Raw genomic sequence first — 144179 nt, forward strand, 5'->3', positions numbered from 1 at the left:
AAGGGCCCGAGGAGAACCAGTTTGCCTGTGTCTTTTTGCCCTGTGTCTTTTTCAGTTGCTCCTGATTTCTCTTTCATACGCAGTTTACTGGTGTGGGTGGAGGGCTTTGAATGGAGAACTCAGATTGAATTTACTGTATGATTTCCCTTTGAATCCACTGCTAAGAGGAATCTGTCCAGAAACTAATGTGATGAGGACTTATATTGTGATGTGGGACATGATCTACTCAAAAACCAACAGAGACCTCAAGCTTATGAACACAGATTATTCCTCTTAATGCCAGATCCTTTTATTAGATCCCAAAGTTAACCTGGAAGGTCTTAGCAAATAATAAAGTAGAATACAGAATCAAATTCTCAACCTAGTTTTCAACCAAATTCGGTATTACTTTGTCAGGGCTGCCATAACAAAATACCACAGACTGATTGGCTTACACAATAGAATTTTAGTTTTTCACAGTTCCAGAGGCTAAAAGTCCAACACAAAGGTATCAGAAAGGTTGGTTCCTTCTGGACGTTCTGAGGGAGAATCTTTCTTTGTTTCTTCCTAGCTCCTGATGGCGGTTTCCAATGCTTGGCCTTCAGCTGACAGGCTCTGCTCTGTCATCACATGGCATTCTTCCTTTGTGTCTCTATGGCTCTGTGTCTTTGTCTGACCTTCTTATAAAGACAACAGTCATTGGATTTAGGGCCCACCCTGATCTAGGATGACCTTATCATAACTTTATTGTAGCTTTAAAAATAAAGCTTATTTCCAAATAAGTCCCCATCACAGGTACTGGGGTTAAAAATTCAACCCATCTTCTTACACCCACAACACAAAACAAAGCTTTTTTTTTTTTTTTTTTTGTCCCTTTTCTTTCATGCTTGAAGGTCACTGGAGCTGGTCATTGGACTCAAAATTTCATATTTCTATTAAGCTTTCCAATTCTCTATGCAAGAGATACTATGTTGGTTGAATTGATTAGTACTCTCCCTCGTACCCCTCCTTTCAAGCAAGGCATTATTCTAGGACTAAGAGATCCTCATTTTCCTTATTCCAGTTACTACATTCTACAAGTACCTAAGTGAGTTATCCCTACCTACCTCTCCATACTCATTTCCTGTATGTCTTCTTCTGTGACAAAATTTCTTGTCATATAAAATATATATTTCCTTTTATCTCTTAGTAAAAAACCAAACCAAACCAAACCAACCAAACCAAACCAAAGCAAACATTTTTAGCTTCCTGCTGGGATTTTCCCATTAAATTAGCCATTTGACTTTTTTTTTTTTTTTTTTTTTTTCTGGCTAAGGGGATATATATGAAAGTGTTGTGTTGGCTTCCAGGAAGCATTCTTAAAAGGAGAGGGCACATTTTTTTTCATTCCTCCTATTTGCGCATCACTGGGATTCAGTTATGAGGGCTGGAACTCTCCCTTGGCCATTTTAGATCACAAGGAGGATGTTGAAGCCACAGTGTAGAAAGAACCTGAGTTCCTGATGGCTTTGTGAAGCTGCCCTTCCAATTGTAGACCAATGATCTTTATTTAAGCTACTGTTACTTTAGAACTTTAGTTATTTGAAGCTGAATCAAGTCCTGATACATCCTCATACCATATTTCTGTTGTACTGTGCTCCTCTGTTTTTGAAAACATCAAGTATAATTTGAACTCAAGAATTTGTACTTGCTGTTGCCTCTGCCTGAAGTATTCCCCCTCTATTCCTGGGTAGTATTCTTTCTGGCTTTGGCCTCTGTATTGCCTCTTGAAAGAGGACTTGGCTAGTGCTACAGACCTACCCACCCACCTGCATTGTGACTGCGATCTCTGTCTATCCTATTACCTCTTGTTTGCTTTGGAATATCCATTTATCACTCTTGAAGATTCCTCATGTTTACTTGCTTATCCTCAGTTTCTCTCATTGAATATAATTACCAGCACCTTGCACATGGGTTCGTCATTGTATCTCTAGGGCCGAGAACTAATTGTGACAGTAAGCACTCAGTAAGAATGCATGGAATAAATTAATGAAATCTGGAGCCTCTCTTAGCCTGACAAGGGTACAAGATTTCAGCTTTTCTTCTGTCTTCGTTTCTTTTATTTCTCTGGCCAATGACTATAAAGAAGATGTTGGAATAGAAGTTGAGATTCTGACTTTGCACTCTTCTTTCCTGAACCTTCTTTGTATGAGTGAGAGACTCATAAAATTGTTTACCATTTGAACAGGAACAATATATACATAATTTAGCCCAATAAATAACATATTTACTCTAAAGAATGGTCTGACTTTAGAGCAGGATTAGCTACATATATTTTGAAATAATTATCTCTTGGATTTGACTTAAAATATTTAAAGATAAGTTTGTTCATCTATATTCAAATCCTGGGTATGTGTTTAGTTAGGTTGCTGATTAGAAAATCTGAAATTTTTATTGATAAAATTATGCAGAGTGTGGATATAATCAGCATGATGGAGTATAAAAAACATGGACTTTGGATCAAAGCTTTGAGTTCAGTTACTAAATCTGCTGTCACTGGCTCTGTGTCCCTGGGCAAATTCCAGAGTCTCCATGAGCTGCTTTCCCTGTCTGCTCAGTGAGGAAGATGATAACTCCCTTACTGAGTTATTACCATCCATTAAAATTAGGAAAAATTGTACATATGAAAGATCAATAAGGACCCAGTAAGTGTCAATACCTTTTCCTCTGTTTAGGGAAAATTGCTTAACAAAAACAACCATCTTTATTGTGAAGTGGAAAAGTGCATAAGACAAAACCGTACAGCTTAACTGTTTATGAATTGACTAACAAATTAATACATTGAGTACCATGTCCAGAATTAAACATCACTGGTGGTTCCTGGCAGACCCATTCTTGGTCAATCATTTCACTCTCAAATAGTCACTTCTACTTTGACTTCCATGGTAATTTCATTTTCTTGGAGTTTAAAGCCTAAGAATGCAAACCTCCAACACTAAAGTTTACTTGTGCATGTTTTTGAACATTGTTAAATGGAAACAGGTAGTATGCATTCTCTCTTTCTTTCCTTTTTTTTTTTTTTAAAGAAGGAAGAGGGAGTGGAGGGTAGAGGGTGGGAGAGGGAGAGAATTTTAAAGAGGCCCCACGTCTAGCATGGAGCCCAATGTGAGCTCAATCTCACAACCCTGAGATCATGACCTGTGCAGAAATCAAGCAAAGTGTAGAACCTTAACGGACTGAGCCACCCGGTATCTATTTTTGAGGGTCTAATTTCTCTTATGTAAAGTTACATATTTGAAAGTTTTCCACACTGTTGCATACATCATCTGCACTTACTCCTTTTAGTTGCAATTTAACACCCCAAATGATGAATGTAATTACAAATAATGGAATCTATTCCTGATGGGACACTTTCCCTCCAATGTGGGGACGTTATGAATAATACTCTCATCCTTATTCTCACATTTGTCTCTTGGAATACATGTATAGCACCCCCTTCCCCCTTTTTGGGGTATATCCTTAGGAGTAGATATGCATATCATGAAATTTACTATGTCAAAAAAAAAAAATCAACCGAGTAAATTTAAAGTTCTAATTGGCTTTATTCAATGATTCATGAATTAGGCACATCCCATCTAGCAAATAGAAGGGAGCTGTGAGGAGCTGTACAAAATGGGAGGGTTTTATAGGCAGAAACATGGCAAAGCAAGGAGATAATTAGCAAAAGAAAAAAAAGAATTCTTTCACACTGCGTGACCTTACCTTAGAGGGAAGTGCAGAGTATCTTGTCCTTATCTCACTAGTGCTGATCAGGAAATTCCAGACTGGTTTAAAATTCCATTCCTTCAAGAGGCTGAAGCTACAGTTAGGTTCAGGATGAAGTCTTGGTGGGGACTAGGAAAACTGACTCCACTTTGGACCTGACGTTTCTTTTTTAGCACTAGGTAATCCTAAAATGTTTCCCAGGTGTTTTGAACCCTTGGTACTCCCACTGGCAGTGTAGGAGACTTCCTCTTGTCCCATGTACTCACCAGGGTTTCCTCTTTCACAGTCAAATTTGTGAATAGCAAATTGGCTCTCTTCATGTTGAAAACAAAACAAAATGAAACAAAAAAGTAGAGACTAGGGAAAAATAATGGTCACTTAAGGAAAACAAAAACAGTGTCATTTTATTAAAATGAATTTAAGAAATGACACATAATAGGTGTTAGTATTATAGACAGATAATCATCCTTGTCCCTTTTCTTCTTGAGAATCAGGGACCCAGTGTATCTGATTACCTTCAGTACCCCAGGGTGATAATTATTTCATGTAACAGCAATGAGGCATCCAGGGTGTTGTTATCAAAATTCCTCTTAGCACTATAGCTAAACACATTAAATGAGGACTTTGTCAACTGTGAGGTCTGTGGGGATTAATCTGTACTTTCTCAGAACATAACTGACAGTCAAAATGTTTTTGGAATCTATTTTACATTTTTTTTTCTCAAGGGTCCAGAAAGAATTTGTTATTATAGGAACACCAAAAATATAGAATAGAGGATTTTATTAGCTGACAAATGAAACTGAAATCCATAAACATGTCTCCAAAAGGATGGATAGAGAAGGTTTAAAAAAAATAAGATAATAAGAATTCTATCACGTTTACATTCTAAGAATTAAGATATTTCTCCAAACAAATGCAAAGACTTTCATTAGTGTTTTTCTCTCAACAAAGCTGGTTGAGAGATGACTTGAAGGCAGAGTTTAATAAGTATTCAAATATTTCTGTTTATGTCTCTCTTACAATTACAATATGTAATCTTATATTGACTTTGTGCTTTCCAATTAACAAGCTATTTTTCCTGCTTTCTTCTAATTTTTCTCCTCAGAAAATTTTTGCTTACACAGATTATGGTTTTTCCTTAGTTTATTATGTATAACTTTATGATTATGAAAATATTAATAATAGCTACCATTTACTGAGTCTTAAAAGTACTCGCCAATGTTTTGCAAAATGGTTGGTATAGATTGTCTTATTACTTTCTCACATCATCCCTGGGAAACAGCCATAATTATTTCCACTGTGCAAATCAAGAAACAAAGCTTAGAGAGGTCAAAGTAATGTGGTCTAGATCACACAGCTAGATGTACTGTTATGCTTGTCTGAATTCTAAGACAGTGCTATTCTCCTACACTCTCCTGGCTCCCTGAAATGCTTGCTGTCTCAGTGATCCTCACAGGAGCAACAATAATGTTTAGGGTATGATCCTTGCTTATTTTGAAATGTCCCATGTCTTGCAAAGTATTAGCATCAGGACTCCTTGCCACACTTCTGACCGACGGGGGGTGGAAGTGGTGCTGGGCTTGTTATCCATCATGGTTCAGGTGGACCAACAGGACCAAAGACCTATTATTTCTGGACCTACCCATTTCCCCTACAGGCTTGTGAGCTCTTCAGAGGCAGTGACCATGTATTATGCATTTTGTACCTTTTAAATGTCTTATATACATAAAAGGGCATTTAGGGAACATTTCTTGAATAATTACTGAATAGTAATATTTAAAAATAACATCAAGCTAAGAGACTTTCTTTTTTTTTAAAGATTTTATTTATTTATTCATGAGAGACACAGAAAGAGAGGCAGAGACACAGACAGAGGGAGAAGCAGGCTCCCTGCAAGGAGCCAGATGTAAGACTCTATCCCAGGACCCCGGGATCATGCCCTGAGTGGAAGGCAGACACTCAACCATGCCACCCAGGTGTCCCACTAAGAGACTTTCTTACGGTTATATAAGTAGTGCTAAGCTTAGGCCCTACTTAGTTGCCTTTAAAGAAAAGAATGTCGTGGAGAAAATTTTGAAGATTTACCTATATAGGGTGTTACTTTAGTATAAAAAATGAAGGTAACAGTGCTGCCATCCCAGCCATAGCATTAAGATATTAATTCTCAATCTCTCTCCCTTTCTCTCTTGTTTTGTTTTTATTTTTAGTTCTCATTTTTTGAGCACTTATAATGTGCTGGGCATTGTTTGAACTGTGAATTGTGTCAGATGCATTATCTTATTTAGCAGTCCATTTAAGGTTGTGATCCACATTTTATAGATGAGAATATTAGGATTTGAGAAGTTAATAAATTTACCCGTAGTCAAGTAACTTGTAAGTGGCCAGGATTTGAATCTAGGTCTGTGTTACATCAGAATCCACATTCTTAGGAACTGAATTGTAGTGTCAGGATTCTTTTAGAGTCCCAGAAGAACTGAGACTTCACAAAGGGGTATTCATGTGTAGGTTGGACATGTTTTCCCACTGCCCTTGTTTCAGATACCACCCCCACCCCCAACTAGTTCGGTTAAAGTCTGTCTGACTTAGCTTTCCAGATCACCAGCTCCTCTCCAGGTAAAGAAACCCTGGCTCTAATCTGGAGACAGCCCTCAGAAATTCAGGGAATCATCCACATGGAGAGGGCTGGTTGCAGCCCAAGAAGAATCTCAGGGCACACACTGCTTGGTAGCCTGTCTGCCTGATGAGAAGGTATGATTTTAAAGGAAGAGTCTCCCTAGAGCCAACAAGAAGTAAAGCTCCCATACTCCTGGGTACAGGTGATATACTCTACCCATAGCAGGAGTTCAGGCAGGTGGTAAGCATTGGCACCTTCCATCTGCCTTTTGGGGGCGTGGGGCCCTGGTGGTCTCTAGGGTCTGAATTGACTCCTCTGAGGACTCTGCTTAGGTCTTATTCCCTCTTTGCTGACCTACAAGCTAATTTCTTACTTTCCCATATGCCATCCAACTGTCCCCATTATCTCAAACGTGGGGGTCTTTTTTCACTTTTATTGGCAGAGAACATTTCTCTTTCCGGTCACTTACCTTCAATCTTTTGCTTTTGCACTGCAAACTTTGTCTATCCCTTTGACTGCCTATTTTCCTTCATCATTTCTGCTGTCATCACTTCCTTGCTGCAAAGAATGCCCAAGATGCTGAGTGAAGGAAAGAACCCAGGGATAGAAGGCAATAGCCTAGAAATGAACACATGAGATACCCTACAACAATATTATCTTGACACACACTTTGATATGAGATGTGACTCATCTGGAGGATAGTAAGTTATCCATTGGCCTATAGCAGAGGGGAACTCTGCCTCTGCCAGTGTTCTGGAAGAAACAGAAAGTGTGGTGATGTGAGATCTAGTAAGCTTTACCTTGAACATCATCTAGGAGGACTTCAGGTTAGGGTTATCAGATTTAGCAAATAAAATACATCATGCTCAATTAAATTGGAATTTCAGATGAATTATAATGATTTTTAGTATATCTCATGTAGTATTTGAGACATACTCATGTTACTTATTGTTGTTTATCTAAAAGTCATGTTAATATGGCATCCTGTATTTTATCTGGAAAATCTATCCTGAGTTCAGCTGGTTAAAAATGAGTTTATTGATCTAGCTTATAGGTATAACCAGTTAATACCAGTAATAGCTCATGCTACTTGCAGGTAAAATATGTTTTCCCTGCTTTATTTATCTGGCTACCTTTGATGAGGACTTCTCATCATTTGGTTGGCATTAATTTGACCATATCCTAAGCGTGTCCTGAGTCTTGAGTCTGCTTGCTTTCTGATCTAATATAATTATCAATTAAACACCATTTCTGAATTAATTACACTAGCCATCTGAGCCTTCAAATTATTCACAACCTAAGCAGGTGTTCACCTGGCTGTCTATCATACCTGTATCTCACTGGCCCTGGACCTATCTGAATGCCTGTCAACATGACTCAACTAAAGGTAGCTGTAGATGGACTGGTTCAGAAATGATGAAGGGATTGCGTCAGTTATCTAATAAAGAATCACAAAATCCCAGTGGTATGCAACCATAAAAACATTTAGCTCCTGGGTCTGTGGGGTTCATCTGATCTGGTCTGCTCCCTGGGATCTGACCTGTGCTTGCTCATGCATCTATGGCCGGCTGTGCCCCTGCAAGGTAGAGCTGGTGAGGTTGGCTGGATTTGTTTACAGGTCATCAGGCTGGGGGCTGATCTAAGATGGTCTCACTTAGGAAAACTGAAATGTCTCTTGCCTTTCCTCTTGGAGGCTGACCTGCTCTCATAATACCAGCAGAGGGCAAGAGAGAGCACATATGCCCAGAGCTTTCTAGCCTGGGCCTGTGTCACATCTATTAACATCCAGTTATGGTATCAGTCCAAGGTCAAGGAGTGGGTTAACAGGCTGCTCTTTTAGTATGAGGATCTGCAAAGTCACATTACAGAGGGAGTGGAGGGTGAGGAAAAAAAAAATGTACTATCAATTTGACAAGAAAACCATAGATAGTTCAACTTCCCAAACTCAAGTAATTTAGAATTAAAAAAAAAAAAAAAGATATTACCTTAGTAAAAAAGTAGCATTAAGTGTGGCCCTGAGGCAGGTGACAGGGACAGAATATGGGGTTGGAATGAAGTCAGGGTGGCCAAAGCAGATCACTGCAAGCATGAGATTAACAGGTGGATAAAATAGGAGATAAACCTGGAGAGTTAGGGCGGGCCAGAAAGTACAGGTCTTGCTGGTCTTTAAAAAAAATAATCACTTAGTGAATCCTTGTTTTATAATTATTTTACAAAATTCATAATGGTTTTGTCACTTATCATTGGGTATTACTTTCTGCAATTGTACAATGAGAGATTGCATTAACTGAAAACTTAATAGCTTTGGGACTAATCTAGCTAGCAAATGTGGATTTATTTGGGCCAGAAGAGTGTTAATTAATTTTTTTAATGCTTTATGAGAGTGCTGTTCTTCAAGTTTCCACAGAGTTGTTATTCTAATCTTTTAACTTGCTGCTTCACACATTTATATTTTCTACCTAGCTCTCAAGGCATTTAAGCTTGAAATTCCTTAGTAAGGTAATTTTAGTTCTCTCTCAATTCTATATTTCTCATATCAGGGAAGGACAGGTATAAATCTAGGGTGGCACCGATTTGAGAGAGAAAACAATTAGGTGAAAAAAATTTACATAATCCCTCTGGAAATATCAGTGGATCAAAACAACCTCAGGTTGGCAATGAAACAACCCAAACAAGTTGCTTAATTAAAAGAGACAACATTTTGGGGGCCAAGATGACAAAGGATCCTTGTCTATTTGTCCCAAGAGAAAGATACTAATAAATGAGAATACAAATGAATAAGCTGTGTAGAAATTATAACTAACTGAAAGCACTATAGGACTAGGATCAGGGAATATTCTTTACCTGAGTATCTTTCTTTTATTTAAATTGAACTCTGAATTTCTTAAAAGTTCTCTACTGTAATTACTTTGAAGTAAATGCCATGATATCTTTGAAAAAAGAACTGTATGCGGAGATGAAGCAAAGGATCCTTGCCATCTCAAATTATACTTTCCATAAGTGAGAACATATGTTTTAGATGTAACAGATTTCAGAGAATTATCTTAGGCATGGTACGCTAGAGGCACACGGATTGAAATTCATAAAAGATGCAAACTTGCATGTCTATATGTTGTCTGCTAGACAAGGGAATTTCTTGCCAACCTTTGGCTTTACAGAGTCTCCTACAATGGTGCATCCACATCTGTTGTATGAACCAATGGAAAAATCAGGAAGATGTTTCAATCCAGAAGATTTTCACTTGTAGGGCAGTCAGAATAATATTATTTAAGGTGTAGGTTATAAAATATGTTTATTCTTGCTGTTTTAGAAAGATATTAGGTCCATTGACTTTTTACTGGCCAGTTGGGAAGCACCTGAGACAGTTTGAGGTGAAGAACACTGCAAGCATCACTTACTGAGAATCAGGAAGAAGTAGAGAAAGCTGATCCTTTCTTCACACACAAAAGATAATTGCAGTCATTGAGAAATAGATTTTTAAGTTTTGAGTTCAGCTGATAATTCCAAATTGGGAACTAGGGGAAGTCAGCAGATTCTATAAAGGATCTGTCAAAGGTTAGACCTTTCAAAGATAGGACCAGAACACCAGGCAGGGGCAAGTGGGACAAATTCACCTACCAACTTACTAAATGTTAGGGAAATACTTAATGGATGAAGTGTGCCCATCCAGGAAATCTACTCTTTATTTATTTATTTTTTAATTCGCTTTCATTCACTTATTCATTCATTTTAACATTGCCAAAGTAACTTTTAGCTTAATATCTATGTGATTGCCGCATAATAGAAAAACAGTAATTATTTTGAGTGAAAGAGTAAAAAGAATAATAAAAAATAAAAAAATAATAATGATTGTAGGAAATACAGAGAAGCAAAAGAGGAAGGCAAAAGACAACCCATCACCATTAATATTTTGTTTTGGAGTTATACTATACATAATATTTGCTAATCTTTTTTCCCCAGGTATCAGTTTCCATGATACTAAACGTGCTTGCAAAAAACTAATTTTTAGCCCCTGAATAGTGCATTCATATTGTTTCTAGAAAGCAATTTATAGATTGCCTACAAAAATCTCTAGGCTATTAATCTCTTTATTTTATAGTCCCCATATTTTAATTTATTTACATGATTTCAAAATTCTAACAATATTTGGATTATGCAAAGTATTAATGCTCATTGAAAAAATTTCGGATGTACATAAAAATATAGTCTTTTCTCAATTATAAGATAATAATTGAAATTTACAGCAATATCTAATAACATTTTTTAGGAAAAGATATTTTCTTACATGTGTTTGTCAATTGTAAAACACAATATGATTTTAGAGTGAGCGGAAACATATATCTCAGATTTGAGGACTTACAGTATTAATAACAACCACCTTGAGTATGTGTGAAGGATAACAAATGTACCCAATGGTGCCAACAACCACCAGAGGCTTATGAAGGAGGTATGATGCTGGTATTATTATTTTAAAGAGAAGGGAATTTCATACTTAGAGATGTTAAAAACTTTTCAAGATTACACAAAAAGAGGTAAAATCTAAACCCAGACCCATCTGAAATGAGAAAGCATTTTATTTAATTTAATTATGTATATATAACATATAGATAAATAAAATATCATATATAGAATACTTTAAAACAAATATGCTATATTATAAATAATATATGTAAGAAACATGTTATATATAGCAGATATTATATATACATTAGATAAGTATGTTATTTTATAATAGTAATAAAATATTTTTAAAGTATCTATTATATAAACATATAGAACAAACAATATGCATGCAATAAAAATATATAAAGTTTGCCATTTTAGTAATTTTTGTGTATAATTTAGTGATGTTAGTTACATTCGCAGCATTGTGCTAGCACCATTATGTATTTCTGAAAGTTTTTCATCACCTCAAACAGAAATTTCATCACCATTAAGCAACAACTGCTCATTTCTTTTTCCTCTCAGGCCTTGGTAATCACTATTTTCTGTTTCTATGAATTTGCTTATTGTAGATATGTAATATAAGTGGAATCATCTAATATTTGTTCTTTTGTGCCTGGCTTATTTCACTTGACATAATGTTTTAAATATTCATCTACATTGTAGCATTTAACAGAACTTCATTCCTTTCTATTGCTAAATGATATTCCATTTTATGTATACATTATGTTTTATTTATCCACTCATCTTTTGACAGATACATGGGTTGTTTCCATATTCTGGTTTTTGTGGATAATGTTGGTGTAAGTATCCCTATAATATATCAGGAGTGGAATTGCTGGGTTAAATGGTAACTCTGTGTTTAATTTCTTGAGGAAACACTAATGTTTCCTCAGTGGTTATATCATTTTATTTTCCTAACAGAAATGCAGAGGGCTTCAATTTACGTTTTTGCCAACACTTGTTATTTTTTATTTTTTGATCCTAGCCATCTTAGTAGGTGTGAAATGGTATCTCATTGTACTTTGATTTATGTTTTCTTAATGACTCTTTATATTGAACATCTTTTGATGTGCTTAGTGGCCATTTGCATATTCTTTGGAGAACTGTTTATTTGGAGAAATGTCCTTTGTCCATTATTTTTAAAGTTATTTTTATTTTTGTTGTTGAATTGCAGGAGTTCTTTATATATTTTGACTAATAAACTCTTATTAGTTATATGATTTGCAAATATCTTCTCCTGTTCTGTGGATCATCATTTTACTATCTTAATAATATCCTTTGATGCACAAAAGTTTTACATTTTGATGGGGTTCAAATTATGTATTTTTTTTCTTTTGTTACTAATGCTTTTAGTGTCATATCTAAGAATCCATTGCCAAATCTGAGGTTAGGAAGACTTACTTTTATGTTTTCTTCAGGTTTATGGTTTTTACTTTTTTTTTTTTTTTTTTTTTTAATAGGCCTTTGATCAATTCTGAGTTAATTTTTGTATATGGTATGAGGTAGGGGTCCAACTCCATGTTTTTTGCATGTGGAAATCCAGTTGCCCCAGCACCACTTGTAAATAGAGACTGTTCAAGTGAATTGACATGACACTTCTGTTGAAAAATTAGGTGGTTATAGGTGTATTGTTATTTATGGCCTCTCAATTTAAATCCATTGGTCTATATGTTCATTCTTATGCCAGAATGATACTCTTTTGATTACTGTAGATTTGTAGAAAGTTTTGAAATAAGGACCAGTGAGTCCTTCACTTTTATTTTCAAGATTGTTACAGTACTCAAGGGTCCTTGTAATTTCATGTGAATTTGAAGTTTGACTTTTCCATTTCTGCAAAAGGGCTATTGGGATTTTGGTAGAAATTGCATTGAATATATAGGTTACTTTGGGTAGTTTTGACATCCTAACAATATTGAGTTGTTCAATCCATGAACATGAAATCTCTTTCCATTTATTCAGTCCTTCTTTAATTTCTTTCAGTAATATTTTGTAGTTTTCAGTGGTACAAGTCTCACCTTCTTGATTAAATTGTTCCTAGGTATTTTACGATTTTTGATGGCCTTGTGTATGGGATTTCTTTCTTAATTTCCTTTTTGAGTTGCTTATTGCTGGTGTACAGAAACTTAACTGATATCAGTGTATTGATATTGTACCATATAGCTTTGTTGAATTCATTTTTTAGTTTTAGTATTCTTCTTATATTCTTCTTTCTTTACTTTTTTTAAAAGATTTTATTTATTTATTTATTTATTTATTTGAGAGAGAGACAGAGCATGAGTGGGGGAGGGGCAAAAGGAGAGAGAGGCAGACACCCCACTTGTAGGGAGCCAGACTTAGGAGATCCCAGGACCCATGAGATCATGACCTGAGGCAAAGGCAGATATTAACTGACTGAACCAACCAGGTGCCCTTTCTTCTGTATTTTCTAAAGTAGAATTTAGTCATTTGTGAATAAAAATAATTTACTATTTCTTTTTTAATTTGGATGCTTTTGTATTTTTAGTGAATTTATTATTATTTTTAATAAAATAAAATTCAACTCTAATCTTATCACTCAGTGGAGATAATTGCTGACAACTTGACAGATATATTTCTAGATGCTTTTTCTCACCATTCATCCATCTTATCATTCATATTCTTATCCATATTTCTTTTTAATTATATATAATATGCATATATTTTATATTATATGAATATCATATATATTATAGTAATGTATATTTAATATTACATATTTTTCCTTAGGAAAATATCCATTTTATTTCTGGTTGCAATTGCTTATTTAGACCTAACAGAACTTTATGAAAATCTTCAATAAGTCAGCTCTTCAGTTTGAATTTTTCCTAATGCATTATATTTATTATTTTATTCTTCCCACTTACCTCTAATTATTTTTCTAGATTTGTGATTTAAACTTTTACATTTATTCATTCCTTATTTAAAAATAATTTCAGATTTTTACTTGTCTGATTATAATTTTAATGATTTTCCATATGTAGTTTTCTCATTGTAGGTACATTTCCTTTACCTGTAATTGCGGTTGTACATTTTACTTTGGCTTATGAATTATTCAGGCTGTTTAATTACTGTTGGTGAACTTTTTACTTATAAGTGGAGATGGAAGATCTGGTCTATAGTTTATGATAATTGGTAGATTTGTCTCCACTCTCTGTAATTTAGTTAAATGCTATGTTTGAAGATGTTTCTTGTGCAATCAACCATTCTAAAGCCTTTCTAGTGTACTTCTGATCCACTGAGGTGGCATTACCTTCCTACCCCCAATTTATGCTGGAAATTTACTATTTTCATTAGATTCTAAGTTTGTTTTTTTTTTTTGTTTTTCTTTCCCACATTGACCCCCCCCCTTAAAATAGAGATTTTGACTCTTTTACTCACTGGACTGCTACCACCAATCTGGTTTCCTTTTCTGCTTCATAATATTTTTGAGAGGACTTTCCAGGAATATAGCTAATAATTGCTAGAAGTGGGAGAGAGGGCAAAAGACCACACGCTAACAGTTCCAAATAGTATCAATCAAGAGTTGTAGAGATGACTACAATTTTTCTCACTAGCATATCCCATGGTCTTAGAATTTGGGGAACATATGGTAATGGAAGAAGACAACAACCCTCCTTTTGTCAGGCATTCTTCATCTTGTGAGTGGAAACCAAGATATGCCGTGGCCTGAAGATTGTGATGGCTCCTTATATTTCTGTCATATAATCTACTGTTACTGTTATGAATCTTTTGTGGAATTGTCCAACAGTCCTATATTTAGATTTAGAAAATTTCCTTCATTGTGAATGTTTTTGAAGGTATTTAGTAGGCATTTTTGAGAGATTATAAAAAAAAGAACTATTGGCCAGATTATATTTTTGAACTTAAAGATGTTACATGGAGCTTCTTAAGTGTACATCTCAGAGTCTGAGAGTAAATGCAGTGTGCTCATAGATACTTAGAGGTAGATATACTTAGAAAAATCCAAATGATATAAAACAATTGAAGCAGGTTAGCAATGCTCTCAACACTCAGTGCCAATGACAGGTTTCATTAAAATAACTTGTGTCACTTAAGAAAAACTGGTTAGAAAAGAATATGACTAATGTGTAACTAAAGGTAGAATAATAAAATATATAAGAGCTTATTAGAGATAAGAGACATATGTATAAACTTTAACCAAGTTAAATATTAGAAGTCCCATTTCTAGAAAATAGGAAAAGTAGATATTGATTTGCTTTAGTAAGCATTAACTAAACATTTTTGTTAGAGCCTTTAAGAAAATTAACACACACATTATTAATCTTCAGATATGATGTATTTTCAGAAAGTTGCCCTATTCATAAATTTTCAAGAAAAGATCTGTGGCAGATTGTATTATTAAAGAATGGGAACACTATTTTATTCCATCCCCTGTACACCACTTAAAACAAAATCTTGATACTTTTCCTATAGGAAGATTGGGAAATATTGTTTTTTTTTATTCCCCTTAAAATAGGACAGACTTGTAACAATAGCAATAGTGATGTTATATGACATCTAGAGCTAGGTTATGAGAGACAGTATAGTTCCTACCTGGTTCTCTTGAGTTGCTTACTTTAGAAACTCAGCCACCATGCTGTAAGAAAGCCAGTCAGCCATATGGAGAGGACACATGGATGTGTTCTAGCCAACAGTTCCAGCTGTATCAGTCAGTATCAACCACCAGACATGCTGTGGAAGAGTCTTTGAGTTTCCCCAGATGATGCCATGGGAAGCAGGGACAAGCTGCATCCCCTGAGCTCTGCCCATATTATCTCAGGTTACAGATCAACATAAATGATTATCGTTGGATTTTGTTGCTAAGTTTTGGAGACAGGGGTTGTTATACAGCTATTGTTGCATAAAGGGGATAAGATCTATTATATAATCAATGGTATAACCTTGCCATGTCATTATGGATATTTCCAATTTGCATGTCAAGTCTAGAATATATATTTTAAAAATATCTAAAATATCTGACCCAGCCTTCTTAAATATTGAGAGACTGTTGTATTAGTCAGCTGCTATGGACCAAAATATACACTGAGGAACTTAGATAGAAACTTTAGAACTTAGGTAGAAATGGAACATAATAAAACCACTTCTGAGAGAGTATTAAAGAGCAAAATGGTGAGGTCTCTGGTTCTGCTAATGTTATACTACAGTAATTTGTTGAGTTGCATAAAACAACTACAAAAACACCTTTTTTAAGGATAAAACATTAAAATCCTTCCCCTGAGTTTGGAAATGAAGCAGCGATGCCATAATTACTTCTATCTAACTTATACTATAGTCCTGATGTAATAAAATGAAAAAATAGGTGTAATTGTGAGAATTAGAAAGTAGAAGTGAAGCTTTATTCACTGAAGATATGATGTATATGTATAGAAAATCCAAAATATTTTATAGAAGAATATAATTAAATTAAAATTTTAACAGCATATAAGGATCCAGTTTACAATATAGTATATCCATGACATCAAGCACTTTTGCTTTGCTTTGCTTTCCTTATAAATACTGTGAGGAAACTAAGTAGTTTAGAAGCATACATTGGACTTGTTTGGGACCTTCATGCCTTTACTAAGTTATGTCCATTTGTGGAAATTTTCCTTTTAAGAATTGATAGAAGGATGGATGTAAGTGAATCTGGGGTTATATCCCTCAGCAAAGCATTCAAGGGTGACTTTTATTTATTTACTTTTTTGGATAATTCATTCTAAAGTAACATTTGTTTTCCCAGAGATAGTGAAGATATGGGGGGGTAGGGAAGAAAAGCACAAATGAGTAGACTGACTCCCTTATATTCAGCATTGTGGTAAGTTCTGACTATAATGACATTCACTGGATGTTGTGGTTGAATTGTGTCCCACTAAAATTCCTACTTTGGAGTCCTAACCCCTCAGTGCTTCATAATGTGAGGGATCAATTTTGTCCTATTTCTGCCAGACTTCTCTCCAGCATTAGACTCCCCTCTTTAGTCCAATCCTCTTTTATTTTTATGACTTGGGATTGTTTGAGGTTTTCAGAATGGAAGACATCCATTTATTATCATTAAAAGAGTTGTTGTGGATGTAATTAATTAAGATGATGTCATATTGGAATAGTGTGAGTCTCTAATTTAATGTGATTGATGTCCTTATAAAAAATACACTATAAAAAGAAGGCATGCACATAGGGAGAAGACCTTGTGAAGATTAGTTATGCTACCATAAATCAAGGACCTATCCAAAGTCAGGAGAGAGACCGGGAACAGATCCTTTCCTAGAACTGTGAGATGGAGTATGGCCTTCCTGAAACCTTGGTTTCCAACTTCTAGCCTCTGGAACTGTGAGACAATATATTTATGTTGTTTAAGCCACTGAGTTTGTGATACTTTATTATGGCAGCCACAGCACAATAACATCGTGGACTTGCGAGTCTGTCAATATTACAATGACCTGAGATATATGACCTATCTATTATTTATATGGGAGAATTATCCTTCTGAGCATTTAGCAATAAGGCATGTACTTTGATTTGTTTTCTGGGAAATAGGAACTGGTGTGCACTATGGTACCTGTGAATTTATTCACTCAATGATTATTTGTTTGTGTACTAACTGCAGGTCTACAAGATTAAAAAGATAATCTAAACAAATGTGGCAACTGCCTTCAAGAAGTTTTCTGTTTAGTGGAGGCTATAGATATTAAAGACATTGTCAAGAACACATATATACAACATATGTATGTAAATTTACTGTCCCTATTATCACTAACTGGGATAAATATTGTGAAGTAAGGGCTCAGAATACTCTGATAGAGATAATAGAAATATCTAACCTAGCCTTGGATGATACACTTTCTCAAATGTCTGGGCCCGTGATATTTAACTTGAGATCTGAGTGATTTAATGAGTTTACCATGAGGTTGAAGATCATTCTAAGCAAAAGAAACTGCATGCGCAAAGGCACTAAGGAATTAAGAATTAAGAATAAGCATGGCATGCTTATTCAGGAGCCAATAAAGAGGTATAAGTAGCATTCAGGGCATTCTGGGCCATGCTAAGTACATTGGTCATTGTCCTTAGGCCATTGTAGTTTTTAAAACAGAGCAAATCATTACTACATTTATGTTATAACTTTAGAGTTTTAACTTTAATATTTATGTGCATTTTAATACATATATATTTTAAATGACTTACTCATTACCAATTATTTCACCTCTAACATCTTTAAATGAGAACAATTGCCTAGAAAGATTTATCGTATTTATCACTGGTCTTTTTCCATGCTTTGTTTAACATCAGATCTCACTTGTGCTTCATGCTTGAGGATTGGAGATCTACATTCCAGTCTAAACCACTTTCCCCCTTTTCCCTTGTCTGGATCACCACTTGGATGAATGGGTGGGGGGGAAGGGGGCCCTACATGAGAGTTTTCTAAGTACCACAAAGCCATATATACAAAGTAAAAACATAAAAAATAATATAAGAAACCTATTTTATCCTTTTATACTGTCTTCAGTCATCTTTTCTGTAAGGTTATATAATGTACCACCCTTTTGGCTAAGACTTGGTCTGTGGAAGTTCCTGTTACTATATTAAAATGTTGATATTCTACATGGAAAATGCCATTTATTATTGAAGATCATGCTATTGATTCTTTACAGAACAAAATATGGGATAGATAACTTATCATGGGCATCACCTATTGTAAAAACATCTGGACTAGAACAGACTTTCCCAGGAAAAATGTTAACATTTACCATATTCTATCAGAATTCTTCAAGGATAAGGAAGCTCAAAAAGAGAAGAATTAAACGAAGAATTAACGTGCACCCAAATTTACTAAAAAAAAATAAGTTTTATCCCTGGAGTTATCAAATGCTTGCCTTGACAGTTTTTAAATGTTAGGAATCATTGGACAGGCTGGGAACTCGGTCTCATTCACCCTGTGATGACTTTGAAAGTCCTGGAAGTAGCAGTGTGTCCGTTGGAGAACTTGGAGATTCAGTTTCATGAGCTGGAGGATGCAGCACCAGAAAGGGGTAGAGGTAACTGCTCAGATGTTCTTCCGACCCAATGCTACGCATGGCTCTGCTTCAAAGTGCTTGCTAACCGTCAGCCAACTGTGCTTTGGGAAGATGAATGACTTTGTTATACTTAAGTAAAAATAACTGGGAAGAAACATTGTTAAAAACAAATAAGAAATCATCCAACAAAAATCCAGCCTTAGAATACATGCCAGAGCCATAAAGAAATGCTTAGGGGATTATCCCCCACAGTGCTGTTTCTCTCCAATAAAGCAGGTAATTGAGAGCTAACCATATTGATTTTGGATTCAGCTCTAGTCAGCCACACTAATTAATGCACTTGATTTGATATTTCATACTTGGACTTAGGGGCTTATCAACACATTATGCAGATTTATGGAAAATTGGACACAAATGGATACTTGGAACAAATAGCCCTGATGATTTTTAAAATCGGTCTGTAATATTTTACCACTATTTTGGATTGATGATTTTTTTCCTTGCATATCAGAGCTTTTCTAGGTACCCTTTGGCTTCATCCTCTCTGGGTTATTTGAAGAGTTCTTCATTCTCTCTCATTTGTGGGGATTGGATCAATTTTGTCCTATTTCTGCCAGACTTCTCTCCAGCATTAGACTCCCCTCTTTAGCCCAATGCTCTTTTATTTTTATGACTTGGGATTGTTTGAGGTTTTGAGAATGGAAGACATCCATTTGGAAAAAAAAAAAAAAAAAAGTAGAGTTTGTTAATGATCAGGAAACAAAAATAAATAAATAAAGTCTTCTTTCCAGTGGCATATGGCAAGTCTGCACTTGACACCAGATTTTTAAAAAGAGGTAAATGTTAAGTATCTCAGATTTGGTTATTTTTGACAAAATCTCTTTTACAATTTTAATAGGTAGTGAGCTTTAAGAATGTCTACAAAATATGATAAGTTGAGGGCATGGGGACAAAAGGGAAAGCAACTAAACTGCGAGTGAAGGAGCTGAATTCTGTTTGTAGGTCAAACATGTGTTCTTGCTTAGAGGGACAGGAGTAATTGTCAGGCCAGTTGAGGGTGAAGGAGGCTGGAGACACTGGCTGGCTTTGACATAAAATTATACTGTCTATCTTTAACTTGTCTGTCACATGTATCAGTCTTTCTTTATTCTTTTCCTCCTGGGCATCCTGAACTTCAGTTGGCCTGATAAGTCTTCTGGCTCTCATCAGTCTGATAACCCCAATTTCAGGATGAGTGATAGGTCTTCTATTAAAGACAAATGGACATTCAGATTGACCCAATGGGGGCACCTTGCTCAGGGTTTTGAAATTCATTCTTTTGATTATTCGTTTCAGTAAGCCAAGAAGGCAGGGTTAGAAAGAAGGTACAAATGGGAAATCTTTCTTTTTCTTTTTTTTTCTACCTCAGTTGTCAGTCAATGGAACACTTTTAGCTTTCAATTCTACTTTCATTTCTTTCCATTATCCATCTTTTCTATGCCATTTTTCTTCCTCCATTTTTTCCCTCCCCCTCACTTTTTATTAAATCTAGATCTATTTATACTCAACGGTATACAAGATAGAGGCAATTGCACAAAGATAGGGGGAGATTGGTCTAACAAGTTCACAAGCTTTCTTGATGGATTTCATTTTCCTATAAGAACCCAGTAGCAGCTGAGCTGATTGTATTTAACTCCAGGCTTAGGTAGCAGAACTCAAGTCACTGCTAAACCACAGCCTTCAAGGAAGGAGCTGGGAGTAAACCCCTTGATCTCTCTCTCATCACACCTTCCAGTCTCTTCTGGGGCCTTCCTTTGGCTAAATTCAAACAGAAACCAGAAGGTATGAGAGCCTGGTTTATATTGTCTACTGAGGTCAGACTTTTCTGCCTCAGAGCAGGATGAAGAAAAGTAGAAAATAAACAGAGGAAACAAGATAAAATATGCACAATAGGGCATGAGAAGAGGAAAAGGCAATTACGGGAATTTCCATTTTAGTTAGACCTAGATAACCTCATGTGGGCACATCTATTATTGTTTCCTTTCTTTGGGACCCCTCTAAAATAATGGTTTATTAGCTTTATGGCTATGAATGACTTTTTTAGTTAAGCATGGGTTTGTGCCTAACATTATTCTCTTTCTCCCTAATTTCTGTATATATTCTTCTTTTTCTTCTCCATTTGTTTCTTTTACACCTTATTCGGACTCAGTGCATGTCCAGTCTCTTCTACTGCTGAGCTTCATTTTCGCCTGCTTCCTATAGTATTTATTTCCTTTATTATTCATTTGACACATTACTGTATTTTTCTGGGACTTTAAAAAATAGTGTATATGTCCTTTTTGTCTGGCTATTTCTTTGTGTCTCTTGTGCCCTTAAAAGTTAATGCTTTTAAAAAATGCAGACTAGTATGTTTGATGATATTCTGTTAACATGGGAAACATAAACTACGAAAAACTGACAGCAACCGCATACTCAAAAATAAGGCTTAAAAAATTCCTAGAAACTAAAACAATGCTCCCAGTCTTCTATATTCTTGCTACCAGGTTATTTATTGCTAGAACTTTTGAATCCTACTTGGTGCCGCCAGGCAGACTCTTGATCCTGCTCCCTTGTAGCTATGTGACCCAGTCAACCGATTCTCAGCTGCTTCAATTAAAATTGGAATAATGATACCAACCTTATAAAACTTTTTATTTCAAGAATTGAATGTGATATGCTAAGAAAAGCATACTCACCCACGTTTGCTGTCACACACACTCAAAAATTTTCTCAAAAGTTTAAATGAAAGCAAGGGTCCAACCTTGTTATTTGTAAAAATCATAGACAAAATGAAATTCAAATCGTATTCCAGAAACCATATAGAATAATGGAGGTCTTTAAATTTCCTTGAATGGACCAGTCTCAATTTATATTTTTCTATTTTCATTTTTATAGTGTATTGTGCTGAAAGCCACAGATTTTTACAATAAAGACAACACTGAACATCTCTCTCTCACGATCTCTCTCTCTCCCTTTTATCCACGTGTTCCTTGGTTTTCTCATCAACCTGTTAGGTCTCTTTGCTTACTTCCTCCCTCACATCTCTCTCCCCTCTCTTGGGCCTCATAACTCTTTCTCTTGCATGGAAGTTAGATTGTTCCACGTGAATTTCACTCCTATGAAAGGGGCCAAAGGTATAATTCAGTTAAGGAGAATGTTAGTGAAACCATTATTTCCAGTATCAAAGAGCACCTGAGTCCACAGAGCTCCCTTGCTGTCTATTCAGCCTAGAAATCTCAGTACTGCATTTATTAAAGTGCATTTAGTATAAGCGAAGTATCACAACATATCTTCTTTAAAAATAAAAACCAAGTTTTCAAAGTCAAATTTGTTGAAAATTTCCTCTTAGAGATACAGTACGTATATTACCAAAGAGAAGACTCTGAGAAGTGTACAGTAAAAAATAACAAGGTTATCTTTAAAAATAAATTTTGAATCCATTACTTCCCAAACTGAATTAACCATAGGCTAAGATTGTTCCCTATTTATATCTTACAAGATATTTTGGGAAACTCTGATCTAGGTCATATTGTATAAACTATGGAGAAAATATTTTCTTAGCAGCTGACATAACTACTTTTTTTCTCTCAGGAAATGGACTTTCAGTTGAAATTTCTGCGTAACATAGGATTGAGATGAAGGGCATTGGGGTAGAAAGACCTGATGATTGGACAGAGGAAGGGTCAATTAAAAAAAAAAACAAAACAATGAAGACTGGATTGCAATGCAATTAGGATTTGGGGAAGACCGAAATATCTAATAATTAATTTGCTGTGTGACATGGATTATAATATTCTCCTTTCCCTCCTCCAGTTTTTTTCTTTTGAACATTCATTAATGCTTTGTGAAATTTATTTGATTTTGGAAAATGAGATAACATACTAAGTTCTGTTCCATGGCTAATACATGATAAAAACAGAGGTTACACATAGAAGAACAGATACTCAAACTTCTGTGGAAGAAGATCTTATTAATGAAAGTCTTAGTACTGAATGAGATGGGAGCATTCTAATTTGCCAAAAGAGAAAAAGCATTCAGATATGGGTATGTGTAGGGAGAGATTTTGAGGACAATATTCAGTTTGGTGCTAAACTTCCTACATGTTATCCAAAATATTCCTCTTCTGCATTTTCCTGTCAGAGTGATTGTCCTGTTTCTTGTGATTAAAAGCCAGTAACACCAAAACATCTATTTCAAGGACTTCTGTTCCTGTAACACTTGTTTTCAGACCCCCAAATAAATATCTGTCTAGGTGAAGAAAACCTATTTTCAGTGATGTAACAGTAAAAGTTTAAAAACAGTCCCTCTGAGCAATCAAAAAAAAGGGCTCTGATTTTTAGTATTTTCCATTTTTGTGGTATAAGTACTTCCTTCTACTGTGGTCAATTTCAAACTACTAGTGTTGGGAAGAGATGAATGGTAGCATGTTGATCTATAGTATTTATATCATCCAGATACAACAGATATAAAAAAAAAACTTTAAGAGTATAAATAACAGTAAAATATTTAGAAAGCCTGAGTTTTGAGTATTAATTTTGTTAATTAAAAATTACAGAATTATGGATTTATGTAATTTATTTTTATTTACTTTTAATAATGGGTGTGTTTAAGAGCAGGGTTACAAAATTCCTGAAGATTGAAGGGTTGGCTCTTATGTACAGGTATGAGCTTCCAGCAGCATATTACTGCCTATATCCATAAAAGATGACTTGAGGATTACTAACAGATTTCTCTACTTCAAATTATCTTCCAAGTTATCTCCTTGCCCAGAATTCATAATGTTTCTTGTTTTTGGCCTTAACACCTTGGATATCCATGATAAAATGTAAATGGATTGCCCTGGTGAAGTAACTGATAGTTATTGAACCTGCTTCCAAGTGAATGGAATACACTCAGATGATTGATACGGTGGAGAAAGATGAGAGAATGTTTGTGGTACATGTGCTAGTGCTTATGGAGGGCACACACTGAGAAAGAACCAGAATCAGAGAGCTCTGGCATGCTGGATGGAGAAAGGTCATACTCAAAACCCTGACTTCTAAAATGTTTAACTACAAACATTGGAGGCCATTTTTATTTCTGAACTGTGATTCGAACTAGTCATGCTTTGAATACAACAAACAAAAAACCAAAACCTTCTTCACATACTTTCAATAAAGCAAATCAACATTAATTCTATATAGTCGTTTTGGTTCATGAAGCATGTGACAGAACAAGATTATGGCTATAAAAATTAACATAGAAATAAATGATCCCAAGAGGAATCCGTGCTTTTGGAGAGGGAAAACAGGACTGATCCATAAGGATTCCCAGGTTCTAAGTACCTATTTTTTCCCCCTAGGACCCTTTTCTTTCTTTGACATTTTTGAGGTTACAGCCAAAGTTTTCGCAGAACAAAAGTTGTATCATTACAGAGTCTCTATAAATATACCAAAGCATATTAAAAAAGGGAGTTTGCAAGGTCTGATTTTTGCCACAGGATCTTTAAATGTGAAAGACAGGCATAATATTAACTAACTCTCTCAAGTGCAAATACATGTAATGAGAGCATGGTTTGTATTCACACACCTAGTTATCAATCTTTTCCCATAGATTATAAACTTTATGAGAGCAGAAATTGTTTTGTTTAAAATATTTTTACCCAGTGTCCAGTGCAGTGACACCAAAGTTTCTGTGCAGAAGACACAAGTCAGAACACTCAGTTAATATTTGTTGGATGAATGAATATGTGTTACCTTTGACATAGTGTAATTCAGTTAACTTAGTCTCGATTAGGTTTCTCCATTTAGCACCTGTGTGACTACTGACAAGAATTGTAACATTTCTATGTCTAAATTAACTTGCCAATAAAATGAAAATCCTAATAGAATTGCCTCATATGGTTGTGTTGAGTTTTAAGTGAGGTAGTTAACATGAAGTCTTCAACTCGGTAGTGTGTGACTTTTGAAAAAAAGTCTTAATTGATGTTAGCTACTATTGTTCTATCCATGACAAAGAGACATGGACTATATTTCTTGCCTCCAATGGATAGTGTATAATAAGTACAATCATATCCAAGATATTTTATTGTGTTAATACACACCTCAATTAGGCAGTAAGCCCCAGGATTTTGACGTTAACAAAAATGATGGGAAAATCATGAAGGTTTCTAAAATTTTATCAGCATGAACTTGGAGAATTACTGAGACTGTTATGTTAAAAATTATTTTTCATACCCTCTGATAGCTTAGCATATAGTATAATAATATGGATGTTCTATAAATGTGAAATGAAAACATTTTATATTAACTGTCAATGGGAAATAAACTCTCAGGTTAGTACCTGTGAAATGCTAAGCTTGGCTTGTTAACTCAAATGTGCGGCTATTAAACTAAGGGGCAAAACTGGATTTCTTCATGATCGTTTCACCATTTCTTATTTAAATATGCTTTTAAAATTCAGACCATCACCACCTTAGTGTTTGACATAACACATTTGGTTGACTTTTATCTCTAGCAATAATGATGGTTGAAAATATCACTACCGTTATGCAACAAATTGTATGTTCTTGTGATGTGCCCTTAAGCAGCCTGTCTGCTAAGTAGAACAGCAAATTACTGGACTTAGGTAATCTTTCAGCAGCTTGGTATTTGTATGTTTTTAATTTTCAAAGCAATTATAGAGCCTTCTGCTTGAAAAGCCTGTTGCGTAGCAGGCAAATAGAAAAGATTGTCATTACTTCTCTTTAAGTCTTGAGATACATTTGTTTTGCTGGGAGACAAGATCTTTGCTGTGTAGTTGAGATCCAAATTTAGAACCTAAATTCTTTCAAAAATTTTCATGCAGACTTTAGATCTTTCCGTGATTTAGAAGAATTTTTGTCTTTCAGAATGCTGAAGTTAATATTATTTTGTTGAAATTATAAAAGGGATTGAATTGTAAAGTGAGGAAGGGGTTGTTGAGAGAGTTGGAAGCCACAATTAATTCAGTAGCGTGGAGAGAGCCACGTCTGTGGGTTGTCGTGAGGGAGGTCGGTGTGAATTTCTGTGTATGCCAGTGCAATCTGTCGGTCACATTCTCCAAGTTTGAATATATATACTTTCTGATCTCTTGCAGTTCATGTCTTTTAACTAGTTTTGAAAACAGTGGGGATATGAATTTGGTATATGTTAACACTGGTGACCATTATTGCAAATTGATATTTTTCTATTCATAGGTTCCCCACTAGTTTTACAGCTTTAAATGATAGGAATCGCATCTTGTAATTTTCACTGAACTTTAGGCACAGTGTGCTCTGCTTTTCTCAAGTCTGCTGCAATGTGATGTTTCTTTGCCAGTATTCCCTGCAGATCAGGCGTCAGGGTGTCATTTTAGCACTGACTTCATGCAGAGGCAATAAATATGAAACAGTCTCTGGAAATTATAAGCAGAATCTTGCATAATTGATTATGGCTGTAATTGGTGATACCATTGGTATAATGTTCAATATTCCCTGGAAAAATATTAGTCAGTCCTCCGAGTGAATGAGAGCCAGGAGAAATATAGACACCACTATTGAATGGGTCAAAACCTGTCTCAATGGAAAAATGTTTGGTACATTTAATCTAACATGTACAAGGGCATCAACCCACCGGTATTGTTAATTCGGGTCTACTTCTGGTCATAGGAAAGTGATCTTTCTCTCTAAAGGTGGGAGGCCTCATTCCCTACATGTAACTCTTTGATAAATAAGAGTTAGTTGGTACCTAGCTTTTCTTTGTCATAGCTAGGTTGAGTCAAAAGATTTGAGCTTTTAGAATGCATCACAGTTCAAACATACTTGAATACTTCATTTTTCCTGAGTTTTGTATATATATTAAGTTTATGTTTATTTCATAGTACGGCTATGCACATTTGTGAGATGTGACATGAAAACGAACTTGGCTGAGTGGCACATAGCACACATTCACCTAAGAGCTCATTGTTCATGGTTAGGTAAAGCCTAAGACACCCAGCTATGATGCTCCTGTTCTATGCATGCTGGGAATATCTACTGAAAGCTTGAACCACCCACTCACTATTTCTAGGTTTTCATCACCTGGCTCAGTCAGTTTCCTTTCTGATTATAAATTCCAGATAAATAACATTGCTTTCTTTTCTGTGAATATGAGTGATTTTTTTTTCTTTCTTGAGTCCTTGCTAACAGAAGTTCTCTTTCCTAAGAATGCCTTTTAATCCTGTTTGCTTAAATAAAAATTAAATCTGTTTTTAATGCTTCGGTTAAATTTTAACCTGATCTATGGGCATTCTTTAGTAACTGGAAAGCATGGAAAATAGGTAATCTTCAACAAATATGTGCTAGATAAATTAATGAATGAGTGAATGAATGAATGAATGAATGAAGAGTTAGAAGGGATCAACCATTCCAAATTCTATGATGTTTGCTCATTCCCACCTGGTCACGAATGTAAAATATCATTTTATCTTCTTTACAGGAGTAAGAGACTTGTGGGTAGAAAATGTGTCATCAGAATCTTTATAATTCTGTAGAAAAAATAAATTAGTTGTTTGTAAGAAATGACCAGTTTACTCAAGTCAAACAGTAGATTAATTACCATAAATGTGGCCATAGACTTCTCTTCACTATGTATTTTGCAGAACTTTGGAAAAAATATTTAACCTCCTGAGCTTCAGCTTCCTTGTATATTAAATGAGGTCACTGACTAAGGTAATCTTGAAGAAAATTTTCAGTTTTGGAAATATGATTCTAAAAGAGAATAAAAAATATATCTGAGTAAGACCATATGAAAGTGGCAATGTACCCCTAAATATCCATATAATGGAGTTTTCCTAATGTGTCAAATACAGGCCACTGAGCAAATTAATGTGGAAAGTGGGAATCAGAGTTTAGTGACTTGCCAAAGGCAGAAACATTTACTAGAGAAAATGATTCTACCAGAAAATACAGAGCTAGTAAAATGGGTGAAATAAGTTATATCAGTTAAGTTTCTTTATGTTGCAAATAAGAGGTAAAAATTGAATGCAGCTTCAATAAAAAAAGAAATTCATCAGCTTCCATAACTGAATAGTTCATAAATTGCCTGGTTTAAGGCAAGACTTGGTGTTATAGCTCTAAAGATTTCAGAAATGATCTGTTTTTTCTTTATCTCTTTTCTTGCCTATGAATGACCATGGCAACTAACAATACCCTGTTAGATGTTAACACAATGAAGTTTGAATTCCAAATTTCATATTTTACACCAAAAAAGCCAGAAAGAAATGGTAGCATTATGGAAGTGATTGTCCCAGAATTCCCTGATAAATGTCTCTTCACATTTTATTTGCTTTATTTCAGTTATGTGTTGCTCTATGAATCATTGCAGTCAGGGAAGTAAGATACTTGATAGGCTTAATCCAATCAGGGCCTATCTCTGGGGTCTGGGGTATGGGATCAAGCCACAATGACTAAAAATCAGGGAAAGAAGATTGTCTAAAAAAATTTTAGGAAAACTTTTCAATAAAGAGGGGGAAATAGATACAGGAGAACCAAACACAGATAATCACTAAGAAAGTCATTTTCTTTGTTAATTTTTCTCATCAAACATTTGCTGAGTATGTACTATGTAACAAACACTGTTAGCAAGTAGGAGCTCAGGCTACAGAGAAGGCAGTCAGCAAAACCTATGATGAGATACAATGTGTAAGTGAGCAAAGTGCTCCCTCAGGAGAAGCACAGGCATCTCTTTTATGGGGCACTGATCAGGAGCTGGGCTAATTACCTTATACTTAAATTTTAAAGAAGTTGAATAACCTGCTCAAGATCATGCTAATAACACTAGGCCAATCATATCATCATACTACCTAGCCTTTGCTATTCACCGATTCTAAGCAAAGATAAATTTGTTGCAAGGAGTTCAGGTCATCATATATTCAAGAAAGAGATGGATGACCAGGAGTCTAAAAAGAAGAACTAGACCAGTTCTAGTGAGGATCTCACTAGCAGGGATTCATGAAAACACTTTTTAAAACTGCTGTCAGGTGTTGTACTGGCACAAAAACAGACACATAGATCAATGGAACAGAATAGAGAATCCAGAAGTAGACCCTCAACTTTATGGTCAACTAATATTCGACAAAGCAGGAAAGACTATCCACTGGAAAAAGGACAGTCTCTTCAATAATTGGTGCTGGGAAAATTGGACAACCATGTGCAGAAGAATGAAACTAGACCATTCTCTTTCACCATACACAAAGATAAACTCAAAATGGATGAAAGATCTAAATGTGAGACAAGAATTCATCACAATCCTAGAGGAGAACACAGGCAACATCCTTTTTGAACTTGGCCACAGCAACCTCTTGCAAGATACATACATGAAGGCAAGGGAAAAAAAAAGCAAGAATGAACTATTGGTACTTCATCAAGAGAAAAAGCTTCTGCACAGCAAAAGAAACAGTCAACAAAACTCAAAGACAACCTACAGAATGGGAGAAGATATTTGCAAATGACGTATCAGATAAAGGGCTAGTATCCAAGATCTATAAAGAACTTATTAAACTCAACAGCAAAGAAACAAACAATCCAATCATGAAATGGGCAAAAGACATGAACAGAAATTTCACAGAAGAAGACATAGACATGGCCAACAAGCACATGAGAAAATGCTCCGCATCATTGACCATCAGGGAAATACAAATGAAAACCACAATGAGATACCACCTCACACCAGTGAGAATGGTGAAAATTGACAAGACAGGAAACAACAAATGTTCGAGAGGATGTGGCGTTGGTGGGAATGTGAACTGGTGCAGCCACTCTGGAAAACTGTGTGGAGGTTCCTCAAAGAGTTAAAAATAGACCTGCCCTACGACCCAGCAATTGCACTGTTGGGGATTTACCCCAAAGATTCAGATGCAATGAAACGTCGGGACACCTGCACCCCGATGTTTATAGCAGCAATGTCCACAAGAGCCAAACTGTGGAAGGAGCCTCGGTGCCCATCGAAAGATGAATGGATAAAGAAGATGTGGTTTTGTATACAATGGAATATTACTCAGCCATCAGAAAGGACGAATACCCACCGTTTGCTTCCACGTAAATGGAACTGGAGGGTATTATGCTGAGTGAAATAAGTCAATTGGAAAAGGACAAACATTATGTGGTCTCATTCATTTGGGAAATATAAAAATTCATGAAAGGGAATAAAGGGAAGGGAGAGAAAATAAGTGAAAATATCAGTGATGGTGACAAAACATGAGAGACTCCTAACTCTGGGAAATGAACAAGGGGTAGTGGAAAGGGAGGTGGGTGGGGGGTTGGGGTAACTGGGCGATGGGCACTGAGGGGGACACTTAGCGGGATGTGTACTGGGTGTTATACTATATGCTGGCAAATTGAACTCCAATAAAAAATAAATAAAATATAAAATAAAATAAAATAAAATAAAATAATAAAATAATAAAATAAATAAAATGATTTCACCTAAAAAACAAATAAACAAACAAACAAACAAAAACAAGTGCTGTCAGAATGATTATGGGCCACTCTTACACTAGATGGTGACAAGAGAGCACTGAGGAGGGTAAGTGAGTGTCAAAGTATATATCTATGAGACAGTGGGCTTTGGATTGAGTATTGAAGGAGATACACAGATGAAGAAGGGGTAAGAGCAGACAGAGGTAATGTATAAGAAAGGACACTCACGCCTAGGGGTATGGAGGATCAAGATATAGGCAGGGGCTTTCAAATAGCTTCATGTGGTTAGACTTTAGGCTGTATGTGGGGGAACTGATACGTGTTTACCTGGCAAACTAAGCAGGTGTCCAATTATGAAGAGCCTTTTATATAATGGCCAGGAGTATGGACTTCATCCTTCAAATAAAGTGACTCATTGAAAGATTTTAGTGCAGGAAGTGACATGTTTCAATTTACATGATTGGCATTATAAAGATAATTAGAGGAGGAACAGAAAACAGATATGCAGAAAATAAATTGGTATCAATGGATAAACAAGAAATGAGAGGAAAATAGAAAGTCTATCATAATACCCATATTTCATTCTTGTGTGATGATACGGTCCCATCTTAACCTATCTCCTAAAAAAATGGAGGAGGGAAGGGCAAAGAAGATCAAGTTTGAATGGGAAAGGAAATTTTGGATATATGCTTTAAATGCCTTCAAATGAAGATATCTAGTTAGAAGCTAAGATATGAATTAGATAAAAGTTCACAGAATCGACAGTGAAAATATAGGGGTGACCCAGGAAGATACGTAAAGTGACAAGAGCAGAAGGCTAAGGATGGCACATTAGGGAATATTAACATTTAAGGGTGGGTATGAGGAATAAAATTTAGCAAGACAAAGGGGAGGAAAATTAGAAGTGTTATCTTAATCAGGATTACCAAAAATACATAAAATATTAAAACAAACAAGCAAACAAAAAAACCCCAAACCCACCAAAACCCAACCAAATAAACAACAGTATTAAATGCCACCACAATTAGAAAAAAATATCAGAGAACTATTGATTTTGAGAAACACATGAGTAAGTAGCCACATCCAGGGAGAAGTTCTGTAGCTTGGTAATAGCAGAAATCAGACCTTAGGCTGAGGACAGGAGGTGAGGAAGTGAAGACATCAAGGGTTAACTGGTTCTGCTCAAAGTTTGCCCACACGAGGGAAGAGAAAGAGGGTGACAGGACAAGGGAAACGATGATGAAGGTTTTCTTAAATGGCCAGTATTTGAAAATAATTGTATGCTGTGCTTAAAAAAATATCAGGATGAAAAGGCTGTGATGGAAGGAAAAGAAGATAATTGATGGAAAGAAGTCCTAGAGAGGGAGAAAAGAGTGGGAGCAGTGGCAGCATTAGGCTTGGACGGAGAGAGGGGTGTATTGATTTCAGTCCACAGGCCAGTGACATTTGGCTCTGTCATCATTACAGACTTGAGTTTCTAAAGAAGAAATTTCTGAGCATTTAGATAGAATTGTGAAAAGTCATAATGGAGGCATTTATGGGTTATAATACCCATCATGGAAGATATTAATGTCATATTAGCCAGAGTGGAACATTTTATGACTTCATTTAGGAGGTCTTATTTCTAAAGTGGGGTATTGGCATAAAGGAGATTTTCACTCTTAATGTTTCTAAAATTTCAAAAACACCAGGCTGGCCTGATTCTCTCCAGATGCTGTTTTTTTTGCTTATCTAATTAAATCCAGATGCATGGTCCAGCTTGAAAACAAAAATAGGTATGATAATTATTTAGCTGTAAATTGCAAAGAAAATGATTTACCTCTGTGTCTGAAATTCACCAAAAGAAATAAAATTCAAGTATTTGTTTTGTTCTTCAGCTGCACCTGTGTTTTAGGAAGTGCGAAGCAGTATAAGAAAAAAAATGAAATGGAAAAAACAAGCCCTTATGGTTTCATTGAGTTAGAAGTGTGTGTTTTAAGAAAATAGTTCATCTGCAATGTGGTTTGACACCCCATTGTTTAAGAGAACTCTCTGTTGCTCTATTGTTTCCTTCCTGCAAGCTGATATGCAGCAGGAAGTTCCAATGTTTTGTTTTGTCATTGGAATGAAAGGAGGGGTAATAGAGAATTAAAGGAACCTATGAGAGTCCTTGTCTCTTATTTAAGTTTGAATAATTTCATTTCTGTATGGCTGCCTTTTAATGACAATGATTTTTTATTTTTCTGTTCCTTACTAAAATGTCCTTCTGTTATTTCTGCTTTAAACTTCATGTGCTCTCCATCACACACACCCTATTTTTTTTTTAATGACACTGTCTATATTTGCAGAGACTTACAAAGTGCTTCTTTATAGGCTTTGCCTCTTAGCTAGGTTAGCACCTGATTTTACAACTTTCTCTGAGGAATTTAGTGTAAATTTTCCATCAGAACAATCCAACATATGTGTGCATGCGTGGAGTGTGTATAATAAGTTAGCCTTATGGTGACCAACCATCCCAGTTTGCCTGGGACTGGGTTTCCTGGTATGTGGGATATTTTGTGTTAAAACCAGAAAAATCTCAGGCTGACACCAGTTGGTTTCCCTAACTAGCTAACCACCATTTTTCTTCCTTATACACAGCCAGATTTACCCTTGAGGGGATTCCTTTTCACACTGACATAGCCTGATAGAGTGAACAGAGGCTCTTAACACATTCTCCACTAAATAGTAAATGTCCTATTTATGTAATTGAAAAGGAAAGCAAAGACTTTTGATAACTGCAGTTCTGTGTTTTCTCCCTGGTGGATTTGTGGCCAGACTTATAATTTCTGATTCCTAGGCAATTCCCAAATTACCTTGGATTCTTCCAGTCTTGGAATTCATTTCTTTTGACTATACTCCAAAAACCTTAACTGGTATAAATGGTTGCCATACTTGGAATCCAAACTACAATTTCTTCCAGAGTGTTTGTCGAAGAGAAGGAATGCTGTCCAGGAATGTCTAGAAGGATGAACCTAGTGATGGAGCTATTTTATATATGAAGTGCCCAACAGGCTGCTCTGCAGCAGTGTTCACCCCTGACTCATCAGAGTTCACAGGAGCAACAATAGTTCACATTCCTCACTTCCATCCAAGGGCTGTGCCAATCAATCTACTAATTCTGCTAATTCAGTTCTCTAGTGATAAGGTGGTAGAGAGGACATTGTTCAATCCATGCCGACACCTTACCGTTAATGGCTAGGAAGGTGTGCTTGAATTTTTCTGTTATTAGACTTCCCTTTGTCTCTATCTAATTAATTTGAGTAGACCGCTAACCCAATGCACCAACATACCTGTCAACACTAAAAACAGTAAAGGCTAAACACTCTGGGATGCTAAAGAGATTTTTCTTGCATTTTTACCTGGGATAGAAAAACTGGTTGAGAACTTCAGAGCTGGGAGGTGATTGCTAAAGCTGCTTTTATGTTATTCTTTTATACCAATACTCACACTCTCAATTCTGTCCTAGATTGTTCATTCTAAACTTTCTAATATCTGTTATATTCTCTTAGAATTCAAAGGAGAGAACATTTTCAAGTGTTCTGAACTTATCCTCTAGCAGAAAGACCATTATGCAGTAAATAGAATTGGTGACTATTTGAGAGAAATGTAGATAGTACATGCAAAATCATTAAGATAATTTCTAAGTCTCTGCTCCCTGGGGAGCAAGATGTCTTTTATGGCTCTCCTTTAGAAGCAGTCGACTTCTAATACCTGATGCTGTTTCTTTTGACTTGTGTTTCCTCTCACTTAGCCTTATTCTTCTTATCATAAAGTATTAACAATTATTTGAAAGATGTGACTCTTCTCAAATTAGGTGCCTCAAAGCATTGCATCACTGAGGCATGTTGAAGCAGTGCGAATAGTGGTTAGGAACTTCGGTTCTGGAGCAAGACACTTCGGTTTGCATTCAAGATTGTCGTTTGGCAAATGGGCAGGCAATGTAAGCCTCAGTTCCCCAACTGATAAAATAATGATAACAATGGTACCTACCTTGCAGGAGCATATGGATTAAATGTGGTAATATGTGTAATCACCTGAAATGGTGCCTGGTGATATATGTAAAATTGTGCATTCAAATGTGACAGAGAATTCTTTGAGATCCATGAAACCCAGTAACCTAAATAGTCCTTAGTCGGTAGACATGAGAAAATGATAAACTAAAGATGTATTGGATTCTTGGAGGTCTTGCTAGAAAGCTCCAGTGGGAGGGAATTAGGAAGTGACTTCATCTTATCTTTTATATTTTATCTTATACTTTACCTTACACTGTAAATCTTATATGCATCACCTATTATTACTGTTATACAAAAACAAGTGAATTTGGCTTACCTTTCTGGATCTGGTCCATGATTTTTGTCATGCTTTATTTCTGACTCTACTTTCCTTTGTTGTGAATTTGGGTGTTATGTGTACGTTCTCTTTATTTAAAAAAAATTCTTTAAATTTCTTTTTCCTTTTTTAAAAAAAAAATTTTAAAAGGATAATCCAAATTAAATCATTCTATCCTCAGTAGTAGATCTATAGTTTCCCTCAATGGGAAACATCCCCAGCTGCCAAGAGATTATGTAAACTAACCTAAGTGTTCGAGACTAAAGAATCGTGACATATCGTATCAACAAATAGATGTGTAACTGCCTACTCTAAGCAACAGAAAATCATACTTTCCCATTTAAATAGTGAATGTCTTTTTCTGAGACATAAGTAATCATTGCATAGATTGAAATACTTCTGTGAAGAATAAAGTACTTGATTTTGGCTGGAGATGAAGTTGTGATGCAGGACAGAATAAGAGAGTACTTTTCCTGGTAGATGCGGTCTATAGCTACTGAGTTAGGTTTGAAGAGAAAGAAATTAATTTCTTTTGGGATTTTCATCATGATTATCATTTAGAAGATTTTTGTTTAATGTCTAGTTACACGTAGCGCTGCACTATGTGAGCTAAAAATAAAGTCTTAAACAACTTTTTAAGTGCTTATTGCTTGAGATCCTTCAATTGGACTATGAGATACGTAGATGAAGGCATTTAAAAGCCCACTGTCATAATCAATATAAGTGTTCATTAATTGATGCATTAACTTACTCATTGTATTATTGAATGTGTACTCTGCAACGGGCACTGTTCTATACTCTACAAGTTCAGCACTGTGGAATAGACTACGGGTGACCGATTTAGTATAGATTATTACTTTTTTTTCACTAGCAGAAAACTGACCTTGTTTAGCGTAATTTGTTTAGATAAAAATAAAACAAACAAAATCTTAGGATTTACAGCAACTAGAGTTGACAGCATGATTTGGTTCTGACCAGTAGGGTGGAAATGAATACCTGTAGGATGGATCTTCTAGGGAAATTGTCAGTTTCTTGCTTAAGGATTCAGATTTAGGTAGTCCATGCCTTTACTTTGTCCTTTCTTCACTTTCTTGCCTGGACCTGGCATGTAGTGCCTGAACTATAGCAGCCATATAGTGTCATCAGAATAAAAGGCAAAGAGAGCTTAGCAGATAGAAAGAGCGTGGGTCCCTCTATCACTTCTTTGAGTTTCTGGACTATTTCTGGACTACTTGCTTCCAGGTTTTCTGTTGTCTGAGAAAAATAGGCTTCTTTTTGCTTAAGTGTCTCTTATTAGTTTCTTTTATATGCCGCCAAATATAATCCTTGCTGATACAGGGAATAAAACACACAAAGTAGTTGATCAACAATAGGCAGAATGGTGGGAGAAGTGATTTATTTGCTATCCTTAGTAGGGGATACAAATGTTTACATAAGTGAGCCTGGATTATGATTTTGCAAAGGAACAATGTATGAAATATACTTTACTAAGAATTTGAAAGCACATAGGATTTGTTATAGGCTCAGTGGTCTGTGTGTATTTGTGCCAGTGAATTATGTTTGGTCGACCTAAGCCTTTTAAAAAATATATTAACCAGATATATTTAACCAGTTTCTCTCCTGTTAATAATATAGAGGACACCAATAACAAGCTATAAACTAATAGGGGCTAGGCAAAAGGAGATCAGAGGTGGTATGACATTGTTTCTACTCTTGAAGAACTTACTATCTAATTGGACAAATAAAACAAATACATAATACAAATTAAAAATACTTAATACGCTTTATAGTATATAGAATATGAAACTTGGAGCTTATAAGTTCTGTTAAAGAGGAAAATAAAGTTAGTTCCTAGAGACACAGTAAAATAAGGAAGGTCTCCTAAGCAAGATAGGTCTTGAATAAATTAATTTGGTGGATGGAAGGACGGAAAGAAATGGAAGAATATTTTTGAAGTTAAGACAGGTTTATACAAAAGCCATAATAAGAGCAAAGCAAGTCATTTATATACAATATGAATGTCAACTCTCCTGGAGCAGAGATCCCAGAAATTAAGGTTGTTGAGATTCAGAGGCCATGATAAGGGAAATATATCTGGGTGGGGCCCAGATGTTCCTGAAGATTTCCAAAAGTCATATAAGAGGGTTTGAATTCTATAAATAGATAATGAAGAGATAATTTCTTTTCCTCTCTCATTTCAATAGAAAAAGTTGCTTTTCTGGAATTTGTCTATTTTGTGTCCTTCTGGTTTGGTCAAAGTGAAGCACAGAATTAAGTAAGAATGAAATAATACATATCTGAGATTTACAACTTAATGAAATTGGAACATTTTAGTGGAAAATTCTACATCGTATTTATCTCTCCACCCATCCCCAAATACAAAAACAAACACAACAAAATGATTTTTTCTTTCCCTTATCCCTTTCTTTCTATTTCACTCTTCCAGCTTCCTTTTTTTTTTATTTTTTTTATTTTTAAGCAAAAGTTTTCTTGTACATCAAATGGCTCTTTGAAAACAACATGCACTGAAGTAAAAGCAGGTCAGCCCTAAAGGAAAAGGCGCACTTATTAGAGAACACACAACTGTGAATAAAGAGAGGGAAGCCTTTCCTTCTATGAAGAAAAAGTTTCCTAAAAGGGCAAGGAATGCTTTTGAACCCAGTGACAAGACTGTCTTTTAAATCCCCAAAAGGTCATATAATAATTGAGATTCAGTGTTTTTTTAAACAGCAACTTCTACTAAGTGAACTAGTAAAAGTGAAGCACTTAAATTAACGGAACTGAGCATAGACCCAAACATCCTTAAGGCAGAGAATGACTTTTGCTTTGACTCTCTAAACTTTCATATCCCCAGTGACCATGAGCACATGCCCCAAAGTCATTGCAGCTTAAGCACAAAATACATGAACTATTAGAAACAATTTCAAACTTTGGTTTTCATATTTCTAGAGCTGTTTCTTCACAACAACTTTGGGATTTTTCTCCACCAGATTCCCTACAGCCTCAAAATTCTAGTCCTATCTCACATTGCTGATTTCAACTATCCTCTCTGGGAAGTACTTCTTCCCACTAGCATATATTTTTCTGCTTTGAAGTCTATAAAATATATATATATAAAAAAATAAAAATATATATATATATATTTATAAATATATATATTTTTTTCCCTTTACCTGGATTGAGATTTTTACCTGATCAAATACTAACTTCTTTCAGTACTTAGCTGAAAGCTCTAATACTTTTGTTCCATCTCATGTTATGCATTTCCACTTGGAGCCACATCTCTGTGCAGAGATCTTTGGCAGGCCTTCGCCATATACCCACTCCTGTGGCTGGTGTCAGATTGACACTTTCTGTGTCTCTAGGACCAATAAGAGGTGAAGGGTAGTTATGTGAAGGATGGCATTCTCAGAAGTGGGGATGAGTTCTACGTAGACAGAGTTCCACCTCAGATGGCAAATACGCTTTATAAGTTGCCTCTGGCTTTTTCTCTCTAGTGACAGCTTGCAGTTTTATTTTACTTAAACCCATTGTGTTCTGAGATAGGAGGTGGGGCATGGCCATGTGCGTAGAATCTGGAATTTGTGAAGATTCTCCCATAGCTCCCAAGTTGGGTTAATCCAATCATGAATCTTTCAAGTGTCCCCTTTCTATCATTTGTAAAGGTCAATAGGATGCATGCAAATCATACTGCATCAATCCCTACTCACGAATCACAGAGAATAGTGATTCATTGGAATTAGCTGTCATCATGCAAAGATGTCCTTATAAATTGGCAATTCACTGATTTCCCATTTGTAAACAGAGAATTCAATTAGAAGAAATATTCCATTAAGAAGGAATTTTTTTTTAGAGGAGGTAAACACTAATTGAGGCTTGTTAAGATTTTAAAGATAGGAATCAGCACAATTCAGTAAAAGAAAATGACATTGACCTTGGTTTAATTGTTCCTGGATATGTAACAATCAACAATTTTTCTCCGGTCATAATATGCCTCCAAAAAATAAAGAACTTTAAGAGAGCTGTCCTAGAAAAAGTAAATGATGCTAGCCAGAAAATGATTAAAAATAGAGAAGGGTCATGGAATTAGCAGGAGATAAGACAAGTTGAAATATATCTGTAAAAATTAAATTGTTACAATTGTTACAAACACAAAAAGTTCTGATTAATGAGGAAATGTGAATTTTTTATTTTGGTGAAATTCACATAATTTAAAATTTACCATTTTAACTATTTTAGAGTGTACAGTCAGTGGCATTTACGACATTAACAATGTAATGCAATCATCGCCACTGTGAAGCTCTAGAAGGAAACCCCATATCCATTAAGTAGTTTCTCCTGATATACCTCCTTCCCCAGACTGTGGAAACCATAAACCTCTTTTTTTTTCTCTATGGATTTCTCTAGTCTAGATATTTTGTATGAATAGAATCATACAATATGAAGTCTCTTGTATCCGACTTCTTTCACTTGGCATTGTTTCCAATATTCCTTCATATTGCAGCATGTATCAGTGACTCGTTCATTTGTGGTGGAATAATATTGCATTGAATGGACATGCTGCATTTTGTTTATCCATTCAATTGTTGATGGACTTTTTAAGCAATTTTCAGCTTTTGAGTATTATGAATAGTGGGGCTATAAGCCTTTATGTACAAATTTTTATTTGAATACCCATTTCCACTACTTTGACTACTTTGGAATATATATCTAGGAGTAGAGTTGCTGAGTAATATGGTAACAATATATGCTCAATGTATTGAGGAACTGCAAAACTGTTTTCTTTAAGTTGAAAAGTTAGGTTATTGATTGGAATTTTTTTTTTTTTCATGTAGGTATGTTGGCTATAAATTTTCTTTTGAACACTGCCTTTGCTGTATCCCACGAGCTTTGGTATGTTGTGTTTTCATTTTCATTTATCTCTATGTATTTCCTATTTCCCTTGTGACTTCTTTGACCCATTTGTTGTTTAGAAGTATATTGTTTAATTTCCATATATTTGTGAATTTTCCAGTTTTCCTTTTGTTATTGATGTTTGGCTTCATTCCATTATAGGTGGAGAAGATAATTTGTCTTCCCCTTTAAAATATTATTGTCACAAATTACATCATTATACATTGCCCAATAATATCAATCTATAATAATTATTTTTTAAGATTACTTATTTGAGAGGGATAGAGAGGTGGGGAGGGGCAGAAGGAAAGGGAGACAAAGAATCCTAAGCAGGCTCCATGCCCAGCATGGAACCTCACACTGGACTTGACCTCATGACCCTGAGATCATGACCTGAGTGGAAATCAAGAGTCAGGTACTGACTGAGACACTCAGGGGTCCCTAGATTTATAGTTATTTTTAGGCATATTCTTTAAAATCATGTAGGAAATAAAAAGTGGAGTTACCAACCAAAAGTACAATAATGTGGTTTTGGTATTGCTTAAGTATTTACTTTTACCAGGGATCTTTATTTCTTTATAGCTTCCAGTTACTGTTTCTCCTTTCTTTATGGATCCCCGTTATGTGTTTGGTGCATGCAATAGTGTCCCAGAATTTTTCTTAGGCACTGATCATTTTTATTATTCAATTTCCTCTCTCCTCCTCCAACTGGATAATTTAAATTGATCTGTTTTTGGTTCATTGGTTCTTTCTTCTGCCTGCTGCAACCTGATATTGAACTTCTCTAGCAATTTTTTTATTATTATATGATTTCTAGCTCCAGAATTTCTATTTGGTTCCTTTTCATACTTTCTATCTCTTTATTGATATTTTCTATTTGGTAAAACACTGTTCTCCTTATTTTCTTTAGTTCTTTGTTTGTGATTTACTCTCTTTCTTTGAACATATTTAAGAAGTTGATTTACAGTCTGTTTAGTACATCCAGTGTCTGGGCTCTTTTCAAAAGTTTCTGTCAATTAGTTTGTATGTGTATGCATGTGCATGTATGGGCCATACTTTCTTATTCCATTGCATTTTTTTCTTTTTGAGATTTGGTGACTTTAAATATTTTAGTGTGGTAAATTTTGAACTCAATTCCCCCCTCCCCCAAGAGCCTGTTGTTACTACTTGTTGTGGATTGTAGTTTATTTGTTTATTTATTTATTTTTTAAAGATTTTATTTATTTATTCATGAGATACACACACACACACACACACACAGAGAGAGGCAGAGACACAGGCAGAGGGAGAAGCAGGCTTCCTGCAATGAGCCTGATGTGGGACTCAATCCCAGATTCCGGGATCACACCCTGAGCTGAAGGCAGATGCTCAACCACTGAGCCACCCAGGCATCCCATGTAGTTTGTTTATATAGTGACTTTTCTAAACAGTTTGTAAGGACTGCATTCTTTATCATGTGTAGCTACTCAGTTTTATTTTCTATCAGCAGAGTAGTTAGCCAGTTATTCAGAGACTTTCTTTAAATGGAAAGTCAAACTGTAGTAGTTGCTGCAGTCAAAACAATAGCAACTACTACAAAAACAACTACAACAATCTTCTGGTCTGTATAGATTGGTTCTGCTTTAGGGCACTCCTTCAATGCTTAGGCTGGCTGTTTATGTCTCTGCCTTAGCTTTCACTTCCTGCTTACATGTGCCTGTCAGTCAGAGGTAAAAACATATCTTCCCATGTCTCTTCTGAGTCTATCCTGGACATGTGTCCGGCTTTGGTTTTCTAGATTCTACTGTGTATGCAATAATTTTTTGAAGATCTTATTCAGTTTTTCTTTATCCTCTTTCACAACCTTTCCTTTCTCATTATTTTTGGTTTTCTTACTTCTTGCTCTGCCTTTTATCTGTTGCTCCATGGATCTGTGGAGTATATTTGCTTTCCATGCTTTCAGTAAAACCCTTTTCAGGGGTACCTGTAAGCTCTGAGGTGGGTAAGACAAAGGAGTATTCCAGAGCTGAGCTCTCAGGGAGCCATCATACAGTCAAAATATACAACAATAATCTTTGAGAACAAGCTCTATATTGTTCCCTCTGGCATCAACAAACTGTATGAGAAGTGTGGGTTGCCACGTCATTCCCACCAACCGGCTGGGAAGGGAAGGATGGTAGAAAGGTAAGTTTAAATGGTTTCTCATGTAATTTCAGTGGCTTTTTTCTTCATTAAGCACATTCTTGGTTCTTTTAAAATTTTTTATTAGATTTCAGGATCCCAAAACATTTGATTTTGACAGTTTTTGCCAGGTTACTTATTGCTTTGGTGGAAGAAATTGTTCTAAAATTCCCTAGTCTGTTATTTTCAGGGACATCATCCTTGGAAATGACTTTCATATGTATAATAAGAAAGAAGAGAAAAAGTTAGAAGCATTAAGAAGAAAGAGAACAAAGGTCATTTTGATAGATATGCTGTTAAGGGTGATTTTTGAAATTGTCTTCCGGAGTGAGGAATTATCCATGCCAGACAAGAGGTCCATGCTGGTATTGGGAACTAGGTACATGGATGCTGAGGACTTCTATGTGATATTCAGAAATAGGATGGGCCACTGTGGAGATTAACACAAATTATTAAGGGCACAGATGTCTACACTCAGCATGTAATTTAAACTCTGAGTTGTAAAGGTGATTTGTTCTTTCTCTTTTTTTTTTATCTTGACAAAATCAAATTAAGGTAAATTCAATTCTACCACAATATTTTCTTTTCTCCAAAACCCTCTTACAAGCAAAACAAACGTATATCTTAGGCTTTCTGGTCTGTCTCATTTCCTCAGATGTGAGATTCTGCTTCTAAATTAGATTAGAGCCTGTGTGAACAAACAAACTGAAACTTTACTTGACCTTTGGTTATATTCATTTTTCCATGTGAGGCTGTCTAAATTTTTTTTTCTCAACTCTGTCTGTCTCTGTTTTTTTACATATACATCCTACAACATCAGACTGCTGATACCTGAAAGTAAATGATTTCAAATAGTCTCCAAAGTGATGACATTTTTTTGAGAAAATTCATGGTAGTAAAGATCAAGTTAATACTTCTCTAAATTATGTGGTATTTAAGTTTAAATAAGCAGACAATGGAAATGGAGTTGTATTGGGATTAAATATCCCAGTAATAGTTCCAGTTCCATTCCCATCTACCAGTGTGATCTAGGGGCTTTAGTCTTCTTAGATATAAACACTGATTGGCCCTTTGGTATATCTTTTGACTTGAGGAATTAAAATGGCATGACACTTGCAAAGAATTTCTAAGATCTTTGTGGCCAAAAGAAGGTTTAGGGGTGAGGCCAATAAGGAAGGCTTATGAGTATACAGTGACGGAAAATGCCTACAGAAAGGCACAGGATTCAGCTATTAGGGGTCTGGAAGCCATCTCATTGAGTTCCAATTAATTATGGGGCAAGTGTTGGTTTTCCTAGGGGTTTTTTTCTTCCACTCTCCCCCCCCCCAATTTTTTTTTTAATATTTTATCTATTTATTCATGAGAGACACAGAGAGAGAGGGACAGAGACACAGGCAGAGGGAGAAGCAGGCTCCATGCAGGGAGCCTGATGTGGGACTCGTTCCAGGTCTCCAGGATCACGCCCTGGGCAGAAGGCGGCGCTAAACCACTGAGCCACTGGGGCTGCCCTCCACTCCAAAAATTTAATAGTCATTCTTCAATATTATTAAATAGTAGGGTCAACTTTCCCTCATTTAAACTTTGTTCAAATAGGAATCTAAAGAAGGTCTATACATTGCAATTGGTTAAGTCTCTCTCTCCCCCCCACTTCTCTTTAACAGCTTTATTAAGATATAATTCATATACCATGCAATTTACCTATTTAAAGTATACAATGCAATGCTTTTTATTATAATCACATGGTTGTGCAACCATCACCACAATCGAATTAAGAACACTTTCATCAACCCAAAAATAAACCCTGTACTTATTAATAACAATTTTTCATTTCCTCTCAACCAATCCATAGCCCTAGGCAAATACTAATTTGTTTCCTGTCTCTATGGATTTATCTGCTGTGGACATTTCATATAAATGAAATAAAATCATATAATATGTGGTCTTTTGGCATCTTTTACTTAGTGTAAATTTTCAAAACTCATTTATATTGTAACATATATTATATTTCACTTCCTTTTTTTGCTGAATGATATTCTATTGATGGACATTTGGGTTTCTTTTATTTATTTTTTTAATTTTTAATTTTGATTCCAGTATAGTTAGCATACAGTGTTATATTAGTTTCAGGTGTATAATATGGTGGTTCAATAATTCTATACATTACTCAGTACTCATTATGATAAATGTACTCTTTAATCCCCATAATCTATGTCACCCATCCCCCCACCCACCTTCCTCTGCTAACCATCAGTTTGTTCTCTATAGTTAAAAGTCTATTTCTTTGTTTCTCTCTCTTTTTTTTCTCTTTGCTTTGTTTCCTAAATTCCACATATGAGTGAAATCATATAGTATTTATCTTTCTCTAACTAACTTATTCTGCTTAGCCTAATACTCTAGATCCACCAATTTTGTTGCAAATAACAAGATTTACTTTTTATGATTGATTAATAGTCCATTATATATATATGTTTCATACATATATGATATATGTTAATATATATATATGTTAAAAAAGATAATATCTATGATCTTTTGCCCATTTTGATTGAATTATTTGTTTTTTTGGGTGTTGAGCTACATAAGTTCTTCATATATTTTGGATACTAACCCTTCAGATATGTCACTTGCATATATCTTCTCGAATTTAGTAGGTTGTCTTTTAGTTTTGATAGTTTCCCTCACTGTGCAGAAATTTTTTATTTTGATGTAATCTCAATAGTTTATTTTTGCTTTTATTTCCCTTGCCTCAGAGACATCTAGAAAAATGTTACTATGGCTGATGTCAGAGAAATTACTGCCTGTACTCTCTTCTAGTTTCAGGTCTTATGTTTATGTTTTTAATCCATTTTGAGTTTATTCTTGCATATGATGTAAGAAAGTGGTGTAGTGTAGTTATATTCTTTTGCACATAGCTGTCCAGTTTTCCCGACACCATTTGTTGAAGAGACCTTCTTTTTCCCATTGGATATTCTTTCCTGCCTTGTTGTAGAATAATTGACCATATAATCATGGGCTTGTTTCTGGACTTTCTCTCCTATGCCATTGATCTATGTGTTTATTTTTGTGCCAGTGCCATACCATTTCAATTCACATAGCTTTTAAAATATAACTTGAAATCTGGAGTTTTGATGCCTCTAACTTTATTTTTTTCAAGATTGTTTTGGCTATGCAGTCTTTTGTGGTTCCATACTTAGGATTTAGGTTCTGTGAAGGATATTTGTGGTACTCATACATCAATCAGACTGATAGATCACATTAATAAAAGGCAAGAGCCATATGATCCTTTTGATTGATGTGGAAAAAAATATTGGACAAAATATAGCATCCTTTCTTGATTAAAACTCTTCAAAGTGTAGGGATAGAAGGAACTCACCTTAGTATCATAAAAACCATCAATGAGAAGCCCACAGGGAATATCATTCTCAATGAGGAAAAACTGAGTCCTTTTCCCCTAAGGTCAGGAACACGACAGGGATGTCTACTCTCACCACTGTTATTTAACATAATACTAGAAGTCCTATCCTTAGCAATCAGACAACAAAAAGAAATAAAAGGCATTTAAGTTAGCAAAGAAGAAGTCAGACTCTTATTCTCTGCAGATGACATGATATTGTATATGGACAACCCAAAAGACTTCATCCCCAAATTGCTAGAACTCATACAGCAATTCAGCAACACAGCAGGACACAAAATCAATGCACAGAAATCAGCTGTGTCTTTATACACTGAGACTGAATAAAGAGAAATTAAGGAATTGATCCCATTTACAATTGCACCAAAAGCCATAAGATACCTAGGAAAACCTAACCAAAGAGGTAAATGACCTGTACTCTAAAAACTACAGAATATTTATGAAAGAAATTGAGGAAGACACAAGGAGATGAAAAAACATTCCATGTTCATGGATTGGGTGAATAAACACTGTGAAATGTCTATGCTACCCACAGCAATTTACATTTCAATGCAATTCCTATCAAAATACCATGGACTTTTTTCACAGAGTTGAAACTAATAATCCTAAAATTTATATAGAACCAGAAAAGACCCCTGAATAGCCAGAGGAATGTTGAAAAAGAAAACCAAGGCTGGGGGCATCACAATGCCTGACTCCAAACTCTATTACAAAGCTATGATCATCAATACAGCATGATACTGGCACAAAAACAGACACATAGATCAGTGGAACAGAATGGAGAACCCAGAAATGGATCCTCAACTCTATGATCAACTAAGCAGAAAAGAATATCCAATGGAAAAAAGAGTCTCTTCAACAAATGGTGTAGGGAAAATTGGACAGCTACATGCAGAAGCATGAAACTAGACTATTCTCTTACATCATACATAAACTCAAAATGGATGAAAGACCTAAATCTGAGACAGGAAACCATCAAAATCCTAGAGGAGAACACAGGCAGCAAATTTTTTGAACTTGGCCATGGCAACTTTTTGCAAGACACATGTCAAAGGCAAGGGAAACAAAAGCAAAAATGAACTATTGGGACTTCATCAAGATAAAAGTTTCTGCATCACAAAGGAAACAGCCAGCAAAACTAAAAGGGAACCTACAGGATAGGAAAAGATATTTTCAAATAACATATTAAATAAAAGGCTAGTGTCCAAGATCTATAAAGAACTTATCAAATTCAACATCCAAAAAACAAACAATCCAATCAAGAAATGGGCAGAAGACATGAACAGACGTTTCACCAAAGAAGACATAGACATGGCCAACAAGCACATGAAAAAATGCTCCACATCATTTGCCACCAGGGAATACAAATCAAAACCACAATGAGATACCACCTCACATCAGTGAGAATGGCTAAGATTAACGAGACAAGAAACAACAGATGTTGGCGAGGATGCGGAAAAAGGGGAACCTCTTTCACTGTTAGTAGGAATGCAAGCTGGTACAGTCACTCTGGAAAACTGTGGAGGTTCCTCAAGAAGTTAAAAATAGAGCTATCCTAAGATCCAGCAATTGCACTTACTGAGTATTTGCCCCAAACAGTGGATATAGTGAAATGATGAGACACCTTTCCCCCATCAGTGTTCATAGCAGCAATGTCCACAGTAGCCAAACTGTGGAAGGAGCCATGATGTCCTTCGACAGATAAACGGATAAAGAAGATGTGGTCTATATATACAATAGAATATTACTCTGCCATCAGAAAAGGTGAATACCTACCATTTATATCGATATGGATGGAGCTGGAGGGTATTATGCTGAGTGAAATGAGTCAACTGAAGAATGACAATTATCAGATGGTTTCACTCATATGTGGCATATAAGAAATAGTGAAAGAGACCATAAGGGAAGGAGAGGAAAAATTAGAGAGGAAGACAAACCATGAGAGACTCTTAACTCTGAGAAACAAATGGACGGTTGCTGAAGGGGAGGTCGGTGGGGGGATGGGGTAACTGGGTGATGGGCATTAAAGAAGGCATGTGATGTGATGAGTACTAGGTGTTCTACTATATGTTGGCAAATTGAATTTAAATAAAAAAGGAAAAAATGTTGGCATTTTGATAGGGATTGCATTAAATCCATAGATTGCTTTGGGTAGTATGGACATTTCAATAATGTTTGTTTTCCAATCCATGAACATGGAATATCTTTCCATTTGTTTGTGTCATCTTCAACTGTCTAATCTTTTTCTTTTTTTCCAAAGTGCTTGTATGCAATTCAGCTCATTTGCAACATTTAATAAATAATGCTTGGACGCAATAATTTTCTTACTTTTTGGAGAAAAATAAATTTAAATGTAAACCTTATTAAATAATGAGGTTTACAGTTGCTTGCCAAACAACAATCATAAAAGATAATCATGTTTAAATTTTCACGACTGACTTGCTTTTGTTGTTATTGAACTATACATTCCTGGTGTGATTCTGAGTTACATAGCTATTCCAACTAGAAGCTGTTGAGATGTCACTTGGGTACGTATTGCTTTTGAAGTCTCTTTTGGCTCAGAGTTAGTGATAACATAGGTTACTCAGTCTCTTGCTTTGGATGTAGAAAGGTAGGAGAGTTCAAACATTTTTGAAGGTTTTTTTTTTTTTTTTTTTTTTTTAATCTACACCCTAAAAGGAAATGTTACTGAGATAAAGAGAAACATTTCATGAATAGTTGTGTCAGCATAGGAGTATGTTATTTTGGGATAAAACTTATGGACTTTTTCTGTTGTTGTAAGATATTTTAAAATACCATAAAAACAGATGAAGAGAAGATGTTTCTCTTAATTCCAATAGTTTTCTTCTTCCTGTAGTGCTTCCCAGGAGTCAGGTTTAGAGTTGAGCCTACTACTACACTGTCTAGTTATTAATGATTCTATTTCCTCAGTGGCCCAGATAAAGTTATAATCATTTTCTTCCTGTAGGTCTTTGCTTCAGTGAGAAGATGAGTGAAAATGGATATATCTGTCCTCAAACTGGTAACAATGTCTCACCTTCATCCACTGCCCCAATTTATCTCTGTCAAATAGAAGTATTTTTGTTTTCATCTAAAGACTAAAGGAAGGAAAAGAAATATTCTCTTTGTGGATTATGTTAGTCCAGAGTAAAGTCAATCACTCTGCCTTATTAAATGGTTAGGAATAGAGAGAAAAAACTACACATTCACTGAGTGATGAAATGTTTCCTGAGAACAGAGGCAAAGGCACTGGAGGCATTTTAATAAATATATTTTTTTTCTTTTCTATTCAGAATTTGAGAACAAATACTTTCCCAACGTTTTGAAAACACACCTGGGCTTCCAGGTCTCTGGTGCTTTGAAGTACAAATACTACAATAGCCATTGGGATCCATGTTCTATCAAATCTATGATCTAAAAGTGGGATAGGGGCTGTTATAAAATCATAACTAATGAGCCTAACTGATATTTAATCCACATGAAAGTGCCAAGGGCACCCTGATCATTCTCAATTGATTTAAGCTTTATCAAAAACAAAGCTGGGTTAAATCAAGGATTGACTTTGAAAGAACACTTTGAGGTTTAACAGTGGAGATTTGCCTATTGGGAGAAAATAGATATGCTAAAATTTTGTTTTGTGTTTAGCCAATATGCCAATTATAACCATTATTGCAGCAATAATCTCCATAAGAATTGTGGTATAAAATGAATCCTTTTGAGTTTCCTTGAGTATTTACAAAAATAAAATATAAAATAAAATAAATTAAAATAAAATGAAATAAAAACAAGCTCGAGTCCTTTAACTTTGAATTCAAGTCTCAAGAAAAACCAGAGTTTCTCTGCAGCGAGTCCAGGCTATAGTAAAGGCCACATTATCACTTAAGCCTTCCTATGGTCCAGCATATCTAATCATATTTGTCATGTTTTTGGCAAATGGAAATGCTGTATGGAATCTTTGGAAAGCCCTAATTCAAAGCCCGAAGATTTTGGAGAAAATCTGTATTGCTTCCTGCAGTTGTTTTGAGAAAGAGCTACTGGATTGTTACTGGGCCTTCATAGAGATTGAATTCCTAACCAAGAGACATCAGGTAACCCCATGTGCCATCATAAGCTGGATGTTTTCTGACATACCATAAATTTCCGCATGCTCAGCAGTAATATGTCATTAAAAGAAAATGATCTATAAGAGTTTGAACTAAGACAAGTCCTGAAGATATGAGTAATTACCCATATGCTGATACTGCTCAAACTGGGCAGCTATAGCCCCTCTTAGGGGTGCTCTCTGTATGCCAGAGTGAAAGAAATTCCTCCCACTGTAAAAGCCCTAACGCAATTCCTATGGTTGTCCACTATGCCTGTAATGAGGGATGGCTAGAGCTAAAGATTTTCACTGATTTATGAATAATTACTAATGTTATAGCTGGATGGTCAGGGACTTGAAAGAAACCAGATTTGATAATTGGCAATAAGGAAGTCTATGGAAGAAAAGGATGGACCTCTCAGAATGGGAACACACTGTGAAAATATTTATGAAATCCATGTGAATACAGATCAAAGTTCATCCGCCACAGAGGAGAATCTTAATAATCAGGTGGACAGAACAATACATTCTGTGGATAACCTTTTCCAGTATGTTCTCTAGTGCTTATCAACTAACTCATGAATCAAGTTATCATGGTGATGGGGATAGACTACACATGACTTAACAGCATGGAGTTTTTCTTTCTAGTGATGACCTGACTAATGAACTGCTTACTACATAATATATCAATAGCAGAAATTAACATTTGGTCCCCAACATGGTACATTCTTCAAGGGGATCAGACAGACAGATTGATTATAGTGGAACATCGTCATTGAGGGAGTAGAGACTTGTTATTCTAATAGACACATACTCTGGATATGGATTTTCCTCTCCTGCTGCTTTTGAGAGCATCCCCATCTGTGGGGCCAGAGAATACCTTATCCACTATCATGCCATTCTGTAGCATTTCTTCTGATCAAAAAACTGACTTCATAGCAAAAGAAGTATAGCAACAGCTTACGCCCATGGAATTAACTAGTCTTTCCACATACTTCATCAACCAGAAATTGCAGAATTAATAAATATGTGGAATGGCTTATTGAAGACTCAGTTCCAGTGCCAATTGGGAGACAACACCCTGGGAGGATGTGCTTCTGACATACAGAATGAGTATATATTTGGAAGCAGAGACCTTTACATGATGCTGTGTCTGCCATAGCCAGAAGACATGGACCTGGGAATCAAGGATGGAAATGAGGGTGTTTTTTCTCACTACATAGCCAGTAATCTCCCTGCAGAATATTTGCTTCCTGACTCAACAACCTTGAACTCTGTTGGCTTGGAAACCTTAGTCTTTAGGCTGGGCTTGCTTCAACTATGGGACATAATGTTGGTTCTATTGAATTAGAAGATGAGACTGCTACCTGGCCAATTTAGTCTTTTTATGCCACAGAGCCAACAGGTAGAAAAAGGGGTTATTCTGTTTGATGGAATGATTTACTCCAATTACCGAAGAGAAATTGGGTTGTTGTTACACAAATGGGATAAGTAAGACTAAATCTGAAATCCAGAGGTTCTTCTAAGGATCTTTTAAGGTGTTTCTTAGTACTTCCATGTCCCAAAATAAAGATTAACGAGGAAACTACAGTAGCACCCCACCCCTCTAAATGGCAGCATGATTGAGAAATCAGATCTTTCAGGAAAAAAAGGTTTATATCACTCCACAAGGTAAAGAATCTTGACCAACTGAAGTTCTGGCTAAGGGAAGGGAAATATAAAATTAGTAGTGGAAAACAGATGCAATATATATGAATTATATTCTTGTGAGGAATTACAGAGATGAGGAATATATTAGCTTTATATAAATATTTTTGTTTGTTATATATGTTTATTGCTATATTCTAATAATGTTTTTCTCTCATCTCTTTAATTTTTATTTTATATACATGTTGTTGGAGGTTAATTTTAAAATTTAGTCTTAGGCAACAGAGTATTTTCTGGAATTGTGATAGAATTTGGGAAGTATTTATTAAAGGTTGTAATGGATATAATGACTATTGAAATTGTGCTTCTCCTTATTTTGGGGAGCAAGCAAGATCTTCTTTACTTGTAAAGAGAATATTTTTATCTTGTTAGAAAATATAGAAGAATTTTGTTATTGCAAAGAAACACGTGTGGAAATGTGAATATGGAGGCTGAGTAGCCAAATTGTGAACTGTCTGTCCTTTTTCGATTCACTTTCATTAATTCCTCTGTGATTATGAGGATGAGCCCTGTAAATATTTATTTATTTATTTGCTTGCTAGCTATCATGAGAGGGCACATCAGTGGAGGGACATTGGGGCAGAAGAGTGTTCTGATGTGCTTCTCTTGGCAGGCTCCCAAAGTGTGCACCACTTCTCCATCACCAGGCTCTTGAACTGCGGGTTGAGCATCATCAGCTCCTGTCCTGCAGGGGTTTTCTCTAGGACCCGGGGCCTCCTGCACATGTGACCATCAGTATCTAGCAGCAAGTGGTCTCCCTGTCACTCCCTTGGACACTTTTGCCCCCAGTTCTGAGGTACAATCTCTCCCTGTGGGGGGACTTTTCCTGGCATTTCAAGTTCTGAGAATGTGTTAACTTAGTGAATGTTCCAATCTGTATCTCAAGCCCTGACAGTGTTGGTGGGATATGTCTGTGCCCCTTCCATGGATATTCTCTGTATCTATGCTATTGCGTTTTTTTAGTTTTTTTTACTCACTACTAGAGAAACCCTTTTTTTTTTTTTAATTTTTATTTATTTATGATAGTCACACAGAGAGAGAGAGAGAGAGAGGCAGAGACACAAGCAGAGGGAGAAGCAGGCTCCATGCACTGGGAGCCCGACGTGGGATTCGATCCCGGTCTCCAGGATCACGCCCTGGGCCAAAGGCAGGCGCTAAACCGCTGCGCCACCCAGGGATCCCGAGAAACCCTTTGTTGTGCCATTCTCTCTCTCTCTCTCGCTCTCTCTCTCTTTTTTTTTTTTTTTTGGCCTCCTGATTGGATCTTGACTGATAGAGTTGACTAAGTGGTTTCCTGCTTGACTTAAAATATAGCATACCAGAAGGACTCTTGCCCTTGAAATATTTTCCATTACCTGCTATAAATGCCTGGAGTTTCATATCTGCAGACCCATTAGGTTCATAGATTTTTATGAATATCTAGATGTTGGTTCTGTGCTATGTGTTGGGAGGTAAAATAGAGTCAGTTTTCATTCTGCAAGGCTTGCAGGGCAGACATAAGAAAAGTCTTTTAAATTATATATTTCCAGAGAGTTAATAGATTTAGCCAACATATAAACACTAATATAAGTTGACTTATGTGTTGTTGTTTTCCCTTACTGGGCTGTTAACTAATATTAATGGAATCAAGGTATAGGTGACGTTTTGCTTGTTTTAGGTTAGGTGCAATGGAAAACAGAAGGGAAAAGGGTAATTAATATTCAGAAAATTTTCCAATTCCAAAAAATCAATTACGAGCTCACTGGTAGGAAAATTGGAAAATATTAAAAAAAATATGTAAAGTTAAAAGTTTTAATATTTATTCAGCTCCTTCCATGAGCCAGGAATTAGACTGGATTCTTTTACATATTTTAGTTCACAAATGGTCTAAAAACTACAAATTATGCATATATGTACTTTTTGTTTTGAACAGATGATGAGGTTTATATTCAGAAATATTAAGCAACTTCCTCAAGGATTCAGAACTGGGCTTAAAAGCCCATGACTCTACCTCCAAATGTCATGCTTTCTCATTCTGGAATACAGCCTCCCCACATTAGTCAGTGAGTCTCAGTCCCAACCCAGTGATAAATATTTTGACTGACTTCTTTCTAATCTCTTACTATGCATATGTAAGAGATATCTGCATTTGTAATAAATATTTCAGATATACTATGCATTTAATATTGCAGCCTTTTTATTTTTTAAGGTTATATCATATTTCTCCACATCTTTAATAATGGCTTTGCAATATTATTTTACCACTCTATGAGTGGTTGAAATTTATGCTCTAACCACTGTTTTCACTCTGACAAATAACACCTCATATTTTTTTTGTGAATCCTTTGATGCCCTTAAGATGATTTTTGTAGAATAAATTCCTAAAGGTGAAATGATAAAATCACACATTACAGCTATTTGTAATGTTCTTGACACACATTGCCAAATTTTTATTGGAAAGATTGTAACAAAATACTAATAATGAATGAGGGTGCATTTTATATTTTTGTTTTAATATATTGGTTAATTTCACTGGGAAAATGTGGATAACATTATTTCAATAAAAAAGCAGTTAATATATTTTTTAAAAACTGAGTTATCGCTGAAATTAAGGGGAAGTGAATTATATTATCTTTTGTCTTGATATCTTTAGAAGGTCTTTTGCTTTATAGTAGATATAATAGACCATTTTATATCTGTGATTGCTATCTTTGTTGAAAAATTTTTAGGCCTTATATTTGCTTTGAATTTTGTTTATAGCATTAATACTGTTTCTCATTTTTGTCAAATCTATTAACAGCTTTGTTATTGATCTAACTATGGTTAATTTTTAAAAAAAAATGTCTGCAACAACTAGGGTTCATATTAATATTGCTTATGTTTTTCTTTTTTTATTATTAAAATATTTACATTTAGCCTTTGATCTTGCTATAATATATTTTGTTGTATAACTTGAGGTAAAATGGTAAGCATCCAAGTCTTTTTTGTTTTGTTTTATTTGTTTTTATTTTTTTCTCTATGAAACAAAATTTTAATAAATAGCTCTAATGAATAAGAGGATATTTTAAAGTGATGGAATAGTTGGTTATGTCAGACCTGGCTGGGGTCCACCATTGAGAAACTTAGATTAAAAAAAGGTCAGCATAGGACAGTAGGTTACATTGGAGGTGAGGAGAGTGATAAATAATATCCTGCTGCCATTTAATGACTGCACAATGCATCAAGCAGTTGGTTAATTGTTATTCACATGTTGTTTATCTCACAAAATCCCATTAATTGTATTTTATTATCTTTGTTTTAAAAATGTCTGGGGATGTCAGTAAATTAGTCGGTTAGTACACTTGTCCAAGGTCAGTAAACTAGAGAATGTCAGAACTAGCATATGTGAAGCATGTACTTTTTAATTTGAACATTTTATTGTGAGTATGACATGATTAAACTTTTTATTCCAAAAGTTTATGTAATATAAAACTGTATAAAGTGATATACTTAAATACCCCTCTGTTTTCAATTTTTTACATAAATAGGACATTATTATTCATTCAACAAATATTTAGAGACTGCCTACCATGTTTCAAACTCTCTTTTAGGGTATTTCTGATTTTGTGGATAGTACACTTGTTTTTTCCTTTTAAAGATTTTATTTAAAAAAATATATTATTTATTTATTTATTTGAGAGAAAGAGAGAGAGTGAGAGAGTGAGAGAGAAAGAGCATAGGTTGCAGAGAAGGGTAGAGGTAGAGGGACAAGCAGTCTCTCTGCTGAGCTGGGAGCCAGCTCAGGACTTGGTCCCAGGATCTTGGACCATGACCTGTGCCCAAGGCAGATGCTTAATCAACTGAGCCACTCAGGTGCCCTGTGGATGGTACATTCTTGTATTGTTCAAAATTTGTATTTTTATCTTGTTTATAAGTTAGTAAGACTTGGGGCACATGGGTGGCTCAGTGGTTAAGCATCTGCCTTTGGCTCAGGTCCTGATTCCTAGATCCCAGGATTGAGTCCCGCATCGGGCTCCGCACAGAAAGCCTGCTTCTCCCTCTCCCTATATCTCTGCCTGTGTCTCTCATGAATAAATAAATAGCATACTTTTTTAAAAAGTTAATAAGACTTGTTTTGAAGACTTTGGCATATCTGTTTTTATGCCTATCTTTGTAGCTCTGAATCTGATTCTGTCTTTTGTCTCTCTCCCTAGCGTCTTCTCTGCGCATACTTTATTCTGCTTAATGGCTCCGTAATATTTCACAAATACATATACTCTTTATAATTACTGATGAAAATTTAGACTGATTCAAGCATGCAGCTTTTAAACATTTCTGTGTAAATATTTGTATACAAACTTGTGAGAATCTTTTAAGATAAATTCTTAGGACTGAAAGTATGGAGTCAAACGGTTTGTTTTGCATTTAAATGTATAAAAAATACCATATTACCTTCTAAAACTATTTTACCAATTGACATTCCTATCAACATTGTGGGAGAGTTATCATTTCCTTTATTCCTTACAAAAATGGATTTTATCAGTCTTTTGAAATTTGCCAATCTGAAGTAGGAAAAATGATGTCAATGTGTTAATTTACATTTCCCTGATTCCTTCATATTTGGCTACATTTTTTCAAACATAAAACATTTATTTGATGAACTGTAGTCAAGATGATGCAATACAGAACCAATTCTATTTCTTCTTCCTGCAGCCGACTTTTTGAGACCAGTCCTTGAAATCATTCTTTGCCTCTGGATGAAATCTGGAGTAAGTGACATAGATTTTCTGGGTTATTCTTTCAGAACATTCTCATCTCAGTAGTTTCAGAAATTCTGTGTTGTATAAGATCGACACCAACGCTTGTTACTCATTTTAAAACTCTTCCTCTCTCCCAGCTAGAGATCTTTAGTGGCCGAGGGGCCATATTTTATTAACTCATCTCTTCATTCTTCTGTCTCCCCCATTCTCAATCAATTTTTCTAGCCCTTCAAAGGTTGAGTTTAGTGTGAAAGAGGATTAGGAAAAAAGACACAGTTCCATTATCTTGGTAGACTTAAAATCTCTGGTTAGTGTTCTCTTGGCAAAGGGTATAAAAACCACAATTGTTTTGTTTTTCTCTGTGGGAGGCTTTTTTCATGTCCTTGGTATTTCCCTCTGAATCGAGCCGCCTTGTTCCGGCTTCCTGAACCTGAGTGACACCTGTTCTCCATGCTCTGGGTTTCGGAGTCTCCTTCCCTTTTGCATCCTCAGGCTGTTTTTGAGAAGAAGAATCCCCCTTTTAAAGTAATATTTTATTAAAGCACACGGGCCACACAGGAAAGTAGATTCTTAAATGTACAACTTTAGGATTTTTCCCAAAGTGAACATATCTGTGTATTTACCACTCAGATGAACACATAGAACCTTGCCATCTGAACAAGAAGACGTCTCTCTGCCCTTTCCCAGTGACGGCCAGTCCTTAACATAGTCATTGCCTTGGTTTGTAAATAGTTTTACCTGTTTATCTCTAATAATTTTTCTTTTTTTTTTTTTTTCTAATAATTTTTCTGATGTCAGAGCCCTCTTTATCTCATTTAGTATGGGGTCAGCAGCGCTCCTTTGGTTAGTGTTTGCATCACACACTCTTCTCTACCCTCAAACTTTCAACCTCTGTGCCACATCTTCCTAAAGCAGCATGTTTGGTCATATTTTTAATAGTCTTGCCATTCGTTTCAGTTATCCAGAATGTTATTTTTGTAATTTTATTGTTCATATATTGAGTTTAAATCTATCAGCTTCTGATTTCTTTAAAACTATCCCAGCTGTTTTATGTTTCTTCTTCTCTCTTTCTTTTCAGCTACTCAAGTATATTTGTTATTCCATTTTCCTCTTCTATTATGTTGTCAGTTTCATATTCTTCTACTACTATTTTTTAATTGGTTACTTTTGAGATTACAACAGGCACAAACTTTTTCAAGTGCTTCAGGAATTTACTACCTCTTACACATTCTGAGTAATGCAGAACACTTAATTCTCAAAAAACTTTAATTCCATTCAAGCCCTCCTGCCTTTGTATTTTTGGTTTCATGTATTTTATTTCTACTTTAAATCCCTCAGTATATTATTATTTTAGAATTTGTATTCACCTTCAGTTACCCATATAGTCACCATTTTTTAAAGATTTTATTTATTTATACATGAGAGACACAGAGAGAGAGGCAGAGGGAGAAGGAGGCTTCCCGCAGGGAGCCAGATGTGGGACCCAATTCCAGGACCCAGGGATCACGCCCTGAGCCAAAGGCAGATTCTCAACCACTAAACCACCCACATGCCCCAGTCACCATTTTAATTATGGAGTTACATCATTCTTTCCTGAATTTCCACGGTCTGTCAAGCATTGTATTCCTTCTGGATGAAGAAATCCTGTTCATCCTTTCATCTTGTTAAGTTTGATTGGCAAGATAATTGATTTATGTCTCATTATTATCTGGGAATATTTTTATTTGATATTTGACTTTCAGTTGGCCTTTAGCAAAATCATTTTATTGTGCTCTATCGTCTTTTCTTTTAAGAAGTCAGCTTTTAGTTGCAAAATTGCACCTTTTAAAGCAAATGTTTTTCTTCTATCTTTCCTTGGTTTTGTATAGTTTTACTCTGATATACTTAGTATAGTTTTTGTTGTTGTTGTTTATTTGCTTGCATCCTCTTCGGAGCAAATGATACTTCTTTACTCTGTGACTTGGTATGTTTCATCAATTCTGCAAATTCTTAAGCTATTAGATTTTTCATATTAATTCTCTGCCTCTCTCTCTCTTGAATTTTTTTTGAGACTCAAGTAATATCTATGTAGAATTTTTTCATCTTGTCTTATGTAACTTTGAGATCTTTAACCCTTTTCTATATTCTTTGTATTTTTATATTTATATATTTATATATATTTATATAAATATTTATATATTTATATATTTTATATTATATTTGCTTGTTTTCTCCTCTTCGTACTCAGTCTGCATATGTTCCGTTGCTCTATCTTTGGGGCACGAATCCTCCTTGCACGAATTAATTCCATCAATTACATTCTTAATTCCAGTCAAGTATTTTTCATATCTAATGTAATCTTAGTTCTCTTATAGTTTATATTTCTTTTGAGAAATTATTTATATTATTATCTCTTTTCTTAAACAAAGTAATCATTCTTGAATGATATCTATATCTGATAACTGAAATATCTGAATCACCCTGAAGATCTCTATTTCCTGGTTTTGTCTCATGTTGTCTTTAGATATACTTGCTGTTTTTTTTTTTTTTTTTTTTTGCTGGTTTTTGATTGAATGTCAAGTATTATAAATTAACTGCAAACAGTCTAAATTATTCTTTATTCCATCATAGAATATTATTTTTATTTTCTGCTAAGCAGTTAGAACACAATCAGATCTCATTAATACAAGCAGTGATTAAGTATTTTCAGAAGTTTTCTGTTTCAGGATTGCTTTTACTCTTAGAGGATCATCTTTAAGTGATCCAAACTGAAAATCTGAGATTTTTGCAAGGGTCTCTCCATCTTGGTGAATCCTTATTCAATTTTATTCTCTTCCACCAGGTATTCTCTTCCATTTATGGCAGATTTTTGCCATAAATCTGCTTACCTTCTCTGCCTCTTACCAGCTGCTTTTTCAGCTTCTCTCCCTCTCGCCTGAGCTGCCTAAGAATCATGATGCTTTGAGGAGAAAGATGATCAGATTTTCAGATTCCTTCTCTGTACTTTGCCTCACTCCTGGGTCATGGACATAAAGTTCTGATTTGTCAGTATGTTCTACCCTAAGGCAGCTGCTCCTCTCTCTCTCTCTTTCTCCATTTCTTTCTTTTTATTTTCTTTTTTTTTACATATTTTATTTATTCATGAGAGACAGTCAGATAGAGAGAGAGAGAGAGAGAGAGGCAGAGACACAGGCAGAGTGAGAAGTAGACTCCCTGCAGGAAGCCTGATGTGGGACTCGATCCTGGGACTCCAGGATCACGTCCTGGGCCAAAGGCAGAGGCTCAACCACTGACCACTCAGGGGTCCCTCTCTCTCTCTCCATTTCTTAGTCTTTCTACCCTTACTGCTGTTTACAAATTATCATGGGATGTATGGTCAGCCTCAGGGAATTTCCCTTCTACCTGGAATCTCAGCCTCTCATATTTATGCTGCCTTTATAGTTCTTTCACGCCCTTAATCAGGTGATTTTTGTATTTGATCCAGCTTTTCTAGTTATTTTTGATGACTTCAATGGTCTACCTCAGAATAACCTATCCTAAGTGAAAGCTTGTAGGTTTCCTTTTGTGGTAATCCCAGTCTGATTCTCCTTCCCATGATCCACTTCTACTGACCTCTGGAAGCCTCTCACCTTATTTGAAGTAAAGAAAAGACAGCCTCTCCTAACTTGCTGAAAAGCTACTCAAATTGCACTAACCATTCTTTCCAGAGAAATTTCCCCTGAGGCTTCTTCAAATTCACTTCTGGACAGACCAGAGAAGGGTGTTTGTCTCCCGTGGGAACACATTTTTGCCTGACGCCTTTGCACATCTCTTCATAGCACTCTGTTTAGAATGAGGGATACTTGAAGTCTATTGTTTTGTCATAGTTTCCTGAGTTTCTTGGAAACTTTGGGACAGAAAAGTTGTGTTTGCCATCCTGTTGCATATTTGTTGGCAATTTTAAATTCTTGTCTTTGAGTTGCCTATTTGTATTCTTTAATCATTTTCTTCAGCTAGCTTTTTTTTTTAATTTTAAAAACTAATTTGGTGTTATTTAGTGTTAACTAGTTTCCAAATATGTTTTTTAAGTTTGCCACTTATTTTAAATTTTATGATATCTTTTTTACAACAGGTGTGAAGTAGAGGTCTAATATTTTATTTTTATTTTTCAAAATGCATCCTGCTGGCACAAAACCACATAGTAAATCATGTATCTGTTCACAGTCATATAGTCTCTCCTTTAACTTAAACTGCATTCAATCTCTTTCTTCAACTTCCAAAGCAGAAATTAATAGCACCTAGAACAGTAAGATGCCTATTCTTTTTCCAATATTGATGCTCTTATGTTCTTCTTTTTCATTTATTTAGCACATGAAAGATAGAGTGGAAACATCAAATAGTCATAGTATCTAACATATATTCTGATATTTTTCTTCTTTTTAATCATAATCTCCTTATACTTTTCCTTTTTAATTATTAAGTCTCTAATATGCCAATGTTAATGATATCAACCATTGTTTTCGGTAAGTGTTTCTTAAATAACTTCAAAGATGTTCCCATTTATTTCTGTCTTAGTATGGTTAGCAATAGCTTTTTTTGCATCCAGGTTGAGAATAGCTTTTCTGTATCCATGAAGTTGATTTTTTTCCTTTTACTATCTTGATGCAATGAGTTAATTTAATAACGTTTTAAAATGTTAAATAAGCATTGACATTCTTAAGAATTTCTTTAGTATGATTTCCAATATTTTGTTTAAATTTTTATAATTTTAGAACTAAGCAGTATATCTATATCATCTATCATCTATCTATCTATCTATCTATCTATCTATCTATCTATCTATCATCTATCATCTATCTATCATCTATATGCTATTCCTGTCTGCTTTTGAGATCATGGTGAAGTTAGGTTCAGAGTTTGTGCAGGGATGCTTTCCACCTTTTTATTCCTTATTCTCTGAAATGGTTTGTAAAATAAAAGAATCATCTTTTTGTTAGACACTAAAAGTGAGTCAGCCTGATGCCTATTTCAGGGATAGATTTTTATCTAGAATCTCCAGTTGCTTCTAGGTGTGTTGTACTGTTTCATATTTTCTTTCTATTCTTTAAGGCAATTTTGGTAATTTTCATTTTTCTAGGAAGTCATTGATTTGATCTGGATTTGACAATGTGTGAGTACCTGTGGCAGTTCCAAGTGTCAAACGATGGAAAACACTTGGGAACCCTCCAGATTTTCCATAATTTGCTTTTCTTTCCATCTTATCTCTCTTACTGCTTATTTTGGTCACATGGAATTTTACTATCCAATTATTACTTCTTTATATTATTTAAACATTAATTTATTAGAGGATTTAGTTTTTCACTAATAGTTGTTGTATTTTATATTTTTTATCTACCCTGAATCCATATTTATATGTTGTGTATAGTCTTAAGCAATTTCTTCATACATAGTCTTTGCAACTTCTTAAATGTTCTTATTTTTTCCTCACATTTGTACATTAACTTAGTTGAGGAACTTGAGGTTTTTCATTTTTGTTTTTGTTAGCAATTAAAGTTGTTGCTCCCTTGTGATCTAGCGTCCAGTGTTTGTAATAAAAAAAAGTTGGATACCAGTTTGATTTTCTTTATTTAATCTCTAAAAATCTTTTGGGTTTTCTTCTTATCTTTCAAGCTCTGAGATTTTACCACAGGATTTTTGCTTCTTTGGAGAATAGAGATTCTGTTTGTTAAGCTTGATCTTTCTATGTCAAGGTAATGGTTTTGGAAGACTTGTTATCTTCCTATCTATTTTGATTTCCAGATCCTAGTGGATCTGGTTGTTCTGTTTCCAGCAATATCTCTGCCAATTGTCAATGGCAGGCCAGCAGCTCATGAAAATGTGTGGAGATATCCCATCTTTTTTATGGTCAGTTGTTACCACAGACATGACCTTGTCTCTCCATCTTCAACTCACAGGTCCAGCCTAAGAGCAAAGGCTGGTGGTGCCTGAGGCATAGAACAAGTCCTTGCACTTGCACTATTCAGCCACCTGGCCTGGCTGCTTCAAGTGCAGTTCCCAAATTAATCACCATCATAGATATCTTAGTAACCCTTTCTTTTTCTTGTGTTCATTTTCTATACTCTGAGACCAGAAGTCCCCGATACTCTCTTATTTTCATAAAATACTTTTAGACATTTTAATCATGCTTTTCTGAAGTTTTTATTTCTTCATGGATTATATCTTTCAACAATTCTTCAAAAGATTTCTGTTCTGTTGATGGCTCTCTGTTGTTTTGCCCTCCTCTTATTGATTTTTCTTCTTCTTCTTCTTCTTTAGCAATCCAGTGTGTTACTTCATGGTATTTATAAGTATGGGGCTCACTTTGAAATCAGTATTTGGAAGGTGAAAGTTAAGTACCAGAACAGAGCAGAGGGGAGTGGCAGAGAAATAAGGTATGGAACAATGTGATTATATATCTTCTCTCTGTCAAAAGTTTAAGGGGAGGCTAAGCCTGTCCACTATTAATTTTGCCTTTCCATTATCTTATTTTTAGCAAAGATGCTTGTTCAATCTCTCCACATTGCAACATTTAATATCAGCACAGTCTGTGGAAGCAAAATATCTTGATTATAAGATTACTAGTGAAAACAATATTTTTTGAGGGGCTTTCATTTACTCTGACACATCAGTGTGATGATATCTTCTCTAAAAAATTACTGAATTCACACTATTCTACATCTACTAAAGGATTCTTTGTATCAATAAGCTGCAAACAGTACAAAAGGATTCTGTCCAAGAGTGCTTGCTCCCCAAGGAACTAGACATTCTTTTTCATATTTAAGTCTAATAATATATATTTTTTCATGCTTAGCTTAAAAAAAAGCGGCTACCTCCTGGGTTTTTATTTTTGTTTGTTTGATGCTCAATAAACATGTTTTGAAAATCAAACAGTATTGCCTCTAATAGAGTTTTAGTCTCTTTCTATCTGGTTGTCGAAAATAATTATAGTGACTGGGTCCTGGGTGGTTCAGTCGGTTAAGTCTGGGGCTCTTGATTTTGGCTCAGGTCATGATTTCAGGGTCCTGGGACCCAGTCCTGCATAGGCTCTTCCCTCATCAGGGAGTGGGGTTGAGGATTCTCACTCTCTCCCTTGGCCCCCTCCCTGGCCCCAATCCCTATTCATTTGTATTCTCTCTCTAAAATAAATAAAAAATCTTAAAAAATAATCATAGTGACTTATAGCATTAGGCAAGATTGGGTTAGAGTCCAGGAAGAATTGGTTTTAGGTAAATGGTTCTCAATCTCTGAAAATGATGGAATCTCATCTAGGTGTCTTCAAATATTGCACAATTATTGTCTATTTTTATGGATGATTGATGTTTTAGTTGCATTCCACTTAAACAACAAAGAAACCTGTTTTATACTGTCTTAAGCTGAAGTACAGAGGTAGGGTGGCTTCTAGATTCTCTGGAATATGTCCTAATCCATGTTATGTCCTTATCTAAGACTTCTATATAGATTGCTGTAGCAGTTCCACATCACTCACCTAGGTACACCAATACCTAGAAGAAGTCACCTCATTCTGTACCATTTTCCTAGAGGTCACCCAGAAGACTAGCCTAAATGCCTCATTAGGCAGCATTGGTTTACATGCTCATTTCTAATCCAATCAAGGGGAATGGAATTATTATGATTAGTTTAGACAACATGGACTCTCCAAGATGGCGTCATGTTCCCCTGAGCTATATGTCTTTGTTGAGATGGGAGCTCTGTGAATTTGATTAGGCAAGAAGAAGGGGGTCAAATGGATATTGGGCCCACTAAATATAATAGTGTCCAATATATTAGTAGTAGGGAAACAAAATGGATTGAATTTTTTTTAAGAAATGTTTTTAATTAAAAAGAATTAAACTGGTTATATTAGGGAAAGCACAATTTCTGTAATCTAAGAAGCAATTAATAGTGAAGAACAGAATTAGATACCTTTTTGGCTGATGATGTATTTTAAAAAGCATCCCTTATTAAACGATGATGATAAAGCATTTGTGAGCAAGGTACAGCATGTAATAGATATTATCACATAACTTATTTTTTCCTGTTTTGACCCCCTAGATACACAAGACATACATAATATAATTTCCATATTCATAAGTTGAAACACTTTCACTGTTTACTTCCTTTTATTACTTACTTTCTGAAGATGCTCTATGTATTTCATTAACATGATTGCATTTGGGATCAAATGTGTTCTTTCAGAGAAAATAGTTCATGAAGTATATTAAAATGCAAGTATATTTTTGGTATGAAAAACAAAATACAACTGGAGAGAAATAACCTTCAATTTTCAAAGAATCAACAGTTTTATAGGACACCTAAAGAGTAATGATCCTTGATAAGGACTTAGGAATTTTATCAAGTTTTACAGAAATTTTGAAAAATCTGGAATGTCACCTCAAAAATCTATTGTAATCTTTGTAATTCTGTGATTCTTGCTTCTTTTATGAAACAAAGGATGCTAATTATTTTGGAAAGCATAAAGTTTAGAAACAGGAACTTGGTCCCAGTTAAATTTGGTAGTTATCTCTCTAGCCCAAATATGAGAATGTATATACTATGACCTACAGTTGAGGATCCTCCAAATACTACCAGGTACTCAGTTTTACTCTACATTGTAGAGTCAGTGCAATCCTTTGGGAAAACCATAGTAGGTATTTGGTTCTATTCTGAAAAGGCTTTATGCAGATCTTTTCTTTATATAATCTTTTTGTTTTGTTTTGTTTTAATTTTTTATTTATTTATGATAGTCACAGAGAGAGAGAGAGAGAGAGGCAGAGACATAGGCAGAGGGAGAAGCAGGCTCCATGCACCAGGAGCCTGATGTGGGATACGATCCCGGGTCTCCAGGATTGTGCCCTGGGCCAAAGGCAGGCGCCAAACTGCTGCGCCACCCAGGGATCCCTCTTTATATAATCTTAAACTTTCTGTTTTGATTCATATCAATTTTAATGGAATCCAGGGAAGCCTGGAGGAAGTCTGTGATCACGAGGAGAGAGTTGGGGGGACGCCTGGGTGGCTCAGTGATTGAGCATCTGCCTTCAGCTCAAGGTGTGATCCCAGGATCCAGGATCGAGTCCTTCATTGGGCTCCCTGCATGGAGCCTACTTAGCCCTCTGTCTATGTTTGCTCTCTCTCTCTCTCTCTCTCTCTCTCTCTCTCTGTGTGTCGCTCATGAATAAATAAATAAATCTTTAAAAATAAAATGAGGAGAAATGGGGATACGCTTCCAGTGCTGCTATTGCAGAGCCTTGGGTCAGACTTTGGCAAAATTGTCAAGATAATAACATGTTTGTCTCTGGTGACAAACATCTAAATTATATTGTGGGCCCCATATCAAATCATCTTGAGAGGCATATTAGTATTTTCACCATTGTGTTTAGAAGATAACTAGGAGTAACATAAAGTCATGATTCTACTGCCAGTAATTTATAGGCCCAGGACAATGTCATACTGAAGATTTGTTTTAAAATACTGGCCTTTTAACATCTGAAACATTGCACCCTAGAGTGACTGCTCTGGCATATAAAAGCATATAAATTGCTGGAATACTCCCCAAAGTATACCATTCTATGTAAATCCACAAAAATGGTGTGTCAAAATGATGTTTATTTTTTCCTAGTTGTTTGAGATGAACTTAGTTGCTCTGAGCCCCACCCAATATGAGGCATGACAACTACCTTCAGATTTATTTTCAAGAAACTTCCATGATGGTAAAGAAACTGTGCCTGGCATAGTCCCTAGTAAGCACTCACTACATATTTTTTGAAGTAAAATGCAAAACAAAACAAAAAACCTCCACTTAAGTCACCTTTAAGACAAAATGAGAGAAAAGAGATCCACTAAGAACTGAAGGAAAAGGAGACACATCATAAGGATGCTGCCTTTAGCAGTAACAACATCTTTAGTTTATACAGAATTTAAATGAATGGAGTCAGAGCTCAAGGTTGCTAGAAATTTGTGAGGATAGATAGAAGTATGAGAGGATTGAAAAAAATAAAATAAATGAAATTATAAAAATGAATATTGTAAAAAGTTATTCTAAAGAGCATTTTGTTTGTATTTATTTCTAAAAGCTAAGCTGTGGTTTACAAAATTTAGTGTAAGAAAGAATCAAAGAGGGGGTTAGGTGAAAATGCTTTTTTGAGGGGATTGTGATATATTCTCATTTATTCTGATCCAATGGGTGAGAGTTTAGCAGAAAATCTACATTTTTAACAAGCATCATCCATCTAAGAATCGCACAAATGCTTAATATAATTAGGAGTTAGATCACAATAAAAGTGATATGGACAAACTTTTCATCAGTCTCAACTCTTCCAGGATCTAGAGTCATTGCTTAACTGAGTGCTATGGAACCAAAATGGGGGTCAAACTTTGGTATTTCTGAAAATCAGGCTAATGAGCTCTTAGACCATTTATAGATTTTGTCCTTCATACTAAGAGTAGGAAATTTTGAATAAAAAAAATGGTGCCAATTATGTCACATTTTATAAAGTACACTTATGTGGAAAACAAAATGTTAAATTTCTTGTCTTTGGCTTCAATTCCATTTTAAAAATATATATTAAATGCCAATTGTGGGGATCCCTGGGTGGCGCAGCGGTTTGGCGCCTGCCTTTGGCCCAGGGTGTGATCCTGGAGACCTGGAATCGAATCCCATGTCAGGCTCCCGGTGCATGGAGCCTGCTTCTCCCTCTGCCTGTGTCTCTGCCTCTCTCTCTCTGTGTGTGTGACTATCATAAATAAATAAAAATTAAAAAAAAAAGCTAATTGTGTGCAAAGTACTGCACTCTAGGAAATACAGAAATTCAATTTCAGACTATCTCATGGAGTAGATAGGCTCAAATACCACAAACTATGATGCAAATTAGACCTGTTTGAGTTCTCTAATTGCAGGAGTAAAAACAGAAGCTAAGAGACCAGAGAAGCACTTTGCAATTGAAGTGACTCTCTTAAGTGTGCAGGTGGTAAATAATTTTGTATAAGGTAATCTGCTATATTCTTGAAATCTTTATACTTTAAGCACCTCATTACTCATTCCAGCATTGTTAGAGAACAAGGATTTGTGTATACATAAATTTTCTAGACAACTGTTGCTTACCTCCTCAAGCACCAATTCCATTTTCAAGTATGATTTTTTAAATTTATTATAAAAGTAATGGAGAATAGTATAAAAAATGAAAACAAAATAGTTAAAATCTCACTATTGGGACTTCTAGCTTTAGCTCTGACATAAACATCTTGAAAGCTGTTACTCTTAATCTTACAACAAGGAAAGGGTGGACAAACTAAAAATCAAGACCTGGGTGAGGGGACGCCTGGGTGGCTCAGTGGTTGAGCATCTGCCTTTGGCTCAGGTTGTGATCCCTGGGTCCTGGGATTGAGTCGCCTGCTTCTCCCTCTGCCTATGTCTCTGCCTCTCTCTGTGTCTCTCATGAATAAATAAATATAATATTTTTAAAAAAAAAGACCTGGGTAAGAACTGGGGTCACACAGCAGTCTGCCATCCTGAAATCTGGAGAGAGAGAGAGAGAGAGATGCATTCAGAAGTCTAAGCTAAAGCAAGAAAGATAGAAAGATAGATGATAGATAGATAGATAGATAGATAGATAGATAGATAGATAGATAGATGATAGATAGATGATAGATAGAGAAATCAAGATCTACTTACCTGGGTCAAAATGTACTGATGCCATAAACTGGTTGGAACATTTAAATGACAACTTTGGTGAATTCCTAGACCCAAGTGTGGACTAACCTGAGAATGAATCTCTTCTGAGCTGATGTCTTAGGAGAGTCTACAAAACTTTCCTGAGCTTTCCTCCCAGGAACTTTACTAGATTCTGTGAGAATCTGAGAAAAAGTCCCTCATGGCTCTGGAAAGGGAAAGAGAAGAATAACCAGAGTCATCCTTATAACAAAGTCCCACTCTCTAGGTAAAAAGACTGCCAAAATTCAATTCTGATACATTATTTCAGCTGGAGAAAGGGAATCCCTCCTTATTCCAGTTCCCTCTGGTTTTCCTACCTCACCAAAGGAGAAAAATACTCAGTAAAGGACATTACTTCATTGAAATAGGTTAGTAATCCTTCAGGCAAGGAAAGGAGTAGGGGGCAGAGAGTAAATTTATACCAATAAAGAAACCTTGTGATGGTCCCATAACCGAGACACAGGCTCTGTAAAAGACTGGAATTTAATTGGAAGATTATAGAAAGCACCATGCCAACAGGGCTCTAGAATAAGAGTAGATTGCAGTTTAAAGATCTTCAAGGTACAGACTGTATTCAAAGAGCAGTTCTTAGGAAACCCCAAAGGATACAAAATTGAGGATACTAGAGGAACTTAAAGTCTCTGGCACCCACAGCTGAAAAAAAGATAGTCTAAGGTTGTCTAACTTCTAGAAAGATTAACATGAGTCCTCACACTAAGAGACTATTTAACTCAGTTCCTATCACCTGATACAATATATCCAGTTTTCAACAAGAAAGTATAAGACATGTTAAAAAACAAGAAAACCTCACTCTGAGAAAGCAAAGATTTTATAAAGAAAGGAAAGGCATCACTGAAATTAAGGTAAAATAAACTTCTTTATTTTTCTCATTCTTAATTAATTTAAAAATATAACAGCTGTTTTAAAAAACAATAGTTACAATATTTTACATGATTATAGTGTATGGATGTGGATAAATGAAATAAATGGGCAGTAATGTTACAAGAGATAAGGAAGAAATGTAATTCCTCTGTTACAAGTTCCCTGCACACACAGATATATATATATATATATAGTGGTATAGTTTATTTGAGGTTTCGCTTAGGTTAGTTAAAAATGGATATTGTAAACTCTAAAAATAATAAAGAAGTATAATGCATATGCTAAGAGAGGAGATAAAATTGAATCATGTAAAATGCTCTATTAAAATTAAAGAAGGGAGAAGAAAAAAGTGGAAATAAAGAGATAAAGAATAAATGCCAGGAATAGAAAGGTACAGTCCTGGTAGGTATTAATCCAATTGTATCAATACTCACTTAAAATATGAATTGTCCAAGTACACCAATTAAAAGATAGATTGTTAGAGAGGATAAAAATAAGACACAACTATAGGTTGTCTGTAAGTAACCCACTTTAAAGTCTTAAGTTAAAACTAAAAAGATGTGGGCAGCCCTGGTGGCTCAGAGGTTTAGTGCCGCCTTCAGCCTAGGGTGTGATCCTGGAGACCCAGGATCGAGTCCCAGGTTGGGCTCCCTGCATGGAGCCTGCTTCTCCTCTTACCTGTGTCTCTGCCTCTCTCTCTGTGTCTCTAATAAATAAATAAAATCTTAAAAAAAAAAAAAAACTAAAGAGATGAAGAAAGATATGACAATGATGAAAAAGAAAGCTGGTATAGCTACATTAATTTTGGTCAAAGTAGACTTCGGAACAAGGGAAATTATCCAGGATAAAAAGGGACATTATTTGATGATAAAAGGGTCAATTCTCTAGGAAAATAACAGTTTAATGGTTGTACACCCAACAAGAGCAAAATACATGTGGCAAAAACTGACACATATATCTGAAAAAATTATTGTTAGAGACCTCAGCACCCTTGTGTTAATAATTGATAGATCAAACTGGAATATCTGGATATAGATGACTTGAGTAGCTATTTCCATCAACTTGATCTGACTGGCATTTTTATAGAACACTCCACCCAGAATATATATTTTTCTCAGGCTTATGTGGAACATTCACCAAAATAGACCATGTGCCGGTTCATGAAATATACCTAACACATTTAACACTAGAAATCATACAAAGTGTTCATTACACTAAGTGAAAGATGCCAGACACAAAAAACTATGTATTACTCATCTTTTACAAAATTTAATTTGGAACACCGATTAGAATTTCATTAGATTTATATACATTAAATTTAAGAGAATGACCATATTTACATTAATGAAACTTTCTTTTGAAACTATCATATTTACATTAATGAAGCTTTCTATTGAAATGATTATGACTATTATTATGATATGACCCCAAGCTGAGCTGTATATATTAACCTTATAAATTTATTTCTAGATATTTTGTAGGATTAAAAAAAGACTCTTTGGCAAATGGATAAAACTCTTATTTCTATTATTTTATAAATTATTTTTATTACATTTATATTAAATATATATATATATTTTTTTTAGCTGAGCAACTTGAATTTTTGATGTAAGGAAGTGTATCATCTGAAAATTGTATTTTGGCCTTTATTTTCCAAAAATGTTGAATAGTATATCTTTCTCCTCTTTCTATATGAGCAAAACCAATTGCTTTTATTTAGGAAAGTGATAAACTCCTTTCCTTTATGCCTCTCTGTTTTCATATTGTTACACTTTAAAAAATGACCCTGTCATAATTATGAGAAACCATGGCACCTATGTGTATTTTTATTTTTCTTCTGATTGCTCTTGCCTGTGTTCTGTTCATTCTACTAGACACTAAAGAGGCAGCTTTTGACTTGTTTTATTCTCCATTGACTCATTATTTTATAATTCATTACTCTCATATCTGAGCATTTTTATTTCTCTTCTATTTTTTGCTTTGGGTTTACTTCATGATTATTTTTCTAACTCCTATGTTGGATATTTAACACATTTTCAGTTTTTCTTCTTTCCTGGTGAATGAATTTAAGGTTCTAAATTTTCATGTAAGGAATAGTCTAGCTTTAATATGTAAGTGACAATATGGTCATTTTCAAGATCATTCAGGTCTCAATAACTCCTACGATATGTTTTAATTCCATTTTTAGTTCATTAGATATTTAGAATGTATAAATTTTCTAAACATATATTTTTATGTTATCTATTCTATTAGTTTCTAACTTAATCGCCCTGTGGTCCAAAATATGGAACGTATATTTTTTTGAAATCTATTATAACTTGTTTTTTTTTTTGCCTTAAAATGTAGCTAATGTAAATAAAATTTTCATGTGTACTTGAAAAAAAATGTATATTCTTTAATTGTTAGATGTAGGGTCCTATCTATGTCCATTAGATAATGTAAAGTATTTTCATATTTTTCCTGCTTGACACATCAATAACTGAGATAGACATCTAAAATAATTTGTGTACTAATGAGGCCACAACAGAGACTAGATTTTCATTCTGAATTGATTATATCCTTTTGTTTGTTTTGATTTGTTGTCTTTAGTTTCTTATTTATTTCGGTAACCACATGCATGATGAGTCAGTTATGCAGCCTTACTTCCTATATATCTTATAGACTCCACCAAGATTTTTCTTCTTGCTGTGATGCTTTCTCTAAGAATATTATTAAAAAGTGCTTCATGTGGTAAGTCTTTGAGCCCTTGCATACCTGAAAACTTATTTTCCTTCAAGACTTGCAATGATAATTTCATTATTTTCCTGTATATCAAGTTGCTTTGAGCATGCTGATGTTGATCTGATTCATATTTCTTTTTGGTGCTACACTTTCCCTTCCAATATCCTTTAATAAATTTTTACAATTTCTTTTGCATCTGATGCTCTTAAATTTTGTAGTTATCATTTATCTGTGCATTTATAGTTATTTTCTCCATTCTTTTTGTTATTTAATCTTTAAATCCTAAGGTTTTTTGAAATTTTTAATTCTGGGAAAAACTTGGTCAATATTCCTTTAAATATTACCTCATTTCCCCCCCCCCCCATTTCCTTTTAGACTCCTAGTGCATGGCTACTGACCTATATCTCTAGCTTTCATAGCTCTCAATTCTTCCTTTGATTCTTTCTTTTTATCCCTTCTTGATGAATTCCGAGGCAGATCTTTGAGTAAATCGCCCAATTCACTATTTTGTTCACTATTCTGTTATTTAGCTGTTTTCAATTTGTTACATAAACTCCTGTACTAAGTGATTTATTTTAACCACTCTGTTTTTGTTCTCAGAATTGTTACCCCGACTTAGGGATTTGCATTTGAAATGTGCAATAGGAACCTCATCTCAGTGGCTTAACCAAAGGACACTTAATTTTATAACATATAATAAGTCTGAAATAGATTGTTCAGAATTTGTATCATAGATTTATAATACCTGTAATGACTCAGGCCCCTTTTATCTTTTTCTGCTCAGCTTTTACTATCCTATGACTTTATCTTCATGTTTAACCTAACTTAGTATCGGTGCCAGCACTGCATCTTTATCCCAGATAGAAAGGAAAAGAGATGGCAGAGGGCAAAACATACCTTTTTAAAGATGTTTTTGTAGATGTCCCATCCAGTAATTCCTGCTTTTGTGTCGTTAGTCACTACTATTTCATATACAGCTTCAAGGAATGCTGGAAAACAGTTTGTTGGCTGAGCATAGGACCACTCTGGAAAATAAGTGGACCCATGTTGTAAAGAAGGAAAAATATATGTTAAATAGTCAAGTGGCAGGATCTTCACCAATGTTTATGAAAATATGGTTCTGGAACTTAATATGTTTCTGATCTAAATATTCATTTTTTTAGCCCCAAAATATCCTTTTATTATGTTTTTATATTTTTCTGTGCCCTCCTACTATTGAATAATTGTTGAATTTTCTGAATTTACCCTTTTTGTCTTTTATTTCATCTTCTCTACCATTTTTTTTCTATCCCTTTACATTATATTCTCTGAGAATTAAATAATTCAATCATGTATATTATTAGTTCACTCTTCACTTTTATTTAGACTTTCTATCAATAACATTAATAACTTCTGTTAATTTTTAAGAACTCAAAAAAAAATTTTTAAGAACTCTTTCTTGTGCTGTGATTATTCTTTTGTCATAGAAATGTGATCTTCTCTTATGAATATCATATTTTATAAAAGATTTACAAGGATATTAATTTCATAATTTTAAGTTCTTTTATGACTTATGAATTAAATGTTTTCATCAGTATTTATTTTTCTGCTTTTAAGTTGGTGTTGTTCATCTTATTTACACTAATGATTTTCTCCTAATGCTTGGTGATTCTTGGTTACTGTTTGTGTTTATATCATGCTTATAAATGAGGAACTAATTTATTAGTTTTGATAAGTTGATTGCAATTTTCAGAACACTGGGAGTTATCATTTCCCTGGATTCAGGTAAGTTGTGGTCAGAGGTACTCGGAGATTCAACAAGTCTGCTTTCTGTGTCCCAGATTCCATTTCCTTGGGAGGATACCTACTTTGCCATCCCATCCCCCCCCCTTTTTTTTCCTGTCCTCTAGGGCTTATCTTATCTGGCCTATGTAGAAGAGATGTCTGATTTAGAAAGTATTTTTTCCTGCCTTTAGCCTGAGAGCAAATACTACTTTTAGCTGCTTTGACAATAAGTCCTACTATTCTCCAGTTTTTAAATTAATTTCCCCTATGGTGGCTATGTGGGGCCCCTTCTTCTTCCTGAGCCTGTTTTCCAATACCAGGGGCTATTCTCCTGCTCTTCAGTGATCTCCTGTCTTGCAGGGCTGGGGCTGCTATGTTGTCATAAAACTTATTTTGTATCTTGCAGACACTTTTCAACATTTCTGCTCTAGTGATGCTGCTGAAAACTGCTCAGTTATCCAGTGCTTACCGGGGATGTTTTTCTTCTGGATATGACTTTTGCTATTTATAAGTGAGTCTTTGGAAAGGCCAAAAGGTAAATATGTGTGCCTGGTCAATCATCTGGAATCAGAAATAAAAGCACCTTTGCAGTACTTTTCAGCAAGAATCTCATCCTCATTATCCAAAGGTGGGGGGGTGGAGTGAGAAATATTTATGTACAAAAATGGTCAGAAAGAGTGAATAACAAGGCCTGTGAAGGAAATTCCTTTGGGTTTTTAGGTAATAGCAAGAAGAACCGAAACACCTGGCAATGGAAAAGTTTATGTTGTGCCATTAGAGGAGGTTAGGAGACAGTAGTGATATCACGTGATGAGACAAAAAGACTTGTCATGAAAGTAGCATTTGAAATCACCCTTCGGGATCCCTGGGTGGCGCAGCGGTTTGGCGCCTGCCTTTGGCCCAGGGTGCGATCCTGGAGACCCGGGATCGAATCCCACATCGGGCTCCCGGTGCTTGGAGCCTGCTTCTCCCTCTGCCTGTGTCTCTGCTTCTCTCTCTCTCTCTCTCTCTCCGTGTGACTATCATGAATAAATAAATTAAAAAAAAAAAAAAAAAAGAGAACTTAAAAAAAAAAAAATGAAATCACCCTTGAAGGTGGGCTAACAACCCCTCCTGGTTTGTCTGGGATTCTCATCATTCTAGCACCAAAATTCCCACATTCTGAGAACACCCTCAGTCCCAGACACACTTGAGAGGTTGCTCACTCTATTGCAGATGCATTTTTGTTAATAAATTCACATGGGAGGGAAAGCTTAGGGCTTACTGTACATGGAGAATAAAGGCCATGCTAGAAATATAGTTTGGAGTAAGAAATTGGGAGATGTTAGGTATTGGGATCTTAGTTTAGAATTTATTTTATGGGCTTAAAATATAAGTAATATAGTAAATTATAGTAAAATATAGTAAATAGTATTTGCTATTATACTACTAATGGTAACAATTTCTTTAAGAACATCATCAAAATACACAATGTCATAAAGTCACTTTCGGGGTAAACTGATCCTTGGAAGGTTCCTAGGGAAGAGTATCTTTGGACTCTGATTTCATGCTGGGATGATCACCTGTCCCAAAGAAAACAAAACAAGACAAAAAAACTCTGTTTCATTTTGCCTCTATAACAAAAATACCATAGGTTGGATGGCTTAAACAACAAACATTTATTTTTTTCACAGTTCAGGAGGCTGGGAAGTCTAGATCAAGGAACTGGTAGATCTGGTGAAGACCATCTTCCTAGTTTTCAGATAGCTATTTTTTTTTTATTGGATCTTCATGGGACAGGGAAAAGGAGAGGGAGAGCAAGGGATGAGGGGAGAGGAAGAGGAGAGAACCATTTCTAATTATAAAGGCACTAATCTCATTCATGAGGGCCCTACCTTTATGACCTCATGCAAACCTCACAAAGGCCTCACTTCCTAATATCATGACATTGAGGATTAGAATTTCAATATGTGAATTTGAAGGGCATAGAATCTACAACAGGCTCTTACTAACCAAGTGTGAAAATGATGCTAACTGGAAAGCTAATTGCTACTTGGGAGCAGGCTATCCAAGTACTTGGTTCTTGAAGCTATAGTTCATAAAATGGAATGGATCCCCTCAGTAAGCCAAAAAAACAAAGCAGAAAGTTGCTTGGTTGATACATACTTATTTCTCAATAAAGTTAAAAAAAAACCCACACCACATTTGTTGGAGATATTATCAGGCATCCTTGGGGGAAGATTACAAATGCTTTCTACTTGTTTGAACCTGACAGTTTACTTTTCTCCACTATGTGATGCCACTAGCTATACCATATACATTTATTTTCTAAAATCAAATTTCTCCTCTAGTTATTAATCAACTCACAGTATCCATTTATTAAACTTTTGTTGACCCTCAACCTCTGATTTCCATATTTCCAACACACCATGACAACTGCATGACACTTCTACAATATTCAAAAACTCACCATTCAATAAAGACCCATCTTATGTTTGCCTCTGAGAATGCATCCAGATTGTTAATTTCATGCATCATATAGGGATTTCCATCACACATTCTGAAGGTGTTCTCCTTCTAACCTTGCTGGTTATACCTTTTTAGTTGTCTACTATGTCTATTTTACTTTAAGGCAAGACTATTTTCCACAAGAACCATAAATATCACCATTTTCAAGCATAGGCTAAATTTGAAAAGATGTGATGTTAATTCAATCTAGTTGACCAAAATTCAATTTACTAGAATCACCTCTTGAGTTGAAACATTAAATAACTTGATGGAATTAAACTACGATATGAGTGAGTGGACATTCAAAATAACTAATAGTCCCTCTAGATTTGAGGGTAAAGACAGTCTAAAGCATGAGAAAATTAGTATTGTCTTAAATTTCTGGTATCTTTACAGTCCATAATACTTACACCAAACTGTGATGTATGCATTCTAAGTTGTACCATTAGAACTTCTCTAGCTATAAAACAAGGCAACATTTTTTTTTTCTTAAATTTCAGCTGAAAAGGGAACTGAAGTAAATGGTACTGTGGAGAAGACAAATCTAGGAGGTATTTGAGCCTAAGTGTCTCTTTCTTTTCAAGTCCTGACATGGGACTGCCTATGAGAAAAACACTTTCCAAAAAAAATTGAAGGGCAAAAGTTAAATATGGTTAGGTTTGACTATGTACAAAGAGAATTAACTTCAAATATTTGTTTTAAAATATTTTTCTATACCAGTCTTGCTATTAAATGACTCTAAGTAAGGTAGCTCAATGTGATAGTTAGAAATATGGATTCATAATTCTGTAATGTCTGTTTCTAAATACATAGTATATATCTCTTTGCTGAATATAATTTGTGTTCTCCTATTAGTTGGGATAAGGTTGAATAAGGACAAAAAAAGATCAAGATATGTCAAGACTAGGAGTCGAGTCAGTTCTGTGATAAAATTATAACCACAACTGCTAACATGCTTGAGATCATGATTTGGAAGGGTGGTATTTTGTGTATAAAGACAGTATCGAGTTACTGTGAGCTAAAGAGATAAAATTAAGGACAAAATCCTGTTTTTCATATTCAAGATTTTAAGTCCAAGTAGGAAGATTGAGTGAAAAGATAGTCAAAGTCAATGTATATAGATTAGGAATATCCTTTAATCTAAATAACAGTCATTGAGAATATACTCAGTGTTAGACACTGTGGTGACTTTGGAGACACAGCAGTTTTCACTCATGGCTGACCAATTTTTCTTATGATACTCTCTTTCGTAGTAATCATGATACTTTTCTACTTTTTTCCCAATATTCTTTGACCACTTTGTTTTTAGGATTTTTTTCTTCCTAACTTGCACTCTATTTAAATTTTTTTTTTTTTTTTTTTTTTTTTTTTTTTTTTTGCTAGAACGTCTTTTCTCTATTCTCTTCTCTTTTTATGTTCTCTCCTTTGGTATCATTACCACCCTCATATTTAAATAACCAGCCCCCATCACTCTTCCATGCATATTCTAGTTTCTGTCATCAACACCAAGATCAGGGGTTCCAAATCCTTGCTACATCAACCAATGCCATTTTTTCAAGCAATACAGAAGTTGGGAGTCCAAACCTTGATCCAAGTTGTATGTTTTCTAGCTTTGTTTCTTGTTTTGTTTCTTGGAATAAGTTTTCCCCATTTGTAAAATGGAATCAGTTACCTCCCTTCAGTGATTTTTTTCAAGAATACATATATATGAAGATAAAATGATTACTGCTTTTTAGATGTAAAGCAATTGTTTTGCACCAGATGAAGCTAAACTCTGAAAATTTTCATCTTGTTATATTAGAGATGAACCAACATTCTTTTGAAACATGAATATATTTTATCTTGTATTTTAATAATTTGACACTTCTTTTATCTCCACCCTGAACCCACTCTTTGCCTACAATTTAAGAATGGGGGACTTGTATCTCTTTAGTGCTCCAAACATTAACAAATCAGAGGCATGCTCAAGTGGTTGTTGAATTAACCTTTTTATATTTGAGAAAGAGAAAACTCCTAGATTCTATTAAAATCATCATTTGTTAATAAAATGAGATGCATTAAAGTTTTTCAGAGAAATCTATATATTTTTTTTTGATGGATGAGAATTAAATCTGTGCGTGGCTTGAAGGTCTGCAGGCAGGCTGCACCTGTTTGGTTGTCAGTGCTCAAATTTGTAACGCCAGAGTAGGTGTTGCTTCTCATTGTCAAGTATTAGAGTAAGCAAACTACACTTTCTATCAATCATACGTGGCATGCATTGTGTGTGCCTGCTGCCTCTTGAAGCTCTATTAAAAGAGTATAACACTGGACGGGAAGTGTCAAAGATTTAATCTACCTGTGTCCGCCTCCTTCTGCATCCCAGTTGAATCATAGACTGATGAGAGATATTGGCATGCTGACAATACATAAGAGGGGGAAAACCTGTAGACATCATTCATGCATTGTATTTTATTTCTGTTTTGAAAGATTTGAGTTCCACATTTTGAATTTCCACATTCTAACTGTATACCACATATGCAAATTTGTGCTAGCAAAAAGAATATGTAGCTACTTTAAGATTCATGGTGCTGGTAGCAGTGAGGTATTATTTTTCTAAAAAGCTTGACTTTGTTTAATGACACTGTGTGCTTCCTTGTTCATTGTGAAATAATCTAATTCTCTTTTTAATAGGAAAGGGTGATGACAAAGGCGTAGACACACAATCACCACCAGCTTTCAATGGGAAGGCTATTATATCAAATATTAATTACTTATGAGTTAAGAATAATTAGGTGTGAAAATTTAAAAAGTGAAACTGGAAAATGGAAATAAAGTAAATATACCCAAATTCAGAAAACAAGCACCTTGCTTTATCTGAAGGGATGGACTCTTTCTTGTCATGTCTCTCTAGCTTCTTCATGTGTATCTTTAAATAACAAACTGTAACCAATGTAGAGAACAAAATGTTGAACTATTAGTTTTCAAAATATCCAGCATTTCTTGGAGTGGCCATTTATATTGTTACATTGTAAAAAACTGACAATCTGTCACGGATGTTTTTATAAAGTCATTTTGTAACTTAGATACACTGTTCTTCAGAGTTAACACAATATGAAGAGAAATTAGAACACTACAGGATAGTGTATCCCACAGTCCCTCCCATTCACGTGTCCCAGGTAAATTTTGGTCAATGTTGGGTCATCAGTTCATGTTTAAACATTCTGATAATTCTGGGGGCACCTGGGTGGCTCAGCAGTTGAGTGCCTGCCTTCCTCTCAGGGCGTGATCCTGGGTCTAGAAATCGAGTCCCACATCAGGTTCCCTATGGGGACCCTGCTTCTTCCTGTCTATGTCTCTACCTCTCTCTCTCTCTCTGCATCTCTCATGAATAAATAAATAAAATCTCTTAAAAAAGCATTCTGATAATTCTGAAAGTGAGAGTATTCTAAATTGTGAATTTAACACAGATCAGAATGCTTTAGCTTTTTGAAATGTCAATGATAGAGTCCACACTGTGCTGTAAATGTATGTTATGTATAAATATAGTTTTTCATATGGAATTAAATTGTACTTTCTTGTGAATGTGACTTAGGAAAACCTGAATTATGGTTGTTTGAACTCTATGATTAGGAAAATGTTTATAAGTATTATTAATTATATTGACCACAAAAGAACCTTAGTATTTCTCTCATACAGTGTCTTATTTTTAATTATATCTTTGAAATAATAATTTCTTTTTACAGAAGCCATTAGTCCTGAAAATCAAGGAACATTCAGATTATTTCAATACTTTTGACATGTTGATAGATAATTTTATGTTATCAACATGAATGGATTAAGGGGATGGCTGGTTAAACATTATTTTAGGATATATTTCTGAGGATATTTCCAGAAGAGAGAACATTTCAGTTGGTAGGCTGATGAGAGTGTATTGCTCTCTCCAGTATGGGTGGGCACGATTCAATCTTTTGAGGATAGGACCTGAATAGAACAAAAAGGTGGAGGAAGGTAAGATTCCTTTCTTGCTACCTATTAAACTGGGGTGTTAATCTTCTATTGGTTCTCTTTCTCTGGAAAGCTCTGACTGCTATAAACATATGAATACAATCAAATACTATATAATTACCAAAAATCATGATGCATTATTTAAAAATGTATTTTCAAAGATAAAACTCAGAAATATTAAGTAGTGTCTACTTTCTTTCCTTTGGGAGGATTTTTCTTACTTGCATTTTATATTTTGATTATGCACAATCATCTATTGTGATTGTGCATTAGGCCTATTTTTCCTTATGGGACTGTTGTGTGGTCTACTTTGTAGAACCCTCCTTGCCAAATGTAACTCTTGCTTCTATTCTGGGACCCAGTATTTCATATTTCAGGCCACATGAAACTAAAATTTCTTAATTTCTCAACGTGGGAATCTTTCCCCATGTTAGTAGGAAATATTTAACTCCACAACCATTATTGTATAGATTTCAGATCGAAATTCCCTGCCAGTTTCCTGACCAAAACAAGCAAGATCTTAGAGTCCATATATTAAGATAAAGCCTGACTTCTCAGGGACTGCTACTTCTTGCATGAAGGGATTTCTTTTCTTTTTTGTTATAGAACTTGAATTAATATTTATATTTGTATTATTGTTTTAAATTTTTTTCTAGGATTCATCCTCTTTTAGAAAAAAGAAGGAAAGTCTTTATTTATCTGCATTAAAATGAGTTGGAAGCATCAAAATGAATTTCAAGTATACAGTGTACACTAGAAATATTTACCTTCTAAAACTCTATTTCTTCCAATAGTGGTAAATAATTATCTGTTTTCTGGTTATAAGGGAACAAATAACTTCATTTCATTCACATAGCTTACTTTTATAATTATGCAAGACCTAAAAAATGGGCATTGTTACCCAAACATCACAAACGAGTAAAGAGAAGTTCAGAAAAGCTAAGAAACTTGCCCACAGCCACTCAGCTAGTGACTGGCAAGAGAAGTTTGGAATCTGAAATTGTCTGATTTCAAACACTCTTGAGCTTTCGGGCAGATCTTGTAGCTGCCAATAAAATCAATCCAACCACTGAGCTGTCTATGATAAGGCCACTGGTCACAGTGACTCTTTTCTATATCAGATACAATGTAAGGTACTCCAATAACATTGTTCACTTAAGACAGCACACACTTCAGAACAAATTCTGCATATTTCAGGGGCGGGGCAGGATGGCGGAGGAGTAGGGTCCCCAAGTCACCTGTCCCCACCAACTTACCTGGATAACTTTCAAATCATCCTGAAAACCTATGAATTCGGCCTGATTTAAAGAGAGAACAGCTGGGATGCTACTACAGTGAGAAGAGTTCGGCTTCCAACAAGGTAGGAAGACAAAAAAATAAAAATAAAAAAGCATCCAAGGGAAGGGGCCCCCACGAGGAGACGGGCTAAGGCCCCCCCAACCCCCCGGGAGCCTCCAGGACAGGAGAGCCCAGGCCTGGAGAAGTGGGAACTTTAGCAATTTTCCCGGAGGGAAAGGCGCTCACAGGGAGCTCGGGCAGGATCCCTGGAGGGGCAATGGAGGCCCCAGGTCCTGGGGTCACTACCAGAGGAGGTGCAGCCCAGGGGAAAGCGCCCCACACTGCAGGCCGAGCTCCCTAAAGTGCTGGAGCCCGGGCCTGGCAGGGCCTTGGGAGGAGCTTGGAGGCTGCTCGGGGGCTGTGTGGCTCCCAGAGCGATTCCAGGGGCACAGGCCCCCGAGCCCAAGGCGCCAGGGGACACAGCCCCCATCCTGCGCTCCCCCCGGGACAGGCAGAGGAAGGGAGGGCCCAGGACCGCAAGGACGCTCCTGCCCCCAATGGCCCCTGAGCTGTGCAGTTGGGCCCCCTGCCCCGGGAGCATCCAGGCCCCTGAAGACGGGTAGCTGCGGTAGTTACTGCAGGAGCTGACTCTAGGGCTGGAGAGCTGGCCGCCACCACAGTTGCTGTTCCTCCTGGTGTCACCCTGTGCCTGGGATGGAGCCAGGCTGCCAAGGTTAGAGGCCCCATGGGATAAACAGCTCCCACTGAGCTGTGCACCTGGCAGGGGGCAGGGCAGCTCCCTCAGGTGCACACACCTGAGACTCAGCACCACAGGCCCCGCCCCCAGAAGACCAGCTAGAAGGACAGGGTAAGAACAAGTTCTTGACCCAGTAGCACTGGGAAGCTCCAGGGGAAGTCGAGGGATTTACAGACTATAGAGCCAGAGGATACCCACCTTGTTTTTTTGTTTTTGTTTGTTTGTTCCCTTTTTTTTTCTTCCTTATTCCAGCACAACTTGTTTTTAGCCACTCTGCACTGAGCAAAATGACTAGAAAGAAGAACTCACCACAAAAGAAAGAATCAGAAACAGTCCTCTCTCCCACAGAGTTACAGAATTTGGATTACAATTCAATGTCAGAAAGCCAATGCAGAAGCACAATAATAAAGCTACTGGAGGCTCTGGAAAAAAGCATAAAGGATTCAAGAGACTTCATGACTGCAGAATTTAGATCTAATCAGGCCAAAATTAAAAATAAATTAATGAGATGCAATCCACTGGAGCTCCTAACAATGAGGGTTAATGAGGTAGAAGAACGAGTGACTGACATAGAAGACAAGTTGATGGCAAAGGAAAGAAGCTGAGGAAAAAAGAGAAAAACAATTAAAAGGTCATGAAGAAAGGTTAAGGGAAATAAATGACAGCCTCAGAAGGAAAAATCTACATATAATTGGGGTTCCAGAGGGCGCCAAGAGGGCCAGAGGGCCAGAAAGTGTATTTGAACAAATCATAGCTGAGAACTTCCCTAACTTGGGGAGAGAAACAGGTATTCATATCCAGGAGATAGAGAGACCTCCCTAAAATCAATGAAAACCATTCAACATCCCAGCATTTAATACTGAAACTTGCAAATTCCAAAGATATAGAGAAAATCCTTAAAGCAGCAAGAGAAAAGAGATCCCTAACTTATATGGGGAGAAGTATTAGGTTAACAGAAGACTTCTCCACAGAGACCTGGCAGGCCAGAAAAGGCTGGCAGGATATATTCAAGGTCCTAAATGAGAAGAACATGCAGCCAAGAATACTCTATCCAGCAAGGCTCTCATTCAGAATAGAAGGAGAGATAAAGAGCTTCCAAGATAGGCAGAAACTGAAAGAATATGTGACCACCAAACCAGCTTTGCAAGAAATATTAAGGAGGACTCTGTAGAAGAAAGAGGAAGTCCAAAGAAACAATCTATAAAAGCAGGAACTGAATAGGTATTATGATGACACTAAATTCATATCTTTCAATAGTAACTCTGAATGTGAATGGGCTTAATGATCCCATCAAAAGACGCAGGGTTTCAGACTGGATAAAAAAAGAAAGACCCATCTATTTTCTGTCTACGAGAGACTCATTTTAGACCTAAGGACACCTACAGCCTGAAAATAAAAGGTTGGAAAACCATTTACCATTCAAATGGTCCTCAAAAGAAAGCAGGGGTAGCCATCTTCATATTAGATAAGTTAAAGTTTACCCCAAAGACTGTAGTAAGAGATGAAGAGGGACACTATATCATACTTAAAGAATCCAACAAGAGGACTTAACAATCATGAATATTTATGTCCCTAATGTGGGAGCTGCCAAGTATATCAATTAATAACCAAAGCTAAGATATACTTAGATAATAATACACTTCTACTGGGAGACTTCAACACGGCACTTTCTGCAAATGACAGATCTTCTAAGCATAATATCTCCAAAGAAACAACTGGACCAGATGGATTTCACAGATATTTATAGAACTTTACATCTGAACACAACTGAATACACATTCTTCTCAAGTGCACATGGAACTTTCTCCAGAATAGACCACATACTGGGTCACAAATCAGGTCTTAACCAATACCAAAAGATTGGGATTATCCCCTGTATATTTTCAGACCATAATGCTTTGAAACTAGAACTCAATCACAAGAAGAAATTTGGAAGAAATTCAAATATGTGGAGGTTAAAGACCATCCTTCTAAAAGATGAAGGGTCAACCAGGAAATTAGAGAAAAATTAAATAGATTCATGGAAACTAATGAGAATGAAGATACAACCATTCAAAATCGTTGGGATACAGCAAAAGCAGTCCTGAGAGGGAAATACATGCTTGCAATACAAGCATCCCTCAAAAAACTGGAAAAAACCCAAATACAAAAGCTAACCTTGCACCTAAAGGAACTGGAGAAAGAACAGCAAATAAAACCTACACCCAGCAGAAGAAGAGAGTTAATAAAGATTCGAGCAGAACTAAATGAAATAGAGACCAGAAGAACTATGGAGCAGATCAACAAAACCAGAAGTTGGTTCTTTGAAAGAATTAATAAGATAGATAAACCATTAGCCAGTATTATTAAAAACAAAAGACAAAAGACTCAAATTAATAAAATCACAAATAGAAAAGGAGAGATCACCACCAATACCAAGGAAATACAAATGATTTTAAAAACATATTATGGGCAACTATACACCAATAAATTAGGCAGTCTAGAAGAAATGGATGCATTTATGGAAAACCACAAACTACCAAAACTGGAAGAGGAAGAAATAGAAAACCTGAACAGGCTGCTAACCAGGGAGAAAATTGAAGCAGTCATCAAAAACCTCCCAAGACACAAAAGTCCAGGGCCAGATGGCTTCCCAGGGGAATTCTATCAAACGTATAAAGAAGAAATAATACCTATTCTGCTAAAGCTGTTCCAAAAGATAGAAAGAGATGGAATACTTCCAAACTCATTCTATGAGGCCAGCATCACCTTAATTCCAAAACCAGATGAAGATCTCACCAAAAAGAAGAATTATAGACCAATATCCCTGATGAACACAGATGCAAAAATTCTAAATAAGATACTAGCCAATAGGATTCAACAGTACATTAAGAAGATTATTCACCATGACCAAGTGGGATTTATCCCCAGGATGCAAGGCTGGTTCAATACTCATAAAGTAATCAATGTGATAGATCATATCAGCAAGAGAAAAAACAAGAACCATATGATCCTCTCAATAGATGCAGAGAAAGCATTTGACAAAATACAGCATCCATTCCTGATCAAAACTCTTCAGAGTATAGGGATAGAGAGAACATTCCTCAGCATCTTAAAAGCCATCTACGAAAAGCCCACAGCAAATATCATTCTCAATGGGGAAGCACTGGGAGTCTTTCCCCTAAGATCAGAAACAAGACAGGGATGTCCACTCTCACCACTGCTATTCAACATAGTACTGGAAGTCCTAGCCTCAGCAATCAGGCAACAAAAAGAAATAAAAGGCATTCTAATTGGCAAAGAAGAAGTTGAACTCTCCCTCTTTGTAGATGACATGATATTGCACATAGAAAATCCAAAAGCCTCCACCCCAAGATTGCTAGAACTCATACAGCAATTCAGCAGTGTGGCAGGATACAAAATCAATGCCCAGAAGTCAGTGGCATTTCTATACACTAACAATGAGACTGAAGAAAGAGAAATTAAGGAGTCAATCCCATTTACAATTGCACCCAAAAGCATAAGATACCTAGGAATAAACCTAACCAAAGAGGTAAAGGATCTATACCCTAAAAACTACAGAACACTTGTGAAATAAACTGAGGAAGACACAAAGAGATGGAAAAATATTCCATGCTCATGGATTGGAAGAATTAATATTGTGAAAATGTCAATGTTACCCAGGGCAATGTACACATTTAATGCAATCCTTATCAAAATACCATGAAGTTTCTTCAGAGAGTTGGAACAAATCATCTTAAGATTTTTGTGGAATCAGAAAAGACCCCGCATAGTCAGGGGAATATTAAAAAAGAAAACCAGAGCTGGGGCATCACAATGCCAGATTTCAGGTTGTACTACAAAGCCGTGGTCATCAAGACAGTGTGGTACTGGCACAAAAACAGACACATAGGTCAATGGGACAGAATAGATAGAGAACCCAGTAATGGGCCCTCAACTCTATGGTCAACTAATATTTGACAAAGCAAGAGAGACTATCCACTGAAAAAAGGACAGTCTCTTTAATCAATGGTGCTGGGAAAATTGGACAGCCACATGCAGGTGAATGAAACTAGCCCTTTCTCTTACACCTTACACAAAGATAAACTCAAAATGGATGAAAGATCTACATGTGAGACAAGAATCCATCAAAATCTTAAAGGAGAACACAGGCAACACCTTTTTTGAACTTGGCCACAGCAACTTCTTGCAAGATACATACATGAAGGCAAGAGAAACAAAAGCAAAAATGAACTATTGGAACTTCATCAAGAGAAAAAGCTTCTGCACAGCAAAAGAAACAGTCCACAAAACTAAAAGAAAACCTACAGAATGGGAGAGGATATTTGCAAATGACCTATCAGATAAAGGGCTACTATCCAAGATCTATAAAGAACTTCTTAAACTCAACACCAAAGAAACAAACAATCCAATCATGAAGTGGGCAAAGACATGAACAGAAATTTCACCAAAGAAGACATAGACATGGCCAACAAGCACATGAGAAAATGCTCCATATCACTGGCCATCAGGGAAATACAAATCAAGACCACAATGAGATACCACCTCATACCAGTGAGGATGGTGAAAATTGACAAGACAGGAAACAACAAATGCTGGAGAGAATTCGGAGAAAGGGGAACCCTCTTGCACTGTTTTTAGGAAAGTGAACTGGTATAACCACTCTGGAAAACTGTGTGGAGGTTCCTCAAAGAGTTAAAAATACATCTGCCCTACGACCCAGCAATTGCACTGCTGGGGATTTACCCCAAAGATACAGATGCAGTGAAATGGCAGGACACCTGCACCCCAACGTTTATAGCAGCAATGGCCACAAGAGCCAAACTGTGGAAGGAGCCTCGGTGTCCATCGAAAGATGATGGATAAAGAAGCTGTGGTCTGTATATACAATGGAATGTTACTCAGCCATTAGAAAGGATGAATACCCACCATTTGCTTCAAGGTGGTTGGAACTGGAGGGTATGATACTGAGTGAAGTAAGTCAATCAAAGGACAAACATTATATGGTCTCATTCCTTTGGGGAATATAAAAAATAGTGAAAGGGATTAAAGGGGAAAGGAGAGAAAATGAGTGGGAAATATCAGAGAGGGAGACAGAACATGAGAGACTCCTAATTCTGGGAAATGAACAAGGGGTGGTGGAAAGGGAGGTGAATGGGGGGGACTGGGTGACGGGCACTGAGGGGGGCACTTGACCGGATGAGCACTGGGTGATATGCTATATGTTGGCAAATTGAACTCCAATAAAGTGAAAGGATTAAAAAAAATTCTGCATATTTGCCTTCAGAGAGGTAGTTAAGAGAACTAACTCTTGAATCATATGTCTGCAGCTCAAATCCTAACCCTGTGTGACCAGGAATAAGTTATTTAACCTCTCTGAGCTTAGTTTGCTTATCCACGAGGTGAAGGTAAGTAGTATTTCCCTGATTAGTTTTGGTGACATAAACAACAAATATATAAATAGCACTTAGAATAGTACTGGACACTGAGTAAAGAGTTTAATACATGTTAGTTATTATTATTCAAATGATCCATATGGAAATATCTTGCATCAGTTAGTCTATAATTGACAAAATATTTAGTATGCATCAAATATGGCAACAAAATTCTTAAATTCGTGAAATGCAACGTGTTTACCTTTTTCCAAGTGGATCTGTTAATTAAAGTCCTTTCTCATTAGCAGCTGTGCCTTTTTTATAGCAAAACTTTTTTTTATACTTTCAATTTGTGAGAAGCTAAGAAGCATATGACAATTTTAATGAGGCTCCTGTCTGCTTACATGAAATAAAAATTCTTCCACAATTTTTCTAAACTTAAAGTTCTCATTAGAATTTTAATGCCTGTGCTTTACTCTTTTTCAAACTATCACTGACATCAGCACTGAACCTTTTACTGTGAAGTTTAATTTATATGTTGGAATGCCATGAACACATAAATATGCCTCATAACAACACTATATGGAATGTACTCTGAAATTGGAAATCATAGAAGTTAGTAATAATTTATGTGTTTCTCTGGAGTATTTAAATCTTCACTGATATTAAGTTCTTAATAAGTAATTTCTGATAACATTTCAGTGACCTGTCTCCTTAACGTTTCTTTTTCATTTAACTAAAGACCTTTCTTCATGGGGATGGCATTAATCCTAATAAGATGAAAATAGTATTTCTGCTTTTCTTTTTTTTTTCTCCCACAGCCTATGCCATCTGAAAATTTCTGTATTGAAGGCTTTCCCATCAAGTGGAAGCAGATTCAGTAATTTCAACTTCACCTGCAGATGCTGGATCCTCCTCTATTCAAAGTACTATGATACCTGTTGTAAACTGAGAGAAGCAATCAATAGTTAAGAGTGAGGGGTCAGTAGAAATGTTAGTCTCAAGCACTTGGACAAGATTTAAAATAGTACCATGAGGGATTAGCTAGGGGGTGAACAAGTTATGGATAAAAGGATATGTTAAAATTTAAGTCCGACTCTCAGTATCATTTAATAGGTTTCTTCAGGAGGAATCAGAGACCTAAGATTGACTAAGTGGAGGATCAAAGAGTGTCTCTATGTTTCTAAGATTGCTAAAATGAATTAAAAAGGCAACAGATCGTTAGGAACATAGGAAAGATTTTCAGCCTATTGCTTTCCAGGAGATGAGGGGAAAGAGGATTTATCAGATTGAGTGAAAAATGATAGAAGTGATGTCCAGGAAGTTATAGATTAGCAGGAGAAGGTTAGCACTAGGAAATTTTAGCTATCCAAAATTTTCAGAGAAAAAAGAATGACTCCAAATGAGATGGTGGAGAGATGAAATATTATCTTCATTGCTTGACATCTTGATCCATTCTTCCATCAATTTAATTAGGCACTGAAGAATATCAAGTCTAGAAATGGACCCAGACTTTATGGATCTGAAGAGCATACATTTTTGGTGTCCTTAAGAATACAAAATTTCGGGACTCCTGGGTGGCTCTGTGGTTGAGCATCTGCCTTCAGCTCAGGGCATGATCCTGGGGTCCTGGGATCAAGTCCTGCATTGGTTTCCCCACGGGAAGCCTGTTTCTCCCTCTGCCTATGTCTCTGCCTCTCTCATGAATAAGTAAATAAAATCTTAAAAAAAAAGAATACCAAATTTAAAATATATAGTTATAAGTATACGGGTAGGTAAGGCCCTTGGAAGAGTTCACGCAATTCAGAGGACCTGAAGCTAAATTTGGATTAGCTGTTCCCTAAGTTCACCTCTTGCTGAGTGCCTGCATTGCAGGTAGTGAGCCAGACACAGTAGATCTATGGAGGGAGACTGAATATCTTATGTAAAACCAGGCCTGAAATGCACATAGTCATGGACTTTATCAGTCAAATATACATCTACCATGTTATTCTGAGTAGAGAAATGATTTTGTTTTCAATGGCAATGATGTATTTGTTAATGTCCTAAGGATCTATGGATCTATGGGCCACACATGGGCATCTTCAGCATATCGCTTGCTGTTACATTTTTCATAAATGAAAGGATAGCAATGTTTCAGTGCTCAGGCAATATTCCATTATTGCAATATAGCAGTTGAAGTCTCTTGATGGTCCAATGATTTCATTGTAAGCAATATTTTTCTTCTACCAGACTCTACATAATAATTAATTAAAGTTTTTCTTTCTGTCTTTTCATTTCCTGTCCACTCCAAAAAATGGAATGAATCAGAAATAATGAGGGGGAAAGAAAGACAAATAAAATGTCTTAATAAGCCACAAACAACAAGGCATTAAATAAACAAAGTGTTTGTGACATTATCACTGTAGCCTCTTTACCTTTGCTCTTGAAAGAGAACATCATCTTGGGTGTAATCTTACTTCATACAGAAATCTCTCTATATCATGTAATATTTTATTAATATAATAACAACAATGCCATTGATAATAGTGGAATAATATTTTACAGTTACAGAACACTTCTCTTCAAGATAAGTGGGATAACAATAGCTCTGATTTCACTGCTTATTAAAACAGTTAAAATAATAGGTTTCTGATTTGCATAAGCTGCAGATTAATGGTGTTTACTGAGCAGTGGAGGTCGTACTTATATTCAGAATGCCAATGACAGGAGACATGAAAGTCGGAGGCATCCCGTCCTCCTGTAAACCAGTCACATGTTTATTTTTGGCAAAATGATAAAAGCACATTAGCATAGCAACTCAGTCAAGCTTAATGCAGAAATAACTAATTGAAAATCCTGGAGGTTCATGTAAGAATGAAATGAGTACTTTGTTTATTTAATTAAAGCAAAAGTAACTTTTTAATGACCCATTTAAAACCAAAGACACTTGAAAAACTGAGCAGGAAGTTTATAGCCTTATTGAAAATTGCAAGATTGCTTTGAATATGTAAATAAAGGTTACAAAAAGTGATAATGCTATTATAAGCTCCCACAGGAGAAAAAAAATGCTGTTTCTTGATTTTACTCTTCCTTCCTTCCTGCCTGCCTTCCTTCCATCTGTTATCTATCTATCTATCATCTATCTATCATCTATCTATCTATCTATCTATCATCATCATCATCTATCATTTGTCTATAATCTGACTATGTGTCTAGCCATTCTCTTTATAATAAAAGATGGTATCCTTCCTTTAACGTGGACATCCCAGAGAAGGAGCGGCTCCCTGTCATTGGATACACCACAAGGGGAAGATGAATATAGTGTATTCCAGCCATAACAGCCTGCACTTCTTTCCAAGGCTGTTTTTTCCCCCTAGACCAATCCCCGGGTCCTTCAGACATAATGAATGAGCTTAGAGACTTGCAAGAGATTCAGTATCATTTGTATTTTATCCTAAAGGAAGAACTGAACCCTTTGACAGAGATCAGTATGCACAGAAATGAATACTTCCTGTAATGAAGTGTTGAAGGTGACTTATGTCAGTAATTGATACAAACATAGTTTTTTAAGGCTAGAAAGTTTGCTCCCTAGGTATTTATTTGTTCTATCTTGGATTTTGTGATGGTGAGCTAGGTCTTGCAATTTTTGAAAGAGGATTTAAATGAAGAGCTCCTTCAAAGGCTTATCAGTTTAATGTTTTATTCAAGTTAGTTTTTCACCCTCATGAATAAAGAATGATTAAATATATGGTAATGTATATGGGGGGGGTTCAGTTTTGTGATCTGCATTCTAGGCTTGAAAGTGTACATATAATTACTTATTCTTATACAAAAATATGCCATTAATTTTGAAGAATTCGAATAGAAATTCCAAATCTTAGCAAATTTTAGAACAAAAAAACCTTACAGAATGTGGCCTTAAGATCCTCACCTTCACATACTTCCATCTCTTTTGTGAACATTCTACATTTTGCCCTTGGTAAATAAATTTATTCCTCTGGATATTTGCTTCTATGCCATGAAATTCAATGACTTAACTCATGTTGGATTTTCTCTAATGGTTAGATGGATTTATTTTCTACTCTAGCATTAATAAAACATTTGGTACCATTTTATCAGTATCAAGAAGGGCAGACCATCTCTAGGCAATGGAGAGAATGTTCCCCATATGTTGTCTTGCTTTGACTTACCAAACATAGACTGACAGTAACGATTTTTAGGTGTCCATTTATAGGTTCACCCACATTCTGTTTTGATTTGTTTGTTTAATTGTACACATATTCAATGTAAAAACCAAAAAAAAAAAAAAAAGTGAAAACAGTGCAGGCCAATACAGAAAAATTTAAAGAAGAAATCAAAGTTCCTTGAAAGCTTGCTAATTAAATATAGCACCATGAACATATTCTTTAGCACTCTCCATACATTTCTCTCTGAGCACACACACAATTTTATATTAATGGGATTATATTTATTTATTAGTTTATTTATTATTCTTCTTATTAAATGAGATTAAATCTATAACATGATTTTCTGGTGGGCCCTTCAGCCCTGCATCCTTTTCCACTTCATTGGGTTCACTACCACTCACATCTGAGACTACCTGATGAGACTACCTTTCTTTCTAGGCTGACTTAGTCATACATACAATCATACCTATACAGATTTGTTTTCTCATTTTGTTCTCATTTTGCATATTTAGTTTTGTTTATAAAAATTGGATCTCATTCTATACATTTGTCTGTAACTTGCTTTTCTCACTTAACAATAAATCTAGGCATCTAGGTGGTCTCCCTTTCATACATTTTACTTTGTTGTACTTTGCAGATACTATGTCTTTACAGATTGAAAGCTTGTGGCAACCCAGCACTGAGCAAGTCTGTTCGCACCATTTTTCTAACAGCATTTGCTCACTTAGTGTCTTTGTGTCACATTTTGGTAATTTTTGCAATATATCAAACTTTTCCATTATTACATTTGAATTGCTGCGATCTCATGATAAAACTTTAATGGATGAGGCATTGCTTCTTATGGATGAGCAAAAAAAAAAGTGGTTTCTTGAAATGGAATCTACTCCTGATGAAGATGCTGTAAAGATTATTGAAGTGACAATAAAGCATTTAGAATATCACATACATTTAGGTGATTAAGCAGTGACAGGGTTTGAGGGGATCGGCTCCAATTTTGAAAGGGTTCTACTGTGGGAAAATGCTTTTAACAGCAATGTCATTGCAGAGAGATTGTGAAAAGAAGAGTCAACGGATGCTGCAAAATTCATTGCTAGTTTTTGTTTGTGTGTTTGTTTGTTTGTTTTAAGATTTATTTGGGGCACCTGAGTGGCTCAGTCTGTTAAGCATCTGGCTTTTGGTTTCAGCTCAGGTCATGACCTCAATGTCCAGGGATCCAGCCCTGCCTCTGACTCTGTGTTTAGTGGGGAGTCTGCTACTCTCCTGACCTGTGCACACGCATGCTTGTTCTCTCTCTTTCTCTCAAATAAATAAACAAAATATTAAAAAAGAGATTTATTTATTTATGAGAGAGAGAGGAGCAGAGGGAGGAGCAGAGAGGGAGAGAATCTTAAAGCAGGGTCCACTCTGAGTGTGGAGCCCAATGCCAGGCTCAGTCTCACAACCCTGAGATCATAACCTGAACCAAAATTAAGAGTCGGATGCTTAACCAATTGAGCCACACAAATGGCCCTGAGACCTAATTCATTTTTAAAATTTGCCTTTTATTTTCAATGTATATATGGTTTATTCATTTTCTTATTAATGAGCATTTAGTTTGCTTATATTTTTGCCCTTAAAAACAATATAATATACATTCTATACGAACATCTGTATTGACTTACTCTTTTCCATAGTGGAGTAGATAATCCAAGAATGAAACTACCATGATAAAGAGTAGTTTCACTTTCAATTTTAATATTAATTTCCCTAAGAATGTTGGATAGCCTCTACTCTGAATTGCCTATCCAAATCTTTGCCTTTTCTTTCTTCAATTAATTTTTTTGTTTTTATCATATTTTAGGTTCTTATAAAAGATTTTGCATGCGTACATTTTAATCATTTTCCTTGTTTCCTTTACAATATTTTTCTCCAATTAGTTAGTCTGGTAGGATCTCAAGACAGAGGAGATGCACGATTGATTCTGTCTACAAGGTAGAACTCAGATCTAAGACAGGAGAAGCCTAGTGTAAGAATCAAATCGCCCTGATTACCATAAAAATCAAAGCCATCAAAGAACAATGAACCTGCTTTCATGTTTTTTTCTGATAAACTGGGCTTTCTTTTTTCCCCCACTTGTCAATTTCCCTATTGTTGATTACATATCTAATACTTCCTTTGGTTTCCTTATGGCACCTGGTTGAGGGGACCAAATAATAGAAATTCCATCTTTGAAGCATCAGTATCTGAAGTAAGAACTGTGGGTCTTCCTTTCGATAGGCAAAATACTTTTAAAGATTACTGAGAGAGATCACTGGACTAACGAGTGTTTTTATTTATTCAGGCACTAAGCTAATCATAGCTTATGTTGGCTTTAAGAGAAGTTAAGGGTACAGAACTTTTAGGACTCAGAGAACTAAAGAAAGACTTACTTGACAATTAAAAGATAAACTCACTGCTCTCAAGGAGCTGTAGTCTGTGAGAAGTTACACACACATACACACACATTAAAATGCATTAAGAACTTTGCCTGAGGTAAAGCTGGAGTGTTAATTAGGTGGAAGAGAATGTCAGGCATTAACAATGGAGAGTTTTGGGCAGGCCGGTGGCTCAGCAGTTTAACGCCACCTTCACCCCAGGTTTGAATCTGGAGACCTGGGATCGAGTCCCATGTCAGGCTGCATGGGAGCCTGCTTCTCCCTGCCTGTCTCTGCCTCTTTCTCTCTGTGTGTGTCCCTCATGAATAAAAAAATAAAATCTTAAAATGAAAACAAATAAAAAAAAACCGTGGAGAATTTTGCAGGGTCCAGTATGTATACTTTCCTGAGGTGAGGACCAGTACAATTTTATGACCACTGCATATGCAGTGCCTAGTTCAGTTTCTGGTTCCTAACTGTTCATACGTAGTTAGTGACTGAATGAATAAAGGAATGGTAAGAGATTTTTGTTTTCTTTTGAAAGTCTGTGAATAGAGAAGTATTATGCTTAGATTAACACTTTAAAAGTATTTAACTTGTATTAGTAGACAAATTGGATTATGAGGGGCTAAATGGGACGTAGACTAATGAAGAGGATGTTTCAGTAACTCAGGAGCCAAATGATGGGAAAGTCTGAAGCTAGGACTTGAATATAGGTGGGAGAAACAATTTGAGAGGCAGTTTAGTTAGTAGAATCCATATAACTTGCTGGTTGATTTACTTTTTTCTTTTTCCTTTTTTTAAGAAATAGAGTAAATGTTGGGCTAAAGGAAAGTCCTAAATTTCTGGCTTGGGCATTCAGTGGATGAGATTTCCATTGAACTAAATAGGAGAAAAAGGTGGAAGATGTTGGTTTTAAGTTTGAGTGTTGTGACAGTGTGCATACACACCTGGAGCTCAGGAAATAGGCAGAGTCTTAGCTTTGAAAATCCTAATCAATATGGCACAGTATTTGAAAATGTTGCTTATGATGAGTAGCAAAATGAGGAGGAAAAGTATGGAAGACAAAGATCAGGGTAATAATATCTAAGGAGTGCAGGAGAAGTAGTTTTAAAGAAATGTGAGAAGGAGTGAACAGAGAATTAGAATGAAGAGGAGAAAGATTATTCTTTATGTCGACAAATAAGTAATTGATAGTGTTAAAGTCAACAAATTAAAAGGTATTCAGTGTATTGAGCATTGTCAGAATAGTTTCAGTACCATGATGGGGACCAAAGAATAGTTTTAGGTGGTATGAATGCCTGGATACAAGGCAAGATAGGCAAGGTAGAGATAAACCACTCTTTGAAAGCATGGTTGAAGGAAAGGTTGATACACATCCATGTTTAGCACATAATGGATGCTCAAAAAATGTTTGTTGAAGAAATAAGTGAGTACCTAGGCTCTGAATAGTTCCAGGCAACATGATTATTAAATGATGAAAGAGACATAAACATGTTTTTATGTTGAAAGATATGGAGCCAAAGAAAAATGAAAAAAGAAAGTAATATAAAATAATGAATGGAGAGTAAACAAAAGGAATGTTTAGGACATAGACAAAATAATTCACTTTGCATAGGAAATAGGAGTAAAGATCTAAACAGACACTCAAGTGTTAACATATTTGTAAATGGAGGCAGGAGGTTGAGAGCATTTGTATGATAGTGCCCATTCTCTCTATAAATTAGGAAACATAGGCATGGGGCTGAAAGAAATGAGAGGAATGATTATAATGATTTTGGGGATAATGATAATTGGAACTGGTCATGGACAACTGGGACTGACCAACAAAACAGAGAACCCAGATGGCTTTAGATATCAAAAGTCTGGTGGGGCAAATTGCTCATTTTCTTGTGCATTTCTCCAGCTATGTACATCAATACAATAATAGATGCAGAAAGAAGGTGAGTGGATTGATGATTTCCTAGGGTTTTTAGGTTTGGATCAATGGAAGGACAAAGGCATAAAGGAATGGACGGTGCTGGCAAGACAGGTTTACCATATATAGGATCTTTACTTGAGAAAGAATAAAATAAAACCAGAAGTTTATTGAAAGATTTAGTGGTAATTAGATAGAAAAATTAACTGCACAGTTTCCTAAGGGATACATATATCTTAATTATGTTATTATGATATTAAAAATTTGAAATTAAGGTTTCTAAGATGGATTATTACCAGCACTTGACAAGATCCAAGGAATTGCTGAAGTGGAGTGGAGATATAATATAGACATATATACATGTACACCAACTGACTATAATGCGATATTCAAAGTTTTACTTCATTGAGACAGAGGCATCAGATGCATAAATACTTTCATATATATAAATAAACATGATATATTATCATAAATATATGATATAAAACATATATAAAATCTGGATTCACAGATTCTTAAAAATGGCTATGCTTCTCTAGGATGAGGGGCACCTGGGTGGCTCAGTTGGTTAGGCATATGACTCTTGATTTAGGCTCCAGTCATGGTCTCAGGGTCCTGAGATCGAGTCCTGCATCAGGCTCCTGGCTCAGTGCAGTGTCTGCTTGAGATTTCTCTCTCTCTCTCTCTCTCTCCCTCTACCCCTCATCCTGTTTTTTTTTGTTTTTTTTGTTTTTTTGTTTTTGTTTTTGTTTTTTTTGTTTTTGTTTTTGTTTTTGTTTTTTTTGTTTTTGTTTTTGTTTTTGTTTTTTCCTTTCAAATAAATAAGTAAATGAGCCTTTGGCAGTCTGAATGAACTGCCAACATACTTGGTAGGTAGTTTTTACTTATTATGTGATTCATACCTGCTGTTTAAGAAAAATTCAAACACATCCATGAGAGCTTCAGTGAGGAGAATCCTGAAGAAAATGTTAGCATTAAGGAGGTTTAGTTCCGATGTGGGCATCGTTTTTAATTGACTTTCATCATAGAGTGTTGCTGTCAGTGGTCTAACAGATTCCTTCCTTTTTCTCTACTTTTTAGCACAGCCCTGTGCTGAAAATCTGACCAGCAATTTTTACCTGCAAATCTGCAATCTCCTGAAATAATATTTGTTCAAACAGCATCATTCTATTCTAGATAAAAATACTCCAGCTTCCTCCCAAGAAATAGTGTTATTGCAAGCTTGAACTATTGAAAAAGTAATATTGCCTCCAAGGGGGTACGCCATCTTAATAAGACATATCTTCAAGACAAGGAAAAATGTACTTTCCAAATCCTACATGCGTTATAAACCACTACTTACGAAACCTTTGTTCTAAAGTGTTGCCAATTTTACCTGAGGCAGGCATTTTACTGCATTTAAAAGGTCTCCAAGGATGTTGGGGAATCTTAGGTGAACCTGCAGGCCTGGTGGATATAATGAAAACTAAACTTTTTGTTTTGTGAAGTTTTCTCAAGGCTTTTCTCCTGGGTATTGAAATGTAACTTCCATTTTGCTAGTCTAACTTCACCATGTAGTGCGAGCAGAAATTATAGGAAAAGAAATAGCTGGTGAATATAATAAACAAAAAAATAGAGGTCTCTCCCCACCTGCTGTTCTATGGAAGGACCTGATGGTAGAAATTTTGTTAATCTAATTAAAAATAGATGCCAGCGGTCCATAAACATGAGACCAGTATTATTTTTAGAATCTTTTACTTTTGTGACATACTGGCTGGTTAGCTCTAGAAAAAGATTTTGGGGCACCTGGGTGGCTCAGTGGTTGAGCATTTGCCTACCGCTCAGGTAGTGATCCTGGGGTCATGGGATCGAGTCCGGAATCAGGCTCTGCGCAGCGAGCCTGCTTCTCCCTCTGCCTACGTCTCTGCCTCTCTCTGTGTTGCTCATGAATAAATAAATAAAATGAAATTTTAAAAAGAAGATTACCAAACTGATTTACCCCCAAAATTACTGCTAATGTCAGTTTTTCCTCTCCTTTTAAAATTCTTTCTTTCCCAGTGAGTCCGTGTTTTATTCAAACTGACGAAGTAAACCAATTCACACTAGGGTGCTAATCCCTTACCATGTCCCTCTTTCCAGAGATATCTTTTGTTTATCTTCCTTTATATATGTGATCCTTTTTATAATTTATTTGTCAAAAAATAAAATTTTTGAACAGGAACTATGCCTGTAGAGTTCTAGAAATATAGAAGCAAACAACACCTTAAAGATCCCTGCTGTTAAGGAGTTTACATTCCAATGGAAGTCAGACAACAGCACTCAGATTTCATAATATACATACATATGGCCAAATGGAAGGTGCTGAGAAGAAATTAAAACAGGGTAAAGGAATAGAGAGTGGCTAATGGGCTTTATAAATCTTGTCCCCAAAACCAAAATCAGACGATAATCTGGGTTCATTATTTAAAAAACTTAAACACCAACTTAAAGAACGTTAGTAAAATCATTTAATTTCTATTCAAGTTGACACAAAAGAAATGGTAACAAAAATATTTCCCACTTGAGAGAATGTGACAATAGCATGATACCAGGGAAATGCTAGTGTTATATTTGGCTCCCTATTGGCATCAAAATTTTAATGGAGAAACTGAGAAAATATCCTTACTGCTAAAAGGAGGAATAGTGAGGACAAAGTGGTAATAATGTCTAAATCTCCTCTGTCCGATATAGTTGTCATTGACAGGCATGGACACTGAACACTTGAAAATGTGGTTGGCCCAAACTGCCATGTGCTATGAGAATAAAATGCACCCCTGAATTTCGAAGATTTACTATGCAAAAAAAAAAATCGTAAAATAGCACATTAATTGTTTTTATATTGATTGCATGTTGACATCATGGCATGTTGTGTATACTGGATTAAAATTAGTTTCATCTGTTTCTTTTTACCTTTAAACATATGGCTACCAGAAAATTAAGCATTGCTTATGTGGCTCATATTGTATTTCTAAGGAACAGTGCTGTTTGAAACTCTCCAGCCTTAAATAAGGAATAAGCAAATTTTTTCTGTAAGGAGCCAGCCAGTAGATATTTACTGACCAAGAGAAAAGAATGGCAGATATGTAGTTCGGTAGCCATTTCAAGTACAACTATGTAAAAAGGCAAACGTCATACTTAGATTGCAGGTGACACAAAAATAGATAGTGGGGAGCACTGGGTGGCTCAGTTGATTGAGCATCAGACTCCTGATTTCCACTCAGGTCATGATTTCAGAGTCCTGGGATCCAGCCTCAAGTCATGCAGGGCTCCATGCTCAGGGAGTCTGCCTCTGCCCTTCCTCCCACTTGTGTGCACACACACTTTCTTTCTCAAATGAATAAATCTTAAAAAAAAAAAAAAAAAAAAAAAAAAAGATAGTGGGCTGGGTATGGCCCTCAGCCCATTTCTGCCTTAGTAAATTGTGGAAAGATGAAGGAGTTCAGAGCTCTGGGGTCAATGTTGATTCTATCACCGAGCCAAAAAGGCCTTGGGCCAGACTTGGTTTCTGTTTCTTTATCCTTGTTTGTAAAATGAAGGTGTTAACATCTACTCCTTCATGGAATTTAGCAAGATTTGATAGAATTGGTTCGGAAACCACTTGGCAAATGTGAGATAGTCAAAAAAGACTAGGGTATTTAGAAAGCACATCTTTTGCAACAATACATTACACATGCACACACATGAGTTCCTTATAAAAAGGGGGGGCATGAAATGGGTTGTATAATAACCCATTATTTAAATTGTTAGAAAACAACAAAATTTACACTTGTAAATTACACTTGTGTTATAATACATGTGTCCTGACTCTCTAAAGAAAATTTGCAATCCCTTAAATCTGATTGCCCCCAAAATGTCACCAAGAAGCAGTAAGAAGCTCTCTGATGGTGAAATTTCAAACACCTGGGTTGGGGACCATCTTTGAACAATGGTCCTATTTGAAATGTCTCACAACAGAGCACACAGTAAAGATCTTTAATATTGGGTGCTTTTGAGTCTTGCTTCTGTCTTTTTAGGAGTGAGAGAATTATCAGATCTCCACATGGCACTAGTATTCATGGGTGGAAGGGAAAAAAAAAAACTGGATGGAAAATGACTCCCTAAACTCTCTAAAAAGTTTATTTTTAATATTAGGTAGTTTAATTTTAATATTTTCTCTAAATAACTTAATTTTAATATTTCTTTCATTAACCACAACAGCATGCAAATGAACAGAATGCAAGTATTTGTAACAATGTGTATGAGACAGGTGATGTATTTAGGATACAGATAATCTTTGATGCCTGGATCACAGACTCCGCAAGATCTAACAGCGCTCAGGATGCACATATGCACCACCTTAGAGCATGATACCCATCCCATGAGATGAATTCATGAGAAATGTAGAGTTAATTTCATTTCCACAGTAATAATACTGACTTACACAAAGGCACCCTCATTTGCTGCCACCATGTATCTTCCAGGAGTGTCCCTAAATTCCATAATCCTCCTTCAGTTTTTGATAGTGTCCTCATCCTTCCATGTGTATCGTATCACAATCTCACTGTGAGCTTTGGCCTTTTGCAAGCTAACATAAATACGCATTGATACTAAGTGTCTCTATCACTGGCCTCATAGACACGGAGAGGCAGAAAACAAAACTAGTGGCCACGGTTTCAGATGCTCATGGCTCAAATGCAATTAAAGATGGGCTCTGATTCTGAATAGGTGTCCCTTTGAGAATTTTCAAAAACTCATTTTTAGCACCGTTGCATACGATACGCCATAATTGCCATGTAAAGTTGTTCTACAAAATTTCAAGGTTTCTACACAACTTAGTAAAAAGATTAAAGACTCTGAGTTGGGCGGGGGGTGGGGGGAAATCAGCCCAAGTTATAAGCTGCCTTGTTAACTGATTGAAATGTTCATCTGTCAGCATTCGTTTAATGCCCAGAACAAAGCACAACTCCAGATCTTTCTTTGTTACTTGGTGTGATTCAATTATACTGAAGGTCAGTTTTTCAAATTAAAAAGTATCTGCTCTTCTCGCCATCAAACTTAATTATTATCAAAGTCTTGCCCTTATTATTTATTTGTCTGTTTTTATGCTTAGGTGAAAAGATTGTGTAATATTATCCTACAGAGAAGCTAAAGCTGGACAACTTGGATTCAAGTTCAAATTCTGGAGTTTCCTACGTATCAAGATCCTATATAAGTTATTCAGTTTCTCTGGTCTCAGTTTCATCTGTAAAATGGAGACAATATCTATTTTATAGACTTATTAGAAGGTTTAAATCAGTTAATATTTATATAGTGCCTGGCATAGAAAGACCCCATTGGAGCAGTTGTTAATTATAGTACATAGGTAAAGAGAACAGATCATAGTGGTCTAGGACTTAATTGGCATGATTGTGTAACTTTTTATTTAGAAAACTTTATAAGATGGAACACATAGGTGGCTCAGTCAATGAAGCATCTAACTATTGCTTTCAGCTTAGATCGTGATCTCAGGGTTGTGAGATCAAGATCAAGCCCAGTGTTGGGCTCCCTGCCCAGCAAGATCAAGCCCCGTGTTGGGCTCCCTGACCAGTCTGCTTGAGATTCTCTCTGTCTCTCCCTCTTCACCTCCTCTGGCTCTTACACACACTCTCTCTGTCAAAATAAAGAAAGGAATAATAAATAAATAAATAAATGCCTTTAAAAAATAGAAAACCTTATAAGAACTCCAATTTGATATGGAATTTAGTATATTCCTATAATTTAAGGAGAACTATAATTTTAGAGGAAATTTTTCATTGTAAATATGAAGATTATTAAAATTTTAAGTTAAAAGAAATCCTAGAAATGTTAAAATCCAACTTACCTAATTTAATTAATGAGAAATTGAAGCCTAGAGAAGTATAATGATTTACCTAAGAACACAAAACTACTTAGTGACAGAGCTCAGATTACAACCAAAATATTCTAGTCTTTGATTCAGTGTTTCTTTTCAGGGCACCCTTCTGACTCAGTTAAATTTTAACAAACAAATGTATCTATGGCTTCAAAGAATTTTTCTACATATTTCAGTATCTAAATGTGTAAAGAAAAAAGAGTGAAAAAGGGCATATTGTGACTCTTCAAACCAGGAATGTACATTCTTCCAGTTTATAGTTGCCAAATATGATTGAGGATACCAGTTGTGTTGGATTTCAGATAAATAGAAAATTTCTTTTTAATAAATCTGGCCTATATAATATTTGGCTGTGACATACTTATCTGAAAAAAATGTTTATCCGAACTTAAAACACAACCAGTGATCCTGTATTGTAATTTGCTAAATATGCCACCGCTATCTAGTCCCCAAAGGTGGTTTTATCAGTGAATGAATATAAATGGATTAACAATTTCTGTATGGACAGATAGGATAAGATCTAACCCAGGTTTGTGAGTTTTTTGAAGAGGGATAAAAGTATCAGATTTGTAAAGGGGAGGTATTGTCATTACAACCTCATCCTGGACTTAGATATATTTGTGATATTAATAACAACGGCTAACACTAAATGCTCTCCATGTGCCAGACTTTATAATAACTGTATAGCAAGACACACATGCGAACTTGAGACAATGAGGCAGGAGGATATAATTCTTTGCCAGATAGAGCAGCAATTTTTTTTTTTTTTTTAGAGCAGCAAATATTTTAAGCAACAGTACCATGAGCCCTATGAGGAAGATGAGGCACTGAACACTTAAGAGATTCACCCACTGTCATATGGTTAGGTTTTGACTTGGGCATTCTGAGTCTATAGCCTGTGTTTTTAACATTCTACTGTCTTCTTGCCATGTGGGGACAATAGCCTGGACAGTCACCTATACCTGTTAGCACGCACACTGAGCATCTGGATTGTGATCAGAGAGGATCCTGGCAACCTCCCTGCGATACCAGCTTCAGAAAGACCAATAGTTCCCTTTGGGGGCCTTGCTTTCTTCACTATGTACAATACTGTAATTGAAACAGAATGTCGTTTTAGTTGTGCTATATAGGGTTTTAAAAAATGTATAAATAGTGTCCTGCACTTTAAATAGGATCCATTAGCAAGGCCCAGACACTATTAGCCGGTGAAATGACTTTCGGGTTCCAGATGTTTGTACACTTTTTTCCCCGTGATTCCCATGATTGCCACTGAGTGGTTACACCTCCTTTACCAAGCTGAATAATACATCACACTTAAACTGACATCTCACCAGAGACAGAATGCTTCTGGAAGGCCTTCGAGAGCCTGAGCTGTTGAAAAGGAATGGATATTAAAGTGAAATATTAGGCCACATAGTGGAGCATGGCTTGTTGCATAAGAATGTTAAAATGATGTTATTGGCAAGTTTGAGAACACAATAAGGAGAAGATGATTATAACAGTTAGGAAAAATGACGTCTTATGAAAAATTCATTTATTACCTTAAATGGCTTGTTCATAATTGTAACCATTTTCCCATTGTGGTAAGAAAACATAAATCTTTTTTTTTTTCCTTCATGCTCAGGTAGGTGATTTTTTTTCTTTTCTCCTTTTTAACATCCTTTCAAAACAGATCTATTTGCATTTTTCTAATTGATGAGAGAAATAAATTTTACTCAAATCAGCATCAAGCGAAACAAAAATTTGCATACGGTATTTCTGAGAGGAGATTCTGAGAACTCTTGCCTGGTCGTGTAATTTTACAAGTACATTTTATGGCACATAATTTTACCATAAACAGCCACTTTCCATTCAAGCATTTGAGTCATTCAGAGCAAGGCTTTATTGAAGGAGCATTAGGAAAAATCGGTCCAGACTTTGAAACTTTTCCTTCTGGAAATGCACATGAGCATTAAAGAGGAGGCCAGCATTGAGCTTGACAACACATCATATATTCTTCTCCAAATAGGGCAGGACATTTTTATTTGTGAGTATGTTATGGGATAACTTCATTCCTTTTTTTAAAAATAAGCCTAACATAAGAACAACGCCAGAGAGTTTTAAGAGTATGCATTTTAATACACCCTATTCTCCTTTGCCAAATGAATATACTCATTTTTAAAAACTCATTTCCAGCATGTTTTGGATTTACTGGGCTTAAAGTGCTATGCCAGAGCCAGCAGACACACAGCTGGCAGTGGCTACGAATATGAAGATGAAGAATGGAACAGAGTCATTGTTCTCAGCCTTAGCTCATATTGAAATCACCCGCAGAGATTCACAAACTCCTGCTGCCTGGGTTGCATTCCTAGCATTTCTGATTTAACTGGTTTGGAGTGCAATTGGGGCACCAGGATTTTAAGCCTTCCCAGGTGATTCTGATAGACAGCTAAGGGCTGTGAATCTCTGGAATCAGAATTGAGGGAAAAAAGCTTATGTTCAAGAGTGGGACAGACAGAGATCTTGTGCAGACATGAATGGCCTCATTCTGAATTGCCAGTCACCTGTTCCTCCACCTCCTTCCCTGACTGCTGGTGTCTTCCTCCTCTTTTTCTCTTCCCTACCATATACGGCGTCCTTACTATGTCACAAAGTGCCCTACGTGGATTCTCTTACTGAATCCTCAACACAAACATATGCTTTAGATAATATTACTTCTGTTTTGCAAGAAGGACAGGGATGGTCAGACAAGTTTAGCAGCAGGCACAAGTACTGTAAATTCACGATGATTTTGTGCTTGTGTCTCTGTTTTAGACATGAGCCCAGAAATGTATTCTATTCTTTTTATGATCCTTATATGGGTAGGTGCTCTTTTCTGAATTTTTATTTTTCACATTTCAATTTGTGTTTGTGAAATTAAGATACTATGGAAAGTTTAGAGACACTCTTCTTCCAAGTATTCTCTCTCTAGTTTCTTTTTATTGTATAGAGCCCACTCCTCTTAGGTACCTAATAAGTACTACCTATTAGGTAGGACTGAGCATGGTTTTCTCTTCATATACAAATATCCCTAAGGAGAGAGAGGAGTATGGCAACAGAGTTAGCTATTAACATTTTTTTTTTTTTTTTTTTTACAGTATAACCAAGGCTTTCCAAATTCTACTCTGGCTTTCTATCTTGGGGCTTGGGGCTTGGGTCAAGTCTAGTAGATAGTGGTGGTAGGGGGGGCAATAAACATATCTGAATGATTAGATGCCATCCTTTGACATGTTCTCTGTAGTGAGACAATGGCAGTTGCACAGAAACCATCTCCTTATTATGAGTAAACTCACCTTTGGTACTCATCCTCTTGGCTTTAAATCTTAAGCTCTTATGCATGTGCTTGCCAGTATTTTGTACATACTCACATTTTTGATCAATAACATTCTTGGTCTAATGTGCTTCTGTATATTTTATACAATAAAACTCTTTCTAGCATGTGCACGGATCATAAACAGCTAATAAGTGATAAAGAAGAAAAAAAAACCTTAAGGAGTGGGGGCAATCTGGAGACACTTGATGATACAAAAGAGGTGGAATGCTGGTACGGATGGATTATCTGTTTGTCTCTTTATTTTGCTTGTAAGGGAAAATATGAGAACAAAACTCATTTCCTTCAAAATTTATTTTGTATCTCCTTAGGAAATTTTGGCAGCTCAGTGTTATGAATTTATACAAACATAGCAGGATAAGTAGTTTATTTTGGTTTTGTGTTCCACCCAAATGATGATAGTGGACAATGATCACTTTCATCCACAGTGTGACTGTGTTTGCTGACAAAGAAGAAGTCACAAAATGATTACCTGCCACTGAGTGAGATTATAAGAGTCTCTTTTACCAATGAGTGCTATTAAAAATACAATATATGGTCATATGACATATCTTCTAATGATTGTTCCTCAGGTTGCTCATTGTCATTAAAAGTCACCTCAGAAATTTAGTCCTGTGGGGCTTCTATTATTCTAAAGATTTTGAAAATATCTCTACGGCGTATATTTTTCACAATTACTGCATGAAGATGTTTCTACTTCCGCAATAGTGTACATGAAGATGTTGGGATTTTATTTTTTGGTCTGAAAATGTTCAGTGATAAGACCAAAATCTTATGCTAAATTTGAACAATCTTCAAAAGCTCTGTGTAGAGGAATTATTTCTGATAGTCATTCTTTTTCTAAATAATTAAGGATCAGTTTTCACCCATAGAGGAAGCCCTGATTAGCTTGGGATAAAAGGCCTACTGGATAAGAGAGAAGCAGAAGCTATGTGTGTTGGAATTCTTAAACCCTGTTATCTGTCATAATGGAAAACAGCAGAGGCGCTGAGTCCCTCTCTCATTTTAAACCCCCGATCTTCGATTCAGTATAGAATAAGCATTTGCTGCATTCACGGCAATTCCAAAGAACACTCTCCCCAAGGCATTTTTGAGTCAGACTCTTGATTGCAACAGGATCACAACAGATCTGGGAGAGGGAAAAAGGAATTCCTTCTAGTTTTTATTTTCCAAAATGACAAGTCAGAGAAGGTGCTTCCTTTGGTCTCTGATACTGAAATAAAAGTTGCTTGAATCTTTCTTTCTTGCATTCCAGTCAGAATATATTATAACTCAGTTAATATATTATATTATATATATAATTATATAATATAATATATTATATTAGGCTCAGTCAATATATTATAACATATTTTTCTTACTCCATCCTTTTGATCTTAACTTCACATGCCTCATGTTTGGGACGGGAGCAGATACATAGCAAGGAGCAGTGTACATACAGTCAGTGAGGCCAAAACACGTTAATAAGGAAGGGAGACTACGATTACAGCAAATTGCCAAAAACTTTAAGGATTCACTCTTATAAGATGGGAGATCAGGTTCGGAAGTTGCCAGGTGACTGAATATCTCGATGTGATTTAGTTATAATAGGACTGGATGTGAAGTGGCCTTTGGAGGCAAATCCAAAAGGAGAATGAGTAAAGTAGTTTGAACAATAAAAATTACATTGGAATAAGAATATCACTTTGCAAGGTTAGTCTTGAAGGGCTGCTGTCTCGTGTGTAGCTAAGCTGTACAATACTTCATAGTCAATTTTTTCATAATTCACCATATGATTGATTTAGTCATTTGAAAACTCTGATGACTCTTCTCAATCTATACAGTCATGTCTCTGGCAATACATGGTAATTCAGTTTGATAAGAAAATCTGTTTAATATTTATAGACTAACCACGGTGAGTTAAACTAACATAAGTAGTGGTGGTAGTTATGACAGTGACAGAGTGTGCTATTTCCAATACTCTCAATTTCATATTTTTAACACCACACAGAATAATCTAATGGGAAGACTGGGGGGCAATACGTGGCCCCTATAGGCCCTTTGACTTGATTTTACCCATGATCTTCACTAACATTTCAGATTTCTTTGTCTCAATAGCCAATTCAGCACCAAGTTCCTGGGATGGTATTAACTCAGTTTTATATCATTGGAGGTTGAATTTAAAAGCATTACATCTGAGGAGGGATGTCAACAAGATAGCTGAAAGAGGCCCCCTTTGCTCATATGCCCCCCTTAACAATAATTTGGCATCCACCTACAGACAAAAGTGCTTTTGTGAGAGTTGTGGGATTCAGATAGGAACTCCCAGTATGGTCCAAGAATGAGGAGAGCAATATTGAGAAGAGAAATCTGCATCTAGGTTGCTGACTTGCCAACCACTGTCCCAGTGATAAACCTAAAGACAATTCTGCACCCTTGATGTGCCATTTGGCTTTGGTCTACAGTCCCATTTGGCTTTGGTCTATTGCCAGCACTATATACAAAGGGACCCAGGAAGAGTCTTGCCCACCTGTATGTTGAGTAATAGGCATACAGATCTCTATCCTGACAGTAGATCCTGAAGTGGCCCATAAACTGTCTCCAGTCCCCTTCGCCATGGTCCAGAAGCCCCTGAAGAACACTGAATTAGACAACCACTATGGATGAGAGAGGCTTTGTGAAAATCCAGGAGTCTGGTGGAAGTTCCAGCACACTGTTGGAGCAAAAATAATCCAAGATCAAATGTTTTAACAAAGTTGGTAAAGGAGATGAGTGAGAGGAGGAGGAGGAGTGCTATGTCAAATGCTAGAGGAGATGAGTGCTATGTCAAATGTGAAAACAGTAATGCAAAACCTCAAGGCACATGACCAAAGAAATGTGACACCACCAAGGGAATGGTAACTTTCCAGAAACCAAGCCCCAAACCACGGAGATCTACAATTTACCCAATAAGGAATTCAAAGTAGCTGTTTTATGGTGGCTCTAGGGACATACAAGAAAATACAGAAAGACAATTCAATTAAATCAAGAAAACAATGCATACGCAATATGAGAAGTTTAACAAAGAGATAGAAATCATCAGAAAACATCAAAGAGATTCTGGAGCAGAAGAATACAATGAACGAAATGAAAACTGCAATAGAAGGCATTGACAGTATAACGGGTTAGCAAAAGAAAGAAGCTATGAAATACTAGACAGGATCTCTGAAATATCAGTTAGAGGAGAAAAAAAGATAAAATATATATTTGTTAAGCCTACATGAACTATGGGATACCAGTGAGAGAAACAATCTGTGAATTCCTGGAGTCCAGGAAGAAGAGTCCAGGAGAAAAGAGCAGAAAGCTTAAAGAAACAATGTCTGAGAATATCCCAGATCTGGGGAAAGTGTTGTAAAGCCAAATTCACAAAGCTAACAACAGATCATTCCAAAATTTCAATTAATTGTGTTCTCCAAGACACATTGTAATAAAAACCTACAGAAAGATCATTTTTGTGCCTAAAACCAACAGAAAGATAATTTTTTAAAGCATCAAGAAAGAGATTTCTCTCACAGAAGGGGAAAGCCCCCCCCCCCAAAAAAGTTAATTTTAATGGGTTTCTCAGCAGAAACCATGCAAAGAGAGAGTAGGATAATATATTCAAAGTGCTGGAAAAATAAAACAAAACAAAAAACTGCCAACCAGGAATACTTCACCTGCCAAAGATGTCCTTCAGAAGTAAGGGAGTTCATCACCACTAGACCTTCCTGGCAAGAAACAGTGAAAGAAGTTCATCAAGCCAAAAGAAAAGGATGTTAGTTAGTAACATGAAAATATAAGAAAGTATACAGCACACTGGCAAAAGTAAGTGTATAGTCAAATTCAATAATACTCTAATACTGTAATACGATGGTGTGATAACCCATAACTCTAGTATAAAGGTTAAAAGACAAAAGTGTTAAAAATAAGTATAGTTACATAATTTTTTAATAAATACATAATATAAATAAAGTAGAGGTAAATTATGATATCAAAAATATGAAGGAGGGGAGTAAAGTATAGAGCTTTCATTTGCCATCAAAGTTAAGCTGTTATCAGTATGAAATAGACTGTTTTATCTATTGGATGTGTTATGTAAGCCTCACTGTAATCACAAAGCAAAAACCAACAGTAATACACAAAAGATAAAGAAAAGAGAATCAAAACATACCACTACAAAAAATTATTAAGTCATAAAGGAACAGCAATAAAAGAACTATAAAACATCCAGAAAACAATTAATTAAATGGAATTAAAGGCCCTTACCAGTCAGAATTATTTTATGTGTAAATACATTTAATTAAAAAATCATATATATATATAATTATATAATATAATTTATATATATATATAAAATATTATTCAGGCATGAGAAATAAGAAATCTGACGTTTGCAACAACATAGGTGGAACTGGAAGGCATATGCTAAGAAATAAGCCAGAGAGAGAGAGACGAATACTGTATGTTATCACTTATTTGTGGAATCCAAAACCATCAAACTCATAGAGACAGTAGAATGGTAGTTGCCAGGAGTTACAGGTGGAAGAAATGAGGAAATATTGGCCAAAGAGTACAAATTTCCAATTTTCAGAGGAATGTATTCTGGAGATCTAATGTCCACCATGGTCTCTATAGTTAACAGTACTGTACTATATATTTAAAAGTTGCTAATAGAGTATATATTAAATGTTTTTATTTTAAAAAGGTAATTATGTGAAGTGATGGAGGTGTTAACTAACTCCATGCAGTAATCATTTCACAATATATACGTGTATCAAATTATCGCACATACATCTTAAACTTCACACAGAAAATAATAAAGTGAGTCTCTTGTAGAAAGAAAATATTACGTTGATATTATAGATTTAAAATTTCCTTTCTAAATGGAAAATGGTGTTATTATTAATAAAATAATAATAATACCACATAGGCAAAACTATGGTAGTTACTCTGATAAGCTTTTAATGAAAAAGAAATACTTAAAAAATCTTAAGTTAATCATTGAAGTTCAGTAGAGTTTCCACAAGTCAAAATGAAATTTGTTGTAGTGGGCAAGGCGCCTCAAATTTAAGGGAAATGCTGCAAGTCAGGGAATAGAGGAAAAAAGTTAGTTAAAATCCTTTTAAGTCCTAATTAGGCCACTTGTATCACTAAATGAAAAAAAAAAGTGATATAAAAGTGTTATTCTACTTTTCTAGCAATGGAGATACTTTGAGGATTATTTATTTTTTTTTAAGATTTTATTTATTTATTCATGAGAGACATAGAGAGGCAGAGACACAGGCAGAGGGAGAAGCAGGCTCCATGCAGGGAGCCCGATGTGGGACTCGATCCCCGGTCTCCAGGATCACGACCTGAGCTGAAGGCAGACGCTCAACCACTAAGCCACCCAGGCGCCCCTACTTTGAGGATTATAAATTTGAGTAAAAATATCAAACTCAATATAATCATACTATAGATTTTAAAATATACTAATATTGTATAGATGCTGTAGTCTCTGGAAATCCAATAATAAACATTAGTGAATTTTAATCATAGAACTTATCACGTATTTGGTTCATGTTAGTGCTATCACGCCAACCAGTTTTCAGCTACTGTGTGTTAATCTACAGGTGTTCAGAAAAATATGTATATTGATAAATCTATTCAACTAATTTTTATATGATATTTTAGAAGGAAAATACTCCTTTTCATGTTTTTTCTTTCCTTTTTTTAGAGTGGGAGAGAGAGGTGGGGGAGGGACAGAGGGAGAGAAAAAGAATTTCAACCAGGCCTCTTGCAGAGCCCCACTTGGGGCTCAATCTCACAACTCTGAGGTTGTGACCAGAGCCGACATCAAGAGTTGGATGTTAACTTGACTGAGCCACCTGGGTGGCCCTCCATGTCATGTTTTAAATGTATCATTTTCACTTTGGTGAAGAGTGAAGGTTGGCCAATTAAAGGGAGCTGTAAACTTTCCAGGGTTTACAAATACTATAAAATTCTTAAATCATACAGATTCCTCTTGTCCCCAGCAATTGGCTTTGGCAGATGTAAAATTGATTTTTTTTTTTTTGGGGGGGGGGTTGTTGAATCTGATCCAGCATCCCAGCTAATTGGAAACCCATGCTTGTGATATAGCATGTCTTTAAAGTGGTCAAGATAGCAGATGGTTTCTAAAGCAAATTAAAAGCTAACAAGCCCAGTTGGGGCATGTCTGACAGCAGGACTTAAAATGCAAAGGGGGAAATGGACAGAGTTCTGCTACTCTGACAATGGTGGATTACACGGATCTGTTTTCTGTTTTGAATGGAAACCTGAAGGGTGTATCTTTTTGCAGACAATCTTTCATTAAAGTGAAGCTCCCTGCCTCTGATGCCTCTGTTAAGTCTCCTCTATATTCCTCCTCTAGGGTTTATATATGCAATCTTTCAAGTTGAAAGTGGTTTTTTAAAAGATATATTTATTTATTAGAGAGAGGGGAAAAGAAAAAAAAAAGAGTGAGAGAGAATATGCATGAGCAGGAGGGGCAGAGGGAGAGGAAGAGAGAGTCTGAAGCAGACTCTGCGCTGAGTGCAGAGCCCAATGCAGGCCTTGATCTCATGACCCTGAGATCATGACTTGAGCTGAAACCAAGAATCTGATGCTCAACTGACTGAGACACCCAGGCAGCCCTCAATTTGTTAGTGTTTTCAGGATGTGTAGGGCACTCAGGTCATAATTATCATTCTTTGTCCTCCCCGCCCAAACGATAATTTCCTGACCTCTCTTTACCTGTAGCTACTTCCCCAACACACCCTGATGTCTAACAAACCGAGATGTTTGTCTAACTGTGGAGAAGAGGTCTCACACTGACTCAGTCTCACTGCTAGAGATGGATAAATCTAAGCAGTCTGACATGACAGCAGGGGTCTGAGCTTTGTCACTTGTGTCAGACACAAGGGCCATCTCCTTTCATTTGCTTACTCAGCATCAGGAGGAGACATGATAGGCAGCTTGGTGGATCAGAATTCTCTTCCCTCTCAAGCACATATCATGGGGATTTCCCTGGGAAGAATGATTCCATTAATTTAACCAAGAAATTTTGACAAGGTCACAGGAGCCTGCCATGGCTATTTTGTAGGAAAATAAGAATAATATATTTTAGGTTCAAGTTTAGTTGGCCACCAAACAATTCCCTACCTTGGCCCGAATAAGAAAGTTGGTCCTATTTGCTGCATTTGTCACTAGAGGTGTGGATAAATATTTCACAGTACTCATTTTACTTTGGTGACATGAGAGTTATCAAAATTATCAGCTCTTTAGGTTTTTCTTTAGCATCATATGAAACATGCTAGACATTTCTTTGTTCTCTGGGACTTACATATCTCACTTCGTGTACTAGGAATGCAGCAGACAGTTGGAAGATATAGATTGGCCAACTGGTTATTTGACAAACCCATGACACTATTGGTTTTACTAGATGATCAAGATTGCTGCATTGTTGCCACTCATCCAGTATATCTAGTATACTAAACATTTTGGAACATGACTGCACATTTCTGGCTATTGGTTTGATTTTGATACATTCTTCACTATATTTCCACTCTACAAATAGTTGCAAAAATCTGAGTATTTTTCAGTGCTATTATTCAGAGATCACATGTCATTTGGGGAAAGTCTAGATGATTAATAGTTTTAGTTTCTCATTTGGATACATTTTATTATAATGCAGGCACAACTTCCTTTGGGGACCCTATCAATTCAGGGAGATAGCATTTTACTTCACTAGAATTTTTCATTGTTTCACTCAAAGCCTATATGAGAAACACCCTCCACTGGCCATGTAGATGGAAATACCGATTTACCAAGAATCGCTTAAGAAAAAAAAAAAAAAAAAAGATGACTGATTTCATCTGTTGTAGGACGCATGTCTTTCTTTGCAACTTAGCTGAGCTTGATACCACTTGATTTGGTATGGCAAGTGTGTGTATTACAATGAAGAAATAGACATGAGTTTTCTACTTATTGCAAATTCTTACTTTACTGCCTTTTATATTTCATGAGTCAGTGCCAATCAAAATCTTTTTTTTATAGTTTGTAGCTTGTATTAACTTTGTAGGAAAATCGTGGTTGTGTGTTTCACAGGTAAGGAAATCGACACTTCAATTTTTCATTTGTTTGGTCAAGGTCCTTTAGCTGGTAAAGCCTAGAAGTGAACCAAGGTTTTTCCACTAGACTCTGATGATAATACTCTGTTTACTCAGAAGCATTAGTATACCCCCTAAGTCCTACATTTCATAGTTTTGACTGTTGAGCTTTTAAATGTTTTTGGAGGGGCACCTGGGTGGCTCAGTCAGTGAAGCATCTGACTCTTGATTTCATCTTAGGTCATGATCTCAGGGTTGTGACATTGAGCCCCAAGTTGGGCTCCATAGTCAGTGGAGAGTCTGGTTGAGATTCTCTCTCTCTCTCTCTCTCTCTCTCTCTCTCCCACTGCCCCTCTCCTCTGCCCACTCTCTCTCACTCAAATAAATAAATACATCTTTAAATGTTTTTGGAATTTCTTTGAGACATGAGTGAAGCAGTCATCTGAGCCTTGCTGAAAGCAAAGACATGTGACTCTCCTTATCCATGCAGGCATCATAACCATGCAGTCAGGCCCCTATGCAGTGCTGGTTAGTGTTGAGAGGTGGGGATGGAACTATTTGAATAATCTTTTATTCAACTATGAACAGCTTGTTTCAGAGGCTGTCTCTCTGGAAAAACCTCCAGGTAGTGGTTGTTTTAACTCACCTGCTTTGCCTTTTGTATGAACACTTTGACAAGTGGAAAATATACACAAGATGAAAATTCAGTAATTCCAAAAGAGGAAGAAGAATCTTGAGGAGAACTATATTTCCCTTCCTCCTCTCAGGTACTATTGATCTTTTTTAAACCAAGACATCGAGACTTGAATTTGATCTCCTAACTTAGGTGAGAACATCGTCTCTGACAAGTCAGTCTTCTGCCCCAGGGCTGGCCATCAATCTGAACTGTGCTGCCAGGCCTTTAACCTCTCCATCTTTGATGCAGCAAACCATGAATACAGCAAAGACATAACTGTGAAAACATAATGTGAAAGGCTCCCTCATTTTCTGGCTCTGGAATATTGTGGAATCTTGGGTTACAAAGGAACATTGTAAGGTTTTCTAAGTGATTTTCCACCATATTTTTAATATAGACCCTCCTAATGAGCTAAGAAAATATCCCCTATTTTCAGTTCAGCTCTGCATGACTAGGACAAAGCCAGAGTCTGAGCTCTTCTTCTAATTAATCCCCGGATTTTGTGGGTTGTACATTTTTAGGAATTTGAGTGGTAGTAAATGTTATTTATTAACCATCTACTGTGCTAATTATTTCATAAACACAATAAACACATTTAAGTTGTACACGTTTATGAGGTAGATATTTTTACAGATAAGGCACAGAGATAAATAACTATCATGTTTATTGGTTATCATATTTAATAAGTTGTGGAGTTGGGTTTCCAGCCCAGGTTTGTCTCATTGGAAAGATAATACTCTTATTAGATCATACCATGCTCTTTGAAGAAAACAAATTTTTTTCTCCCATAATTTTCTTATCTTTTTCTTCTTGATTAAAGCAATATATATAACTTTTTTTAGATTATTTATTTATTTATTCATGAGAGACACAGAGAGAGAGGTAGAGACACAGGCAGAGGGAGAAGTAGGTTCCTTGCAGGGAGCCTGATGTGGGACTTGATCCCTGGGACCCCGGGATCATGCCCTGAGCCAAAGGCAGATGCTTAACCGCTGAGCCACCCATGCATCCCCTAAAGCAACATATAACTGTTTGCTGCTCACAGTTTCAAAGACCATATTTTCTATCTTTGCTGATGTTTTTGAAGTCTAAGTAGATATTTACATACAACGCCTCATTCCTGCATTCTCTTCTAGAGCTTAAGCTAGTTTAATACCTCCAATTTAATACAGTGAAACCCAGAACCTGTGTACACTAACATTTTAAATTTTACATCCTAAATTGAGTCCTTTTATCAGTGCTAAGATTTCTTGTACCAGAATGGGGGATAAAGTTCTCTGAGTCATCTTCATATCTACCCTAGGATACCAGTGCTATTATGTGAGGAGAGAGGAGAAATTTAGAGGAATGGATAAAGATGTGATATATATTATTAAGCCACACACACACACGCAAAAAGAATGAAATCTTGCCACTTGTAACAACGTGGATGGACCTAAAAGATCTAATGCTAAGTGAAATAAGTTCAGTCAGAGAAAGACAAAAACCATATTATTTCATTCTCTAAAACTATTTTTAAACATTGTTTACAAAAACATTGGGTAGATTTGGATTTGTCATTGGAGTATGTTAAAACTGCACTAGTGCACTTAGGTTTAACCACGATAGCACCTTCAGTATTCCCTGAGGATATCAAACTTCCTTATTCCCAGGACTTGGTCAGTCTGTTTTGCTGTACCCCAAAGGCTCTTCCCCTAGTTCATTCTGAAAATATTTAGTCCTTCTTTACATTTCTGTATATGCATGCTTCCCTGACACTCTCTCACTTTCTTAGCCCTATATCTGTTTTGTATTATATCTGCATCTGACTGTGAATCTCTGTATTTCTGAATGTATGTATTTATGAATCTATATGGCAAATTACCTTGACACACCTCAGTATAAGCAGAAGCTCTTTCTTCCCCTCTGAATCCAAGAAGCTAGCACAGTGTATAGCACTTAGTAGTCACTAGATAAGTTTACCAATTAAAATGAAGCACTCTAAATTTCAGAATTATATTATGGGTTGGTTTATGAGATTCTGGTGGGTTTCACTAAAGAGAAAGATGTATTTCTCAAGGAAGCTGATTACTGAACATCAGTGTTTTATTGGGATAGCTGAAACAGTGAAGAAATTTTGCAATCATTTTTTGTTAAGGCAAAATCTAATTTTCATTGTCTACTTCTTAATAACAAAAGTTTATAGCTTATTATTTTAAGAACTTAAAAGGAAAGAATCACTAAGATAGCATATAAATAATAAAACCATTAAAACTGAATTTCAGTATCCCTTGACATAGGCATTATTCTTAGCCAGTCAGTTAGAAAATGTTTTAACTAGCAAGAGACATCTTTTTTCTTGTATATGTGTCTTTGTATTCTAATGTGATAAAGAAACTTGGCTAAAGTACTCATGGAAGACATATTACTTCCTTCGAAATACAGCTGTAATAGTTCTTACAGAGATAGAGTACAAAGCCAGTGCTAGATGGCTCTAGACTGGGGGTTGGCATGCTAGGGCTTATGGGTCAAACCAAATCCATCATCTATTTTTGTGCAGCATAGGAGTTAAGGATGACTTAAAAAATTTTAAATCATTGAAAAAAAACTCAAAAGAAGAATTATGTTTCACATCATGTGGAAATTATATACAATTTAAACTCTAGTGTCTATAAATGAAGTTATATAGGCATTGAGCCATAGCCATTCACTTATATCTTGTCTGTGCTTTGTTGTTGCGCCACAGTGGCAGAGTGGAGTAGTTTCCACAGAGGCATTATGGCCCACAACTGTAAAATATTTATTATCTGACCTGTTAAAGAAAGTTTGCCAATGTGTCCTCTAAAAGACATGCTTCTAGTGCGTCTTCCATGTCCATTTATCTTGGGAGATGTGTACAATCAATCAACACTTCCTTGCTACACCGGACAGTCTGTGTTCAGTCTCATATAACCATATGAGAAATCAATGAGATTCATTTCTAGAGTTCCTGATAAATCTAGCTTGTGTCATAAAAATAAACAGGGTTAAAATGTAACCTCTATTCTTGTTTGTCCGGCACATTTTAATAAATAAGGATGAATGGAAAATATTCCTACAAGACTCAGTGATGTGTCACAGAGATAAGGTGAATTTATTAAACCAAAGTATTTTCATTTCCAGTAATCCACTAATTATTCCTAGTTATCATCCAGCTCTGCACCCATTGAAATACACTCGTTTTTATGACTTCAGGAAAAAGGTAGCTGTAGACTGGAACAAGAAATTAAATATTTGGCTTTGCCTTACAAAATGGTCTCTCATATTTAAGCATCTATGAGGATTGAAGCTTTGGGTTTGCAAAAATGAGATTTTATTGGGAGAAAAGATTTTATAAAACAATCAAATGTCTGAGCCCCAATAAGGTAAAAATAGAGTCAAGCCTCATTTTTTACCTTTCTGCTATTATTCAAGGAGAAGGCTGTATTATAATCACCAGTTTGCTAGGAAAGTAAGAACTAGGAGAAGGGGGAGAAGTAAGTAGGAGGAAAGAAAGGCAGGAATGCACAGGATCTGGCAATATCTTTGTTGTATTCCTTACCTCCTCCTCTAAGTTTTAACCAATGGTTAGGTGATGGAAATATTCAGTTAAGTTTAGGGACGCGAAAGAGCAGTAGTCTCTCTCCTCAGTCCTTCAGCAAAGCTTGGAATACCTGGAGTCTCATAACATGTTCAATATGGCTGAATCCACACATCCAAGCAGTCTCTGGGAGTGGTGGCCCAGCCTGGCAAACCTTTCTGATCCGTTATGCAGGGACCAATAAGGGCTCTAGCAGTATCAGATAAAATAAAATAAGCAGACCGAAATTATACTGTAAGAACTCTGAAAATTAAACTGCTATTGGAACCTCGGAACAAAAGTAGGTCAAGACCTCGAGTCCCATGTGACACCTAAACAGAGAGACTTCCTGCTAAAATCAAACATTTTAATAGGACATAGACCCTCAAAGAGTAATAGACAATATGTTCTGGATGCCATAAAAATCACTTAACGTATTAAGAACCCAGGAAACAAAAACTTGAAAAAGAGAATCAACTGATAGCACCACTGAGATGAATTAGATGTTAGAAGTATCTGTCAAGGATTGTGAAGCAGCTATTAAAATGTTGCTTTAACAATACATTATAAAATCTCTTGAAATGATGAAAAAATTAAAATTTCAGAAAAGTAATAAAAATATCACCTAAGGAAAATTATAGAACTGAAAAATAAAATAACAAAAATAAAAAGAATTACTGGATGAGCTCAGTAGGAGACTTCTGTTTTTCAAATCTTGGAGCCACATAACTTAATTGGAAGAAATAGCAAAAAAACAAAACAAAACAAAACTTAAGTAAACACTTTGCAAGGCAGTATTGCAATATACATGCTCGGTGGCTACAGGGAAAGTGGTCCAGTCTCAGTTCTCACTGCCATCATCCAGAGTGAATATGTCAAAGAGGTACTCTGTGATGCCAGCTTTGGGGGTCCTTATCTTGTGCAGATTGGTTAGATGGCCACCCACTCTGATGAAGTTGACCTGCTCAAGCGGGTAGTAACTCCTCAGAAAGTTATCTAAGTGGGACTCACTCTTATCGGTGGCCAACTGGTGAGGCTACAACATAATAATGAATATGAGGACAAAACGACACAGATAAACTAATACGAACAACAGAGAGAAAATGGATGATAAAAGCAAATACAAAACAAAAACAAAAACAAATACTTGAAGAGGGACTCAAGCCCTTGTGGAACAATAATAAGAGATCCAAAAATTATATCATCACAGTCTCAGAAAGACAGGAGAAAGAGGGTGGGATTGAAAGAGCATTTGAATAAATATGGGTACTACCTCCCCAAATATGGTGAAGCACACAAAACTACATATCCAAGAAGCTGTGTGGACCCCAAACAGGTTAAGCTCAAAGAAATTCACGTCAAGATACATCATCTGTAAATTTTTGAAAATTAAAAATAAGGAAAAAATATTGGAAGCAACCAGAATGAAACAGTACATTACTTGTAGACAAATGCTAAATCAAATGACAGTGTATTTTTCATTTGAATCAACGAAGGCCAGAAGGAAAAGGTAAAATATTTTTTCCAAGTGCTGAAAGAAATGTCAAAACAAATCCTATAACTTATGTAACTAATCATTTAGAAATGAAATAAAATAAAGATGATTTCTAATTACATAAAATTAAAAAAATATCTCTAACAGACCTACCCTCAAAGATTGGCTAATGGAAATTTTTAAAACATAAATGAAATAACAAAATAAGTTTTGGAGCATCAGGGAAGAAGAAACCAACAGAAAGATCAGAATTATGAAAATATACAATAGACTGCCTTTTTTTTAATGAGTTTAATAAATTGCACTTGATGATTGAAGCAAATATTATAACATCAGACAATACTTAGGGCGAAAATATGTAAAAATGGGTAAGAAAGGGAGCAAAAAGCAAGTGTGATTTCCATACTTCACTCAAGTGGTAAAATGCTAATACTAGCAGACAGTTTTAAGTCAGAAAAAATACTGAAGTACCCAAAACTGCCACTACAAAAACTATACAGAGCATGAAGAATAAATCAAGATCAGATGCCAAAACTAGTTCTAATACTCTTCGGAAAGGTAAAAAAAGAGAATCAGGGACATGAACCATCAGAAACAAATAGAAAACAAAAAATAACATAAAATATATTAACTGCTTACATATCAAATATTAAATGAAAATTATCTAAAATACAAAACAAAAGACTAAGATTAGCAAAGTAGACCCGAATGAGATCTTTGTGAAACTCATTACAAATATAAAGATACAGATAGATTGAAAGCCAAAGAATGGAAAAAGGTACAATATGCACATACAATTTTTTTTAAAAAGCACAAATAGTATAGTAATATCTGGTAAAGTAGACTCTAAAACAAAAAAATATATTTCATATGTGAACGATATTTTAAATATATATAAAACAATTTTTTTTCAAAATATGTGAAACAAAAACTAATAGAGCTAAAAGGAGGCAAAAAAATGTATATATACTTGAGGACTTTAGCACTTGGCCCTAAGAAATTGAGGGAACTACAAGGCAAAATCAACAAAGGTATAAATAATATGAATGACATAACCAACCAGTGGAAACTAATATACATTGAACACTTCATTCAGGACCTAGAATATATATATTTTCAAGTGCTCATAGAACATTTTTCACAATAGAAAATATGCTGTGCTATAAAACAAACCTTGAAAAATTTAAAAGGTTTGAAACTGCAAAATGTGGTCTCTGATCATAAGGGAATCAAACTAGTAATTAAGAATATAAGACAATAGGAAAATCTCTAAACATGTGGAAGTTAAACAATACACTTATAAATTATCCAGAGATCAAAGAAGAAACCTCAATAGAGATAAATAAGTAGAATTGAATAAAATTGAATATACAACATATCAAAATTTATAGAACACAACTAAAGCAGCGCTAAGAAGGAAATTTGTAGCACTAAATACATTAGAAACAAGGAAAATTTTCACATCAATTATCTAAGTCCGTACCTCAACAAAAGTAGAGCAAAATAAACCCATTCAAGCAGAAGGAAGAAATAATAGAGATAACAGCAGAAATCAAGGGCATCGAATAGGAAAACAAAGTAAAAAACAAAGAAGAAAGTCTTAAAAATTCAATAAATATGATAAACCTACAGTGAGAATGACAAAAAAAATAAAATGAGAGAAGATACTGATCACCAATATTAGGAATGAAATAGGATCTAGCACTACAGATCCTGCTGCCATTGAGAAGGTAATAAGGACATACTATGAACAACTTCATGCTCATAAATTTGACAATAAAAGAAATGGACCAATTCCTTGAAAATTCAACAAAGGTGAAATAAGCAATCTAAATAGTTATGACCATGAAAGAAACTGAATTTATATCTAAAAGTTCCCCCAAAAGCATTTTCAGGGCAGCCCGGGGGGCTCAGCAAGTTTAGCACCGCCTTCTGCCTAGGCTGTGATCCTGGAGTCCCAGGATCGAGTCCCAGGTCGGGCTCCGTGCATGGAGCCTGCTTCTCCCTCTGCGTGTGTCTCTCTCTCTTTCTTTCCCTCTCTCTCTCTCTCTCTCTCTGTGTCTCTCATGAATAAATAAATAAAAAAAAACTTAAAAAAAAAAGACATTTTCAGTTCAGATTGTTTCACTCTAGTAAGCATTTTTTTTAAAAGATTTTATTCATTTATTCATGAGAGACACACAGAGAGAGAGAGGCAGAGACACAGGCAGAGGGAGAAGCAGGCTCCGTGCAAGGAGCCCGACCTGGGACTCGATCCCAGGTCTCCAGAATCAGCCTGGGCCGAAGGCAGGTGCTAAACCGCTGAGCCACCCAGGGATCCCCTCTACTAAACATTTAAAGGAAAAATAACATCAATTTATTCATTGTTTTCCGGAAAGTGGAAGGGGCAAAACTTGTCAACTCTGCATGAGGCTACTATTACCTTGATTCTAAGAACCAAACAAAAACAGTATAAAAAAATAAATAGAATTATGGACACTATTGTTCATGAAATTAGATGCAAAAATCTCATTAAAATATTATTAAACTGAATCACACATTATACAAAAATAATTATATACTTCAGCCAAATGAGACTTATTATAGATATGAGAGTCTTAACAAAACTTAACAAAACATGTACAAAATATGTTTGCTGAAAATAAAAGATTCTGATAAAAATTAAAGAAGTAAATAAATGGAAAGGATCATAGATTGGATCACTCAACATAGTAAAAATGTCAACTCACCAAAGTGACCTATGGTTTCAAAGCAATTCCTATCAAAATCCCAGAATTTTTTTTATTTTTTAAAAGATATAGACAAACTTGCTCTAAAATATAGGCAGAAAGGTACAGGCCCTAGGGTAGTTAAAACAACAATATTGACAAAGAATAAGGTGGGATCAAATACTGCACTGATATTAATACTTCATATAAAAAATACTTCATATATAGCTACAGTAACCAAAACTGTATAGCTTTGGCAGGAGGATAGACACATTCATCAATGCAACATAACAGAGAACCTAGAAATTGATCAGTAAAATATGCCTGATTTTGATAAGTGTGCAAAAGCAATTAAGTGTAAGAAGGATAAACTTTTCAGCAAATGGTGCTGGGAATCCATTGGCCAGAAAGCTGAAACCTCACCTTTATACAAAATTAACTCAAAATGGATTGTTGACTTAAGTGCAAAATGTAAGCCTATAAAAATATAGTAAAATTCCCTAAGTAAAAATTTAGAAAATAGGAGAAAATCTTCAGAATCAACTCTAGGTGAAGTTCTTAAACATATCACCAAAAACAACTGTGACCCATAAAAGGAAAAGTCAGCAAATTTGACCTTAACAAAATTAAAAACTTTGCTATATGGAAGCCCATGTGAGGAAGATGAATGGCAAGGTATAGTATAGGATAATCACCTCTGTGACAAAGGGGTAGGATCTTGAATATACAAAACTCTCAAAACTCAACAGTAAAGGAAAAAGAACCAATCTGGCTATAAATGGACAAAAGACATGGATAGAAATTTCACTGAAGAAGATATATAGATGGCAAATAAGCATTTGGAAAGATGTTCATCATCGTTAGTCCTTAGGCAAATGTAAATTAAAACCACAGTGATCTAGGTCTACATATCTATCAAATGGCTAAAATATAAAATAGCTTGTAAGTACAAATGCTGGCAAGAGAAGCTGAAACATTGAATTACTCACACATGGCAGGTGGAAGTGTAAAATAGTACAATCACTTCGAAAACGGTTTCTTAGAAAAAAAAAAAAAATACTAAACGTGGAAGTAGGGTAAGACCCAGAAATTGTACTCTTGGCATGAACCCCAGGAAAATAAAAACTTACGTTTACATGAAAGCTTTATGTAAATATCGTTAGCAGCTTTATTTGTAATAATCAAAAACTGCAATCAACCCGGCTATCCTTCAACTGATGAATGGTTTAACAAACTATGTTGTACACACACAATGGCATACTACTTAGCAGCAAAAAGAAACAAATTATTGACACATGTAACAATTTGAATCGCTCGCTCTCCAGGGAATATTATTGACCAAAATAACAAAACAGCCCCAAAACCTGAAACTATTATCTATGATTCCATTTTTATAACATTTGAAATAATGAGTTTTAGAAATGGAGGACAGATTAGTGGTTACCTGGGATTAGAGATGGGAAGATGGGGACAAGAAGAAAATGGGTGTTGTGTAAAAGGACATACAAGAGTCCTTATGATTTTGGAGCTACTTAGCATCTTGACTGGTGGTAGATAAATGAACCCACACAGGTGATAAAATTTTATAGAACATAATATATACACACATATGTATATAAGTAAAACTGGGTAAATCTGAGTAAGATTGGTGCATTATACCCATATCAACATTCTTTTTTTTTCCATATCAACATTCTGATTATGATATTAACCTATAGTTTTGCAAATGTTCCCCTAGGGAAAACTAGGAAAAGCATACAAATAATCTCTTCGAGTTATTTTTTACAAGTGTATGTGCATCTTCAATCATTTCTCCAAAATTGTAATTAGAAGTATTATGAGACATTAACAGTCATTGTTGATAAACTATTTCCACAAAGAGGTTTTTTTGAGGAAAAAAAAAAAAAAGTCCTGTGAAATGGAGGGATCTCCCAAGATCATAGACTGTGGCAGCCCCCTCTATCATCAGTAGTAGGTGGCAGCACAATATTCCAAAGTGCAGGCAGGGGCAGTTTTACCTCCACATCTACCAGCACAGGGTCAACAGACTCAGATCAATCAGCAAGAGACGATTGAATGAGACCAGGAAGGACCAGATATGTGCTCCTTCCCTGGAACATGGGCAAAGCCTCTTTCCCCACCAGTTCCAAAACTCAGATCTTTGCAAGAAGGAAGCACCAGCCTAGAAAAGTGCAGAAACTGAAAGACTGAAAGACTCCCGAAAGACTCCTTTCCTAGAAGGGCCTGAACAGTCACATGGACACTGTCTAAAATACTGCTACCTGAATCTGGCTAAAATATAACTGGGTTAGACTGGGAGCCAGGAATGGAATAGTGCAAGTTAGCCATTTTAGATGGGTGTTAACCAGAGCAGAGTTGAATTCAGTTTTAAAAACTAGAGATTACATACATATTTGCATAATCTGGCTCATGGATTTTAAGTGTTCACCGTAGTAAAATAATTCCACTGTGCTGAATATATTTGAAAGTGGAGCCACACGGGTGATGAGGAACATGGTAAGTCTGAATAAGTCAGCTTTCCCTCAGCATCTGGTTCAGAGCATCTTTGGCAATCTGTTCCATCCCTTTAGAATGACCATGACCTTGAAGACGAAGAAGCAAATGGTTCAAACCCAGAAAAATTCCTGCCCACAAATTACTTATGCTCAATTGAGGTAAATGAAGCCCCTTAGCCATAAATTAGACTGACAATCTATGTATTGCTAGTAACTGGTGTGGAACTACCAGCTGCAGAACCAGGGTTGGATAAGCAAAGTTGGATTTTGAGCTGTCTTGGGATATCTAACCTAAATATGAGGTACATTTTCTGGATTTGTATCACATAATTTTTGACCATTATTTTTCCTTCCTTATGTCAAGGGATTTGGAAGCCTGTATTAGCTTCTGCTAAATAATGTAATACGAGCTTGACTCTTTTTCAGTATTTTGAATATAAACCTGCATTTTTAGCTATTGGAAATAGTGTCTAGTTCAATTGTTCTTAATCTTTCCCCTTTTGTTATTTTCCCCTTTGACCTCATATATTAAACTGTTTAGTTCTGCATATGTAATCTTTAGAGCCATTTATTACTGAGTATGCAACACAAGTATTGAATACCAATTGTCCAGTTTCCATTAGGCTTTCAAAAGTCACTGGGCCTAGTTTTTGAAGCTTCATTATCACCTTTAAAAAATAATTATTTCTCACATCCAGAAAATCACGGTTGAAGGGGAGCAGAGTCGGCCATGCCAAAATGTGCCACCTCAGCCTGTGGAGTGTTTTGAGCTGAAGGCATTAAGACATAGCAGACTCAGAAAAGCCTTTTAACTTTTCCTTAACTGCCTAAAAGAATTTAGATGGTGCATCTGTACCAGGAAAAAGGCTATTTCCAGAAATAACCTTATGTCAGAAAGACTTATCCGTATGATATGGCACACATTTGTTTACCAAACATTTGGTCTTATCTTCCTGGGATTGTCTTCCTCCCTTTTGAAGCCCTAGACCTTCTCCTTTAGCTCAAGATGCTATATAAACCTCAATTGCCTATGTTTGAGTGTCTCGTTGATGAGGGGCTCTCCTACATATGTAATTACATTTGTTTACTCCTGTTAATTGGTCTTATGTCAATTTTATTATCAGGCCAGCCCACTAACTTAGAAAGGAAGAAGGGAAAATTTTTACCTCCCCAGTACAATCTTACAACCACTGTGGCACTGGCACTAGATGCTTTTTTTTTTCCCAGCAATTCCTAAGTCATCCTCATTAGCATGGCTAAAATAACCTGATACAATATCCTATAGTTGTAGGATTTCTTCATAGAAGGCACATTTGATGAATAGATACTCACTTATGCATGGCTTGAGGCTTCTTAGGAAGCTTTCCTCTGAGTCATCCCTGCTTTATCTAGAGTGATACGTAGGCCCAGAAAGGATACCTTTATGCCAGCCTAACATTGGAATTTAGCTGGCTGGCCTGCAGAGAGGTCAACAGAGGTCTTCTTGGTATTGTACAGTGGCCCATGACTCAGACTTCTGCATTTATTATTGCTCTCTCATGCCTTTAGAAAATGTACATTGGTAAGCAACTGCTTTTGCAACACATGAGAAATGACAGCTTTAAGAGATAGCTGGAACAATTAAACTCAACGATTACTGTTAAAATTCCAGCCATGTAGAAGGCATTATAATCAGCATCGCAGAGGATTCACAGATGAGACAGGTAGATTCTCTTCCCTCTGATTGCCTACCATTCAATATCATCTGTAAGTCATACATTTTAGTTCATATACTTTCATGTTTATCTTGTCATTGGATCCTTAAAATATTTATAGATGAGAAAGTTGAGGGTGGAGAGCTATGACTTGCCTAAAATTATAAAACTAGTGTGTAGTGGGCAATGCTCAGTCTTAGAACCAGGTTCTCCTGACAACTACCCAGCCCATTGATCCTTCTCCAAACCTATTTCTGTTAACATTGTCCAATACCTGTTTGGATTTCTAAATTAAGGGCTTTAGGGTTTTGTTTTGCTTTGTTTTAGTACATTATCTTTTAGAGAATAATGTATGCTTGATGTGAAAAGTAACTGAAAAAATTCTGATGCCAAGATGATATATTCACATCAAAGCATTCCAATTGTTAGAAAAATTGATACCTCATGTGTTATGCTTATTTTATCTCTAAAAGCGATAGTAGATTTGAGACCAGGTTATTATCAGTGTTTCTCATAATTAATTGAATGCTGGTAGCCTGCTAGAGAAATAAGCATATGATTACATCATTAAAATAATGAAATATTTATTATTTTTAGGAAGGATTTCTTGATCTTCTTTTCCTAACAGACTCTCTCATTATCTTCTATAAGTATTAGTTATCTTACAGTAAAGTGTTCTTAATGCCAAATGTTCCCATGAAAAAACAATGCTCTGCATTCAAATTATTTTGCACTTAGGGTATCTTAATAAAGTTGTACTATTAAGCAGTCATTGAGTCAGTGTAGTACTTTAAGGAAAATAGACAAAATAGACAAAATGAGAAATGTAAATAAATTCAGGTAATGGAAAAGAGGCTGGACATCCAGAGATTCTCTCTACACTTATTTTACTCTAAGAACCCTTTCTTGCAAAATTCAAGGAGCTTGTCTATAAAAGCTGTGGTCCTCACATAGCAGCAAGAGTAGAAGCCAAAGAGTTCCTAAACCTGGAAAAAAGTCCAAGATACGAGGACCAGAACAGATGTAATTGGTTGAATTGCAGAACAAGCGGTATAATGACTGAAGGGCCAGTGGAAGAGATTAGCCAGTCGATGAATGGCTTTAAGTAGTGGGCACTACTTAAAGAAATATTGAAACGAGAATATGGATACAGGAAGAGAAAACAAAGGCATGACAAATCAAGAAATTAATAGAGCAGAATGGGGGCATTAAACGAAGTGAAGCAAACATTAAACACTTCCTCTAGACACTACTAAATCTCTGAAAGGAAGAGACCAGGGATACGTGATTTTATACATCTAAGTGAAAGGTAAAGGTGAAGTCAAATGGTCAGCAAGGATCAAGACACTTTACAGGTGTGTTAAACGTCTATATCGTTTAGTTTTTCACTTTGGCAACATAGGCTTCGGGGTTAATTAGTCAAAAGAAAATATCTTTAGTTGATGATGAAAGTGAATTATTTTCTTCAGATAAATCAAAGATTTAAATTTCAAAATTACTAAATAATACATGCTCACATACGAAAGGTCTCCCTCTCCTCAACAAGAAGAGAAAACAACCTGTCATTTTTTCCTTCAGTGACTGTGAACACCTTAGTTAGCATGGATAACTTTTCCATATGGGTCTTCAACCTGACAGGACCATGTTCACAGGTAGTTGAACTTCAACCATATTGTTGAATTTATTGTTGAATTCAAACTCAGTGGTTGCTATTTGCTTTGTAGCAAATTCAGAATCAGTGCAAAATACCAATCTTTGGTTTCCCAATTTCTATCACATTTCACTGTGCAATGTCCTGCTTTCATTAGCTAGTAAAACAGTCTGCTTCCACAATTGTTTTAACTTTGATACTTGTCTTTCTCTTTTTCTTCTCTCAATTATCTTTGTTTCCTACTTTTCTTTTTTATTCCTATAGTAGTTTCAAGTCATGACAGGCATTGTGTGCTTCATCTTCTAAAATGGTATGAATTTATGGTATTTCTTTTTGAACCTGGGGTTTTACCACTATTCTGTAATTTTTTTCCTCCTAAAGTTAACACAACACTAAAAAAATAAATTCTAATTCATGTTAAATTTTGGAATGTGAATATTTTTAATATGTTCTTACTTATACATAATTGTAACAAATTTAGAACCCTTCTAGATAATTTGCTCATTAAGAATACTATGTAGAAAGTCTCAGCTTCTTCATTTTGTAGGCTACCTGGTTTGTATTGCACATTAAACATATTCAATAAGGATATAGTTTTATCTTTTATGTCCAGTTCATCAAGTAGGTGATGGTTGTTCACGAATCACATTTTAATCATTATAGAGCCATATCTTAAAATTTAAAATTTCTTTTTGATTGACCTGCTAATTTCCCCTAGAAAGTGCATAATTATTTGTTCTTACTATTTTTGAATTACCTCCCTACCTTTTTTCTCATCTAGCACTTTCCATAATGAACCTACTAATTTTATACTTTAATATTTTTGACCCTTTAATGTATTATTTTACTCCCTTTCCTACTTATTTTTCTAAAAACATGAGTATATTTCCTAGATTTTTATGGCAGTAGGGGATGAAGTTCTACTTTCCTAAACATTTAATACAAGTAATAATGAATAATAAAGGAGGCAAAGGACAAGTTCGTTCTAGACCATTTCTTCCCTCAGCATTATTCTTCACTATTTTCAACAATTTTATTTTTTCTCGATATATAGCAAATCACCTGTCATTTGTGGAAAGTGCTCTCTATGGAGCTGTTTTGATGTTGTAGTATGTTTGTATTCACACACTATGCTCTTTCTTCTCTAATATTTGTTTGTGACAGCTCAGAGAGAGTCTTTGCCATAGATCTTGGACTATTTGGGTCTCCAACCATTTTTAATCCAAAATCCTTTTTTACAACTGAGAAGCACTGTTTCAAAGTCTCAAATCATTTTTTTTTCTTTTTCTATCATGTCAACATACATGGCATGTATAATAATAGCCAGTTCCTCTCTGTCTTTGACTGGTAAATTAGCCACCTCTTCTTTGATCTTCTTAAACTTACAAATAAATTCCTCTCCCTTTCTTAATAAAAATATTTCTATGTAACTAAAATGTTGCAGAATTAATACTCAGATATTCCTTCTAATGGAGCCTGCAAGGCTTATCATTTTAATTTTTCTCATGGGGTGAAGGGTAGGACAGACAACTTTCAATCATCTAGGAAAAGCCTGAATGATAACAAGCCGGTGCTATTCTTACTTTTTACTTTTGTATAGTCATAATTAGGCTGTTGAATCATATCTCTATGGATACCATCTTTTTAAAATTTGACATTTTCACTTAGTATTAAATAACTGAAACCCAACACTTAAATAAGGGAACAACATTGTGGTCTAAATCCCAGAAATATATAGATAACTAATATGCTAGTGAATACATGAGTCTGGATACTTTAGAATGTTATTTCTCTCTCAATGAAATAGAAAACAAAGGCAGGTTTATAGCAGAAAAAACTAGTTGCTTACTCATAGCAATTTTTTTTCTTCTTAGTCATCCTGATTTTATTCAGGACAGCAAATATGTTCACCTAAGATACATTTTCAATCTCCTTGTAGCTATGCAAGTCTGTGTTCCTAACTCAATGAAATGAAAAAAGTGAATTCAATGGGTGGGACTTTGAGGAAAGCATCTAAAAAAGAGTTAACTAAGTTTCTTTATGCTTTCTGGAATTCATACATGATGGCTGGAGTTCTAGCAGCTAGAACTTGGGAATCAATAGATCTTTAATAGCCATAGAACCACAATACCACTGAGATGTCTGCTCCCAGACTTCTTTTATGTGACATTTGAATAATGTCTAAGACTGATTCTAACTGAAAGAAAATCAAAAGAAAGGAAAGTGTGATTAAGTTCTTCAACTTTCTATTTTCATTTGAGTTAAGTTTTACAGCATGATCTTATAATTGGTTGCTGTTTTCAATTTGCAAGTATAACTACTTGTATCCACATATAAATTCAAAAATACAAGTGCTCCTGGAATTAACAGCTCAAGTTTTATTTTACCCTTAGAATATATATTTTGATTCCTATATAATTTTTTTCATGGCTATGATAATAATAGCTGTGAGTCAAACATATCTGGGTTCAATTCTTGTCTACACAATTTACCAGCTGCATGGCCTTCAACTTAAGTTCTTTAAGCATCAGTTTTAAATGAGGCTTATAACATTTAATTCTCTACATTATTATAAATTTAAATAAAATATTCTTCTAAAGTATTTATAACAATACTTGTGTAATAGTCTTAGTGGGAAACACACACATATGTATATGTGTGTGTGTATATATATATATATATAACATATATACCTCAAACTAATGTAACATCGTGTGTCAACTATACTTAAGGAAAAGAAACTAGAAATAAAAAGTAATACTAATATCTTGATATATTACTTGTCACATTAACAGTGAAGGCTGGGCATCTGGTGACTGGCTCACACTTATGTTCCATCCAGTGGGGCTTTTTACTTCTTTTTCAATAGTCTGTGTTTGTAGTCCCTTCACCATGTGAGATAGCTTGGTACCTTGTATTATAAATGTTGAATAAAATCAGAGGAAATATGGAAAAAGAAAGAATGTATATAACATTATTTCAATAAATAATGATTACTGTGATCATTGCTATAGTCTGGTCATCATTTTACACACACTTCTGCTCCTTTGGTTATGCTTCCTCTTTCAATCTCTGCTTTAAACATCTAATTGCTCCAGTAGATAGTAATCTCAAATGTCATATGGAAAAGTCTTTTCTTATATATTTTATTAATTTGGTATTAGTACTTAACTTTTTTTTTAAAAGATTTTATTTATTTATTTGACAGAGAGAGAGAGAGAGAGAGAGAGAGTGAGGGAGCCTGATGAAGGGCAGTGTTTAGCTCTTATATTATTATTTAAACACTCATTTTCTATCTTCTAGCTCTACTTTTAAGTACCTTGAAGACCACTGCTGATTACCACAGTTCTTTATAGCTCTCTTAACAATTGATCAATGATATCCATGGAATGGACATCCAAAATGCGTTTGTGCATAGATAAATGGACTAAGCATACTTACTTATGGCATAATTTCCTTAGCTTAAACCCTGAATATTAGATTTTTTGTCATTGCTTTAACAAACTTTACCCCAAGACTGAAGTTAAACTCAAGAATTTCTATCATAGTGTGTTTTCCATTGTTGCATTCATGGTAACCTGCAAACATTTCTGACTTTCCTGTTTTAATTTCTGTCTCACAATTCTCTTGCCCAGGTCATAGCACTAGAGGTCCTCTACTACAGTGCCACTGAAAATGTGCTTCATGAAACAGTCCTGATCCACAAATTCCATGTTACTCACTGGTCCATGATGAGATAATTACAGAAATTGAGATAAAACACATAAAAACTTTTATAACAATTTGGTATTTCGTGGACATACAAATATATGATCCTTACCCCTATCTCATTGATCTAGATATAAACTACTTTCAGTATACATAATGAGTTACATAGTACAAACTATGAAGAAATCATGGACATTTGGACAATATATAGGTCCATATGGATTGAGAATGAAGCACATACACATAAGATCTTTTACCACAGATAGTTTTGAGTTGCACTATATTGACAGACCCTGAAACAAGAACTCACAAGATGTTAGACTCAGCCTTTGCTGAAATAAAATTTGCGTAGGTGTCTATGGCTTTACATAGTTTTTCTTTGCCCAGGCTCTTATAACATAGTCTAGTATTCTTTACCACCTCTTCTTCCAAATAAATTGCATTGAATTGTGAGTTACCAGTTATTTTCCAGTATCAAAGTCTGGATTTTCAAGGGCTTTAGGTTCACCAGTATTGACTCTCATCAACATCATGGCATACAGTAATGAGAATCCTTGTGTTATGGATTATAAGTTGAAGAAAGACACAATTGCCACTGTACCTTTAATTTTTCAAAACTTGCCTGGTGCTCATTGCCACCCCCAGGTCTAATGTTTTTCTTCTACTGAGTACAAAGAGATCATGGAAGCTAATTTTAAATTAGCAGTAACAAGTTATGGTTTTATGTCATTGGCTGCTCACTTTCTTTCCCCTCATACTCCCAACTGTATGGTCACTGACATTTAGTAGACCTTCATTATAAATTAGAGTCCTTTCATTACTTAATATAAATATGCTTTTAGGCCTCTTTCATTTTCTCATGTAACTAAGTCAATTCATATTATATATAAATAGAGATAATTGTTCAAGAAAGTGAGCTTGAATATATTGAGAACGTGTCATGTGCCTAACATTGTGCTAGTGAGTATTTCGGATATTAAAAAGGTTTTTTTGATCACTTACTTTTAGATTTATTTCCTAGTTAAGGGTCTAAACAGGAAATATGTACTGAATATCTACGTGCAAGATACTTTGCTAAATGGTTTAAAAGTATAGCAAAAGCATGTATGTCTCTGAGGGGAATATATTCTAATATTCTAAGATATATATTAGAATATATTCCTACACATTCTATGTCCTACACATGTAGGACAAAGAATAAGACAAAATAATATCCATGCTGTCAAATCCTTATCTGGATCCTGCTGTTTTTAATTCTTTGCATGTTAAAAGTTCATTTTAATGGATATAATAATTTATTTTAATGCATACTGATTATCATATTATTATAATCCACGTGGATTGAGTGCCTGCTGTCTGCCAGGCAATGCTCTAATTGCTTCTACCTGCATTAGTTTGTTTAATCCTCAGGATCACTCTGTGAAATGGTGCTATCATTAGTTTCATTTCATAATATGCTTACTCTTAGATTTAATACAAATAAAAGTATTTACTATTTTTTAAAGTGGGAAACTAAGACAAATCAAGTGATTTAACCAAGATTTCATAACTGCATAAAGTAATGAAAATAGACATGTAAGGAATTGTTCTACATGGTTTTGATTTGGCAGAGAATACATAATTCATTAGAGCAAATTACAGTCTCCCAGCTTGACAACAAGGATGCGTTAGTATTTGGAAATCTTCTCTAACCACAAGACAATTGGAAAAGGCCTGCACACAACTTTCAGATGAATTAATTATCTTATTAAATGAATAGTTATTTGGGTACCTACTATGTGGTAGGAATTGTTCAAGACATCAGCATTTACAGAGAGAAATGAGATGGACAGAGGCCTCTTCCTTATATCCTGTAGGCTCTAGAAGAGGGTTTGGGTAATATCCACCTGCACCATGTTTTCCTAAATGAAAGCCATCACTGTAGATTATTTTAATAAAAATGTGGTAAGATCAAATAATTTTACCTCCTGAGAGATGGAAGCTCTTTCTCCATTTTCAACATGATCTTCAGTCACGTGTTATCTCTTTTAGCCTTTTCAACACTCTTCCTCTGTGTCCTGTGATTGTTCAGTCATAAAACTCAGCCATATAGTATGAGACTCAATTAAGCTGTAATGTAATAAATTCCAGCAGACGTTTGAAAGAGCAATTTCCGGATACTGAGTTTAGTCACACAGCCACTTTTTTTTTTTTTTTTTTTTTTTTTATTTTTATTTTTTTATTTATGATAGTCACAGAGAGAGAGAGAGAGAGGCAGAGACACAGGCAGAGGGAGAAGCAGGCTCCATGCACCGGGAGCCCGATGTGGGATTCGATCCCGGGTCTCCAGGATCACGCCCTGGGCCAAAGGCAGGCACCAAACCGCTGCGCCGCCCAGGGATCCCACAGCCACTTTGTTTTATATGTCAGTCTGTTTTTGTCTCTTTCCATCTGTTTCTCACTCAAGCTGATCCCCCTGGAAGAAGCCAAAGGTTTTCCATGTTAGGAGGCAGGTGACACCTCAGCCAACACTTGAACATGAGGGTACAAGGCAAGGATGTCATTCTGCAAAGTTTCAGAAGCCTGGGGTTCTGCTACATTTGAACTAGGTTAGCTGAGGAAACATTTAATTTAACTGAATCTCAGTTTCTCTACCTACAAAATGGACCTACAAAATGAGGACAAAAATAATAATAAGATACCTTAAAGATGAAATAAGTCATGGACTACTTGAACAAGTGAAAGTCATGTAGATGATAAGGCAATGTAATAGAATGAAAAGAAGAAGGATTTTGACACCAGGCAAGTAGAGCTAATAGAATTAGCTATTAGTTAGCTAATAGTTTAGTTTAGCCTAGAGGTTCCTGATTCAGACTGCCTGGGTTCAAATCCTAGCTAACTGGTTGCCAGTGATACAACTTAAGGCTATTTGTGTGATTTATCTAACTCTCTCTTTTCTTATCTCTAATATGTTAATAATAGTTTTACCTGCCTTTGTTTTTCTTTTAATTTTTAAATGAGAAAAATAAATGCCCTTAGTATAATATCCTAAAATGAGCTTGCATTTATTATGTGTTTAGTGTTCTAAATCATAAGAGATTTAGATTTATTTAGTGTTATAAATACATAATAAATCTACATTTTATTATGTAGGTAGTGTTTTGTGTGTTTCATAAGTACCATCTTGTTTTGTTTTTAATGTAATTAATGTAATGGGTACTATTATTACCTGCATTTTATAGATGGAGAAACTTAAACACAGAGAGTCATGTAAGTTGCCCAGATTTGTTAAAGATAATAAATATTGGAACAAAGTTTAGACCTTTAAGTTGTGAGTCTAGAACTTATGCCTTAATATTGTGCTTTACTGCCTAAAATGATGGGAAGAGTGGGTATAGAAAGGATGGAAATCCATTACCCTACATTCCAATTTACTACCTGTGTGGCCTTAGGCGACTTTAAACATTCTGGGTCTCAGTTTCCTCACCCAAGGATGAAAAAAATTGGTTGTGTGCATTGAATGTGAAAACATATGGAAAAGCAAAGTGTATAGCCTGCATATACACATAAAGAATATGAAAGATAAATTAACACCTGCCAAAGTATGAGACACAAAGTAATTTCTTTGACTTTAAATGTTATTTTAAGAGTTTTATGTAGTTTTTTTTCTGAAAAAATAAAAGAAAGCATAAGACATACATATTATGTGGTATTTGAAAAGTATAAATACCTGAAAAGAAGAATCACCAGTATTCCACTCAGAAGCCATTCCTTGAATTGCCAGAATAATGTGCAATTAAAGAATTTTAATAATTTTTTTTCTTTCTTCCTAACACTTCAGTGCAAAGGGGAAGACTTTATTGTGCAGCACACAGCAATCATCTTCACATACCTCCATCAACACAGAGAGTTCTCTGGCTGCTCCTGTTTGGTCTGAGTTTCTGTGGCTTAATGGCTGTCTAGCTTCTTAAAGGCTCTCAAATCTCCTCCCTCCTCTTACTCATGCCCTGTTGTAATGTTTGTCCCTTCTGTACAGTTGGACCTACTGACTCACTTCTGATTAATAAATGAAGGGATGTAAAAATGAAAGGATATTACTTAGGATGTCTTGGTAGCATGACCGTAGCATGACAGTAGAAAGTAGCATGGCAGCCTGACAGTAAAAAGTTTTTCAAAATTGGGCCAGCACAGAGAAAACAGAATACCCAGAAGGAGAAACAATAGCAAAAATAGAGTTTGAAACCAAATGGAGCTTGCCGAAGCCAGCCTTGTTCTTCTGTTTAGGGCTTGTTCTTTGGCAAAGTTTTCTATTATCTGCAGCCAAGGATCTTAAACGATCTATTAATGCCTGGTTTTAAACCCATATATAAAACATTTCACCCTAAAATATTGTCATTAATAAACTAGCAAATATTCATTAAGTGACTCTGGCATGCACAGCAATGTTTAATCTCCAGTTGGATAAACTACTATTAGCTTTAAGAAATTAGGACTCAATCAAATGAAATATTACCAATCCAGTGTTGACTTGCCACTCAAGATGAAGAAAGTTCCTTAAAACATTTTATACAGAACATTTTTCAAGATAGTCTCTCTCAAGTAAGTTAAATAGTCGCAATTTAGTAATTTGTTATATCATATGATCGCTTAAAATATTACTAGGTTAGGATCTCATTCTTTCTTTGGGTGTGCAGAGGAAAATTATGAAAGGACATTAGCATCATTCTATCCATTTTGAAGTCATAGTCCCCCTATCTGCATTCTGAAATATCATAAGAGATTTAGAAAAGGCTTTTACCGAGGAAATGAGGCATTTATCAAACAGATTTGAATTTGCTTTAGGTTGTGTTTAATACAACTAAAGTCCTTAGCTCCTGGCTATGTTAATATAATTTAAAGGTGACCATAAAATTTTGTTCTCTGGAGCTAACCCTTTGAAAGCTAGTTGCTTTTTAAATTAATATGAATAATACATGAAATGTAGATGGAGATTTTTCTAGACTCACTCTATTGCATCATTATCAAGACATGGCAAATAACTGCTAAAGAAAGAGGTTCAAAAATAAAACAGGGTAGCATATATTATGCATTCATATTATTGCTGCACATCATTTTTTCTACTAACTTTTGAAGTACATGACTACTGAAAAATCATGGAAAATATTGGTTGTAAATGCATCTCATGCCTTAAAAACTGAACGAAATTCTTAGCTTTTCTGCCTGATTTAACTGATGCATATAACTGATGCTCATCAGTTATATGGAGTTCTCACATATAATTTACCATGTGTAATAATTAAAATAATTAATATAAAATGTTTTACAATGTAAACTATTTCGAGCACTATCAAGTCTTTATTTGATATCTCAGTGGACGTTTAGGATACCCCATTGTCTTCATTCTATCAATATTGAGTGTAATATACAAAAATCAGAAGAAATTAATTTTAGATTTTTAATGTTTTCATAGCAATGACTTTCTATGGTTGAATTTACATTAATAACATCTGGAACAGACTCATGGGGTTTAAGTAGTTTGATCTTCAAAAATATGTGTAATCTTCAGAACAACAGTTTGATATAAATAGACATCCTGAGGATTCTCAGAAATACTTGGTAAAAGGATTAGACTTTCCCTAATTAGGCTGAATAATGATGCTGACTATGCCTTATGATTATAAGAGATAATCCTCTGATGTGTGAAGATACTAGGGACTCTTGGGTTCTCTGGTTGATTGCAATCTATTGGATGGATGTGTCTTAGTTTAATCGACGAGTCTTTTCTTGGGTTATATTTCAGGCATAAAATGAACAGTTTAGTCAAGTGTTATTGTAAACAAGAAAAGTCTCTTAGTATCCATGAATCACAGAAGACACATGTCTATCCAGCTCTGTATCATTGGCTATGCTGTCCAAATGCAGAGTTAAATTACATATGTATGTAATACAGTTATTATGTATAACACACACATACACATATCCTTTGATTAATGGGCCTAGTAAAACTCCGGGTCATAGTTTCTTACTTAAAATTATTTTTTTAGATGTTGAAAATCTTAAGTTGTTCTCAATTTTTACCCTACAATTTTACTTTCTAGGGAGATTTCCAAGAGATATTAACATTTGGTTCATATGGGTCCAGAGGGTTTCACTGGGCAACTCTACTAAACTTTCAATTTCCAGATAATCCCAAATGATATTTATACTCTTCCAGAGAATAGAAAAAAAAAGAAACTTTCTACGACAACAATAGCACCAATGAAGTCAGAGTTTCTACTTAATAGAAAAACACAAAGGCATTCCCATGGAGTCAAGGACAAGATAAGAATATTCAATATTTTCACTACTGTTTAACATTATATTAGAGCAGAAATTCTTAGTTTATGCTACTAAAGTTTTGGCTGGATAATTCCTTGTTATGAGGGCTTTCTTGTACATTTTAAGATGTTAAATAGCATTTCTGGATTCTCCCCACAAGATGCCATTAGCACCAGTACCCTGCAATCAAAAATGTCGCCAGAAATTTCCAAATATTCCTTGGGGAATGAAACCACTTCGGGTTAATAAGCACTAGATTAGTAGCTTTAACCAATGAAATTGGATGAGATAAAGACATAACAACATAAGAATTGGAAAAGAATAAGATGGTTTAGAAAACTACCGTTTACAGATGGTATTGTTATGTATCTGGAAATTGTATGATAAGAACACAAAGAAAAATCACTAAGTTAGTAGGATGTTAAAATTAATATGCAAATTCTTTGGTCATATACAAATAATAATTGTTTAGAAAATATAACAGGAAAATAATTTATAATAGCAACAAAACATATTGGAATAAATATGAAAAATGTGTGTGAAGAAATTCTAAAACACTTCCATAAAGCACACAAATAGTTTTCAACAGATACAAAGACACATTTTTTTTTTCTTTTTTTAAAGATTGATTATTTATTTATTTATTTATTTATTTATTTATTTATGAGAGACACACAGAGAGAGGCAGAGACACAGGCAGAGGGAGAAGCAGGCTCCCTGCAGGGAGCCCGACATGGGACTCCATCCTGGGTCTCCAGGATTAGGTCCTGGGCTGAAGGCGGCGCTAAACCGCTGAGCCACCCGGGCTGCCCCACATTTTTTTCTTGAACAGTTCCACTCAATATCATAAAGATGCCAATTCCCTAAGGTTAATATATGATATAAGATATCAATAAAATGTCAGTACCTTTTAGTGGAACTGAGTAAGTTGATTCTAAAGTTCATATGGGGATTAATATACCAAGAAGAGCTAGGAAAATCTAGAAAGGGGAACAGTGGTGGAGTGTGGAGACAAATCACTCCCCCAGAGAGTAAAGTTCTGTATCAAATGATTGTAAGTAAAATGTGTATTAGGGGGACATAAACTACTGGAATAGAATGAAAAGCCCAGTAATACACTCTAGTACATATGTATATTTAATATATGATAAAATTTGAATCTAAAATGACTAAGAAAATGACAGATGTATTGAGACCAGAGAATAGCCATTTTAGAAAATAAGAATCTAGATCCTTTTCTTACACAAGACATCAGAAAAAAACTCTAAATGAGTAGAAAATAAAGATGTGCAAGTGCTAGAAAAAAAACAACAACAAGAACAACAACGATAAAAAACCCACAAAAAATCCTCCCCTTACAATCTGGCTGTGGAGAAATTAAAAAGCTTGACAATGTACTTTGTAGAGGAAATGGGCATTCTCATACATTGCAGATAGGATACAAAATGTTCCAGCTCCTTGAAGGAACGTTAAAATACCTAACCAAATTACATATGCAATTACTTTTACAATCTATATCCCATTTTAAGGAATTTTCCTGATAATATAATCAACACATACAAAATAATATATCTATAAGGATAATTATTATAACATGATTTTCTTTAGCAAAAAGTTGATGCAACCTAAATGTCCGTCTAGGAAAGACTGGTTGATTAAACTAAGACACATCCATCCAATAGATTGCAATCAGCTGGAAAAAAGAAAAAGCTGTGGGAGATCAGTATAAACTAGTCCAGTACAAATTTGAAAATAAATTGTTAAATTAATTATAGGACTTTGTGAGAATATACCTTGTAGGAAACATGTAACTATTTATAAATATGTTAAAATATTTTTTTTGAAAAAAGAACACAACAAAGATAAGTTGGAACAGGATGAAAAAAGTATAATAAAGGGAGTAGTTGGGGTTGTAGTTTAGAGAAGAGAGGGACAGTAGTGAGACATTTCTGAGTACATATTTTTACAAGTTGACTTGAAATAAATGTATCACATATTAAAAGAACAAAATTAAATGAGAAAAGATAAAATGAATAGATATAAACACAGCCAACTTTTAATAAATACTAACTTCAAAGTTTAGAAGAAAAGCACAAAATCACCCAACTATTAATTTAAATAAATTGTGTATCCTACAGTCTAACAAAATCCTTTAAAGATATCTTCCAAGGACAAAAATAATCTCAATAAAATGGCAAACTTAATTTAGTAAGTTTAATGTTGTTAATGAAACTGGTAATTCTGAAAGTATTATCTGTGTTTGAAGAAGAAAGAAAATGAATATATATATTTGTGATTTAGGGAAATACGGTTTTCAGCGTAGAAGATATGAAGTGAAGGAAAAGAAAAATTAGCAACAAACTCTAGATGATTAGATTGAATTGGAGATTTCAACATGAACTCAGGATTTTATTTTTGCTTTCATTTTTTTTTTTTTTTTTTTTTGCAACATGTAATTCTTATAGTGAGAAAAGCATGGATTTTCCTTATTCCTTGTGCATCTTACTATTCAATTCTCTCTCAACATAGGCAACCATCATTCTGATTTCAATGATCATAGATTACTGTTGTATGTTCCAGATCTTCAAATGAATTGAATCATGCATATGTACTATTTTATGTCTGGCTTCTTATATTCAGTATATGCCAGTGAGAGATACCTACATTGTCTGTATCAGAAGTTTATTCATTTTTACTCGTCGAGTTTCATTATATTAATATGAGGATTCATCCATTCTCTTTTTGGCAAGCACTAGGCTTTGCTTCTTCTGTCCAGAAAAATTCTGTTCTCTGGGTTTCATTATCCCTGTTGTGATTTGGAAAGTGCCCTTGGGTACTTCAGGCTCACTTCAGGCTTTTCCCTTGTCACATGGAATCACAAATGAATGCTGTTTGTTATCCAAAGCTTAAAAGCAGTTATGTCATATACTTTGCTCGGTTTTATAGTTGTTTAAGGTAGAGGTTACATCCAATACCTGTTACTTCACTGTGGGTGGAAATGTAATTCAATCAGGACTTTAAAATATATGTATATTTGTCTATTCTGTCCACAAAAGGGTCTAGAAGTAATGATAGTCCAGTAGCAATGGGCAAATTTAGTCTCCATATCACTGTTTTTAAGTGCTTTCCTCAAAAAAACAAACCAGAGCTTCACAGAGAGATAATGGATTCCAGGTGTGTACCTGAACAGAAGTTGATCCTGGGACCTTTTTTTATTTTTTATTTTTTTTTATTTTTTATTTTTTATTTATTTATTTTTTTCTGGGACCTTTTTTTAATGCCAAAAGTAAAGAAGTACTCAAAAACTGTTCAGGTATTCAAAAGAACACAGGAAACCCCCTGCTTGAAAAGGTCCCCTTATGAAAAAAACAGGTTCAAAGGATATCCTTTCATGAGTAGGTATATTTGAATATGGCTTGTATATTATATGATATCATGGAATCAATTACGAATTTGAGAGTTGAAAATATTTTGTGTTTTTTCTCTTCTGATATAATAATCGTTATGGTTGTTAGACATAATATTAATAGGTATTTCTGGCACTGTATTTCAAGCGCTTTTTGAGTATTTTACCTACATCAACTAATTTAATCATGAAAAAACTCTGAGATGGTTATAATTATTATCTCAATTACATAGACATCTATATTACTTTTCAAATTTTTCTCTTCTGGTATAGAGCAAAAATTTTTCATAATATCACAAGTGTTTCAAAATCATTTATAAATAATTTATCATAATAAAATTCCCAAAAGTCATTGAATTAAAAAATAGTCTTACAAATATATTAGAATTTTATACATATAAAAATGTATATACAAACCTTCCTCAACTTACTATGGCATTATGTCCAATAAACCCATCATAATTAAAAAATACCAAGAGTCAAAAATGTATTTACTACACCTAACCTACGGAACATCATAACTTAGCCTAGCCTATCTTAACTGTGCTCAGAATGTGCCCAACACATTATCCTACAGTTGGGCAAAGCCTATTTTATGATAGCACATTTAACATCTCATATAATTTATTGAAAACTGTGCTGAAGGTGCACAACAGAATGGTTATATGGATACAGAATGGTTATAGTGTATCAGTTGTTCTCCCTTATGATTGCATGATTGACTGACAGCTATGGCTCACTGCCACTGCCTCACAAGAAAGTATGAATCACATGCCACTAGCCCTGGAAAAAAATCAATATTCAAAATGTGAAGTATAGTTCCCCGTTGAATGCATATTGCTTTCATACCATTGTCTTAGAAGTCTTAGATCAAGGTGCCAAGATGCCAAGATTCTTTCTAGGCCTATGAGAATGAATCTGTCCCATGGCTCTGCCTTAGCTTTTGGTGGTTTGTTGGAATCACTGGAGTTCTTGGGCATGTAGCTATGGCACCCTGATCTCTGCCTTCATGTTCACATGACATTTCCCTTATATGTTTATGTCTAAATTTTCCTTTATTATAAGGACACTGGTCATACTGGATTAGGGGCCCACCCTACTGTAGTATGACCTCACCTCAAATAATTGTATCTGCAATAACTATTTCCAAGTTAGGTCACATTCTGAGGTACCAGGGGCTAGGATTTCAGCAGAGGAACTCTGTGGGGAACAATTCAACTCATAACAATAACAAATGCATGTAGCCCTAAAATTATGATTTCATCTTGCCTATTTTAAAATTTTGTAATCATCTTGCATACGTCTTTGGTGACTTGATTCTTTGCATAATATTCTGTTCCTGAGATTTATCTTTGTTAATACTTGTATCATATTTCTTCTGTTTTATAAATATACAATGATTTATTTATTTATGCATTATATTATCAGTGGATATGTGGATTGGTTTAATTTTAAGTTTTTCTCTAAGAAATGCTGCCATGGCTATTCCTATACAAGTCTCCAGATGCATATTGCCTGGAACTGTCTAGGGCAGTATTTTCACCTAGTCTCTGCTGTATCTGGATTACAGATGTGTGGGCTTATCAACACACCCCTGCCACCCCCACCCTCTACCCCTGCCTCAGCCCTTGGGCAGTAGGCAGCCTCACTCATTACCCTAGTATGCTGTGCAAATATTATCTCCTTTTGTGGACTTTAAAAATGCTAAAAAGTACTGCCTAACAATAATGTTGATGGGACATAAGACGTGTACATTTATTAGATGCTACCAAATTTTAATTTTAATGCCTGATTTTGATGAGGAATTTACCTCCTACTTGCATGTTAATTTTTCTTTATATAGTTTTTGGGCAAGTTAATAGGTAATACAAATTTAGAAGTTCTATATCTTCTAGGTAAATTGTATCCGTTTAAAATGTATGGTGACCTTTGCTAATTTAATCATTCTTTTTTACCTTCAAGTCTCTATTTGTGGGTAGGATTTCCCTTATTTTTTTCAATCATTTTCATTCTAATCTCCCTGGCCTTAAATATTAGATATATCACCTGTCAACAGTATATAAATATCTTTAATTTCTTTAAGTAGTCTAAAAACTGAAGAAGTTACTACAATTATTCTTTAATCACTTATTAATTGAACATGTAAAATGGAACAAGTTCTGTTCTAGGTCTTGGAGTACCTGAGTCAAAGGAAAATGCTAAGGTCCCTATTGTTGGGAGGTTTATATTCTAGTGGGGGAAGATAAATAATATCATCAAATAAATAAATGTATGATATACTATGTGAGAAATATTGTGGAGGAAAAGGAAGAAAAAGGAACAGACTTCTTATTAGTCTATAAAATCCCTCTTGGTATATCATTAAACTCACAGATCTTCCCCATACTCAAGGGGAGGGTATTATACAAACACAACGGTCACTAAGGAGTCTTTTTAGAATTCTGTCCACCACACTTCCTTATCCTGTTCCTTTTTCTTCATCATTTCCTTCATCAGTTGACTTGGAGTTAATCAAAAGGGAGATTATCCTAGGTGGGCCTGGTCTAATCACATGAGGCCTTTAAAAGATAGTGAAACATAAAAGATATATTCTTCTGGCCCAGGAGATGAAGTCAATTACCAGATTGAGAGAGGAAAAGGCCACATGGCATGAAATTGAGGGCAATCTCCATGAGTGGATTGCAGGCAATGGTTGGCAGCCAATAAAAAAATGGGGTTGCTTAGCCCTTCAGCCACAAAGAGATGAATTCTACCAATTACCATGAGCTTGAAAGAGGACCCTGGACCCCAGATGAGACCTTCACTACCAGCCATCTCACATCTCACATCTCACTGTTGTCTGTGAGATGTGAACAGAGGACCTAGTTAGGTGGTCCCTGGCCTCCAACCCAGGAGAATTGTGCGATACTAAATGTGTGCTTTAAGCTGCTAAGTTTGTGGTGATTTGTTACACTACAATAAAACACTAATATAGGGGGATTGGGCCAGAGAAGACTTTCTTTAGATTTTATTTAAATTCAAGTACTTCACTTATAGTGTATTATTAGTTTCAGAGGTAGAATTTGGTTATTTGTTATTTGCATATAACACAACGGCTCATTATATCAAGTGCCTTCCTTAATGCCCATCACCCAATTAGCCCATCCCTCCACCCAGAGAAGGTTTCTTTATAAAGGCAAGATATGAGCCAAAAGGTGAAGAGTGAATGGGGCACCATTTCAAGATTTTGATAATTTGAAAAAAATGCTGAAGTAAATATCAATATTCCAGATTTTATTTATAGAAATTAAGAAATAAGAAAAATCCCAACTCTTTTAAAATTAATAAATATGAGGGAGTATTTGAACAGATAAATTATTTTATAATCAGAAATGTAATCATTATTCTCAGAGACAACATATCAAAGTACAGAAATCTTAGGATAAAGGTCTCTTGAAAAGATAAAATCAAGTATTTAGAGATTTGCAGCAATCAATGCCAAATAGGGTGGTGGTGGGGGTGGCGAAGGGGAGATGAGGAGTCAATGGCAGGAAAGGTTGCTTTCTAATTTATATGATAAATACTTAAATGAATCTCAACCTGGAGAGGAGCTACTTAGCAATTAATCAACCCATTCATCAATGAATAAGTAATTGTGGAGACTTTGCTGCATGTGCAGTAAGCATTCACTTGTGCAAACAGGAGATACCACAGACGTAAGGACATTGGCTTTTCTTTTTTCTTTTTTTAAAAGATTTTATTTATTTATTCATGAGAGACAAAGGGAGAGAGGCAGAGACCTAGGCAAGAGGGAGAAGAAGGCTATTTGCAGGGAGCCCCACATGGAACTTGATCCCCAGACCCTAGGATTATGCCCTGCGTTGAAGGCAGATGTGGGACCACCATGCCACCCAGGCGTCCCACTTTACTTAAGAGTTTAAACTCATTTGGGCAAAGAAAACAAGTTCAGTAATTATTTATAAGACCACATGCATATAAGGCCTAGCTTCTTATGTAGTGTGGCCACAGGTTGAAGAACAACAGAAGTAGAAAACAATGCAGACTGCGAGAACCAAGGAAACGTTTATGGAGAAAGTAGCTTCAATGAGTGCGGTA

At 35.4% G+C, this 144179-nt stretch overlaps 2 long non-coding RNA genes across 2 annotated transcripts; both read left to right on the forward strand.

Moving 5' to 3' along the window:
* Positions 1–6203: 6203 nt before the first annotated feature.
* LOC144291977 (uncharacterized) lies at positions 6204–75936 on the forward strand. The gene is made up of 3 exons (XR_013359516.1): positions 6204–6471; positions 73061–73189; positions 75642–75936. It is a non-coding gene; the product is annotated as an uncharacterized LOC144291977 (long non-coding RNA).
* An 8788-nt stretch (positions 75937–84724) lies between these two features.
* On the forward strand, positions 84725–97158 carry LOC144291783 (uncharacterized). Its single transcript, XR_013359276.1, has 3 exons — positions 84725–86136; positions 87357–87516; positions 96096–97158. It is a non-coding gene; the product is annotated as an uncharacterized LOC144291783 (long non-coding RNA).
* The last annotated feature ends 47021 nt before the right edge of the window (positions 97159–144179 follow it).

Source organism: Canis aureus, chromosome 20, assembly GCF_053574225.1.
Source record: "Canis aureus isolate CA01 chromosome 20, VMU_Caureus_v.1.0, whole genome shotgun sequence".
NCBI classification, from domain to species: domain Eukaryota; kingdom Metazoa; phylum Chordata; class Mammalia; order Carnivora; family Canidae; genus Canis; species Canis aureus.